The sequence below is a fragment of the Diceros bicornis genome, chromosome 4 (assembly GCF_020826845.1).
Source record: "Diceros bicornis minor isolate mBicDic1 chromosome 4, mDicBic1.mat.cur, whole genome shotgun sequence".
Classification (NCBI taxonomy): Eukaryota; Metazoa; Chordata; class Mammalia; order Perissodactyla; family Rhinocerotidae; genus Diceros; species Diceros bicornis.
In genome coordinates this window covers 75,202,567-75,346,745 of record NC_080743.1, presented here as the reverse complement: position 1 = coordinate 75,346,745, position 144,179 = coordinate 75,202,567, and positions in this window count along the sequence as shown.

Sequence of the window (144,179 nt, the reverse complement as noted above, 5' to 3'; positions counted from 1 at the left end):
TCCCGTTTGGCCCTATTGGTCTGCTGGCGGGGGGTTCTATTTTTAATCTAATAGAGAAGGTCAGGCCATCATCGTACCGTTCTTTGTACAATCTTATTTCCCATGAATGACCATTCTCGATCCAGGTTTTAATTGTTTTTCCCTTTCCTGTGAACTGAATGGTTAAGGGGTGGCACCAGGTATTGCATTCTGAGCCCCGACTCATCTGGTGGCTATAATTTGCTCTAACCCTGATTAAATCCCAAGAAGAGGAGGGTTCCCAATAAGTAGTCCCACTGGTTTTACATCCCCAGTTTTTACAGTAGAAGTCTTTTTTGCCCCCGCACCAGGAGTCAATTGAGCGAGGTCTGTGGTGACCGGGGCACACGTAAAAGGGGTATGCCTTTAGTTTACCCTTGCGAAGGGGGGAGTGGCATCCTCCGGCTTGTTTTGCCCCCCCTCGTCGACCCATGAAATCCCAGTCGGGGGTTCCTATAGCCAGTTTACAAAGGTCAGGGTGTAAGTCTGGCCACCATGTCCAAGGGGAAGCAGTTTTTTGGATTGACCAGGTTATATCTCTTACCTGGGAGACGACTTGCCACGTGAGCAGTTGAGGAGCGTGGGGGTTAGGATTGGACGGTCTGTCTGCCGTCCCCACGACGCAAACGCAGTTTAAGAGGGTTATCAGTCTTTTCCACCTTCCAAAGATCTGCTGCATTCTGGGGTGCCTTCTTCACGTGTGTGGCGTGAACCCAAGAAGTTATACTGTCCACTTTAACTGCTGTAGGCGTAGTGAGGAGCACCACGTAGGGCCCTTTCCAGCGTGGTTTTAGCGACCCCGTCCGATGTCGTCTCACAAGGACAGAGTCCCCAACCTGGAACTGGTGCGGTATGAGCAGGTCACCAGGCTGGTAGGCTTCTTTTAGTTGGCTCCAGATGTCGCGCCTGACAGCTTCGAGTGTTTTTAAGCGGGCTAACAAAGGTATAGAGGGTATAATGTCAGGGTCATGTATCCCTATTTGTGCCAAAGGGGGAGGGGTCCCATAGAGGATTTCAAAGGGTGTAAGTTTTAAGGGTCCCTGTGGGGTGTTCCGGACGCGGAACAGGGCAAAGGGCAGGAGGGCTGTCCAGTCACTACCGCCGGTCTCCATAGACAATTTAGTTAGGGTCTCTTTAATTGTTCTATTCATCCTCTCTACCTGGCCTGAACTCTGGGGTCTATAAGCACAATGTAATTTCCAATTGACCCCCAGTTGACTGGCCAGTCCCTGACTTACCTGGGCAACGAATGCAGGACCGTTGTCAGATCTAATTACCTTTGGGATCCCGAATCTCGGGAGGATTTTTTTCAATATCTTCTTGGCTATTACAGAGGCAGTCTCTTTTCGGGTGGGGAAAGCCTCTACCCATCCCGAGAAGGTATCTACAAATACTAGAAGATATTTATTTCTATACCGGGCCGGTTTGATTTCAGTAAAGTCTATCTCCCAAAAGGTTCCGGGCCTATCTCCCCGGAGTCTATGTCCAGTGCGGTATTTGGTAACTGGAGCATTTGTGAGAGCGCAAGCTCTACAATCTTTATAAATTTCCTCAGCCGCCTTTCTCAAATCTGGTACCTGGTACGGGGAGGCCTCAATAATTTTAATTAGTTTCTGAGGGCTCAAGTGGGTTAGCCGGTGTAGATGTGATAGATATTCTCGCCCTTCTGCAACGGAAAGGACTTTCTCTTCTTTAGTTAGTTTCCCACCGGAGACAGCTTTGTTGACCTTAGCTCCCTGGAGAGTCAGGACCATAGGTCCTAGTGCCGCCCGCTTGGCTTCCAAATCTGCTAAGCGGTTCCCTTGAGCTATGGGGTCGGTGCCTTTCTGATGACCTGGGCAATGGATGATTGCCACCTTTTTAGGCAAATGTATAGCCTCTAGGAGGCCCAGAATCTCTTTTTTATTTTTGATATCTTTTCCGGCCGAGGTAAGCAGCCCTCTTTGTTTATAAATAGCCCCATGAACATGGGCAGTAGCAAAGGCATACCTGCTGTCCGTGTATATATTCACAGTCTTATTTTCAGCTAACCTTAACGCCTGTGTCAGGGCGATAAGCTCAGCCTTTTGTGCAGAAGTCCCTTCCGGCAAGCTGCTTGCCCACAGAGTCTTTTTCCCGTCTACCACAGCAGCCCCAGCCATCTTCTTACCTTCTGCCATAAAGCTGCTGCCGTCGGTATACCAATTAGGGGCCCCAGCCCATGGCTCATCCGGCAGATCGGGTCGGGTCCCCGTTTCTGATGCCAAGATGTCGCCGCATTGGTGAACAGGTATTTTATCATCTGCTTCGGGCAGTAGTGTGGCCGGGTTTAAGATGGCCGGTGGGGCGAAGGTAATTTTCTCAGTTAGGAGCAGACTTTGGTAGTGAGTCATCCGGGCGTTAGTCATCCATCGATCTGGAGGCTGTCTGATAATGCTTTTTAAGGCATGGGGGGCTACTACGGTTATCTGTTGGCCCAGAGTTAACTTATCTGCATCTTTTACCAGCTGGGCAGTGGCGGCGATTGCCCTTAAGCAGGAGGGCCATCCACTGGCTACCGGATCCAGTTTTTTTGATAGATATGCGACTGGGCGCTTCCAGGGCCCAAGGGCTTGAGTTAGGACTCCCCGGGCGATTTCTTTTCTTTTATCTACATATAAGGTGAAGGGCTTGGTCAAATCTGGTAGGGCCAACGCGGGTGCCTCTAATAATGCCCGTTTTAGAGTCTCAAAAGCCTTCTGGTGCTCTAGAGTCCAGACAAAGTTCCCACTTTCCTTAGTCAATGGGTACAGTGGAGCAGCCAGGGTAGCAAACCCAGGGATCCACAATCGGCAGAAGCCGGCTGTCCCCAGGAATTCCCTTACCTGGCGAGCGGAGGTTGGGGCCGGAATCTGGGTCACAGTCTTTTTCCGTGCGTCGGTTAACCACCTTTGGCCGTCCTTTAGTGTGTAGCCTAAGTAGACTACTTTTTTCTGGCACAACTGTGCCTTTTTTTTCGACGCCCGGTATCCCAACTCACCCAACTCGGCCAGGAGGCGCTTGGTCCCTTTTTCACAGTCTTCCGGGGTTTCCGCCGCCAAGAGTAGATCATCTACATACTGTAAAAGAGTCACTTGAGGGTTTTTAACCCTATAGTCAGTCAAATCCCTGTGGAGGGCCTCATCGAACAGGGTGGGGGAGTTTTTAAACCCTTGAGGCAGTCTTGTCCAAGTCAGTTGTCTAGCGATCCCCATATCAGGGTCGCGCCACTCGAAAGCAAAAAGTAATTGGCTTTTTGGGTGAAGCCGTAGACAGAAGAATGCATCTTTCAGGTCCAAGACAGTGTACCATTTCCGTGATGGGGGGAGGGAGCTGAGTAGGTTATATGGGTTTGGCACGGTAGGGTGTAAATCCTGCACTCTCTTATTTACTTCTCTCAAATCCTGGACCGGCCTATAATCATTAGTTCCAGGCTTTTTTACAGGCAGGAGAGGGGTGTTCCAAGGAGACCGGCAAGGAACTAGGATTCCTTGTTGAAGCAGCCTCTGGATATGGGGACGAATTTCTTTTCTGGCCTCTTTGCTTATTGGGTACTGGCGCACCCTTATTGGGAGGGCTCCGGCCTTAAGATCTATCACGACTGGGGGAATTTTCGTAGCCGTCCCTAGTCCCCCGGTTTCAGCCCATGCCGTTGGAAATTCGATCAGCCACTTATCGGTATTGAGCCGAGCTCTAGGCTTAGGCTGCTGATGGAGCCGATATTCTTTCTCTAGCTCCAGGGCCAATATCATGGTGGTAGGTGCGGACCAGGATACTGTAGGCCGAGGTTGAGCAAAATCTATTTGGGCTTTTAGTTTGGTTAAAAGGTCTCGACCTAGCAACGGGGTTGGGCATTCAGGAATTACTAGGAAAGAATGGGACACCCTTCCTTTCCCCAAGTCCACTGTCCGGGAAGTGGTCTATGAGTATTGTTTCTGCCCAGTGGCTCCGACAACCAAGGACTTCTTTGTTTTTAATTTCCCCAAAGGCTGCTTCAGTACTGAGTATTCAGCCCCAGTATCAATCAGGAAACTCATAGGGGTCCCCTCAACAGTTAGGGTTACCCTAGGCTCGGGGAGGGGGCCCGAGCCCCGTCCCCGCTATTTTTCGTCCTCTCCCAAGGACAACACCTTGGGTGTGGCCCTTTTCTTGGGACATTCTCTTGCCCAGTGTCCTCTCTCCTTACAATAGGCACATTGGTCCTTGTCCAAGGGCTGTCGTCTGCGCGAGCCTGGTCGTGGGGCGTTGCCCAGGTTCCCTGACTGCCTATGATCTGGCCCTGTCGCCTTTATCACTGCGGCCAGTATTTTGGTCAGTTTCTTCTCTTGTCTCCTATCTCTCATCTTCCCTCTCTTCAGCCTCCCTTCTCTCTCTCTCTCGCTTTTCCTCCTCACTCTCTCTTTTATGATACACCTTTTCAGCCTCTTTTACCACGTCCCGCAAGTCGTAGTCCTGCAGCCCCTCTAGCCTTTGTAATCTCCTTTTTATATCTGGGGCAGACTGTCCAATAAAGGCCATAATGACAGAGGCCTTTTGCCCTTCCGAGGATGGGTCGAAGGGCGTATACCTGCGGTAAGCCTCCATCAATCGTTCTAGGAAAACGGAGGGAGGTTCAGTGGGCCCCTGCTGGATCTCTCTTACCTTAGCCAAATTGGTGGGCCGCCTTGCGGCCCCTCGGAGACCCGCCACTAGAGCCTGGCGATAAACGGACAGCGCCTCCCTACCTTCAGCCGTGTTATAGTCCCAATTGGGCCGGTTGTGCGGAAACCCTTCTTCCGCTTCCGCTATCGTTGCCGGCTGCCCGTTGGTGCCTCGGATATTCTTTCTTGCTTCTTGTGTGATTCTTTCTCTCTCCTCCGTGGTGAAGAGTGCCTGTAAGAGCTGTTGACAGTCATCCCAAGTGGGCTGATGGGAAAACATTAGGGACTCTATCAGGGCGGTTAATCCGGCGGGGTTTTCTGAAAAGGGGGGATGGTTATTTTTCCAGTTATACAGGTCTGAGGAAGAGAAAGGCCAGTACTGGAGGGGTGACAGCTGGTTGGGCCCCGCAGGGGCTCCATACTCTCTTAGCGGGAGCGCCACCGTGGTATCAGGCCCGTCCGGAGTGGCTCCGCGGCGGCTTCGGGTTCCAGCGGAGGGACCCGAGCCAGTCGCCCTCCGTCCTGATTGCGATCCTGGAGCGGGGGAGGGGTAAGGGGGAGGCGAGAAAGGGGGCCATTCGGGAGGAGGCTCAATCTCAGGGTAGACCCCGGGGGGGGGGGGGGGGGGGGGGCCGAAGGGGTCTCCGACTCCGCTGTTCGAGTTGATTTCGATTTTTGCCGTGTCTCCGCATCCTGCAGCGCCAGGACTCGGGGGCTTAGTTTTTCTGCTTTTACCCATGGCTTAACCCACGGGAGTGGGTTCTGCACCAGATCCTGCCACACTGTAATATATGGTCGTTGGTCAGGATGGGACCCCGGTCTCTCCTGGAAAACAATAGCCCTCACCGCGAGGATAACAGTTAGATTAAACGTCCCCTCAGGGGGCCAACCCACATTGAGGGAGGGCCACTCAGAGGTGCAAAAAGTCTGCCAACGCCCTTTTTTTATTTCTACCGCCAATTCGTGCGCTCTCGCTCGCACTTCAGTCCAGTGGTCTAAGGTCAAAGAGAGGGGGGTCGTCATAGTCTGTCCCATCCCGTCAAATGAGGTCCACGTAACGAACAAAAACAGAACAATGAACATCAAAAACACAGCAAGACAAAAACAACTTTGCCCGGTTGGTGTCTGTACAAGCCAACCGAAGGCGGTTTCAGACGGGAGGGGTTTTCGTGTCCTCCCTGGGAAAAAGAGTGCCGTTTCTTTTTCTACCTGAAAGGGGGTAGTCAGGCTTTCCTGACTCCCCTTGTCCCTTGGGGCGTCCCCCAGGGTTGCAGCCTGCAGTTCCCAGCACGTCTGCCACTGCAGCCGCTCGGTCCTCACGGGCCGAAGCGGCGGCTGCCCGATACTGAAACCAAAACAATAAAACAATACTTTGCGGCGCCGCACACACTCACACACTCAGTCACTCAGGCCTACCTCCAAGGGGTCTTCGGAGTCTGGGGTTACCGCGTGGATCCCGGACGAGCCCCCAAATGTTGGATTCCCAAGGGGAAGGGGAGGGAAATCCCAACTCACCAGGTCTCGGGATGACGCGGGCCCACAGACACAGAAGACCGAACTTGATGCAAACGCAAGAGGTTTATTGAGCGGAGCTCCGGGTCGACTCGTGTCCCTCGCAGGAGACAGAGGGGTCGACCCCGAGCCTTAGGGGGCAAGTTCTTTTATAGGATTTGGGAGCATAAAGCGGGAAAAGGTTGGCGCGGTTTTACATGATTGGTTAATTCAAAACATTCAGACAGTTACATTTTATGGCGCGAATTGCTACGGCGCGAAACAGCTATCAAGGTGCACACACATGTCCCCACCTGGCCCCCCTCCACCCCGACCCTCCCAAACTTATCCCTCTGTAGCACTCCCTTGTTCTCAATTTTCTCTGAACAGTTTAGGGTGAGTCTTCCGCGAACAGAGTCAGTTAGGATCGATAGACTCTATTCATAGAAGACTCGCCCCAACTGCCCCTTAAGGTGTTAACATATTAAATTTTTAACATAATTTACATCCTTCACTGCATAACGATGTGAACGTACTTAATGCCACAGAACTGTACACTTAAAAAGGGCTAAGATGGTAAATTTTATGTTATCTTTATTTTACCACAATAAAAAAAATTTTAAAGGCAAGAAAGATTTGTGGTCACCCCCATTGATTGCTACACCCACATTTCCCATTTCCATCATATCTGGGAGGCAACTTCCATAGTCTGTCATTCTTTCTTCTCTTCCCAAGACCTCAGCAAACCCCCTAGTTCAGCATGGTCACTCTGAGAGTGATGCATAGATGGATTCAGTAAAAGAGAATGTTTTACTTCTCTCCAGCCAGGCAAGTAAAGACAAGTATCTGCAAGTATTTACTGAGGACCTACTCAGGCCCTCACAGTATACTAGGAAAAGTGAGGGCATGGAAATGTAAAAGATGCATTTTCTCACTTCAGTTCATTCAGTTAATAATAATAATAAAACTAGAGTCCTACTGTGTTTCAGGCACTGGGCTAGGTCCTGGAGATACAGAGATGAAAAAGGCATCGTCCTAGATGTCAAGGACTTGACAGTCAGTGGAGGCAGACAGTCTTGTACACTGATAATGAGATATTTTTCTACAGGGTACTGTGGGAGCACAGAGAGGGGGCAGGAGTGCCTCAGGCCTGACCTTATTGAATTTATAAGGATCAAGGTTTTGCAACAATTCTAACCAACAAATATTTTTTGAACACCTACTGTATGTCAGGTCCTATCCTAGGTTCTGTGAGTGATTCAGATAATGAATATGTGAGACTGTTCCATTCCTCAGGGAGCTTGCATCTAGAATAGTTAGAAAAGACAATATGGCAGCATATAGTTATGTGGGACACATGTTTAGTTTTGCCAGAGATCAAAGAGAAGAGAGACCAGTAAGGGCTGGGATTGTCAGAAAAAGCTTCACTGAGGAGGTGAGACCAGAACTGAGCCCTAAGAGGTAAGTAGAATTTCCACTGATAGAAAATGAGTGCTAGGAGAAAGTGAGCATAACAATATATCTGTAATTATCAGTTAGAGTAGACAAAGCAGGTACTGGGTTTCCCTTTCCTGGGCTGAGAGGTAGAATACAATCCTGTGTGAACAGGGATCCTTGTTCACGTAACAAACATGAATCAAGCACCTACAATGTGCCAGCCATTATTCTAGGCACTGGAGCCATAACAATGAACACAGAAAGCTCATGTCCTCAGAGAGTTTACATTCTATTGGGAGAGACCGACAAATAAATAGATCGAATACATCTCATGCCAAGTGGTGACAAGAGTTCTGGCTAAAAGTCAAGGAGGCCTGGGGTGATTGCTGGATGGGTGTGTAGGGGAGAGTATTACGCATACTGAAAAGAAACAATTGCAAAGAAACCATGTTTCTGAGATGTTTGGAGAGCCATCCGGCTGTAGATGGTAGTGTGGACTTCATCTCCTGGTGTTTCCAGTCCCAGAATTCTATGAAATTTGCCTCTGAGCCCAAGTGAATGTTCCACCAATTTTCCTACGACTGTGAAAATGTAATGTATAGAGCTCAGAGGCCACGTGTCTTTATCCTGCATGGCCCCTTTTGTGGCTCCTTTACTTGAGAATGCTCGACAGGAAGTGTGTTCTGACATCAATTTTCTGACACCAACTGAGTGTTCCAAAATTCAACACAATTATGGCACTGAAATACCTGGCGTTAGGATCAGACCCCACAAGCTAAAGAGCAAGGTCCCCAACATGGCTGCTCTTAACTGCAGATGCCAGCCTTAAGTGGGGTTCGCCGGCTGCCCACACTTCTGCCCAGTCGACTACAAATTTAGGGTTTTTCACACCCTCTTGAGTTTCAGTAATTCTCTAGAATGACCTACAGAACTCAGAAAAGCGCTATGCTTATGACTACCATCTTATTTTGAAGGATGTAAATGAACAGCCAGATACAGAGATACATATGGCAAGGTCTAGGAGGGTCCTGAGTGCAGGACCTTCTGTTCTCACGGAGTCCTGGTGTTCCACCCTCCTGGTACATCGATATGTTCACCAACCAAAAAGCTCTTTGAGCTTTAGTATCCAGAGTTTTTATATGGGGTTTCATTTAGTAGGCATGATTGATCAACTCATTGATCACATGCTTGAATTCAATCTCCAGTCCCTCCTCTCTCCCTCGATTCATACAGAAAGCCAGTAAGTTCGAACTCTTGAATCATGTGGTTGGTCTTTCTGGAGTGGCCAGCTCCTCCCTTGAAACTATCTAAGGGTCCACCATGAAGTCACCTCCTTAGCATAAACTCAGATAGGTCAAAGGGGCTCCTGATGAATAACAAAAGACATTCCTGTCATTCAGGAAATTCCAAGGGTTTGTGAGGTTCTGTGCCAGGAACTGGGGACAAAGATCAGATATAGTCTTTATTATATGACAGGTAGCAATAACTCTAGCCAGCCCTGGTGGTCTAGTGGTTAAGACTTGGCGCTCTCACCACTGAGGCCCAGCTTCGTTTCCTTGTTAGAGAACCACTCCACCCATCTGTTGATTGTCATACTGTGGTGGCTGCATGTTGCTGTGATGCTGAAAGCTGGGCTACTGGTATTTCAAATTCCAGCAGGATCACCCATGGTGGACAGGTCTCAGCAGAGCTTCCAGACTAAGACAGATTACGAAGAATGATCTGGCCACCCATTTCCAAAAAATTGGCCATGAAAACCCTATGAATAGCAGCAGAGCATTGTCTGATACAGCGCCAGGACGTGAGAGGATGGTGCAAAAAGACAGGGCAGGGTTCGGCTCTGCTGTACACAAGGTCTCTAGGAGTCAGAATTGACTCAGCAGTACTACAAAGCAATAATTCTATCTTGATTTCTCCAGCTAATGCTTACATAATGGTCATACAGTTGGCTATATCCTAGCCAAGAGAGAAGAGAAATCAGTTTTTCCAGCTCTCAGCAAAGATGATGAGAAAGCACGGCTTCAGCAAAGCCGGGCTTTGCTGTTGGTTTAAAATCTATAAGCTAAGATGTAATGTAACTATATCCTTTGTCTCTCTGGCTAATGACCAGCCATGGGAAATGGATAAGAAGTTCCAAATTCATCCCTTTGAGCCTGTACCCCTGCGGATCACCTTCCCTCTGATACCTCTTTAAGCATCAAGCGGCTGTTTAATGCAAGGTTCTCGTCTGTTCTTTTCCCTTTTTCTTGGTCAGTGGATTAGCCAAGATTGATTTTTCTGCATGGCTGGGGAAGGCCTAAGGTTAAAAGATAAAAGGGTAGATTCCTTTTAAATGTGATTTAGATTTTTTTCCCTAGCATTGGTTATGATATCAACCACAGAATCACTTCAATGTTCTAGAAACACCTGGGCCCTGACTACAGCTTCCAGGGCAGAGCAAACCTGGATTTCCAACACAGCACAGCTGGGGTGGTCCAGGCAGAGTTGCCATCAGGTGGCATCCTGTCTCTCGTCTTTGCCTTTCCCCACCCCTATCTCTCTCTCTCTGACTCCTTTGTTTCCTCTGATTCTGCTTGCAAAATGAGACTATAGGCCTCATGTGTTTATTCTACACTATTGTTCTTTCAGGTCAGTGTGTATTTATCTTTTGCAAACTAAAGAGCTCAAGGGAGAACTGTTTCTGAGTCAACCAGATGACAAAAGAACCAATCGATTCATCCAGAAAGCCTGTCAATTCAGCGGAACATCATTGGCACCAGTGGTGTTGTGGACAAAGCGAGCACCCGATGGATTCAGTTTTCCACTTTTTGCCAGGCTTCTCTTTGGCAGCCAATAGACCCTGTCCAAATGCCATGCCAGGTGTGATGAATAAGCCTCTCCACCCCTAGGTGGCTATCTTTCACCCCTGTAGGGTATACAAGTGATCCTCTCTACGTTAAATATCAATGGTGATTGTATAAATGCTGTCTTGTAAGGGCTGGGGACTCCGTGGAGCCTGAGGCAGAGTGTCAGGCACAATGGTAGAGAAGGAGGCCATGTGATACTGACATAGTAAGAGGATTAGAGACATGTAGGGGAACGGAAACTGATATTCAAGCAGAGAAAGAATACTTGAGAAGAGAATTTGCAAACACAGCTGATTCAAGCTGACCAGTGCTTAAGATGGCAGCTGAGGCCTGACTCGCACACTGTTTTCAATAGATCAGCTCGAAGGGTCTTAAGCACTTGTGACCCAAGGAAGAGGCAGCGTGACATCATGACATCATGTTTACATGGGATGTGGAGGCAAGAGACAAGGGTCCATGCCCTGCTCCAACATCTCTCTTCCTTATTCCTTCCTCCCCCCACTTCATTTAATTATTGCTGAGATTGGAAAGAGACACTTGAGTAATACTTACATGTGTCTTAGCCATACTCAGAGATAAATTCAAAGACTTGGCTTCAATTCAGCCAGCCAATGAGAAAGCTTCTAAATGCCAGGATGGGATTTCAAACAGCCAGCTGAACGTCAGTTCCCTTTCCTGAAGCCTCCTCCACCATCGGGTCAACAGGTGGAGATGGTGAGAAAGTTTGTACAGTTTACCAAACCAAAGTGAAGCTGCAACAAAGGAATAAAATGGAAACCCTTATCTCAGTAATCGGGAGATAGAAACAGAAGATCACAGACAAACTGGATGCAAACATGAAAGGGAAGAATTGGAGAACTGAAGAGAGAAACATCTGGATTAGTCAGGATTCTCCTGGTTGCAAGTAATAGAAAACCATCTTGACCAAGCTTGGGTGGAAAGGAAGTTTATTGGTTGATCCAATTAAAAAATCCAAGGGTACACCAGCTTCTGACACACTGGACCAAATGCTTCAATAACACTTGGTGCTCTCTCTCTGCCCTTCTCTATCCTGGCTTCATTCCCAGTCACACTTTTCACTTACGGTGGCAGGAGAGCCCCAAGCATTTCCGGTCTCAAACTCCATCTCATTAGTACCAGGAAAAGTTTGGGGTGGGCTCTCATTGGATCAATATGGCTCATCTTTTCTATCTGGATTAATTACCGTGGCCAAGGAGACACGATGCTCTCATTGATCCTGCCTTGGCCAGGTGCTCACCCCTAGGGCCAGGGGTGGGGTCAGCCCTACCTAAAGTACACAGTTTGGGAGTGGGAAAGGAATGTTCTGCTGAGAAAAATGGGGATCTTCTTTACCCAAGAGGAAAATGCTGACAGGCAAAAACAACAGATATCCACCCCAGGTGCCAAAAAGAAGCCAAAGTGATAAAACTTTGAACCAAGAGCCGCCATGTGTCAGGTCCTGGAATCTACCAGGAATGGGTCAGATCTGTATGAGGGCTCAAGGCTTAAGTGACAATTGCCCAGACCGCATTTGGTATAAGCGTTTCTTTTTGGATAACTGGTTTAGGGCTCCCTGGTCTGCTTCCTGTTACTCTTGAAAGAAACTTGCCCTTTCCAGGCTGGACCCCAGACACCCCATTCCAGAAGGGACTTTATAGAGCTCAGGAGTGTCCTTCTGTTTTTCTCTTTATCATCCTCACAAGCTCTGCTCTTATATCCTCACCCACCCCAGCCCCCTCCCCTCACGCCTACTCGTGGTTGTCTATTGATGTCACACACTAATCAGAAAGGATCATTTGCATGGCCATTCTGCTGAATGTAGGCATTGAGACAGACCCTACCCTCCCAGATGCATAGCAGATACCTGGCGCCATGAGTGGGGATTTAACGAAGTGGCCCAGCATCCTGTGAAGATGAAAGGGGAAGAGAGGAAAGGAGGGTCTAGCGGCATAGCAGGCTGCATCTACCGAAATTTAAAAAGAAAGGGAAAGAAAGCCCTACCTATTGGAAGAGCGATCTTTATTTAAACAGCTCACCCATATGCCAAGCCCTGACAAAGGAACATACCAGTGTGAGCACAAAAAGGGAGAGCAGAGCTGCGGGCTCCTGAGCTGAGAGGGCTAATTATCAAAGCTCCTATCCTATTGGTATGAGTCCTGGCAGGGCACGGTGGCTGCTGCCGGTGGAGAGGAAAAAATTACCCAGGCTGATGCCTCCAAATAATTGATAATTTGCCGAAACGAACAAATCAAGTAAGATTTAATTGTTGGCAGGGACTGCCACCCAGGAACAGCAAAGTGCATAATTGCTTAAACATTACACATGGCTTTCCACGCGTCCCCTGCCCTCCCTTTCTTTTTCTAAACCAAGTGTAATTGTTTAATGACATTGATGGGAAATAGACTTGTGACATTATAAATGACACTTGTGACAGAACTGTCAGTTGGTGACAGCTTGCTGACAGCCCAGTGAGAAATTAATCATTTTAGACGCTTCATGATTTGCTCATTTAATGTCACAAATAAGATCTTGCTATAAAACCACACATAATGTCGTCCCCTCAGGGACAGTTTGGTTGTTTTCCTACCTCCAGGAGTGGGGCTGGTGGGGTCTGGGGTAAGTCGTTGGGGATATTTGATGGCTCACCTGCACCACCAAGTCCAGAGAAAGATTAAGTTTCCCTGGGGAAACTTGCACCTGAGCAGAGTCCGAATTTAGTTTTCTCACTTGCCACTTGTTTTAAGGAAGCTTTCAAGGGGAAAGAGCTAACCTGTTGGGACTGATGCTAATGAAGACAGAAAGCTGAGGAGGCCGAGAGGTTATTTTTAGCTGGGTAATGGGGCCACCCTGTGATATGCTAAGATATGCCTGCACTCATTTCTGCCTGGAACTCCCACACTCTCTGCTGGGCAGACATCTGTTAATTGCTTTCCGTTGGACTTCACTTTGACATTTAGAGAAATGGAAGGAGACTGCCTAACCATCTTTTTTCCTAAACAATGTCTCCGTGGAGTTTTGGAGCCAGGGAAGAGAGGAGGTGAGATGAGTCGGCAGCTTGCTCTCTGCTTGGGTTTGCTAAAACCTTCAACGTACCGTGCCCAAGTCACTTTGGCCTGGGTTGTCCTGAAAATCCTGTGTGGGGCTGCAGACAATCTGAACCACTCAAGATCTTCCTTCCACCCTGCACTGGTCTGTGCTCCATTTCATCAGAACACATGCTTATCTCTTTACCCCCCTTTCCATACATTTTACTAATCTTGTAAATAGATTCTTAAAAAATAGTAAAATGGACTTTCCAATTTATAACAAAAAACATCCATCTTGGTTTGTGGGCATCAATGCTTTGATGAGGCGTTGTCAACAAGCAGTAGGAGGCTAAAAAACAAACTCCAGGAGGTGAAGGTGATAGTTTCACTGGTACATAGTCTTTCGTCTGCCTTTCCTTTCCATTAGGCACCTAGGTTTGCTATCACTTGTATTCAATTGCTTTTGGGTAGGCTGACCTCTGTGGTATAGTGTGATGAGTGACCACTAGGTGGCGAAAAACGACCTCCTGGCCTGATTATTGGATGTAGGCAGCTACTGATTTGGGTGAAATGGGCCTGTTTTCTGTAATAAGGGTATCAATAACAACTTATTGGATGCTGACCACGTGGTAGGCACCTTCAAAAGTGCTGTTTATACGTTAGGGTATTTATCTTTGCAACAATCCTGTGAGTCTTACAGAGAATTAGGAACTAACTTGCCCAAGGTCAGATACCTGGTGGTTGGCAGAGCTGAAATTTGACTCCAGCTCTGACTGATGACACAGGCTGTTCTCAGACACTGCACTCTACTGTACTCTTAAGGAAATACCCTACTAATTTGGAGAAGTCAAATGGCCAAAACTAATGTCTTATCCTCACTGAACTCTCAAGCTTCCTTCATCACCATAAGATGAGGAAAGAGGGCCTGGAAAGAGCAAACTTACCAGGCACAGAGAATCTGAGAGTTGGAACATTCTTGACCATCTAGTCCAGCCTCCCATCCAATACAAGACTGTCACCGGTACAGCCCTGAAGGAGGATTACATGGTGTCTGATGGACCACTTCTGGGACCAGGTTGCTAAAAGAAGGTGGCATGGTTCCTTCTCTATCTTCCCATGGTCACCTTCCTCTCCAAGAAGAGAAATTCAGAGGGAAGGGACCAGAAAAAAAATTCACAGCCCCTGTTCATCAAAGTAATTCTAGGGAACAATATGGATGTAATGGTTAATTATATGTGTCAACTTGACTGGGCCACAGGGTGCCCAGACATTTGGCCAAACATCATTCTGTGTGTGTCTGTGAGGGTGTTTCTGGAGGGAGATTAACATTTGAATCCACAGACTGAGTAAAGCAGTTTTCCCTCCCCAGTGACGGTAGGCCTCATCCAATCTGTTGAAGGCCTGAATGGAACAGAAATGCTGACCCTCCTGCGAGTAAGAGGAAACTCCTCCTGCCTGACTGCCTTTGAGCTGGGACATAGGTTATTTACTGCTTAGTCTCAGTTTGAAACTCTATGTTTCAAACTGAAACATAGGCTCTTCCTGGGTCTCAGGCCTGCTGGCTTTGAACTGGATCTACACTATCAGCTCTCCTGGATCTTGAGCTCGCCAACTTACCTGCAGATCTCGGGACTTCTCAGCCTCCATAATTGCATATCATGTGAGCCAGTTGTTTGTAATAAATAAATAAGTAAGTAAATATATATATAGACACCACATGTAGACATATTCACACATACATACTTATATGGACATTTCCACTGAGATGTCCAACCATCATCTAGAATTCTACATTTTAAAATTGAACCCTTTAATTTTAATATCTACCTATATCTTTATCTGTATCTATACATCTCCTATCAGTTCTATTTCTCTGGAGAACCCTAATACAATGGGTCAACTAAAAAGAAGAATCTAAATCGAAAGCACTAAGATCTGAGTCCTGCCAACATAGTGCAGTGGTTAAGCATGGGGGGCCCTGGTGTCAGATGACATGGGCTCTAGTGCTGGCTCTGCTCCCTCTTGGCTCTTTGTCCTAGGAAGCCTCAGTGTCCTCATCTTTATAATGGGGATAACTATAAATGAGATGACGCAGATGCAATTCTTAGCAAAGTACCTGGTGATTAGTGTTTATTACTTTCATTAGGGGGGGTGTTTATTACTTTCAATAAGTAAATGTCATTACTTATTGATGTTTCATCCCATGAATAAGTTACCAAGGCATCTTGGCCAAATAACTTATTCTATCTTTTTCACAGATGAAAAAAACCTAGAGGAGGAAAAAATGAATAACTCTCCTCGTTTTCCTTCTTGGAAGGGGTGTTGTGAGGTCAAGTGCCCTACGTGCATGGGGAGGTCGTTTTTACTGAACTCAGTGACAAGGTCGAGTTGGTGAAAGCGTTGGACAGCAGACTAATGCGAAGATTCAGTCATTCAGTCAGCAGACGTTTCAGAGGGAGACCACAGGGGCCTTCCCAGGAGAGGCTTAGCCAGTGGAAACAACAGCTCCCAGTTTATTCCCACAGGAAAGCAGAGGGGAATGCAGATTTCCAGGGAAAGACATTCTTAGGACAGAGTGTATACAGCTTTGCTTTCTTGGCTGACAAGCCAGACTTTGGGGCCTCCCTCAGTTTAAAAAACTATTTCTGAAGAAAGAAAGAGGTGTTTTGGTGTGGATATGATATTCTTTCAGAGGCACTTGCACCTGGTAAATATTATCTGATGGAGGAGACTCACATGTGAACCTTGAACTTGAGTGAGTGAGTTCCCCTGGTTACCGCCCTCCTTCCAGTTCTTGACTCTCTGCTTTTCCCTCTCCACACTCATTTCATTCACATCGCTGGGAAATTGCACAGTCTCATAGCTTTCGCTCACACCTCTCAGAAGGAAACTAGACCATCGTACTCATGCACGCAGCAGAGGGATAGGGCATTTCCACCTAGACGTTCAACCATCATCTTGAATTCTATATTTTAAAATTGAGCCCCTTTACTTTAATCATTCAAGTTGCTGTCTGCCCCCAAACCACGTTTCAGTCTGAGATACCGCTCCCTGTACCTCCAGGCTGCCAGGCTAGACAGTTTGAATCATCTGTAACTCATCCCTCCCTTCATCAATTCCTACCGGGGTTTGCTTCAACATGTCTCTCAGATTTACCTTTTCTCTCCATTCCACTGTTCAGGTGTTTAATCCTGCATACCTGGATGCCTTCAACAGCCTTCTGAGGGGCTCCTTGTTTCTCATTATCTTCATTGTATCTCATTATCCATTGTTAAATAAATCTGTTAAGTTGCCCCTTGGATCTTATCCTTCTCGTGCTCCAGATACTCTCACTGTCTCCTTCCCAGGCACAAACTCTTCTGCCTGGTTTCCGTATCATGCCCCCTTGTAGTCTATTTAATCATTTCCCTTTATTGTCCAGCGTCATGAGTCAGGCCTCTCTCTGTCCTCCACAGCCTCCCGATAGTGTGTGTAATGAGGGTCATGTCAGGAAGCCCAGGCATAGGACTCAATGAATGTTCTCTGCCTTTCCCTCTCCCTGCTGCCGTCTCCCATCCTTTATAGCCCACCAAACCCCTCTAAAGCCTCATCTGCATTCTGATTCCATTTCTTTATAATTTAAATTTTAATTACATAAGTGACATAATCTACGTAGGCTTTAAAAATGAAATTTGGTTGACAAGGCTAAGGTGCTCTTTGATCACTTATTCCAATCCTGGTCCTTCCCCCCTTGCCCAGAGGTAGCATGGTTGTGTTTGAGGTGTACACTTCCAGATGTTTGTTGAGGTTTTTTATGTACATATATATGTGCCCATAGAGAATGTGTAGTATTTATACTGCATGTGGCCATTTATAATATAAATGGCATCGTGCATTTATATTTTGTAAAATTCCTGGACACCTATCCATGTTAGCCCACCTGGATGAGCCTCACTCTGCTTAACTGGTGGGGAGTACTCTATGGTAAGAATCCATCACCGTTTATTTGACCATTGCCTCTTTGATGGGTATTAGATTGTTCTAGTGTTTAGGTTTACCAACACTGCTTCACTGCACAACTGGAGAACACATCCTTTTGCATGTGTGTGAATTGCTTTCTCTGATTGCAATTTCTTCTCAGAATCTAATCAGTAAGATTAGAATGAAGCTGATATTTATTGAAAGATTCCTAAGTACCAGACGCTGAGATAGGTATTCACACAACAAACTCTGAGCTAGGTATTATCATTCTCATTTTACAGGTGAGAAAACTGAGGTTTAAAGAAGTAAAGTAAGCCAGGATTTGAAATCTCATTAACATTCTTACTCCTATGAGTCCCTTGTGCTGAGTTCTTTCTCTCCAACTCTGCTGTGAATCTCATGATGGCAGGAACTACATGCCATACTTCCTTTCATTCTCTAATATGTCCTGATTACACAATAAATCTCAATAAAACTTGATTGATTATTTGGGAGACAAATTAGCACTATCATCTTAACTAGCAGGATATTTTATTTGGGTATTTTAGCAACAATAAGATGCTAGCATCATAGAGTAGCTGGTTAAAATATTATTAGAAGTTAATTCATATTTTAGCAGATAATTCCTAATTAATTTGCTGTAGTTATCTTGTTAAATGTCAATTAAATCTCTCCACATCCCTTACAGGTTTCTGCTATTCATAAAATGTAATTATGCAGCTATTGCTCATGTATTCTTTATTGCTTATATAATCTACCATTTAAATACAAGTCAAAAAGATTTATCTTGCACGTTCTTAATAACGTCACTAAATGTTCTAGTTAATAATCAATAACCCATTTGCATAATTAATTGGGAGAAGAATCCTAATGGGATGGTGCCTTGCAGCTAACCAAGCTGAGGCTGAAATTTTTATCTCTTACAGCAATCTCAGCTCAGACTGGAAGTTTATTTGAGCACCCCAAATTCCTTTAGGGCGCCAGGAAGTGCTGGCGCACTAATGATGGGAAGCTCATATGATTCTACTGGCACATCCTTATTTACATTGTTTCTTAACAACATGTCACATAAGTGTCTCCATGAAATATAACCTACTTGTTGGATATAGATTTTCATGGACACAGCCTCATGTGAACAAAATTAAATTTCTTCATTTTCCTAAAAGCTCATTTAATTTTCTGAGTCTGAGGCCTCATTCCACCTGATGCAGAAACTTAATCTAGTCACTTTCAGGTAAACTATCTAGAATCTTCTCAGGCAAATAGAGTTAAAATTCAGTTACACTCTAAATTTGAAAAAAGTCCCCCCTTTCAGCTTTTTCCCTCCCCCTCCTCCTTGGCACTGATTTTTAACTGGGGAGGAGGGTTATTTTATGCAGTCTCCCACCGTGGTGTCATCTGGGCAGGGGCTGTCCCTTTCCCAGGCCCCACCTGTTTTGGTCCTGGCTGTCATCCTTTGGATATAACGTGAATCTCTGGTCCTCAAGGGAGCCCCTGTCATGCTGACCTCCCTACAAGGTTTTCAGCCCACATCAGCCTCATTCCCTGAAGTACTTTTGGTTTTTACTATTGTCTGCACCATCATTTTCCTTGTTCAGACCTCCAGATGCCTGTGCATCCATCCACCCTTCCTCAGTCCTTCCTATCCCTTCTCATGAGCTTGAGAATCACTTAGTTCTGAGTCATTGTGTGACCGCGGAAAGACTAAGGGGCCGTCAGGCATCCTTGCTTCCTGACATACCCACTTACAGCCTCTCTGCTTTATTGTTTACATGTCCAAAGTCACAAGGGTCACTGAAAGGGATGCTAAAGCCTGTAACTCCAAGTGGGACCAGTAAGACACAGATCTTATCCCTCTGACCCCAGAGAGAGATTGGGGTTCTTGTGGTTCTTGTTCTACTCCCCTGTTCCAAATTATCTGGGGGTGGTGGGGACATGACACAAAGATAAACCCACATCTCGGCTTCCTAGATCCTATCTAACTCTTTCTCCCTCTCCCTTACACGTAGGAGGTGGGGGGGTTGGGGCACAGATGGTTGTACTTAGGGGCATTCCTTTTCTTACATTTTCTGTCTTATGTCAGAAATCTCAGCACTTTATCTTGGAAACTGACAATGTGGCATCTTTGTTCTCTGGGTCTGGAGTTAAAGGTGGCCCCTTGTCAACAGTGGGAACAGGGTTGGTCACAAAGGAGTCGAGAAAATAATATGCCAGGTAACATCTCAGAGTGTTACTCTGCCACACCTTTATCACGTCAGAACCAAGGCTGGGAACAGTGGAATATATGGAGTTGCCAGTGTTCATGCCAAAGAGGACCAGCCCAAACTCACGACACGGAGGCAGGGAAGAAATGTGAAATTCCTGAGGATTCTAGGAGGTGGAATTCAGCCAGCCGTGCAGTTAGTTTGTCTTGCCTAAAGTCAAGAGGATGGATGAGTGGGCCCCTCAAAGGGACTTTTAGTTGCAGGCACGTTTCCTGTAGAGCAGAGAATAAGTGCTTCTCTGATTTTTTATCCCAAATCTCAGGCTTCACTTATACGCTTGAGGGCTTGGGGCTGAGAGCTGCACATTCTAAGAGTTTTCAAAGAACCAAAAAAACCCTAAAGGATTTAAAATAAAATCCCATCATTGTTCATTGAACTACAAATTGCAATTGGTGAAAGAAAATAATATTTTGATTTGGAAGAGGAAAACTCCTTCACCCGAGCACGTCTTGAGCCTCTTAATGTAGTTGCCTTTCTTTAGAAAACACTGTCAAAACAGCCACACATCAGATCAACCAGAAGTATTATCACTCCATTGAAAAGACTGTTACTTGTCATTTTTTATGAAGCATCTATCCCTTTCGGTTATCAACAACAAAGAGTTTTACTCTTTCTTTCTTACTTATTCTTCCTCCTGGCTTTTATCACAAGGGAATTGCTTTTCCACAGCGAACCTTCTCATAGAGAAAAGATGCTTGTTCTGTTCACAGTAACAGAAGTAAGATGAAGGAGGATGAGTTTATCTCACAAAGCTCCGAATAGATTGCCAATCAATTCAGCACCAGCACGTTGGATGCCAGCACGGGAAGCCCTCTCTGAAGATCATCTTGTCCATCTTCTGTCTTCTGGCAAGATGTTCTTCAACTCAACCAAGAGAGGTCCCTCACCTTGAAAGTCTCTGAAAAAGGATGGTCTTTAGCTTTTTGCTATTGACCATGCCAATGTCTTATATTTAGGAATGCTTTATGCCTAATCAAAATCTTTCCTACCACTTTTTATTTTCCCTCCTCCTTACAAGGCTTGCCCATGGAAAAATGACGGAGTAGGTAAAGGTGGTTTTTGGTGTCTTCTCTTCCTTCTTCCCCCATTTTTATGCGTCTTTTGCTCTCTCCATCTCCCAGGGTTTTCTGGGCCTTTCCTAGTTGTCATAGAGGAAAGTAGATGGACACACTTTTTCTCTAAGACGTTGGTCCCTTGCAAAATGAGCCTTGCAAGAAGAGAGCATTGCTTCATACAAAATGTTGAATTATTAATAATGATACTTCAGGCACCTCTGAAAGGGAGACTGGGCTTAGGGTGAACTTTACGCACGTCCCTCAAATAACGTCATGCTTGTAAGATCAATCATGATTATTGGCAGCCAGCTATGAACTTTTGGAGACCTGCATCTGGCTCTCCTTAATAGCTATGTCACTTTGGCCAACTTATGTCTCTTTGCCTCATTTTCCCTATCTGTAAAATGGGGGTAATCAGCCTACTTCATAGGTTATCATGAAAATCAAATGAGATGATGTAGATAATGCACTTTCCACAATGCCTACCAGGCATATTATGCTTTGTACAAACTGGCTATTATTATTATAATCCATGGTGACTTTTTGTAGATACAATCAAAAGATTTTCAGACAGGCTGGTGGAACACTAAGAAGTGCCAATGGGGAGTAGTTGCTCTTTCTGTTGATATATTTGATAAATATTACTATATAACCAGCAAATATCTTTCTCTTTCCCCAGGATAATGTAGTCTGGCAAGGAACAGAGGCAGAGGGACGTGAAAGGCTCCCCAGAGCACGAAGGGAGTGGACGGTCAGGTGAGCGTGAGTAAGGACAGCTCCCCTGCCCTCTGCCTGCCCTAAATATTTTGTGATTCTCATTAACTAGAGTGAATGTCAGCAAGGGCTGGGAGTTAGATTGAACCTGTGCACATTTCACATCTCCATCCTGCATATTTCCCAGGACTGACCCACATACAGCCTCTTTCATAAGGTAGAGGTCTGCTTGGCATACAGTCAAGTAGATAGACAAGCTATGATTTGGTGAAACCTGGAAGAATTATGAACTACAGCAAAAACAGCTAACTAAGGAACAGCTAAGGCATATTTTCCTTTCCCCTTGATCTCTGTGGAAATGTACATTTTTCAAGTATCACAGAAATAATCACCTACTCTAGATATTTTTCCCCTTTTTTATGGTTTTTATTGGTATACAACATTACTCAGGCTAGGCGCTTCCATCTCCCAAGCCAATTTCTTTTGCATCTGTGTTTATATTGATGCTATTCAAACAACGATCCTCCACTTCCCCTGTCAATTTCCATCGTGCATTTCACATATTATGAACTTATTTAAACAAAAATCCTCCTCTCTGGGTACATTTTTTTCCCATCTGTTTCCCCCCGCCCCATACTACCAATTCTCATTTCAAAGCAACATTGTAATATCCTTTATTGTTATTCTCTCTTGTTTTCCTAAGCTTCTTCTGTAACATTCAGAGTGGGAGAAGTAGTGGTGGAAAAATATACAGTACTATTGATTTATAGTCAAGAAGGTGTTTCTTACTAAAAACGTTTCTAAAAAGATTCATACCAATTTTTTAGAGCAATGAGATCTCAATAATGTCTACAATTTATATTTGTAGGGTGTTTTATAGTTAGTTTTTAATGTACTTTCACTAAGTGTCATTTTAGGGAGTTTGGAGAAAGAAAAAAGGAAAAATCCAGCTAGTGATCCAGATCATTCTAAATGTCCAGATTTTTGGCAACATTGTAGACTGACAGGCAGATGTTTTACTGAATTGTTCACCCTTCTTCTAGGTGCTAGGTGTAGTGGAAACACAGCTCATTGTCTATGAGAATTAATATGAGGTGGTGATGTGAAGAATGGGAGTGGTTTTTATTTTATGAAATAATTTAAGCATAGTGAGGAAATCTGTCTCTGAATACATTTTTAAGCTTAATGATGTTTTTTAGTTTCCATTTGTTCTGAGGTAGTGCCCTGTTTCCCAGGCTCAGGAAGACCTGCTATAAATACCTTAATCCTTTCTAAATCAGGCATTTGTGTACCTATTCCCATATAGATATGTTAAGGCCATGAGAGAGAATTTATTCTCATAATCTGCCTACAAAGGATAAATGTTCCTCCTGCCTCTGCCAGCCTTGCCCAGATCAAAGGCCCAGAGCCTTGTGCATGCTCCCGAGGCCAGCTGTGGGAGATCGGCTCAGATTTTCTAAGAGAAATAAGCCTTTTCCATCTTTGAAGAAATATCTGCAGAACCCACACTCTGGTAGACAACTTCCAGAGGTCACCGAATGCTGCACGGAGTTTCTAACTCATTTATAAATGGATCACATTTCTTTCTCTGAAACAACAGATCAGGCAAGTTAATATTATCTCACAGAACACTTATCCTTGAAATGAGAGGTGCCTTAATGATTTGGAGGCCTTTTTCAAGAATTCCTCAGCTACGCTAGCATCTCTTGCATGCAGGAACAACAATGGTGAGGCATTCATCCTCTGTCTGGCTCCATCCATCCCGCTGCCTTGAAGCCCAGTACTCCTGGGTTGGACTTCAAAGCCCGCCCCATATTGGAGAGCCTCTGCTCCACTTTCTCTAGGTAAAGAAAGCAAGATGCTTCAATTGCTCTTCATCTGTGATGGTTTTATAAGTGGGGAAGAGCCTATTTATCTCTTTTACAGTTCATTACACCTGAGGAAACTTACTTAGTCAAAGAATATTGCCCTCTGGGGAATGGTTAGAATTAGCAAGGAGTAAAATCTTTTGGGGTGGAAAATCCTCTGCATGTTACAGAAAACAAAACTGAACCTCCCAAACCTGCTCCGTAATATGATATCCCATTAGTAAATGAAAGGTCTTTTCCTTTTCTTAACTCTCCCTCTCTGACTTTTATATCAATTTGGTGTCTGCTTTTCTGTCCTTGTTTTCTATTTTCTTCAGGTGGATCAGGTCTGGCTGCAGTTCCGTAAAAGGATAAGGTTTCTAAAAGTTGGAAGAGCCAAGGATAAAATGTATCACCTTGAGAGGTAGCCACTGGAAGTTCCTAGGAGGTCTCTTGGAAGAGTTGAGTCAGAAGAGTCAAGCCTCAGAAGGGGGATGGGACCACATGTTTTTAAGAGGTCTCTTCTTCTTATGAGAGATTAACCTCCTGGTATTTATAAATACTTCATTCCCATCACAAGTCATCATGACTATGACCTTGGTAACCGTTACTGCCATGGTCTTTGTTTCCAAAATCTTCCTCTACTTCTCTAGTTCATAGTGGCCTCTTCTGGTTTGAAAGGACCTCTTTCAGAGCCTTCAAGGTCTGTGATCTTTACTTCTTTACCTAGGCAGCTCATGGCGCTTCTTTATTCAGTATTGACTACATTCTGGCAGCTACCTTCTACTGTCCTGTCCAAATATACTTATATAGTTGAAGGTCAAGGAATTTCTGAAATCAAGAGGCTCAGAGATTTTAGTCCAATGTGATGTGCTCAACCATAGGAATAGGACCAGGGGATTGAGGGTTTCTGTAGAGTCTCTCAACACTGAGTGGAAAATTAGAATTTCTGCCTGAAGTCTGCATGTTGGGTCTAAGAAATCTTTTACTGAGCACTTGGACATGTAGTGAACTATAATTTGAAGAATGTCTAAAAGATATTGTTCTGCTTTTAGGCATTTTTCAAAAGTCATTTTATATGAGTAGTCTTTTGGTTTATATCATTCTTCTCTAAACTCATTCTGAAGTGCAGGGGGTGTGTACTGGTTTTGGAGTCAGGAAGCTTGTCTTAGAATGTTGTCTCTTCTGTTAACCAGCAGTGTGATATCTTCGGTAAGTCCTGCAGTGGCTCTGGGCTGATTCCACATCTGGAAAATGGGCCCGGGCAATGACTATAGAAGCTACATTGCTGGGCAAGCTTAGTGTTTTACATTGATTGTCCTAGCATCAGAAGTTCATGAACTTTATTGAGCTTCAGAACGATCAGAGTGCTTTATGAAAGGACAGATTTCTGGGCTTACCTCAACAAGTTTTATTTAGTAGCTCTTAGGGGAAGAAGCAGTCCAACAGACTGCATGCTTAATCAGGGAGCGTGGTGATTCAGACCCTGAATCCTCAGACCACACTTTGAGAAACACTTTTCTGGGAGGCATAATTTCAGAGTCACAGAAAGCCTCTCCTCCCCATCATCTCCTTAACACTTGAAAGGTCCTTATTGTGGTACCGAGGGAAGACTTGTCATTGGGCTTAGAGCCCAAGTGTCTTAGATAAAATATCATCATTCCAAAGTTTAAGTAACAAGTGTGAGTCCTTTCTAGAAGCAGGTTTTGATGGCAGAGAGGGGGAAGTTTTAGGGCACTGAATGACTTAAAGGGACACCAAGAATGGGGAAACGGTGGGAGTGACAGGTAGAACAACTTCAAGATGAACTTCACTGACTTTAAAATTTTGCTACAAGCCATCCTTGGAGATATAGACAAGGAGTTGGTGAGAGGTGAGGACATGTAGAAAGGAAGCGGGGAGAGTGACTGGAATAATGTATCCAGAAAAATATGCTTGGTATTTTCTGAAAGACACACAGGTGAGAAGTATGTGACTAAGAGATGACTTGTTCTGGCAGGTAACCTATGGTGCCTGGCTGTGCCTTGAAGACACAGGCAGAGTCATTTGATAATATGACATCTGTGGGGTGATGATAACCATTAGCTTGAAGTAGACGGAGCATGTGTGCTGGGGCAGGTGTGCTTGTGTGTGGAGGCAAGGTGAGGAGAGAGAGAGGAGTCTTGAGTAACAAGCCCTGCAGGACAGAGAGTGGAGCTAAGCAATTCAGTAACTCTGTCCTAGTTTCAGTTCCATTGGTGCAAGGGCAAGGCACCAAAATTAACCTTCAATCCAGTTTATTTGTTGCTATCTAAATTCCAAGTTATTTTTTTGTCAAGTTGGTCCATTTGCATTCAAGACGCCCAACTCTAATCTACTCTGATAATGACTTGGGTAGCAGGTTGAAATTTCCTACTCCTCCCCGAAGGCTCACAATGTGGCAAGGAATGATAGTAAAGCAACCTTTTCATGATTAAACAAGGAAGAAAATTACATCTTGTTTTTAATCTTCTCCTTTTTTTTTTCCACCTCTCCAGACTTTGGATGCTAAACTAGGCTTGGCAAGGACATGGACAAGAGGAAATGGATGATTTGTTTCGTGAATTTCAAACTTCTCTTTATCCTGAAGCCTTAGTAATACTGCCCAGCCAATTTCTGCATTAAACAAACACAAATTGAATTGAATGAGATTATTTAATCCCTACATGGCCAACATTCATTAATAACCTAGATTTTCCTGAACCTAAATCTTATAGACAGCTTATTCATCTTTTTTACTTAAATGTTTGATTCTTCCCTAAGATTTATTCTCAGAGATATTTAATTCTTTCATGGCTGAAATTATACATTCTCCATGTAAAAATTCAACGACACCCCTTTCAATTCCAATCCATTTCATTTGGTTCTGTTCCATTCTGTCCCATTCTCCCTCTTGTTTCATTCTAGAAATCACAGGAGTCAGACATGGAACTTAATTTCCTTTTTAAATGCCTCGATCAGTTACCAAGACTCCATTTCAATTAAATCTCTGCAAGAATTTAATTCCTTTAACCATCCCATTATCAGCCCCCTCCCCCAGCCCTGCCAGACACTGGACACAGAGTAAATGAGGATATGTTCCTTCAAGAGCCAGGATGTGGGTGAATGGCCAGATAGCACCGGGGCATCACTGAAAAATAATAAAAAAGAGATTCAGTCTAAGGGAAGATTTGAAATATGTGAAATTTATTTAATCTCCTTTTCCCTCAACATTTTTCTTCCCTCTTGTGGCTCCTTATTAACGTCCTCTTTCTCTTTCCTGGCTCCAGAGCACTCATGCTATTCTCCTGCTATCCTGGACACTTCTCTATAGCACATAACAGATGCCTGACTCCTCCTTCCCAGCGAAACATAGTCATAAACTCCAGCTCCCCACTTTCCTAGGTGAACACTAACTGATTACCAAAACTGTACTGAAGAATAGAGGGTTAATACAATATCCTCTCCTGTGGAGTTTTGAATTTTAAAAGGGGACTTCAGGGCCGGCTTGTGGCTTAGCGGTTGAGCGCGCGCGCTCAGCTACTGGCAGCCCCAGTTCGGATCCCGGGTGCGCACCAACACACCACTTCTCCGGCCATGCTGAGGCCGTGTCCCACATACAGCAACTAGAAGGATGTGCAACTATAACATACAACTATCTACAGGGGCTTTGGGGGAACAAAAAAAAGGAGGAGGATTGGCAATGGATGTTAGCTCAGAGCCGGTCTTCCTCAGCAAAAAGAGGAGGATTAGCATGGATGTTAGGTCAGGGCTGATCTTCCTCAAAATAAATAAATAAATAAATAAATAAATAAATAAATAAATAAATAAATAAATAAATAAATAGATAAATAAAAGGAGACTTCAAGGGGCCGGCAGGGTGGCGTAGCGGTTAAGTTCACAAGCTCCACTTTGGCGGCCTGGGGTTCGTAGGTTTGGATCCTGGGCACGGATTGGCGCACCACTTGTCAAGCCATGCTGTGGCAGCGTCCCATATCAAGTAGAGGAGGATGGGCCCGTATGTTAGCCCAGAGCAGATCTTTCTCAGCAAAAAGAGGAAGATTGGCTTCGGATGTTAGCTCAGGGCTAATCTTTCTCACACACAAAAAAAGGAGACTTCAAAAATGATTTAACCCAAATATTTCACAAGAATGTGGAGAAAAGGGAACCCTTGCGTACCGTTGGTGGGAACATATGTGTAGCCACTGTGGAAAACAGAATGGAGTTTCCTCAAAAAATTAAAAATAGAACTACCATATGATCCAGCAATCCCACTTCTGGGTATATAGCCAAGGGAAATAAAACAGGATCTTGAAGAGATATCTGCCCTCCCATGTTCATTGCAGCATCATTCACAATAGCCAAGATATGGAAACCGCCTAGGTGTCCATCAACAAATGAATGGATAAAGATGTGGTATATATACACAATGAAATACTATTCAGCCATAAAAAAGAAGGAAATCCTGCCTTTTGTGACAACATGAATGAAACTTGAGGGCATTATGCTAAGTGAAATAAGTCAGACAAACAAAAATACTGTATGAGCTCGTGTATATGTGGAATCTAAAAAAGCTGAACTCATAGAAACAGAAAGTAGAACGGTGGTTGCCAAGGGCAAGAGGGAGGATCAGAGAAATGGGGAGATGTGGTCAGAGGGTACAAACTCCCAGTCATAAGAGTCAAATAAGTTCTGAGGCTCTAATGTACAGCATGGTGACTATAGTTAACAATACTGTATCACATAGTGGAAAGTTGCTAAGAGAGTAGATCTTAAATGTTCTCACCACAAAAAAGAAATGGTAATTATATGATGTGATGGAGGTGTTAGCTAATGGTATGGTGGTAATCATTTTGTAATATAAAATGTTTCAAATCAACACATTATACACCTTAAAGTTATACAATGTCATATGTCAATTATGTAAAATAAAGCTGGGGGAGAAAAAGTGCTACTTGTTTGATTAAAAAAAAAAAAAGAAGGTATAAACGATTTAACCCAAAGTAATGAATCTCTTTGGTGGAATTCTTGGCACCTTGGTAGAAAATTTTTGAGCTAAGTGTTTGACTCTATTGTTGAAACACTACCATGTGTATCATTTTCTATTTTGTCCCAAATTAAATCAGTTCTGCCAGCTGACCTTGAGGGAGAACTTTTAAGTAGAAATGCTACCTGAATAAATTACTCACTTCATTTATGCATCTGCACAACAATTTATTCATTCATTTAACAGATATTTTCTGAGCACCTACTATATTTCAGGCTGTGGGAGGTACCTTGGATACAAATGATGAATAAGGCAGTATTCCAGGTAGTGAAATTTGAACAACCAGAGATCACTTCTTGACTTCCTCTTGGATAGGAATATTTGCCAAACTCATCCCATCCATCAAAAAAGAAAAAGAAAAAAATAGAAGGATGGAGACGATATAACGCACACTTGAACTTAATCCTTGCCGTCTCTTACTGTGGCTCCAGAAGAAAGGGTTTGGAAAAGCAAGATAAATACTTCAGTCAGAGCAGGCTGGCTACTGAAGCATATTTAAAAATCAAATTACCATTTTAATAGTATGCATCGTTTCCATATCAAATGATGACATTATTGGCAAAGATTAGAAGGTGACACAATTTTGAGTGCTTAAACTGTACCTACAATAGATGAAGCTATCTTAAATGACTACAAAGCCATTCTGCCATCTGGCACCCTCTCTCCCCATCCTGGTGGGAATAGGAAAAAGAGTGCTTCCAAGTGGTGAAATGAAATTGGCTGCCACCTTGAGAATGCACATTGAGGAGAGCCTGTTCACCCATCTGACGTTCTTCTCACTGTGGCTGCATAAAGAGATGACTTCCTAAGCATCAGTCTTATGAACGTACCATTTTTTTTGTGTGTGTGTGAGGAAGATTAACCCTGAGCTAATATCCGTTGCCAGTCCTCCTCTTTTTGCTGAGGAAGATTGGCCCTGGGCTAACCTCCGGGCCCATCTTCTCTGCTTCATATGGGACGCCGCCACAGCATGGCTTGACAAGCAGTGCATCGGTCCATGCCCCGGGTCCGAACCTGTGAAACCCGGGCCACCAAAGTGGAGCACGCGGACTTAAACGCTATGTCACCAGGCCGGCACCTGAACATACTATTTTTTATTATTACAAATATATGACACATTTACTGTAGAAAACACAGAAGAACACAAAGCAAAAATTAGAAATCATTCATAAAACATGAAGATAGCTGATATTGATATTTCAGTGTACGTATTTCTAATCTTTTAAAAATTTTTGTTTGTATTCATATGTGTGCATGTGAGCGTGTGCGTGTGCATGTGTGTGGGTTTTCAAAGCAAAACTGAGATCAAACTGTAATTATTTCCACTTAATGCAGGGCTGGCTTCATGAGCATGTGGCCTGTGCTCGGTTTAATGCTGTGCTGTTGCCATCGTGAAATTCTCAATGATTTTATCTTTGAACTTGTGTTTTCTAAGTGAAGTCCCATGGGACATGCAAGGGAGCAGAGGAGATCCATGCAATATGGGTGACTCCTGTTCTTGCTGCCCTGTTTGCATACAGTATTCGTGATGCTCCATGAGCACAGAACTGCAGTGCATCCACGATGCATGGGACTTTCATGAAACTGAAAGCAAGTACCAGGTAAGCATGTTACGTCTTTGACTGAACAAGTGAGAATGCTGACAGTCGTGAGAGGGCATGCTTTCCATTTGAACCAAAACTTGCTTCTAACGCAGAAAGAAGACAGTGGAGTCCTAAGAAACATGAATGACCAAGAAACCCTATCATATCCTTTCTTACGCATGCTACTTCCCTCTATTAGCCAATCACTTATGCCAACAATGATGACATTGAACAAAGGGAAAAACAGGTCAACCCATAATTCTTTTTCCTTTCAGTCCCTCCTTACTCATCAGTAAGCTAAAAGTAGAGAGTGTTGGTAGATTGTGCGTGTAGCAAGAAGTGAAATAAAAATAGCTGAGGTCATTTCATGCAGTATTTCCACAGTTTGTGTAAGAAAGAAATACACATGTATGAACTTGAAAATATGAATTTTATAATTTTGATAATTCTGCAAGTAGGTTAAATGGTTTTATCGTTTGCATTGTAAAATTGAATTGTGCAGTAGAAAGGCAAATGGTAAAATTCATGCTGATAATTTAAATTTTTAATTTTTATTTACTTAGAACAACATTAAGTAGCAAAAAATGCCATGTCAAGTCAAGCGAGAGACCATGAAAAAAATGAAAGTTACTTTTATCTTGCTTATGGACCCCACATTGCAGCTTAAGGACCCAATTTGATGGCTGCAAATTATGTAGCCAGCCTTGACTGAACCATATATTGTGATCATTTTTTCAAGTCATTAAATATGATTTTAAAAGATTATTACTAGCAGCTGCATAGTAAATGGTTTCAACTGATGAATTTATTAAACTTATCTCCTATTATTTTTTTGGACACTTAGATGGTTTACAATGTGTTTAAAATTTGTTGGTTATTATGGTATGATGAAAATCTCTGTACATAAATCTTTATATACATTCATGGTTATTTCCTTAAGTAAATTCCAAGAAGCAGAATTGTTGAGTCAAATGATATGTACATTTTTAAGGGTTTTGAGATATAGTGACACATTGCTCTTCAGAACGTTGGTAGCAATTTAAAATTTTTACATTAATATGGCAACTTCAGTCCTTCAATTATTGTTCATATTCATGCGCTCTGTCTTTGGCATTTGTTCATCAATTTATCCATTCATCAAAAATGCCTACTGCATGCCAGGCACTGTATTAGGAAGGTTCTGGGGCCAATGGTGAGCGAAAAATGAGACCTGCCTTCATGGAACTTCCAGTCAAGGGGCAGGGGTCAGGTGTTAAACAATCACACAAATACTCATGTATTTACAAACTGTGATGAGTTCTATGAAGGAAAAGAATGAAACATTTTTAGAGCATTTAGCTGGGGACTTGACTTAGCTGGAGAGTCAAGAAAGGTTCCCCTGAAGAAGTGCTATCTAGGTGAGATTTGAAGGAAAAGTAGGAAAAAAGTTGATAAAGAAGGAAAGAGATAAGAAGCATTACAGACAGAGGAGCGCCAGCCTGAGCAAAGGCCTGTGGCAGGAAGGGGCCTAGTGATGTCACGGAACCAGAAAGTCAATGCAGAGAGTGGAGGGGAAAGTGGAGGGAGATTAAGCTGGAGCAATCATTGTGGACTAGGCCAGAGCTCAGCAAACTATGGCCTGCCAGCCAAATCCAGCCTGTTCTTTGTTTTTGTTAATAAAGTTTTATTGGAACAGGGGTGCGCTCATTTTTTCATATTGTCTATGGGTGCTTTCTTGTTACAATGGCAGAATTGAGTACTTCCAACAGAGATCACACGGTCTTCAAAGTCTAAAATATTTACTGTGAATGCTCTGTAAACAGAAAGAGTTTGCTGACTGCAGGATGAGAACACGCAAGGCCTTGAAGCCTGTGGCAAGGTTTCAGTCTTTACCTCAGAGCAGTGGGAAGCAATTGAAAGGCAGCAAGAGGGGACGTGAACTCTAGAATGGGTTGGAAGGGGACAGAGGGAGATGCAGGGAGACCAGTGCAGGCTATGACGGTAATACAGGTGAGAGCCAATGGCCCCTGGGAACATGGTAATGACTTTAGAGATGGAGATTGAGAGACATTTGGGAAGTAAAACCAAGGGATGTAACATGATGGGTGAGGGAGAGAGGTATCAAAAATTACCCTTATGTTTCTGTCTGGTAGAATTTCTTCATAGAAATAGGGAAGATTGGAAAAGAACCGGTTTGGAGTACTGTGGGAGGTATTAATGAGTTCAGTGAAGTAGCTTTGAGATATCCAAGAGGATTTTGAACAGGTAGTTGGATAAAGATTTCTATGGCTCAGGGAAGTGGTAAATACTTCTCATTATAATTTGACCTAAAACATGCTTAGTATCTCATTATATATTTTCAACTGGGTTTATATTTTCCACTGACTTTTCATGCAAAGAACATCTATTTAGCGTCTATAATGTGCTAAGCACTTGTGAGTTTCTGCAAGGCTACAAATATGAGTACGATAGGATTTCTGCTCTCAAGACAAACACGTGTGACAATATAAGGCAGTCGCAGATGAATGCCACTAGAGTCGGGCCAAAAAATGCTATGGGAACAAATACAAAAACAAAATGAGGTGGGAAAAGCAATTAATTCTGTTGGAGGTGATGAATCCACAAAGGAGGTGGGATTGGAGCTTTGAGGGATTAATGGGGTTTCAGATGGTAAAGAGGGGTGAGGTACATAGACATGGAGGCAATGGGAACCCCATGAGCTGAGGAGTGGAGCTGAGAAAGGGTATCAGGTATTTGTAGGCAGTGGTTTCTCTTTTCTATTTTTACTATACCCATCCCCATGCCCCACCCCCGCCCTCGTGCTTAGAACAATGCTTGGCACCCTAATTCTGCTTTGGTTGACTCTAATCTCTCTTTCCTGTGAGCATATAGTGTTTCATCACCCATATTGTGGATAAGAGATCTTATCTGACTGATCCCTTACTCACACTGCAGAAATAATTAATTGCTTTCTCCTCTGCACTCTTACATTGCTTTATCTTTTATGCTAAAATTGCCCTTGTCATGCACTATTGGGGTTAAATGCACATCAGTCCCTCTATCTACCGGGACATACCCCTCTTAAGGGTTTCTAATATGTCTTCTACATCTTTGGACCCCCAGTGCCCAGAGCAGTGCATTGTAACAACAACAATAACAACAAACGGCAGCTGAATGGAATTGAATAGAAGCCAACAACTTCTGGCTCCAGTGCTGGCAGTTTGAATGATCTGATGACAAGTCTCAGGCCACGTGCTGGTGAGGACTGGGAGCAAGAGAAGAAATTGAATTTGAATAATTGAATTTTAAGAAGGAGGCATATGCTTCTGCTGTGACCTTCCCACACCAGACAGCAGAGCCCAGATGCAAGTCACAATGCATTATGTATTTAATGTGTCTCATGGGGTTGGCATCTGAGATAATAGGAAGAGAAGGCAGGGATTATAATCAAAGTGGCAACATCTGAAGACATTTAGCCGGTGGTGAAAGGTCAGGGCATATCTTTAGATATTTAGTCAACCTTGTGCCAGAGAAGAGTGGATACGATTGAGGGCTGGGGTGTGTGTGTGTGTGTGTGTGGACAGTTTAGAGAGAGAAGAGACTCAGTAGAAGGATCAGGATCTCTAGGGGCGATGTTTCTTGGGGTGGCAGGAGCTGGATGTCAATTCTGATTGTTGATGTTAGTGCATGGGGCTTGAACCTGGGAAGAATACAAGTATTTTGCCTGGGAGACTGTGCGCTGTTTCTTGGTATCGCCTGAAGTTGGGGCAAGAGGGAATGGGGTTTTGTGAAATCAAGAGGGAATTAAGTTATCAGGAAGAGGGAAGCGATCTTACAACTGCCATGTGCAAAAACACTTTATCTTCTTTAATCACTCCCAACAAAGTTATATGTGAGGTGTCAGTACAGTCATGTGTCGCTTAACGACGAGGATAGATTCTGAGAAACACAGCGTTAGGCGATTTTGTCATTGTGCAAACATCATAAAGTGTACTGAAGGGGAACAAAATGTGCCAGCCCAAAATGTGTCTCTTTAACATGAGGATTATTTTAGGCTGGTTATTTTTTAGAAGCAAAAGATTCAGAAGGTTTTTGTTACCTCCTCAACTGCCTAAAAAGAATTCAGATTAAAAAAAACCTGTCTCAGGAAGCGAGTTATCACCTTAGCATCCCATGAACTAGGTGGTAGACAGAGGAACCTAGAAAAGCCTGTGTGTTGTGCTCCCCTATGTGTTCTTCTGTTTCTGTGTGGCCAAACTTGTTTTCCAAACATTTGCTCCTTTTCACCTACCTGTGAATTGCCTTCCTTCCCTTTGAAGTCTCTGACTCTCCCCACCTATAACATCTTCTTTTGTCTTTAGTTGAGGATGATATTTAAAGTGAGGGCTTTGGCCATTTTGATGAGTTATTTGGTTTTCCTGGGTTTCTCTCATGTATGCATGTTATTAAACTTTTGTTTGTTTTTCTCCCATTAATCTGTCACTTGAATTTTTAGACTAGCCAGAAAAACCTGGAAGGGTAGAGGAGAATTTCTTCCTCCTCTACAGTACTTAGAAAAACCTAGATGGTATAGCCTACTACACACCTAGGCTGTATGGTACTAATCTTACAGGACTACCGTTGTATATGCCATCCGTCATTGACCAAAACATCATTACGTGGTACATGACAGTATGTACATTTTCAGTAAGAGAAAATGGAGGATCAGAGAGGTTGAATAACATTGTTAATATCACACAGCTCAGAAGAGGCATGGTTCGGATTCGAACCCAAGTTAGACCAATGCCAAAGCCTATAATTTCATCACTACACTCTCAGCTCCCTAGATTCTGTGATCTGAAAGAAGTTGTGATGCTTTTCTGAGATATCTTCCTGCATAGATATTTAATGGTGGAGGGGAAGGAAATGTGGGTGCTGCAGTGATATGAACTGGTTATCAGAGAGGGGCAAGCAAATAACCTAGATGAGTTCTGGACGGTTCATCTAGATCCATGGTATCGTTGTGAGTAGGCTCTAAGTTGCCTTGTGATGCCCATGGTTACAGAAGAGCTGTGATTTGGATCTAGAGGACTTAGCCCTGCCCTCCAGGCTCCAAACAGAGGGGACACAAGAAGAGAGGGGACAGAGGGCAGGTGGAAACTTCCAAGACACGAAAGGCTGATGAGTTGTAGTTACGGCACGTCACGAACTAGAAAGTATCTTTGCAATCATTTAATGCAATGTTTTCACTTTACAGATAAAGAAACTTAAGCCCACGGACTGGCTCCAGATTATTTATTTTCAGAAGACAGATTTATGGGTCCAGCCCCGTGGTGCAAGCGGTAAAGTGTGTGTGCTCCGCTGCGGCAGCCCAGGGTTTGCCGGTTCGGATCCCAGGTGTGCACTGACGCACCGCTTGTCAGGCCATGCTGTGGTGGCGTCCCATATAAAGTGGAGGAAAATGGGCACGGATGTTAGCCCAGGCCCTGTCTTCCTCAGCAAAAAAAGAGGAGGATTGGCAGATGTTAGCACAGATCACAAAAAAGACAGATTTATTTTTGTGGTCCTTCCAGAACCCTTTTCACCATCTTCTCAGCTTCCTGGACATTTTCACTCTCCCAAGAGCACATGAACCTTATCATTTTTTATAGGGCCTTTCACTCACTAGTTCTTAAATCCAAGACACTTGATAAGGTCTTCACATCTCACCCGATTAGATATTCTGTATTTTTTTAAAAAATCTAAGTATTCCCCCATTGAAAAAGAACTTATTCTCATTAAAAAATTCTATAACAAACAAAATTAATAGAAGGAAAAAAATCATTTTATGTTCTTCCATCCAGAGACAACCATTCCCAATGTTTTAGTGAGAGTTTCTTTCCAGTGTTTTTTTATGTATCCTTGCTTTCATGTTGTTTCATGTTCTCCTTTTATGAAGATATTTGAACAGGAGAGTTTGGAACTGAATTTCAGGCATGTTGGATGTGTGTTTGGCCCTGTGCATGCATATATGCATGTATTTTGTGTGCGTGTGTGCGTGTGTGTGTGTGTGTGTGTGTATAGGGGTGGGAGAGGCAGAGGGAAGGTGAGATTTGGGGGAAGGTGGTATGCCCGACTCAGCACCCTTGAAATCCCATGGCATGGGGGGCTGGCATGGCTCCGAGAGACCTGGGACTGAGCACTCTCCCCGGCGAGAGAGTGCCCACAGACGGCATCACTCATTTAGCATCACTCGTGTCTTTGGCCGTCACTCAGATGTGAACAGCAGGATCGAATGGTGTCTGGATAACCACAATGTCTACTTCTGTTGTCTCCACTCATGAACAACTACTCCGAAAAGAGGAAGCATAAAACAAGGGGAAAAAAATCACCCTAGAGAAGCCAGCCTCCTTTGGGAACTCATCAATGCCATCTTGTCGCTGGTCAAAGACAGAGCGATTGAGAGATCAGAAGCTGAGCAGCTGCGTCGTCTGCCTCCTCGGTCCAGGAAGAAGAAAACCTGCTCAGGTGTCAAGCTGGAATCCCTCAGGTGTCAGGGCTGGCAAAAGGAGTGTGCTCCCCTGATCACACAGAGCGCCTCGGCACTCCTCGCTGCCCCCACTGTTTTTCCGTTGACAATTCTGAAGCCTTGCCACAGCAGCCAGCTGTCTCTGTCAACCCCAGCGTTTTTCTGTCTCTCACGCGCTCGCTTGCTTTCCATCACACAAAAGAGTCGTGTTAACTGGAAGCCTTTGCAGTAAGGCAGTGAGGTCGTTGGGGTTAGAGCTCCCGTTGGCCAAAGCTGCCGGTGGCTGTCTGGGGCTCCAGACGTTTTTAAGATCAAAATCAGGGGGAAAAATATCAAACCACTTTTTGAAGCTGCTTCTCAGCTTTCTTTGGCGTGCCAGGTCTCCTCCCCACGCACGGCCCCAGGCACTGTCTGACCCAGCCTTTTAGATACGTACACTCCAGAACATTTCCAAAAATATATATGCACTTTAACAAAAAGTCATTTTGGCCAGTGCTCCCATGGTGGGAATAGTCTGCATATGGGCGCCAAGCCCTCCTGTTTCGAGGAGAGGCAGGTGGGAGGGGAATGGAGAAGCTGTAGCTTACAAGAGCTGGCAGCAGCTTTGTGCCCTTTCGTCCCCTCACGCTGCTCCCTCTGGAAGGGCTTCTCCTGCCTGAGGACCCGGCTGGACAGAGAGTGCAAGGAGGAGCCAAGATTTGCAGGCAACAGATGGCTAACAATCCTGGTGCCCCCTTCACTGCTGATACGACCTTGGAAAAGTTACTTAACCTTTCTGAGCCTCAGTTTCCTCATCTATAAATTGAGACTAATGATACCTCTCTACTGGATGTATGGGAATTAATTTAGCGACATATGCTTCAAGTCTAACACAGTGAGCACGTGGTCGATCTGCAAATGCAATATCTGCTATTACTGTTGTCCTATGTGTGTGTTATAACTACGTCTTTCCATATCGAGATCTCCCCGCTAGTTGGGGATTCTATATGACTCACAGCTTAGCGTGTGGTAATCTATGAATTTACACACATGGGGAATAAAAACATCCACTGAGGTGCAGATCTGATCTCTAGGAGTTGTCGTGCTTCACAAGCCATGGACAGTCCTGCTACTGGGCAGGGAAAAAGGTTACTTGAGGTTTAGGGCCCGTAGAAGGGCTCGTGCCTCCAGAGATTGCTCCTCAGTCTGCCTGGCTGATGCCTGAACTCCTACCTTTACAGCTTCCTTTTTTTGATGTATGTATGAAACATGATCTCTGTTAAAGAAAATATTCCCTAGAGGGGCGACACGTTACTAGGCATTTGCCCCTGCGTGTGCCTGGGAAGGATGCTGAGAGAATAAAAAGGGTTCGAAGGTCAAGGAGTCATAGATTCATAATCAAACCTGGGAAGAACTTTCTTTGAACTCATCCTATGTTTTCTTTTAACAAGGAGGAATCCGAAGCCCAGAGGCTGGTAAAGTTGCTGTGAGGGTGTTTCCAAGTGGGGAGAGGGACATACGAAGCGGAAAGCAGGGGTCCCGGAGACCAACCTCACCGAATTTTAGACATGTGCCTCCGGGCCATTCAGGCCCGCATTCTCTTCCCCAGTTTCAGAAGGCAATTTTTATACTAACTTTAATTCTTTGGAATTGTGAAAAAAAAATCCAAATACCAACAGTATAAATGGAGTTTCAGCTTTATATTAGGAATGTGCTTTGGTCATTTTCACATAAGGAAGTTCTGTCCCCCCAGCTAATGAATGGGGTCCCAGGGCAGAGTCAGTTTCTTTCATATCCAGCCCCCTCCTCCACACCACACGCTGTCTTGGTGTGCCTGGCGTGGGGCAGGGCCCGAGCTGGCCCTGACTGCAAGTTGTTTATCAGAGTGACAGCCTTTTCTGTTAAACACTCACTTCCCTCCATGCATGTTGGCATTACAGTGCCAGAAAATGAGCATTGCAAAGGACATGGCCTATCCGCTTCAGTAGGAAGATCAGATGTCCCCAGAATGCTCTCCTTTCTTTCCTCATCCTTCCCTATGTCTTCCCTGCTGGAATTACACCAATTACGTCAGAGTAGATGGAGAAGAGTCTTTCTGAAATGGTCTATTAAACTTAGCCCTCTGCCTGTCCACATTCCCTCAATGCCCTGAGTCTGCACTCAGGAGTGAGGCCCTGGGAGGACTCACTAGGAACCAGCCACAGGAATTAGCAAGGGAGAAAGGTCACCAGAGTGCCAGTATTCATGGAGCGCTTGCTGTGTGCCTGGGGCTGTGCTGGGTATTAGGTGTGGGTGCAAGTGTGGCTGTCATGTAATGTGTGATGAGAGTGCAATAGAGGTTGGGGATTTAAACAGAGGATTAAAAAAGAGACTAAGATAGTCCCTGGCTTCAGGGAACCTTCACAGTAGTAGGGGTAACATAATTTGAGTGGCATGTGAAATGATGAGAGAACACAATCAAACGTATGGAATGGAGAGTGTTGCAGGCAACTAGAACCAGCCCCAAGACTGACATATTCAGAGGGCTTCTTATGAGAAGTGGGGCTGGACTGCACAGCGTGGACATTCATTAAGTGCCCCTTCACGTCAACGCAATGGTGGATAGAATTCAGATGGATGAAGAAAGGGAATATGGGGGCAAATGTGGAGGATGCCAGGATGCGGAGTCCCCCTGTCTAAGTTCAGAATCATCCTGGCCTCTGACAGACAACAAGGTATCTGGGGCTCTGGGTAGAGGGGTGGCTCCAAAGCAATGAGAGAGGAGGCTGGAGGAGGCTGAGGTCGGAGGTGCTTGAATTCCAAGTGGGGTAATTTGGACACAACATATTAGATATAGGGTAAAATGTGCCTAATTATTCAGTAACTATTTATTACGTGCTTAGTCAGCGCAGGGCACTGTTCTGTCCATTGGGATAAAAGAGATTAGCAGTGCCAGTGAACCGGAAGAGAGAGTGTACATGATGGTGGGGAGCACATCGGCGTGTTATCTAAACAGGAGGCTGGGGAACTATGAGGGCTGCTTCTGAGGGTGATGACCTGGACCTATTTGGTGACTACAAGATAAAGACGAAGAAGAAAAACTAAGGGGTCCCCCCCCCCCCCCCCCCGCAAAGGATGAATCAACAGGTCTTACTGGTGGACTGGTGGGCTTATTTAAAAAGACCAAGGAGGAATCATGTGAAATGTGTCTTTCTCTTTATCATTCCCCTGAGCTGAGAAGCAACCAAAAGAAAAAAAAATCCCCAGCTGAAAAGTAGAGGTTCCAAGCCATTGAGCCTGTTCTTTTACGCGGCGGTCGCTCCCTGCACAACAGCGTCACCACACGGCGTGACCCTGGGAGGCTGAGAGAAGCTCACAGGCGTTCACTTCGTAGAGCCCGCTGGAACCTGAGAAGCCGTTTTGAGGCTTGGCCTCCCATCCTGGTGGAAGCGCGCTGCTGAAGCCCTGCGCATGCGTGCCCAGGAGACCAAACAGGGAAAGAGAAGGGACAAGAATCCGAGATCAGCCGTCCTTCATTCATTCAACCAGCCTTTAAAGATCAACCTTGTGCAAAGCATCAGCAGCTGTATACACCTAAGCTCTAAGTATCTAAGTCTCTAGATGCTGTAAGACTGTAGGGACATTTCTCCCCATCTGCAAACACCTTGTGCCTTAGCCATATTTGTATCCCTAAGTGCCTGATGCATAGGAGCATTTGGTCTGGGCTCCACAAATGGACATGTGGGTGAAGGAAGAACTAATTGAAGGGGCCACCTATAAGGGCTGGAGGGCTTGGAGACACCTCCCGGAGATGAGCTATGATTAGGCCGCTGAAGATGGGCAAGATTTAGAAGGACAGGATGAGGGCTCTCCAGGTGCAGCAGAACCACAGAAGCAGAGCCAGAGCGGTGAGGATACGCGCAGTCTCTCTAGGGGAAAGGTAGGGTTGTCTAATGAATAGAGATTCCTTATCTATGACTCAGATACTCAGCAAATGTGGTCTGTCTTCTCCGCTCTTCCTTACAAACCCCCATCCTCCGAGTGGTGACAAAGAGATTACTGTTGAATCTACCATGGTTTCAACTTGCTTCATTTTGTTAATTCAAACATTTCCTGAAGGCAATGCTCAGAATTTGCGGACAATGACTCAGTCTCCCCTATTGTCTCCTGCTCTTTTCTGAGATGGTGCCTGGGTGTGTGGAGTGTGGGAGTGAGGTACTCATTTGCCTTTTTGAAGGCACAGTGTAGATGCATTTAAATTGTCCTCGAGTCCTCTGGTTGCTGGGTGCTCTGCTGGCCTCCGATGATGAAGCCAGTGGTTGGTGTCACTATCCAGGTTTGATCAAGGCTGGTAGCCCTTCCTAGCTGACTCATGCCCCCTCCGCTCAGGCCAGCATGGTAGAACTTTGTCTCTGCTACACCCTGCATCTTCCCATTAGCTAATTTCTGCTCTGGGCTCCCCATTCCTCTTGTCACAGTGAACCTCATGGGGAGCCTATTGGCTCATGTCAACTCAGCTGCCTTCCCTGCCTCACTGGTGAGACTGAGGATGGGGTGCTGTGGGAACTTCTGGGTCCCCTCTGTGTCACTGAAGCTCAAGGAGGCCCAGAAAAGCTAAGCTGCAAGGGCGTTTGTGCCTCACCACGCTGCGTTACTAAGTCTGCGTTGATGTGGCTGTGACCCCCAGGGCAGCCCATGAAGCATCTCCCAGGGCCAGAGCCCAAGTGAGCAACACAGTGACGGCAAGTGCCCAGACCCCTCTGAGCCAAAGCCAGCTTTCCTCTCCTATCTCTGTCCCTCTCTCTGCCTTCTTTTTCTCATCATTTCCTGGATCCTCTGCATAATAACCTCCTTCTCCCATACAGCAGCGAGTCTCGTGGCTTAGCTGTCTTGGGCCAACAGGTTGCTCTCTCCAGACTACTGGAGAATTCCATGACCTGGGATTTCTGGGTTGAATCCTTGCTAGACTAAAAAGGGACATTAAGAAATTTTTGAAAATCACGTCTCAAGACAATAACTGCACTTGTTTGGGTTCAAATTCTTGCTTGTGATGACAATAGCTGATGATTCACTCTTTCTTTCTTTGCATTCTTTCTATTAAAAAATCCCTGTTTGGGGCCAGCCCCATGGCGTAGCAGTTAAGTTCACACACTCCGCCTTGGTGGCCTGGGATTCGCGGGTTCGGATCCTGGGCGCTGACCAACGCCGCTCGTCAAGCTGTGCTGTGGCGGCGTCTCATATAAAGTAGAGGAAGATGGGCATGGATGTTAGCCCAGGGCCAATCTTCCTCAGCAAAAAGAGGAGGATTGGCAAAGGATGTTAGCTCAGGGCTAATCTTCCTCACACACACACACGCAAAAAAATCCTCATTTTCCCCTAGGCAGATAGATTCCATGGACTCCTGGAAAATTTAAAAACGAACAGGACGTTGGGACACATTACAGGTATTTCACAAATTTCCATCTTCAAAAGAGCCCCGCACCATCCTGCACAAGATGAAACCAGGCGTGGGAAATTTAAGAGACTCTCATGCTTCTGAATTCCCAGGAACGGAGCTGGAATCGAGGGCCAGGTCTTCCCTGCTAGGTCTCCCAGACTCGCCCCACATCCCAGCACGCCTGAAGAGGAGACTGCGAGTGGGAGCCCAGGGAAATACCAAGCAGAGAAATTGAGAATAGATGAGGTAAGAGGAGTCCATGGAGGGTTTTTGGGAAAAGGAGAGGCGAGATAGAAGCGACGTTGAAGGTGATCCACCAGAGGGCTGCAGGAGATCTTTCCATCACCACTCAGGGGAGAACTCCTTCCTCCCAGTAGGCGAGTTTTGAGAGCTGTCTCCTGGGCTCCATCTGCGAGTCTCCTGCTAACAGCAGCCACGTGAACCAGCAGGGCTGGTCTGAGGCCCCGGGGTCTCTTCCTCACTCAGGGGTGGGGTAGGGCGGGACCCTCATGGGTCTTCAGGATCCCTCCTGCTCTGGCACCCTCGCTGCTCCTCTGCTCCCCCGGCGGTGACCCATTCCACCATGTTCCTCACCGGCACCTAGACGCTGCTGAGGAGACAGGCACTATATAAATGCTAAACAGACGAGGCTGCGCCTGTCCCCGGGATAAATAGACCGTCAGCTCCCGCTGTCAGTCCGTACCTTTCACCAGCACAGAGGCATCTCCCAAGAAGGGGAAAAATGTTGGTGTCGCTTCTCCATTCATTTCTGCGATTTATTCAATCTCGGTAGCAGAATGCTGTGCTCTGTTTTTTTGTTTTATTTATTTATTTTTTGTATTATTGATTTCTCTCTCTTTTTTTTTTTTTTTCCAGAGGGACTTTATGGTTTGTTGTTTTAATTTCCTGAATTCATATTCAGAAAATGGGACACTTTTCTTTTGATTGCTCTTCCAAAATAACAACAACAATAACAATCATTTGTATAGTGCTCTCGTGCATTATCTCATAAAAATTCATCAGACCTGGAGTCGGAGGAAACGGACTTCTGTCTTGATTCCACCTGGTACTCACTGCGTGACCTTGGCACACGACTTGACCTCTCTGAATCTTGGTTGTTTCATTTGTGCAATGGGCATAGTGACAGACCTGTTCTTCCCAGCACAAATGCCTGTGCGAGGAGTAAATAGGATAATTTATATGAAAACTTGAGGTGGGTATTGATTTTTAGATGAGAAATTTGAGGCACAGAGAACCTGAGTGTTTTTTTCCAAGTGCTGTAGCTTATAAGCGGAAAGGCCGTATATAAACACAGGTCTTCTGACAACAGGTGATCTATCCACGAACCAGCTCTGAGTGATGGCTGAGACTGGGACAGATGGATGTGGAAGCCAAGATTACAACATATCATAACAGTTAGCATTTATGAACACTTACTGTATGCCAGCCACTCTTCTAAGAACTTGACTGTATTAACTCATTCAATCCTTATTATAACCATATAAGACTATTATCAGTATGTTCATTTCATAAAGATTAAGTAATTTGCCTAAGGTCACAGAGCTGAATCTGACCACAGACGGACTGCAGGACCTGTGTCACTAACCACTACCCTGTCCTGCCTCTCTGAGATCACATGTGTTGTAGGGCTACTGCAGGTCAGAGCAGACCTTTTTCCAAATCAGCTCTGGGGGAGGATGGGACGCAGTTGGACTCTAGGAGCCTTTAAAAGAAGGGGCAGGAGGGGGAACTGGGGTGCAGAGCAGTGGGCCATTTACCTCTGTAAACACACTACAAGGTTTCCCCTGGTGTTTAAATGTGCAGAGCAGTGGTTCTCAGCCTTGAGTATGCATCAGAACCACCTGGGGGGGCTAGTTATAACACAGAGGCCCCCCGCTCCATTTCCATTCTATAGGTCAGGGGTAGGGCCTGAGAATTTGCATTTCTAACGAGTTCCCAGGCAAAGTGGATGCTGCTGATTTGGGGACTGCATTTTGGGAAACACGGCCCTAGAAAGCAGGCAGTGATAAACCACAGGACATCAGAGTCCCAGATCCAGCCTCTAAGAACTCACCCTCGACTGAATAAGGAAAACATTGGTCTGGACCCTAGAAAATCTGTATGTCCATTCTAAGGGTCTCTATGAAAATGTTTCCTGCAGAAGAGGGCTGGGGCCGCCCTCCCCGGGCCAGAGCTCCTTCGCCATGCGCTCCCTGGGGCTGGCTGTGGGCTAGGGCTGAGGGCAGTGTGTTCTGCGTTATGGATGAGTGAGCTCAAAAGCCCCCACTGCAGATTAAGTAAACAAACAGCCACTGCAGCCACAGGAAAGTCTGTGACCAAGCCCCCCAGCCCTCCCAGACAGAACCTTTCTTTCAGCTGTTGTTGTTTTGTTCTGCTGCTGCCTTCTCATCGCCTTGTACTGACAATAGTCGTAAATAACCGCAGTGCTGTAGAGAAATCATTTTAACAGCAGAGAGTCAAATAAATACATTAGACCTGACAGCTTAACTACGCAGAGTCCATTTGTATGGGGTGGCCAGCGGCTTTCTGTGACGTGCAGTGGGCACAGCAGCCACGAGAGGGCGCGCTGAGCTCACTTTGAGCAAGACTAAGGCAGCTTCCCCCAGAACCAGCCCAGCCTCCCGGTGCTGAGGCTTCAGCCTCCCCTAAAACAAAGCCTTCAGACTCCAATTAGCGGGGAAAAATAACGCCAGCCTCTGCCTCCACTCCCCACCTCTCCATAGGGTGAAAATTTGTTTTTAACTCAGCTGAGAGTTTAGGGTTAGAGTTAAGTTTTGGGTGCCGAGACCTGTGTCTCCCGGACCTGTGTCACCCCAAGGGTGGCAGAGTCACCAGGTCACAGTAGGGGCATCCAATCCTCATGTGTGTGCCACCCACATGCACCGCATTCCCACCCAGACACTCAGAGCTTTTCTTTCTTGGCCCTGGTTTTTGGCAGTGGTGGCTTCTGCCTAGCTCAGCTGATTTGGCCTATCATGGTAGTTTTAAGCTTGGTCTCCTAATTCCCAGGAGTATTTATCCGCCTCTTTCCCTTCCGGTGGCTGAGGCCCGCGGTGTCCTGGTTGTCAGGCTGCCCACCCTTTCAGGAAATGCTGAGGGTCCATCGAGGGCAATGCAGACTCAGGGTATCATCCTCCTCTGGGCAAAGGGACATCCATGGAGTCTGGTGGTCCCTGCTCCATCTGCAGCCCTCTGCTTCCCTCTCTTCAGGGCCCAGCAGGCTTTGAACTAAAGAGAGCTTCCCTGATGACAGAACTGAAGAAGAGTGAGCAGAGAGGGGCTCTCAATTCCAGGGCTAACCACGTTTGGTTCAAGCCTTCAACTAGCACTTACGCTGCTGGTGGTTGAGGGGGAGACGGGAGTGGGAGGGTGTCTGAGTTCTTCCCGCAGAGCCTGGTCTGCAGAATGAGACAGATAGACATACCCAAATGCTCTGAGGCTAATTGGTGGGGGGTTGATTTTTCTTTGCTGTCTTGCTTGATACCAGACTCCAAACTTCTTGTCAGCATAGACTCAATCTTATTCTCTGTTAAAACCCTAGAACCTAGCAAAATGCTTGCTGTCAGCAGTCACTTGATTATAGGGGACAAATTATAGAAACACTTAGTAGCTATCTTTGAGTCTGTGGTCATGAGGTGAATATTTCATGTTCTCTAAAGGGAGTTCAGACTGTAGCAGGTTTGATCTAAAGAAGCACTTCCTGACAATAAAGTTCTTAGATGCTATAATGAATTCCAAACAGAGTTGTCTATCTCTTTGGAGCCGACGGAGCCCCACCATGTCATGCTTCCTTGAAGCTGACAATATTTCCGCATTGCTTTGAGAACAGAGTCCACGGTGGAGTGGGCACCTACAGAACTGCCTGCTCGGCACCACTTTTTTTCCCAAGAATTTATCCCTCTCTCCATCCACAGGCTGCAGTAGAGGCTCCTTCCCTCATGCCCCAGTTACATCATATTGGTTGAGAGATTGCTATCTGGCCTGAGCTGGTTCAAACATTATAATGCCCAGTGGCCTGAGCAGATTGTCCCACAGTGGACACCTGACACAACCCAGGTCAATCCGAATTCTTCCCTGGGAATTTTGACACTGAAATTGGGAAAAAGAAGTCAATCTCTCTTTGAGTTCCCGGATAGAAAGATGGAAAACCAGGGTGTTCTAGGCACAATGTTTCTCATTTTATGGACAAGAAGAGAAGAGAAGGCCTTTAAATAACATACATACACACCATGTAGAGAATGAGAGAGAGACAGAGAAAACTTGCAGAGAGAGGAGCAAAAATTTGAGATGGGAGATAAATGGATTACTGACAATTTGCAAGTCCCTGCTTCCCATTGTTTCTGAGGCCTGGCTACATCCTTGTTCTCAAGTTCCCTGAGATACCTCAGTACTTCTATAATAATTTTCCTTAAAAACAAACCCCCCCAAACCCCAGTTCCAGTCAGGTTATTGTCACTTTCAATCAAAAAGACTTGGCTAATTGTGGCATATAAAGCAATTGACAGTAAGACCCTAACCAACTTCACAACTTCAACTTCCAATGTTCTTCATCAGAATTGGTCACCAGCAACAGGCTGTGCCAGCTTCTGTTTTTGTCCTCTGCGCACGTCCTTTTCTCTGCCCAGAATCCTGCAGAATTCTCTCATCTCCTTCAGCCTCTTATAAGATGCCCCCTCTCCTGTGAAGCTGTGCCAGACAGTCAGAGCAGATTTATTTGTTTCCACAGCACTTTGCTCAACCATCTTAGAACGTGTTCCTCTGCATTGGGATTACAGAATTGTCTTCTGTACCAGGCTATCAACTCGTCAAATGCGGGAACATGCCTTGGTCAGCCCCATTTCCATAACGTCTGACACATTCTAGATACAGAACAATGTTCATACAGTGACTACGAGGCTTGCAGGCCTACCCACAAGCAGGGAAACAGGTCCTGAAAAGGTCTTTGTGGCCAATAACTCTCACAGATTGGGATGGTGACGCGGAGGTAGAGAGGAAGGAGCAGAACACCAAGGAGTGAACACAGAAGCATAGTGAATATCTCTGCCCCTTTTCCTTCTCTCTCATCCCCATTTAACTCTCACCTCTTTCTTCAACACATGCACACATTCACACACACACACACACACCTTGCAACTTTCCCTTCCTGCCGTACCCCCACCCAGGGTTTAGAACTGGCTCACACCTCAGTATCTTTCAACTGTTATATTCAGAGCCTCCTTCAAGCTCTCATCACCAGAGGGAACCCTCCAACTCAAAGGCAAAAGAGAAAAGGAAAAGAAAAAAGGAGAGAAGAAGGAGAGAGAAGAGGTGAGAGAGAGAGTAATATCCAATTTCCACATTTTGTTCTTTGCCGTTTAAACTTCCGGAGGCAGCAACCATACAATTCGTATGTTTTGTATCATATCTGCTTCCTTGTGGGAGTTTCATAAATTGATGATGATAACACAGCACATTTCTTTTAAGTCCTTAGACATTCAGTCTTTATTGCTTTATGAAGTCTGCTCAGGGCACAGACGAAATGAAACTGGTGAGATTGTGCTCTGTCCATTCTGCAAATTCCATCACAGAATTTGCACCTGCTATGCAACTTGCATTCAGAAGTAGCAAGTCACATTGCAAAGGTACCGGAGGCCAGTGCTGGGAGGCCCAGGACGGTGAGTGACCTGGGTAGATTGAACAGGATCATCTCAGTAGCTGGTTGGGAGAAGAAGGGACTTGATTAAGGATCAGTCTAGGGAAGCAGCCACGGCTTTCTATAACCTCTACCTGAAACTAGGATTTTTTGAAAATTATGCAAAATTCATTTCCCTCCAGTCCTATAGTAAAATATATGCAGTACGTAAATAGCAGAGTTTCTAATGTGAAAGCCATAACAGTTACCTGCTCTATTTAATTATTGGAATACAATTTTTTTTTTCCACAGCTGAATAGCTGCGCTAATAGGAATATTACACCGATGGACAAACTCATTCCCCAAGCCGATACATTTTTGGCTTTTATGCTGAGTTCATGAAACAAATGCATGTCATTTGTAGTTCACACCAGAAAACAACTACTTCTGCAGTATATCATTACCTGCCTATGCAGAGTCAGTGTGACTCTGAACTTCAGACTGGGAGAAAAACCTTCAATTGTTAATAAAAGGAATCAGACCTTTTCAGACTGAGTTATAAAACAGAGACAGATGAAAATAATCTCAGACAAATGGATTTCAGTTTCTTACCCATCCTTAATCCTGCAATATAACATCCCCTCAACACACACGCACCCACACATACCCACAAAGACACACACTCAGGATTCATTCTCTTCTTGAATGAACTAATTTATTCCTGAAGTGCAAGGATGACTTAACTCATGCTGGCTGTATGCAAATCACAAGCTGTAGCTAGTTCCTATTTGTGAGGCGCATACAGACCAAACCCCCATGGTGTGACATTATCAGGCCAAACGGGAAAATGGTGCACCCAAGACACCCAGCCTGGCATCTTGGCCTTTCAGCTGTGGGCCTCCTCATGGTGCAGCAGCTTCAGGTCCCAGAGAGACCGAGCTAAGTGATGCCTATCACTTGTTGAGTACCTTAATATACTGCCATTCGTTCCAAGAACTTGTGTAGCAACTGTTTTCATATAAAGTAGATGTAAATGGATCAGCGGGACACTGCGAGCGCATTGTTGATCAATATAATGAAGCTGCATTATGGCCGGGCTCGGTGTATATGTACATTCGCTTGTCAAATAAGATCCTGCACGCAAAAGAGCCTTGCCAACCCTACAGCGCTTTGTAAACTATAAAACGCTGTAGACACGCAGGTTTGCTATTATCAGGGTTGTGATTATGAACCCCTGAAGGGCAAGCATTACAGCAGGCAGACCCGGGGTGCTCTCAGACACGGAGCAAGTTAGGCTTGAAATCAGAAATGAGCTTGAGATTTACTGATTTTATTATAGCGAATAAATGCTTGGAGACGGAGGGGGTCGTTTATGACTGCTGTTAATATCTTACTTGGAAAATGCATACCGTGTGGCCTGCCATCTAGTGGCAGGAGAATAAATTTGCAATTCCCTCAAGTCCCTGGGTAATGACTTACAGATTGTCTCCGAGAAGGGCTGGTAGATGAACGAGGAGCAGTCGCCGGAAGCCGCCGGTGCAATGAGTGAAAGACAGCAACTGTCATTCCTGCCTCCACCGCCCAGGAGCCTGACCTCAGGTGCTGCCACCGCTTTCCCTGGCATCTCCGCTGTGTAAACCTTGAGAGCCCTGTGGGCTGTTTAGACATTAAGTAAGAATAACAACAGAAATAATCTGGATGATGGTGATAATATTAAGAAGCACAAACAATTATAATCATAATACCAGATTGCTTCCCCTGTTCCTTTCTGGTCTCTGATTAGTAAACATACAAATGACTGACGCGGGGATGGAGGATGCCCAGGAGGCTACACACAGAATATAGAATCCTCCCCTCCCTTAACTCTTCGCTGCAGGCGAGTTTGCTGAATTCCAGTTCTGCCTTTGGAGCACCTGGAGCCTTTGAACACAGGCGAACCAGCTTCAGTAATCTCTCAGCTTGTCCAGGCAAGTGTCGGACCTCAGGATGCCCTGGACTGCTGGCCACCGCTGGCCAGCCGCTGCCTCCCCTCGCTCTGCAGTGACTCAGCGAGCACAGCTTATATGAGTTCCCAGGAGAGAGGCTGGGGAACCATCGGAAGAAAACAACAACAATAAATACATGTAGCACTTGCTTAGATTTTTAAAAAACCCTTTTGAACGAAGAATTTAAGTGATTTATTAATTAATTTGAAGTCACTGATAAGAACCCACACGCACTGAGTACTGACTGTGTCCTGGGCCCTCTACATGCACAATTCAGGCAAATCTCACAACGACGGTATGAGGTTAGCACAGTTACTATGCCCAATTTACAGATGGAGAAGTAGAGCATTCGAGAGGCTAAGTAGTTTGGTGACGGTCACATAAGTAATACCGTGGCTTAGCGGTTAAGTGCGCGTGCTCCACTGCCAGCGGCACAGGTTCGGATCCCGGGTGCGCACCGACGCACCGCTTGTTCAGCCACGTTGAGGCCGCGTCCCACGTACAGCAACTAGAAGGATGTTCAGCTATGACATACAACTATCTACTGGGGCTTTGGGGGAAAAAAATAAAACAAATAAAATTAAAAAAAAAAAAAAGAACTGAGATCCAAACCCTGTTTGTACACTCCTCACTCTGCACCTTAGGGACTTTGGTTATTTTGTCCCAACCACCGAGTATCAGAAACTTAGTGTGGAAAAGAACTTTGAAGGTCACCTAATTCAATTGCTCCCTCCAAGACAAGACAGCAGTGGTTCCCAGACTCTGACTGTTTTTGATTGGTTGTATTAAAATTATTAAAAAACAAAACTAAATCAAAGCAAACAAAACAGAAGAACAAGTTCCTGAGACCACTTTCTCTTCCCCCTTCCCTTGCCCTCACACTCTGATTCCCTGGCTTTGCATGGAGTCTGGAGATTCATATTAAAAGGCTTCCCAAGTATTTCTCCAGCCCAGCCGTGTTGGACACCTGTACCCTACAGCATCTTGCTAGTACTATGGAGGAAGGAGGATTAAGAAAGAGCTGGGGGGCCCGGCCCAGTGGCTTAGTGGTTAAGTGTGCGCGCTCCGCTACTGGCGGTCCGGGTTCGGATCCCAGGTGCGCACCGACGCACCGCTTCTCTGGCCATGCTGAGGCCGCATCCCACATACAGCAACTAGAAGGATGTGCAGCTATGACATACAACTATCTACTGGGGCTTTGGGGAAAAAAAGGAGGAGGATTGGCAATAGATGTTAGCTCAGAGCTGGTCTTCCTCAGCAAAAAGAGGAGGATTGGCATGGATGTTAGCTCAGGGCTGATCTTTCTCACAAAAAAAAAAAAAGAAAGCTGGGGGTGGGGAGAAGAGGGAGTTGGCTTGAATTATCTAGAGGCATGGAGAAGGAGAAGTAAGGGAGCAAAATGTTATAAAAGACACTGGCTTTCAGAAACTGGCAGGTCATTTTTTTTAAAGGGAGTGCAGAACATTAGCATCCTTTTTATTTTTAAATGAAAAATCTAGCAGAGATGCTCTAGGAGCCAGCGTCTTGCTTCTCTCCCGCATGCTGCCTAAGCAAACAGGCTTGTTATTCAGGCCAAAGTTAAGTAAAACCTTAACTGATTTGATTTTCGTGCTTCCATTTTTAATTGATGGTGGGGAGCAGCTGCGGCTGCAGTGGATCTCCATGGCGTTCTCTGCTCACTCGCCCATCTCCAGGCACCGGGAATTGCCACTGCCTCTCCGAGGCTCGGTGGAGTGTTAGAAAAATCTAGGCAGCTGCAGGGAATGCCCCTGTTGGGGATGGCTCTCTGAGGTGTGGATGGGAGCCCCCATGCTTGCTATCTCAGAAATGGGCTACCGGGGATGGGACGCCTTGTGGGCTGAGGGTCACTGACTCCCACGGAATGTGAGTGGCGGCTGAAGCCCAGTGACTCCGGAAACACACCTTCTTGTGGTTGGGAAATGGCTCTGGCTCCCCACTTGGCCTTTGGCTTTCTAGAGGTGGCCTGGCGATCATTTGAGGACTTGGGTATCTGTATGTAGCTAGAGTCTCTGCTTCCCATTAAAGTGAAAACATTTATCTGGCCAAATGAAGCCATCCTAGACTATTCTAAAAGCAAATGTCCTTTAGCTATTTTGTGTCTGATGTTTGTCTTCCTGTGTAGTCTCTCTTATCTGGGGACTTTGTGGATTTCCTAAAAATCAATATAAGACGCTGAAAGGAAGTTAACGCGAGCTATCCATAAGAGCTGCATTAAGAGGGGAGGCAGAGAGAGCGAGAGCAAGAGAGAGGGAGAGAGAGAGAGAGGCATAAAGGAAAATAGTCCCTCAGTCAGTGAACGTCTACGTGCCTAGCCCTGTGTTAGGTTCTGTGAGAATACAGAAAATAAAGGCAAGCTCGACTCCCACGGATCTATCTCACAGATGTTTGAGGAGGCAAGTCAGTAAGGAAGCTAAAAGAATGGATTCTAATCAAAGGAACTGGGTTTAAATCTTCGCTCTGCCATTTACTGTCTGAGTAGTTTCTTAACCACCCTGAACCTCATTTTGCTCACCTGTAAACTGGGGATAAGAAAGATATCTTCTTCATGAGAGTAAGATGAAGTTACATGGGATCTATTAGTACATCCCACATGGCAAGCTCAGATAAGCAGTATAGTAAAATAGTTACCCATGTGGACTGTTAATTTCACTTCATGAAAATGAAAATTTGAGCATGTAATAAACTATTAGAAAAAAGTAAAAGGAGAGACCCAACAAACTGGTAAACTATTTTCAATTCATACCACAAAAGGTTTGTTTCCCAAGTATAACAAAAATTCCTACAATTTAATAATAAAGTTACGATTTATTTTTGAATAGTTTAACTCAATACAAAACCATGCAGAGGATATGCAGGGAATTCACATACACACAAGAAAGAAAGAAAGACAGAGAGAGGGAGGGAGAGAGAGAGGAGAGAGAGAGAAAGGAGAGAGAGAGAGAGAAAGAAAGAAAAAGAAGAAAAACAGAAAGAAAGGAAAAAAACAAAGAAAGAAAGGAAGAAAGAAAAAGAAAGAAAGAAGAGAAGAAAGAAAAAGAAAGAAAGGAAGAAAGATTGCTCCCTTGAATATAGGAAAATATGCCCAATTTTATTTATAATAAGATAAATCCAAGTTAAAATTAAATTGATATTTGTTTGAAATACCAATGAGTTAAGGTTCTAGAGTTTGAGGATACACTGTGTTGGTAAGGGTGTGGAAATGGATCCATCATACAGTCTTGGTAAGGAATTTGGCAAAAATATATCAAAATTACAACCTCTATATCCTTGACGCTGCAGTTCTCCTTGTAGGAATTTATTCTCTAGTTGTATTCACACAATGATAAATTTAGATGGCAACGCTGTCCATATCAAAATATTGGAAACAATCTGAATATCCTTTAGTGGGTGACTCCTTAAGTCAATTGTGGTACATCTGTATAATGTGATACAAGGTATCCATAAGTAGATTGTCAAGGATCTTAGAACCGTCTCCAAGATATACTAAGTAAAATGATCAAAGTATACACACTTATACACATATATATGCTATATATGTATAGCAAATATATATATAGCAAAACATATGTTTTATATGTCAGTGTGTTTTATATACATATATGTTTTATATGTGTGTATATATATGTTATATATTATCATTTGTGTAAAAATAGAAAAAAACTATAGTTTATTTCTGCGTGGACTGTCTGAAATATACCTAAGAAACTGGTAGCATTGGTTGTCTCCAAGGATGAATGTGGGATGGCTAGCAGAAAGAGTTGGGAAAAGAAACCTTCATTGTATACTTTTTAAATTTTGTAAAAGTACCTTTTCTGAAGTCAAATCACACACAATGGGTTCAAGTATATGTTGTATTTTCTTTTGGGAAGGATTTACATGAACATTGTGGCATATGTCCTCATTAATTTAATAAATATTTATGTCATGTTACTCTGTGCCAGACCTTATTCTGGTGTTGGGCAATGGGCTGTGATATCTCAGGCACATAAGATACTTTCAGTGTACCAGACCCAATTCAAAGTGTCCTACTTATACCAACTCATTTAAACTTTGCAACAACCCTATGAGCGCGTCCTATCATTACCATCCCCACTTAATAGATGAGGAAACTGAGGGTCACAGAGGTCAAACTAACTAGCCCCAAAGCAAATAAGTAGTAAGTGGAATAACTGGGCTTTAAAGCCTGGTTATCTGCCTCTAGAGCCTGTGCTTTTATTTATTTATTTTTATATATTTAATTAGATTTTATTTATTTTTTTATTTTTTTAATTATTTTTTGTGTGTGTGTGAGGAAGATCGGCCCTGAGCTAACATCTGCCAATCCTCCTCTTTTTGCTGAGGAAGACTGGCCGTGGGATAACATCCATGCCCATCTTCCTCCACTTTATATGGGACGCCGCTACAGCATGGCCTGACAAGTGGTGCGTCAGTGCACGCCTGGGATCCGAACCGGCGAACCCCGGGCCACTGCGCGGAGCGCGCACACCTAACCGCTTGCACCACTGGGCTGGCCCCTAGAGTCTGTGCTTTTAGTTAATACCAGGATGAGCTACGTAATTTGTGGGGCTCAGTGACAAATGAAAATATGGGGTCCTTTGTTCAAAAATTACTAAGAATTTTGTTCACTGTGGCATTAGTCACAATAGTGAAGACTTGGAAGCAACCTAAGTGCCCATCAATGGATGAATGAACAAAGAAGATGTGGTATTTGTATACAATGGAATACTACTCAGCCGTATAAAAGGATGAAATCTTGCCATTTGCAACAATGCAGATGGACTTTGAGGGTATTACGCTAAGTGAAATAAGTCAGATGGAGAAAGACAAACACTGTATGACTTCACTCATATGTGGAAGATAAACAAACAAACACATAGATACAGAGAATAATTGGTGGTTACCAGAGGGGAACGGGGTTGGGGGGAGAGTGAAAGGGGTAAATGGGAACTTGTGTATGGTGACGGATGGCAACTAGACTTTTGGGAGTGAACACACCAAAATATAGTGATGTACACCTGAAATTTATATAACGTTATAAACCAATGAGACCAATAAAAAAAATTATTAAGAGGGGGCGGGCCCAGTGGCATAGTAGTTAAGTTCGCACCCTCTGCTTCGGCGGCCCGGGGTTCGCATGTTCGGATCCTGGCTGCAGACCTATGCACCGCTTATCAAGCCACGCTGTGGCAGGCGTTCCACATATAAAGTAGAGGAAGATGGGCACAGATGTTAGCCCAGGGCCAATCCTCTTCAGCACAAAGAGGAGGATTGGCAACAGATGTTAGCTCAGGGCTAATCTTCGTCATCTAAAAAAAAAATTATTAAGAATTTCAATACAACGACAGCAGCACATTAAACCAAGCGTGGGGCCCATCTGAGCACAGGGCCCTGCGGGACTGCACAGGTCACACACCCACGACGCTGGCCCTAGTCAACACTCCACTGTCTTTCAAGCAAAAAATGCCCCTGTCCTCAGGGAGCTGACATTCTAATTGGAGGGGTGAGTGGGTGATACATAATAAATAAACAGGGCAGCAGCATCTGCCAGGAAGAAAATTACAGTGCGGTATGATAAAGAGTGCCAGAGGACTGAAAGGCTCTGCAGTAAAGTCACATGCTTGACTGTGTTTAACCCGATGTTTCCCTAATTTCTTTGACTATAGCATCATTTAATTTAATTTAATTCAATATTTCTATTATTTCACCTTGTACCATTGCCTGTGGAACTAGGGTTCTGACAAACTCATTTTGGGCAACTCTGATCTGGATGAATCCTGTTATTCTATAGATGAGGAAACAGAGACCCAGAGAGGGTGAGGGGCTTGGCCAATGTCACCTGTGACTGGGTGATGCTGAGAACAGATCCATGTCCCTTAGTCCTCTTCCACTGCTCTCTCTCATATGCCAGGAGTAACTGAGGCACTGCTAATGTAGTCCACATCCATTCACATGTCTCAGCAATCAGAGAGACCTCACAACGAACCAGGTAGTGTTTGCCTGTGCTTTATAGGTGGTGTGGGTTTTATTTCTTATTGTCCAGTCATTACAGAACATTCCTTTCTCTCTTTTTTTTTTGTGAGGAAGATCAGCTCTGAGCTAACATCCATGCCAATCCTCTTTTTGCTGAGGAAGACCAGCTCTGAGCTAACATCCATGCCAATCCTCTTTTTGCTGAGGAAGACCAGCTCTGAGCTAACATCTATTGCCAATCCTCCTCCTTTTTTTCCCCAAAGCCCCAATAGATAGTTGTATGTCATAGTTGCACATCCTTCTAGTTGCTGTATGTGGGATGCGGCCTCAGCGTGGCCGGAGAAGCGGTGAAGTGGTGCGCGCCAGGATCCTAACCGGGGCCGCGAGTAGAAGAGCGCACGCACTTAACCGCTAAGCCACGGGGCCGGCCCCGAACATTCCTTTCATCATCTGGTAAGACCTTTTCTTTTTAAAGCCTTCTCCTTCTCTTCCTCCTTTTTTCTTGTTTTCAATTCCAGGCCACATGTGTACTGTGTTTTCTGAAATGCAAGTCAATGTTATACTTGATATCATCTTAAGAACTAAAGGACTTATTTGCTTTCAAAATAATGGATTCCATTAAACGACGAATGTATCTGCTTGGGGAAAAAGCGCAATCTTTGCATCTAAAACTAGTGGCTTTGTCTTGTTTTGTGTGTGTGTGAATTGGGGTGGAGAGCAGAAATACAGGGAAGTGTTTACAGAACACTAAATTCATTCACTGTTAAAAGGACACACGTGGAAATTGTGCCACAGGCTTTTTAGGTTGTTGAGATAGTGACATTTTGAAAACATTTGTCTTATCTTAAATTTTGCCTTAGATAAGATGCCTTCAGAGTAAATTCTCTTCATAGCTGTTTGCTTCTCATTAAAGGAGTGGACTTTAAGCTCTTCGTATTGCATTTAGATCAGCTTTTTGACTGAAATAGTTATTTTCTTGACTTTATTTCATGAATTTGCTTGTTTGCCTTCACCAACTCAACCAGCTGTTTGGGATTCAGGTGAACTCAGGGTCAAAGTGCTGATGCAGCTGAAGAATTGTAGAAATTAATTCTGAAAATGGTGGCAAAAGGAATAAGAAGCTAAGCCTGAATCCATGCTTGGTAGGCTAAAACTGATCAATTTCCCGGTCCCTAATTAAAACAAGCCACCAAACACAACAGCAGCATAAAATCCAGGGCTTTTTCTGGTGATGAATGCGACTAGCCTGCAAATTTCTCCTTGCTGGGAACCACAATTTCGTGTGCAACAGCAGTTAAACAGAAAGCTTACTGGCAATTTATGTTTGGTAATATGTGTGTATCTGCTCACTGCCCAGACCCTGCCCTTACCCTACCTCCATCCCCAACATAGGCGCCCACTGAAATTAAACCAATAAAATGAAAGAGGAAGTCTCCTTTCACATGTCTGTCTTTGAGGGGGTCCGTTCCTGGATATTGAAGGGGTAAACAAATATGGCAGGGTATCTAATCTTTTCTATTACTTGAGTTGTGAAAATTTGCATGTGAATCGTCTGCTTAAACTGAATCCTAGCTTTCCACCAATTAGCACTATGATTTCAGATGTAATGTAGGTTAACTTCTGATTGATCTTCAATTAACACTAGTTCTTAACCATTTACTTTATTTCAAATTTATTTCCCCTCCCAGGTATACAGGGAAGTTGTAGAATGACCTTCTGGCTTTTGAAATGCTGATGGCTCTTCAGGATGAAAGAATCCACATTCTTCTTATCCTCCCTTTATCCTGAAGTTAGTAAGAGCGCAGGTAATGCAAAGTCAGTATAATTTTATTTTCCAAGAGAGCATCAGGGAAACAGCTAGGAAGACTTCATTACATGCAAATATGGGTTTTTTAATTTGTTTGTTTGCTTTTTGCTTTACTTATTCAGAATTGAGAATTTTCACATAATAAGTCTTCACATTCCAGGAAGTCCAAAAGTAGCATTTGTGAAACTTAAGGAATTTGAAGATTGTGCAAAATCATTTGGCTCCTTTCCTAGGACACAAACTCTCAGGGTTTAAAGAGACCTCGGATGTCTTCCCACCCGTATCTGCCCAGGGCAGGCATACCCACCAGAACATCCCTGCCAGATGGTCAGCCAGCTTTCCTCATTGCCACCATTGGACAAAAGGGCAGAATCTCCCCAATGAGGTTGTTACAGTGAAATTCTGGCAGCTGAATAATGTTTTCCAATTGATAAAATTCAGATACCTTTTTTGCAGTCTAGAATGAAGCACAATGTTATTGATCATTTCTATATAGCTTTTGATAGTGTATCATTGTGATATGTTATTCTGCTGTCCTTTTATAAATTTGATTCATAAAGGATTTGTTATATCCGTTAGCATGTAATTTTATCACACAGGGGACTGTTTTTTCTTTAGAAAAACATATAACTGGTTTTACAATAGTTATCATTGTGGAACTATGATTTGCTTAACAATCATTTCTGGTATGCCCAGCTTACTGGAAGCTTTTTGTATCATTACGTAAGGATTATTTTTTTTATGGAAAAGATATATGGCTTTTTCCTCCTTATTATCTTTTTTATTATGTGCATCACTGTCTCTCTTATTAGCATGCTATGTTGAAAACAGAACAAGGGTCACTGTACTAGTCAGGCCAAGCAATACTTGTTTGCTGTAATAAAGAAATCCCAAACTCAGTGGCTTAATACAATCAAAGTTTACTTCTCACTCGTGTCACAGTCCGATGTCCATGATCTTCCCTGGATGGTGTTCCATGTTATAGTTCCACAGTCCTCCATTCAGCTAGGGTGAGAAAAAAAAAAAAAAGAGAAAAAGAATGAAGGATTAAGTGTGGGAGTTTTTATGGGCCTAAAAGTGGCATTCATCATTTCTTCATGCATTCCAGGAGTTAGAACTCAGTCGCTGGCCAAACCCAGCTGTAAGGCTGACAGGGAGACGGTCCAGCCATAGGCTTGGGAAGAAGAAACAGGGTTGGCAAGCCACAGCCAGTTTCTGCCAGAGTTGCTGTTAGCATTTAGTTTACCTCTCTACCCTGGAGACCTGTATGTCCAGAATAGTTTCTAGAATTTCTATTCTATGTGTGCTCTTGGACTTTACTAGAAAATAAATGAAGAAGATTATAAGGATCTTGTGAAGTGCCCTGAATTCCTGGGTGTATACACTGAAATATAAGGCATCAAGGACTCCACTCTGCAGGGACCCTGAGGGTGCCCTCTCTGAATCAAGGAGGAGTCCTGTAAAGAATCTGGCTGGAGCTAAGACCTTCAGTAGCGGTAGGCTCTATGTCCCTCTCCCTCAAAGAACTGCACAAGACCTCGGCTGCCACTAGAGGGCGCAGCAGGCGCCTTTGAGAGAATCACTGCCTCATCCCTTGGACATAGTAGCAATTAGTGGTATTATGAATGGCAAAGACATGAGGCCCCTGGCAGTCTTGCCATTCCTGGCGAGACTAGTCTCTCTGAAAAGAGGAATCAACAGCCGTCTTAAAAGAAGCCTTGAAGGCCCATAAAGCCTTGGGCCTCGGGTTGGAAGCCCTACTCAACTTCAACCATACAGCGGAGAATGTGGCCCAAGAAATTGGGCCTCTAGGTAAAGGGTTGTCTTAATTGGGTAAATAACATTTTACAGGCAGAATCTATTTTATCTCCTTGGCTGCCTTCCTCAACTATGGAGACATCTTCTTTCCTGGTCGTTAGTTTTCCATTCCCGACATATGTAAGGGGCTATACCTAAATCTGAATGGCAGTCGATGCGCTTTGAAATTAGAAATGACTGATAGCTCAGCTTGCTTTTCTTCAGGTCAGCTTTTTCACCAGTGGATTTACTCCCTGTTTTATCCTACCATCTGGTGGGTAGGCGTGTGGCTATGATGTCGTATCTTCTGGGCCGAAGGTGGGTGATTCTTTATTTTATTTTTTAAAAATATTTTATTGTTGTAAAATATACAAAACCTAATAGATATCATTTTAATCATTCATAAGTGCACACCTCACTGATGAAATACATTCACAATGTTGTGTAATTATCACCACTATCTATACAGATGGGTGATTCTTGCATTATAATTCTTAAAACATGGAGCTAGAGAGTTAGTTACAGTTATGTCATTTCCATGTCCACTATAGAACTTGTGTATCAGTTGGGTTGCCAGTAATGGTAAATGTCACCAGTACCCAACCCAGGGTCCCTCTATCTGCCGTCATCTATGGAAAGCATGCTCTCCCAGGACCAGAAACTCTCAGCATGTGGTCTCTGCCACTCCATTACCCTGCTGAATAATTTTAACCACTGTTAATCTGAGGGAGAATAACATACTAACTTTCGATTATCAATATATAACTTGTGGATAATCTTGTATTTTAATTTCTTGGATAACTTCTACTTATTGTCAAGAATATTCTGGGCTATGGGACCTTTACTCGACTTTCCATGCTACTCAGCATGCTCAGCACTCAGCATGAGTGCTGTAAGTTAGCATACATTTTAGATCAAAGTGAAACAAACTCAGAAAGAGAATGTTCTGCTAAAGGAAGATCTGATATTGCATTGCCTCACTTATCTGGATGTGTATTGATAAGGATGCCCCAGAAAAGTCTCGTTCTGTAGGGCTTGAGCCTTGAAATGACTCTTTCTCCAACTGGACACCAACTTCTACCTTAAATAACATAAAGCTTATAGATTTTAACTTGTAACAACAGCAACAACAATAATATCAGACAACATTTAGTGAGTCCTTACTGCATGCTAAGCATTGTTCTAAATGCTCAGCTGGATAATCTCATTTAATCATCATCCTAACTTTAAGAAGTAGGTACTATTGTTGTCAATATTTTAAATGAAGAAACCAAGGTACAAAGAGATTCAACTTTATTATAGTGTTGTTATTTGAACTTAGGAGCAAATACTATATTTGATTTGGAAAGTGGCTGAAATTTAGGGATATTTTTTGAAAGAATTAGTGCAATTCTTGGCATGGATTCCCAGCACGTGAATACCTAACCTAAGGACCATGCCCACTTCCAGGTAGCTATTTCCCTCTGGGGCATCCTAACATACATGTCCTTGCTGGAACCTGCCAACAGAACCAATGTTCCTCCCTGACCAAAGAGGACTCAGCACTTTTTCAGAATTGTCCCAGGACAATGTCCATCCATCAGCATGGTCCTCACCCTGTTTGGAGCTGTGAGAGCTATAACCCTGGACCAGGGATGCTCCCCATTTCTTCCACTGGGGATAGGAGATTAGGGGGTGGCATCAAGGCTTGTTCCTAATTTACTTATCTAGTGAATCTCCATGAACTGCTGTGTGAATCTTTGTGAACCTCCTGTGCAATGGTCTGTGGTTAAAGGAAAATCCCTGCTTTTAGTTTTTCCCTTAGAATTTGGATATTAATCTTTAACAGGACTAATGCAAAATGTCACTTACTCAATGATCCCAGCTCGCTGAAATGTAGCCAAGAGTAAGGAAGCAAGCAAAGGAGACCCTCAGTATGAGGAGAGATGCCACAAACTGAATTCAACAGTTAGAAAGGAGAGATTTTGCAGACAAAGCACCAGTTCCTACAGAGGAGGCCTTGAAGTCTCAAGAAGGTGTAGGGCTCACTTCCCTTGATGTGGATCATGGAGAGTGGGCTCTGCTTACTTCTCGGGGGAGATGAAAGGAGACAGGGAAAGGGGTGTGACTCCACTATCAACACTGTGTTGGCGTTCCATATTCATTTACCAAAATCAATGCTTTAACTCTGTTTAAAATTTTCTAATTGTCCTTCAGATTCTCTGCTTTGGAGGTCAATATTAGTGAAACCTGCAGTATTTGCTCTTCTTCCAATAAATGAGTCAGGTATAACACTAAATCTCTCGCTCTCTTTTTTTTTTCTTGCCTAAGAATGGAGACCTCTACTGTTCCTCTTTTCTGGCCATTATGTTTTTTCCCCTTATTAGTGAATATCTGTATGTTCACTTTTCAGTTTAACTTGAAATAGTTTATTTCCCCTTTTCCAAGAGGCAGCCAAAGATTAAGAAACTAATTCATTGGATTTAGTCTTGAAATTTGGGGGGAGTTGGGTTGGGAAATCTAGATTTAATATTCCCAAAATGAGTAGCTGTAGTTAAATAATTACTCTGATGAGTGTCTCTTACTTGGAGGATGTCACAAGTAAGTGAGGTGGGTGAAAGACTCATAGGCCTTGTGCAGAATTGGCCTTTTATAATGAAAGTGCCTGTCCCTGGTCTCTGCCTTACATGAATGTGAGAAAGAGAAGGCTGAGAGGTAATTTATCCCCCGCCGTGCCTATCCCAGTGCCTTAACCTCAATGGACGTTTAATTCATGATTTTTTGAGTGAGCTGATGGGAGCTGCCTGCAGGTGTGAGAACAAAAGAAAAGAGAAATTACAGAGGAGGGGCGGAGGGCAGAAAGGATGGTTTTTCCATTTTAAGACACTGTGAAATGCTTGAGGGGGCAGAGGTCAGCGCATTTTGATCTCTGGGGAGATGAAACACCCTGAGTTGGACAAGGGAGGAGGAACCCCAGCAAAGCGCAGTTAACCTTGGAGTCTATAAAGGACTTGGCGAGAACGTGTGAGGGTAAGAAGTGCAGAAGCTGTGTCTCCTTCAAATCCCATTAGTGAGGAAAGAGAGTACTTTTGCAGCCACATTTTTAGAAAGTGAATGGCAAGAGACAGGGTTTTTCTTTCCCTCTGCCCTCCCTCCCCTGTTGGGACTGAGTGAGGGGGCCTGAGCCGGCACATTCAGAATAATGGCACAAGAACAATAATGAGACCTTTCTCCAAGGGCTGATTTGTCTACAGAAAGGAGAAGTCATCAGGTATCCATTGTGAGAAGAGGCGCCTTCTCTTAACAATGGCTCTGATGAAGCTGCTGGAAGGTTCTTATCAGGAAGAAAAGACTCCCAGCAGCAGGAGAAGAGGAGAAGGGAAAGAAATAAAAGGCTACAAACCCCCAAATCATTCTCCAGGCTCAGTGCGGTGGAGAGGATGAGGGAGGCACGCTTCCTGAATGCCAAGTGAAGGTGGCTGGTCAGTCAAAATGAACCTCTAAAGAGAGATATTAAAAAAGATGAGAGAGGGCCAGCTTTCCTGCAGGCTGGCTTTTAGCAGGGAGCGTGAGGCTGGCTGGTTTAAGCTGTGGAATTCTAAGTTCCTCAGGCTTCAGTAAACAGCTAGAGGTCATAAAGCTTAGCCTCTGGCCTCCACCTAGGGATTTTCTAGGCCCAGGTCACAGGGTGACCCCTTCTTTAGCTAGATTCTGGGAAGGAAGAAGAAATTCACAGCCAGCAGTCTTCACAAGACTCTTAGGCCCAGTTTTGCAGATGTCAGACATTCTGATTAAGAACCGGTAGATTTTTCTGGGCGCTATAGAACGGAGAAGAGAATTAGAATTAATTTTGCACTTAGTAACTTTCGTTAGATGCTTTACTGATTTGGGTTCATTTCACCCTCATCATGTCTTGAGAGATGAGTACTATTATTTACAGCATGATTACTAGACTGATCAAAACTTCAGTCTTATCACCCCCCTGTTCAAAATGCTTCGTTGGCTCTTTATATTTACATTGAGTTAACCTCTGCCCTTCCTCCACCCCCACAATTTACAGCTGCCACATGTGGCCACCACTCACCTCTCCTGTTTTTTCTCCCACCACTTATACATGTGCATCCCGTGCTTCAGGGCTAGGTGAAGTTGACTCCTTGATGTTCTCCAATGAGACCTCCCTGCGTTGTTTGGTGCTATCCCCTCTACCTGGGAGGTTCTCTTGACATCTGCTCCTGCTCTGCTCCTCGCTTGTTAAAATCCTCCCTATCTGTCAAAGCAATGTGAATTCTTTTCCTTTAGGAAGTCTCTATCAAGATGGAGGTAACTTTTCCCTCCCTGGAATTCTCCGAGCACTTTTCTTTCCTCTCTCTCTCTTTTTTTAGTTTTTAAACTTTTTTTCTTTTTTTTTTTGCAGTAACATTGGTTTATAACATTATATAAATTTCAGGTATACATATTTATATTTTGACTTCTGTGTAGATTACATCCCGTTCACCACCCAAAGACTAATTACAGTGCATCACCACACACATGTGCCTAATCATCCCTTTCGCCCTCCTCCCTCCCCCCTTCCCCTCTGGTAGACACCAACCCAATTTCTGCCTCTATGTGATTGTTTGTTGTTATTTTTATCTTCTACTTATGAGTGAGATCATACAGTATTTGACTTTTTCCCTTTGACTTGTTTTGCTTAGCATAATACCCTCAAGGTCCATCCATGTTGTCACAAATGGCAGGATTTCATCATTTTTTATGGTTGAGTAGTATTCCATTGTGTGTATATACCACATCTTTATCCATTCGTCTCTTGATGGGCACCTAGGTTACTTCCAAGTAATGCAATGAACATAGGGGTGCATGTATCTTTACACATTCATGTTTTCATGTTCTTTGGATAAATATCCAGCAGTGGAATAGCTGGATTGTGTGGTAGTTCTATTCTTAATTTTTTAAGGAATCTCCATACTGTTTTCCACAGTGGCTACACCAGTTTGCACTCCCACCAGCAGTGTATGAGTGTTCCCTTCTCTCCACATCCTCTCCAACACCTGTTGTTTCCTGTCTTGTTAATTATAGCCATTCTGACAGGCTTGAGGTGACATCTCATTGTAGTTTTGATTTACAATTCCCTGATAGTTAATGATGTTGAACATCTTTTCATGTGCCTTTTGGCCATCTGTATATCTTCTTTGGAGAAATGTCTGTTCAGATCTCTTGCCCCTTTTTTTTTTTATTTTGAGGAAGATTGGCCCTGAGCTAACATCTGTTGCCAATCCTCTGCTTTTTTGCTGAGGAAGATGGGCCCTGGGTTAAGATCCCTGCCCATTTTCCTCTACTTTATATGGGACACTGCCGCAGCAAGGCTTAATGAGCAGTGCAGAGGTCTGCTCCTGGGATCCGAACCTGCAAACACCAGGCCAACTGAAGCGGAGCACACGTACTTAACCGCTATGCCACTGGGCTGGCCCTGCCCTTTTTTTAATTGGGTTGTTAGTTTTTTTGTTGTTGAGATATATGAGTTCTTTATATATTTTGGATATTAACCCCTTATCAGATGTATGGTTTGCAAATATCTTCTCCCAATTGTTAGGTTGACTTTTCACTTTGTTGGTGGTTTCCTTTGCTGTGCAGGAGATTTTTACTTTAATGTAGTCCCATTTGTTTATTTTTTCTATTGTTTCTCTTGCCTGGTCAGACATGGTACTTGAAAATATGCTGCTAAGACCAATGTTGAAGAACATACTGCCTATGTTTTCCTCTAGAAGTTTCATGGTTTCAGGTCTTACATTCAAGTCTTTAATCAATTTTGAGTTAATTTTTGTGTATGGTGTAAGATAGTGGTCTACATTCATTCTTTTGCAAGTGGCTGTCCAGTTTTCCCAACACCACTTATTGAAGAGACTTTCTTTTCTCCATTACATGTTCTTGTCTCCCTTGTTGAAAATCAGCTGTCCATTGATGTGTGGGTTTATTTCTGGGCTCTCCATCCTGTTCCGTTGATCTGTGTGTCTGTTTTTGTGTCAGTATCATGCTGTTTTGGTTACTATAGCTTTGTAGTATATTTTGAAATCAGGGAGTGTGATACCTCCAGCTTTGTTCTTTTTTCTCAGGATTCCTTTGGCTATTTGGGGTCTTTTGTTGTTCTATATAAATTATAGGATTCTTTGTTCTATTTCTGTAAAAAAATGTTGTTGGAACTTTGATAGGGATTGCATTGAATCTATAGATTGCTTTAGAAAGTAAGGATATTTTAACTATGTTAATTCTTCCAATCCAAGAGCATGGAATATCTTTCCATTTCTTTGTGTATTCTTTGATTTCTTCCAACAATGTTTCATAGTGTTCAGTGTACAGATCTGTCACCTCTTTGGTTAAGTTTACTCCTAGGTATTTTATTCTTTTTGTTGCAATTGTAAATGGAATTGTATTCTTAATTTCTCTTTCTGGTACTTCATTTTTAGTGAATAGAAACACAACTGATTTTTTGTGTGTGTGAGGAAGATTAGCCCTGGGCTAACATCCGTTGCCAATCTTCCTCTTGGCTGAGAAAGATTGGCCCTAGGCTAACATCTGTGCCCATATTCCTCTACTTTATATGGGATGCTGCCACAGCATGTCTTGATAAGTGGTGCATCGGTCTGCGCCCGGGATCTGAACCTGCGAACCCCAGGCCGCCAAATCAGAGTGCACAAATTTAATCACTGTGCCACCGGGCTGGCCCCAAAACGCAGCTGATTTTTGTATATCGATTTGTATTCTGCAACTTCGCTGTATTCATTTATTATTTCTAAAAGATTTTTGGTGGATTCTTTAGGGTTTTCTATATATAAAATCATGTCATCTGCAAATAGTGACAGTTTCACTTCTTCCTTTCCAATTTGGATCCCTTTTATTTCTTTTTCTTGCCTGATTGCTCTGGCTAGGGCTTCCAATGCTATGTTAAATAGGAGTGGTGAAAGTGGGCATCCTTGTCTGGTTCCTGTTCTTAGAGGGATGGCTTTCAGTTTTTCACCATTGAGCATGATATTAGCTATGGGTTTATCATATATAGCCTTTATTATGTTGAGGTACTTTCCTTCTATACCAATTTTATTTAGAATTTTTGTCATAAATGGATGCTGTATCTTGTCAAATGCTTTCTCTGTCTCTTTGAGATGATCATGTGATTTTTATTCTTCATTTTGTTAATGTGGTGTATCATGATTGATTTGCGGATGTTGAACCATCCCTACATCCCTGGAATAAATCCCAGTTGATCATGGCGTATGATATTTTTAAAGTATTGTTGTATTCAATTTGCTAGTATTTTGTTGAGGATTTTTGCATTGATGTTCGTTAGTGATATTGGCCTGTAATTTTCTTTTTTTTTGTTGTCCTTGCCTGGTTTTGGTATCAGGGTAATGTTGGCTTCCTAGAATGAGTTAGGAAGCTTCCCCTCCTCTTCAATTTTTTGGAAGAGTTTGAGAAGGATAGGTGTTAAGTCTTCTTTGAATGTTTGGTAGGATTCATCAGGGAAGCCATCTGGTCCTTGACTTTTATATTTTGGGACGTTTTTGATAGCTGTTTTGATCTCCTTATGGGTCATTGGTCTATTCAAATTCTCTGTTTCTTCTTGATTCAATTTCAGAAGGTTGTATGATTCTAAGAATGTATCCATTTCTTCTAGATTATCCAATTTGTTGGCATATAGCGTTTCATAGTATTCTCTTATAATCTTTTGTATTTCTGAGTTGTCCATTGTAATTTCTCCTCTTTAATTTCTGATTTTATTTATTTGAGCCTTCTCTCTTTTTTTCTTGGTGAGTCTAGCTAAAGGTTTGTCAATTTTGTTTATCTTTTCCAAGAACCAGCTCTTAGTTTCGTTGATTTTTTCTATTGTTTTTTCAGTCTCTACTTCATTTATTTCTGCTTTGATTTTTATTAGTTCCTTCCTTCTACTGATTTTGGGCTTTGTTCTTCTTTTTCCAGTTCCTTTAGGTGCACTGTTAGATTGTTTATTTGAGATTTTTCTTGTTTGTTGAGGTAGGTCTGTATTGCTATAAACTTCCATCTTAGAACTGCTTTTGCTGTATCCCATAAATTCTGGCATGTTGTATTTTCATTTTCATTTGTTTCCAGGTATTTTTTTATTTCTTCTTTGATTTCTTCATTGACCCAATCATTGTTCAGTAGCATTTTGTTTAGTCCCCACATATTTGTTGCTTTTCTGATTTTCTTCCTGTGGTTAACTTCTAGTTTCATACCGTTGTGGTCAGAAAAGATACTTGGTATTATTTCAATCTTCTTAAATTTATTGAGACTTGGTTTGTGGCCTAGTATGTGATCTATCCTGGAGAATGTTCCATGTGCATTCAAAAAAATGTGTATTCTGCAGTCTTTGGATGGAATGTTCTGTATGTATCTACTAAGTCCATCTGGTCTAACGTGTCATTTAAGGCCAATCTTTCCTTATTGATCTTCTGTTTGGATGATCTATTTATTAGTGTAATTGGAGTGTTAAATTCTCCCACGATTATTGTGTTACCATCTGTTTCTCCTTTTATATCTGTTAGTAATTTCTTTATATATTTAGGTGCTCCTATGTTGGGTGCATAGCTATTTACAAGTGTTATATCCTCTTGTTGGATTGTTCCCTTGATCATTATGTAGTGCTCTTTTTTGACTCTTGTTATAGTTTTTGTTTTAAAGTCTATATTGTCTGTTATAAGTATTGCTACCCCAGCTTTCTTTTCATTGCCATTTGCATGGAGTATCTTTTTCCCTCCTTTCACTTTCAGTTTGTGAGTGTCTTTAGGTCTGAAGTGTGTCTCTTGTATGCAGCATATATATGGGTCTTGTTTTTTTATCCATTCAGCCACCCTATGCCTTTTGACTGGAGCATTTAGTCCATTGACATTTAAAGTAAGTATTGATAAGTGTGTATTTATTGCCATTTTGTTACTTTTCTTCTGGATGTTTTAGTAGTTCTTCTCTGTTCCTTTCTTCTTCTCTGGCTCTCTTCCCTTGTGGTTTGATGGCTTTCTTTAGTATTATGTTTGTGTTCCTTTCTCTTAATTTTTTACGTATTTATTATAGGTTTCTGGCTTGTGATTACCATGAGGTTCATATATAATAACCTACATAGATAGCAATCTATAGTACATTGACAGTTTCTTTAGTTTGACCCCTTCTAAATACTCTACTCTTTTACTCCTCTCCTCCCACATTTTGTTCTTGATATTATATCTAACCTCTTTTTTTGTATGTTTGTATCTGTTACCCTCTTATCATGGAAATAGTTAATTTTAGTACTTTTGTCTTTTGACCTTCATGTTATCTTCATAGGTTGTTGATCTGCTACCTTTACTGTATTTTTGCCTTTACCAATGATTTTATTGCTTTTTTTTTGATAATTATCTTATTCCTATTTGTGATCTTCTCTTTTCCGCTTAAATAATGCCCCCTTAGCATTTCTTATAAGACTGTTTTGTTGGTGTTAAAGTCCTTTAATTTTTGCTTGCATGGGAAACTCGTTGTTTCTCCTTTCATTCTGAATGATAACCTTGCCAGGTAGAGTATTCTTGACTGTAGGTTTTTTCTTTTCAGTACTTTAAATATATCATGCCACTCCCTTCTAGCCTGTAAGGTTTCTGCTGAGAAGTCAGCTGACAGCTGTATGGGGTTTCCTTTGTATGTAACTTGTTGCCTTTCTGTTGCAGATTTTAGGATTCTCTCTTTTTGTCTTTAATTCTTGATATTTTGATTATGATGTTTCTTGGTGTCGGCCTCTTTGCGTTTATCTTGTTTGGTGCTCTCTATGCTTTCTGTACCTGGATGTCTGTTTCCTTCCTTAGATTAGGAAAGTTTTCAACTATTATTTCTTCAAATAGACTCTCTGCCCCTTTGTCTCTCTCTTATCCTTCTGGGACACCTATAATATGAATGTTAGTGTGTTTGATGTTGTCCCAGAGGTCCCTTAGACCATTCTCATTCTTTTTAATTCTTTTTTCTTTTATCTGTCTAGCTTGGGTGATTTCCTCTAGTCTTTCATCCAGCTCACTGACCCGTTCTTCTGTATCCTCTACTCTGCTATTGAGTCCCTCTAGTGAATTTTTCATTTCCAGTATTGTAGTCTTCATTTCTGATTGGTTCTTTTTTATATTTTCCAATTCTTTGTTGATTTTCTCATTGAGTTCATCCATTTTTCTCCCAAGATCAGTGAGCATCCTTATGACTCTTTTTTTGAACTCTCTGTCAGGTAGATTGATTGTTTCTGTTTCATTTAGTTCCTATTCTGGGGTTTTGTCATGTTCTCTTACTTGGAACATATTCTTTTGCCTCCTCATTTTGCCTCTTTCTCTGTGCTTGTATCTATGTATTAGGTAGGTCAGCTATGCCTCCTCATCTTGGAGAGGTGGCCTTATGTAAGAGATGCCTTATGAGGCCCAGCAGTATGCTTCCCTCTCATCACAAGTTCCAAATGTTCCAGGCATGGCCCCTGTGTGGGCTGTGTGTCTCCTTCTGTTGTGGCAGGTTGCCCTTGCTGCAGGTGCCCAGGGAGGCTAGGCTGTCCCCCTGGTCAGCTGGTTGTAATGCTCAGCTGCATGCGGCTGCTGTGGACCCTTCAGTCACTTTATTGGGCATGGGGAGCCCCAGCACAGTTGGCTGCAAGGTCTAATAGCACATTCCTGTTACAGTTTTTTTGCTGAGTAGACCCCCAGTGTGGCTGGTTGCTAGGCTCAGGGACTTACAATTGCTGTAGGCCTCCTGCCTGCAAGGATCTTGTCAGCTCTCTCAGGATTGCAGCTGAGTGGGACTGGCCTCAGGCATGGGAGCACCCTATTGTTTCAGGCTTTGGAAGGTGGGGCCGACTCCCTATGTGGCTGTTTGAGAAGCACAAGTCTTCTGCAGCGGGCAAGCCCCACCACTTACAGGGCCACACACACCATCAACACAGTCCTGCCCTATGCACATGCCCTGACCCCCTGAGGCAGACCCAGTTGCCCCACTGCAGAGGCCCCACACACTCCACTAATGCCCCCCACACTCCACCTGCTCTTTGTGCATGCCCTTGCCCACAGAGGTGGACCCACTTGCCTGGCTGCAGAGGATTCAGGCACCCCACCTATGCAGGCCCACAAGTTACCCTAGGACTGGCTGTTTGGTAGGGCCAGTCCCTAGGGCAGGCTACCTTCCCTGGATGAGCTGGCTTAAATCTGTGCTCTAGTGGGTGGGGCAGATTCTGGGCTAACAGGCCAGGGGAAGAACTCCAATGGCATCTGCCAGCGTCTGTGTCAGCACACCTGCATCAGATGACAATAATGGCTGCTGCCAATGTCTCAGTCCCTGGAGAGGTTTCAGCTCTCACCGAGATGAACCCAGAGCCTATCAGGTGAGTCTCTTCATGAAAGGATTGTGCACTTTTCTTTCTGGTGACTTTAGGTTGCTTTTCAAAATGGGTGAATTTGTGCATGGGCCCTTTAAAAGCAGGCTTTTTTTCCCTTACGTCTGATAGCTTTTCTGGGGGTATTCTCTGTTATTAGTAGACTGCAAAGCCAGATATTATGACACTTGTATCAGTTGTGCTAAATCCAAAAGCTGCTTATAGCAGTAATGTCCCGATTCTCAGATCCCACACTCCTCCAGGGAAGGCTGGATACCTTAGGATTGCTCCCGGCTAGCCATGAAGCACCACAGCTTGTGAAGGTTGCTTTTTTCTCTCCAGAAAGGAATTTCTACCTCTTTCACCTCAGCCAGCACTGTCCCTTGTTGCGGGAGTTCTTTTTACCCAGTTTTCAGTTCTCTCTCAGGGGTAATTGTTTCATGAATAGTTTTAAATTTGTTGTGTCCATGGGAGGAGGTGAGTTCAGAGTCTGCCTATGCTGCCACCTTGACACTAACCTTTTCTTTTATGTGGCTTTTCCTATTGCACCTTATGGTATGCTCATTTATGGTCTTATCTAACCCTCTCTAATGAACCATGAGTTCTTCAAGGGCAGAGTCTGTGTCCTGTTTATTTCTCTTTATCTCCCAGTGACTAGTACATAGTAGGTGATTGTTAAATAATGATTGAATTGGATTTTAATTAGCATCTGGATTTCTAATTTTGAAGTAGCTTGAATTTTCTTTTGCCATTTGTAAGTTAATTTGGATAACAAATTCACAGGAAACCTCTGGATCCATAGAGACAACATTTGAGTACTATATGGAAGGTCATGTGGGAAGAGCTGTCACTGACTGGCATCCTTATCAGGGACAGGCTGTTTAAATGGATTTGGATTTTGGCTCCTTTCAATTCTTTTCCTTCTCCTCTAAGGAGGGTGAGATAAAGCAACACAAGGTGGAATTTATCACATATGTACCCTATGCTTTTGTTAACCATTTTACATCATTAACTGATTTAATCTTTGTAACAATCTTTTGAAGGAGGCATTATTTCCATTGCATAGTTAAATAAACAAAGGCATAACAAAGTTAAAAAAGTTTCTTTAGGTCCTATAGCTAGCAGATGTTCCAGCTTAGATGCTGGCTCCAAACTCGTGTACTTGCCCACTACACTATGCTGCCTCCTGGACTTGATCCAGCAGATTCTCTAGGAAAGGAATAGCCAGGGAAAACATGCAAGATGTAACACTGTGTTAAAATAAAATTTTAAAAAGTCCCTTACAGATGGAATAGATAGATAGCAGGATGTAGCAGTGGGTCCTATGTCTGTTGATCCTCATAACACCGGAGGCAATTTTAATTATCATCAGATCTGAGAGCTGCTGGTCTGGTAGACAGAACACGGATGTTAGCATCAGAAAACTATGGTTCGAAGCCCATCTCTGCCACTGACCAGTCAAGTGAAATTTAAGCAAGTTATGTAAGCTTTGTGAGTTCAATATTCTCATCTATAGAATGGAGAGCATAATAACCTCTGGAATGTTTGCTGTAAGGATTAAATGTGATTAAATGACCATGGAAGAGGTGGTTGAGCCATTATCAATTAGAACACCCTTTAAAAATGTTTCTTAGCTGTTTTCTCTTATATTCCCTAAAAGTGACAAACTCCATGTGATAACCTGTTTTATTTTAATCCATTTCCATCTCTGTGCAGGAAGATTTCCCAGCCCAACCCTAAGCTCAATGAATGCCCTTTCAGGGTGTTCTTGGAGTGCCCTGTGCACACCTCTGTCCTTGCCCTGCCTCAATCTATAGAAATGATGTGTAAAAGAGTCTTGTCAAGATGACATTTGGGCAGAGGGTACAGCAGGAGAGGCAACAGTATCTCATTTTTAAGAATACCAAAAATGTTTACTATCTTGCCTGAAACCATGTGATTAGTTAGTGGCAGAAATATGGATCAGATCCCAGGGCTCCTCTCTACTACACCAGGAAATGTCAACTTAGAAGGAGAACTTGTCCTGGCCCAGGGAAGAGGTGACAATCCAGAGGGAGATGAGATTGGTGTTCTCCTCATCGCTAATTTCTTTTGATTTCTGTACTCTGGTTACATGCTAATGGCTTGGCAGAAACTTCACAATTAAACTTGTGAGAGCCATCACTGTTATCAGACCTCAAGGCAGTTACAGTACCCCTCAAAGGCTTTAGAACCAACATCCAACCTGACCCTTTCTAAATGACTCAAAGGTGGCATTTTAATGAGAAACGAAAGCAAAAAGGTGGTTTTTTTTTCCTTAAACAAGAGTTTTTTGTGGAAAACTGACACTGAATTTTACTGACTATCCAAAGGGCACTGGTGAGATGGGGGAGCATAGCCCAGGGCTAGTGACTTCTGTTTGTTACATGCTGCTCCCTTTGCCTCTCCCACTGGATCCTCTCATGAGAAAAGGGATACTGAAGAATTAGCCCCCAGTATGGCTTTATGTTCATGAGTGCTTTTGGGATAGATAGTTGAATTACCAGCTCTGGTCAATCCCCATTTCCTTCTTCATCTCTGGGCCTGGTCAAGTGTAATCTACTGGGTGCCAATACTGAGCTACTTCTTTTTTTAACACAAGATTCACACACCATAAAATTTACTCTTTTAAAGTCTACCATTCAGTAGGTTTTAGTATATTAACAGTTTTGTAGCCATCACCACTATCTAATTCCAAAACATTTTCATCACTCCAAAAAGAAACGTGCACCCATTAGCAGTCACTCCCCATTTCCCACTTTTTCAGTGTCTGGTGACCACTAATCTACATTCTGTTTCTATGGATTTGCCTATCCAGGATATTTCATAAAAATGGAATAATATAATACGTGGCCTTTGTGTCTGGCTTCATTCTCTTAGCATAATGTTTTCAAAGTTGAGAAGTTAGACCCTCTAACTGACAGTTTGCTGTTAGACCCTCTAACTGACCCTCTGACAGTTTGCAAGATCAGTCTCACTTCTGACACCAATTGTAAGTTTGCAGGTTCCCAAGACCACCTAGGTTCAATAATTAGCTAGAAGGACTCATAAAACTCACTGAAAGCTGTTGTACTCAGGTTATAGTTTATTACAGCTAAAAGATACACAGTAAAATCAGCCAAGGGAAGAGGTGCATAGGGCAGAGTCCAAGAAATCACCAAACACAGAACTTCCAGTTGTCTTCTCCCCATGTAGTCATCGATAGCATTACTTTCCTGGCATTGATGTGTGACAATATCCATGGGGTATTGCCAACCAGGGGAGCTCACCAGAGCCTTGGTGGCTAGTCTGTATTGGGGCTGGATCATGTAAACCTATGTGACTACCAACATGGCTGGCCTTAGTCTCCAGTCTTCAGAGGTCAACTGATACTGTGTGTCCCAAAGCTCCTACTCTAAATTCCATTGTTAGAATCTGGCTAGCCTAAGGCCCCAAAGCAAACAAAAACACTTTTATCAGTCAAGATGTTCCATGGGCCTAGAGATTACCTCCCAGGAGCTAAGGGCAAAGGCCCAGATCTTTCTTTGGGTTAAGTTATATTCTTTACTACATAAAAGCTCATCCACTTTGCAGCCATCAGTATTTCTTTCCCTTTTATGGATGAATAATGTTCTATTGTATGGGTATATCACGTTTTCTTTATGCATTAATCAGATGATGGATATTTGGGTTGTTTCCACTTTTTGGCTATTATGAATAATCCTACTGTGAACATTTGTGTACAAATTATTCTGTGGACATACGTTTTCAATTCTCTTGGATATATGCTGTTGTTGGGAAACACAGTCTCATGCCTGTAGTCTTTTGATCCCCACTTGGCCACATAAGAATGGGCCTTGGACATGGATCACTTCCTTACCAAGAGATGAAGAGCCCACACAGCCTGTGCTAAGCTTATCACCTTGTGTGGAAATATCTTCTCTTGTTTCATGCTCAATAAGTGTTCTTTTGTCTCTGCTTAAAGTGTGTGCATCATATGGCACCTGGCCAACCCCGCTGCTAGATCTGTCCTCTGTGGGGAGAGGACAGAGTCTTTCCACTGTGGCAAAAGAGGGGTGCATGTAAGTGAGTTGCCCTGTGCAGCTGCCGGGAGAGACCCACTGGCTATGGAGGACCAACACCCACCAATGAAGATGGTCTTGCTCTGTCTCTTCTCTATGTATGTAAAGTGTTGTTACATCCAGTGCTTGACTTCATTGTGATTTCCTTGGTGACCCTGATACCAAGATGCAATGGGCAGAAGTGTTTAGAATCCTCTCCTGGAGTTAGTAACTGGTGCATGGTACTCTGCTCAACACTGGTCATAGGGCAACTCTATGTTTAACTGTTTGAGGAACCACCAAACTGTTTTCTAAAGTGGTTGCACCATTTTACATTCTCTTCAGTAATGTATGAGGGTTCAAATTACTCCACATCCTTGCCAACACTTGTTACTTTCCTTTTTTTTTTTTTTCTAAATTATAGCCATTCCAGTGAAGTGAAGCGGTATCTCATAGTTTTTTCTCCCTGCTTTATATAAGACCAATGTCCAGGAGCTTTCCCCTAAGGTTTTCTTCTAGTAGTTTTACAGTTTTGGGTCTTACACTTAGTCTTTAATTTATTACAAGTTAATCTTTGTGAGTAGTGTAAGATAGGGGTCCAGTTTCATTCTTTTGCATGTGAATATCCAGTTTTCCCACCATCATTTACTGAAGAGACTCTCCTTTTCCCATTGAATATTCTTGACTCTCATGTCAAATATTAGTAGACTGTACAGGCATGGATTTATTTCTGGGCTCTGAATTGTGTTCTATTCGTCTATGTGTCTGTTTTTATGCCAATAGCATACTGTTTTGATTACTATAGCTTTGTAATAAAGTTTGTAATCAAGAAGTGTGATGCTTCCAGCTTTGTTCTTCTTTCTCAGGATTGCCTTGGATATTCAGGATCTTTTGTGTTCTATACAAATTTTAGGATTTTTTTTTCTATTTCTGTGAAAAATGTCATTGATAGGGATTGCACTGAATCAAAGATGGCTTTGGACAGTATGGCCATTTTGACAAGGTTAATTCTTCCAATCCGTGAACATGAGATGTCTTTCCATTTAATTGTGCCTTCTTCAATTTCTTTTATCAATGTCTTGTAATTTTCAGTGTATAGATCTTTCACCTCCTTGGGTAAATTTATTTCTATATATTTTTTGATGCTATTGTAAATAAGATGGTTTTCTTTATTTCTCTTTCAGATAGTTTATTGTTAGTGTATAGAAATGCAACTGATTTTTTGTATCCTGCAACTTTACTGAATTTGTTTATTAGTTCCAACAGTTTTTGGTGGCATCTTTAGGGTTTTCTCTATACAAGAGCATATCACCTACAGAGACAGTTTTTCCTCTTCCTTTCCAATTTGGGTGTCTTCTATTTATTTTTTTTGCTTAATTGCTCTGGCTAGCATTTCCAGTACTATGTTGAATAGGAGTGGTGAGATTGGGTATCCTTGTCTTGTTCTTGATCTTAGTGAGAAAGCTTTCACTATTGAGCATGATGTTTGCTGTGGGTTTGTCATATACGGTCTTTATTATGTTGAGGTACATTCCTTCTATACCCAATTTATTGAGTATTTTTATCATGAACAGATGTCGAATTTTGTCAAATGTTTTTTCTGTATCTATTGAGATGATCATATGGTTTTTATCTTTCATTCTATTGATGTGGGGTATCATATTTATTGATTTGTGTGTGTTGAACCATCCTTGCATCCCAGGGATAAATCCCATGGGGAAGGTGTCTCTCTCTCTGCACTGAGGTGCCAGGGCTTGGGGGAGAGGTGATGGGGGCAATATGAATCTGTCTTTCCTACCTGCCTCAATGTATCTTTTCTTTTTCTGTGCTTCACCCAGGTCCTGTAATTTCTCACTTGGAAACCTTGGCTCTTGTGAAGGTATTTTCCTGTGTGGGTAGTTCTTCAAATTGGTGTTTCTTGGGGAGGGACGAGTGCTAGAAACGTCTATGCTGCCATTTTGCTGACATCTCTCCCCCTCATTGTGGTTTTGATTCTATTTCCCTAATGGGTAATGAGGTTGAGCAAATTTTTAAGTGCTTATTGCCCATTTGTGCATCTTCAGAGAAATGTCTATTTAGATTCTTTGCTCATCCTAATATTGGATTCTTTACCTTTTATTGTTGACTCATAAGAATTCTTTTGGTATCCTATGTACAATTCTTAAGACATATGGTTTAAAATTATTTTTTCTCAATTTGTGGGATGTATTTTCACTTTCTTGATATAGTCTTTGAAACATAAAAGGTTTAATTTTAATGCAGTCCAACATATCTATTTTTTAATTTTGTTGCTTGTGTTTTTGGTATTTCATTTAAGAAACCATTGCCTAATACAAAGTCATGAGGGTTTATGCCTATGTTTTGCTCTAAGAGTTTTATAATTTTAGCTTTTATTTATTTTTTATTTTTTTATTTTATTTTATTTTTTTTATAATTTTTATTTATTTATTTTTTCCCCCAAAGCCCCAGTAGATAGTTGTATGTCATAGCTGCACATCCTTCTAGTTGCTGTATGTGGGACACAGCCTCAGCATGGCCGGAGAAGCAGTACGTCGGTGCGCGCCCGGGATCCGAACCCGGGCCGCCAGCAGTGGAGCGCGCGCACTTAACCGCTAAGCCATGGGGCCGGCCCTAATTTTAGCTTTTAAATTTAGGTCTTTAATCCATTTTGAATTAATTCTTGTCCATGGTGTGAGGTAAGAGTCATTCATGTGAAAGTAGGGGTCCAATGTTTGCATGTGAATATGCAATTGTCTCAGCACAATTTGTTGAAAAGCCTATTTTTTCCCCATTCAATTGTTTTGGCATCCTTGTCAAAATTAGTTTACCAAAAATTCAAGGTTTTATTTCTGAACTCTCAATTTTATTCCATTGATCTATATGTAAAACTTATGCCAGTATCACACTGTCTTGATTATTATAACTTTGTTTTGTTCTGTAGTTTTGTTTGTAGTTTTGAAATCAGGAAGTGTGAGCCCTCCAACTTAGTTTTTCTTTTCCAAGATTTTTTTGCCTATTCTGAATCTCTTGAAAATTTTCGGATCTGTTTATCCATTTCTGCAAAAATGCCAGGTGGGATTTTGGTATGGATTGCATTGAATTTGTAGATCAATAAGGGGAGTATTTTTGTGGTACCAATATTAAGTCTTCAATCCATGAACATTGGCTGTCTTTCATTTATTTAGGCCTTCTTTAATTTCTTTCAAAGATGTTTTGCAGTTTTCAATGTATGAAACTTGCATTTCTTTTGTTAAATTTATCCCTAAGTATTTTATTCTTTTTGATGCTATTGTAAATATAATTGTTTTTTTTTAACTTCATTTTTGGATTGTTCATTGTGAGTGTATAGATTGTGAGTGTATACAAAAATCAAATAATTGATTTTTGTATATTGATCTTGTACCCGGTAACATTGCTGAAGTTGTTAGTACTAATCGTTTGTGTGTGTGTGTGTATTCCTTAATATTTTCCATATATAAGAGAGAGTTTTACTTCTTCCTTTCCAATCTAAGTAACTTTTATTCCTTTTTATTGCCTGATTTCTGGTTCCTAATCTTAGAGGGGAAATATTCAGTCTTTCGCCATTAAGTATTACTTATGAGTTTTTCTTAGATGTCTGTTATCAGGCTGAGAAGATTCTCTTTTAAGTTTGCTGAGTGTTTTTATCATGAAAGGGTGTTGGATTTTGTCAAATGCTTTTTCTGCATCTATTGTGATGATCATGGTTTTTTTTCCCTTTATTCTATTAATATAATGTATTATATTGATTGACTTTCATATGTTGAAATAACTATATTTCTGGGATAAATCCCATTTGATCATGGTGTATAATCCCTGAATTACTCTTGCAGTCTCCCCAAACCATGTGCTCCAAGCTCTCTTGGACAAGAAATGCTCCTTAGGGTCACTGAAGCTGTCACTTTTACCCTGTTGTTAAATATGAAAATGGTCTGAATTTACTGCCATATTGTGTTCAAATTAAAATACCTCCATTTGAGGTCTTTGAGCACAGTGACTATGTACTGTCATCTCTGGGGCCCAGTACTGAGCACAGTTTTGCACATAGTAGGCATACAACCAGTGATTTTGAGTGAATTAATTCACACAAACGTGAATGAGTTTTAAAATAAACTCTACCTCTTTGGAGGGCATCTTCTATAGCTCTGAGTTATGGGAGGTTGTGAGGTAAAGCTCGGAAGAAGCAAATGTATCACACTGTAGGGGAGGAAGACAATTCCTCTACCCCCTAGGTCCTTCTGACTGGTCTAAGAATTAAATTGACATGAGACAGAATAACTGGAGAAAATAAAACAAAGTTTAATAACATGTGTACACGGAAGAAACCCAGGAAAGCTGAGTAACTCAGCCAGAATGGCCAAAACTGCCACCTTAAATACCATTTTCAGCTAAAGACAAAGGAGGATGTTGGGGATAGTGGTTTGGGACTTCAAAGGGGAGGAAGGCAATTCACATGGAGATGGAAAACCAAGTATTTGGTGGATAGAACTTTGATAAGAATGGGTTTAACAAGGACCCTTATAGTCTACGGATACCCAGAGTTATCTATGATGATGGCCTGTCCTGGGGACACACCTTCTATCTTAAATTCTTTTAGGCAGTTAGGGGAAGGTCAAAGTTTCTTTCAGAGTCTCTTGTCCTTAACCAAAGAGATGCATTTTGGAGTGGCCAATTCTGATCCCCCACAGCAAGTACTAGTTCTTCACTAAGCACCTTGAGATCGTGCAGATTGATTTGAGAGGTGAAAAAAGCCCCTGAATTTAGAAATCAGGGGTTTTTCTTTGAGGACACTTAATCTGATGGCTGTTTTATGTATATCTGGTTGTTAGATGGAAAGTAACCATTATTCTTTCCCCATCTAGTTTTTGTGTGTATTCTCTCAGCTCTGTGTTTGTGAGAATGATGCCCACCTTGACCACTGTTTCTTCCTCACTGACTTGTACTGTCCATGGAGCTCAGGAGAAGTGGGATGAACATTTGTTGAATGAATAGATGAACTAGAAATAGAGGTTGAGTGAAGGAAAAATGAATGAAAGAAGGAAGCACTGGAACAGGCTCTTCCTCAGGGAATGTGATTAATTTGCCACATTTTATGTTTAAGTCAATGCCATCTCCTATCTCCATCTTTGCCCAGGAAATTATCCAGAAATGATCCCATCTTCACTTTCTTCCGTTCCAAGTTCCATTCTCACCCTATAGAACCTTGTTATTCAAGATATAGACTAGGTATAGCGGTATAGGTATCACCTCAGAGCAGAATCTCAGGCCCTTCCCCAGACCTAATAAATAAAAATCTGCATTTTAGTGAGATTCCCAGGTGATTCCTATGCACAGTAAAGTTTGAGAAGCAGTAATTAAAATGTTGTCAGGTGCTTGCTCCAGAGTTGTTTCATTTTCAAATGAATCTTGGTATCTACAGCTATAGTTCAACTTGAGATAACGGGAATTGGAATGGAAGGGTTCATCTCCTATTAATAAAATGAAACCAGCAAATAGCTATTGAATCCCTATTGGACAAGGGGTAGGTGATTCTTTATGTGCTGTGAAGAGATGAGTCAATGTGGTTGCTCCTTTTAAGAAATACCTCAGTAGTGGCCCACAGGGACCTCAAAATTCTGTCACAGTCATTGTTTTGGATTCAGATTCCTTTGTCATATCAGTCAGGACAATGAGATAAAGTGTTACATGAATTACTTTAGCATAATTAAGAAAAATGGCCATTAAACAGATGAAAGTCTAATTTTGATGAGGGAAGAAGCAAGAAAAAAATGTCCTAGAAGGCAGACACAGTGAAAAAGGTAGTGCTTGCTTGTGGGGGTCTGTGGGGACAGTACCAGGAACTGGGGTTGCTAGAGCAAGAAGGGATGCTTTGCAGGGGGAAGTGAGAAAGAACTGAAGATACACTTCACACACTTCACAGTCTTCTATCTGTCTAGGCCTGGCTACCAAAGCAATGTAATTTGACTTTTCCAACTCAGGCTTGATTTTTCCTTAGTGAGAACCGCTCCAAGGATTCTTGTTATGGGACAGTGGCAACAATGGAATGAGACATGCTTTTTTATCCAGTTTGTTTGGAGAGAGAAAGATTAATTGAAAACAATGCAAATATCTTCCTGGCACAGACGGGCAAAGCATTTTGCTTGGGGCAGATCAATCCTAGCACACTGGAGACGGTTCCAAGACCCACATCAGAAGTGCTTCAGGGAATGAAGGAGTTGGCTGGGAAAGGAATAACAACAGGTGCTAAATATGGGCTGGCCAGCTAATCTCTTCTGAAGGGGGAACCAAGCTGTATGGTGATGATCTTGCAGGCAAAATGCTATAGGGAATTTGCCTGGGCTGTAAGGCATAAGATGAAGCAAATGTAAGGTTAGGGGGACCTACATGGATGGATTTACAGGAGACTCTCTCTTTCTTCTTTTTCTTCCCCTGATGTCACACATTCCTCATCTTTGTTGTATGTGCATTTCCAGTGTAAGAAATCTGAAAAGACAACTTGAAAATTGCCTGAAGAAAGACCATATGGTGTGTGCTAACCTAAACAGATGATGTGACTAGCCACACCTAGGCCTTTGTTCAAGTTTATGCACCTTGATAGGCAGACATCATTTGGAGAAAGTCTTTTTCATAAAATGCTGGAGTCTGTATGGAAGGGGCATGGCTTTTTCCTCATTTCTTTCTTGCTTGCTGTAGAGGAGGAAAAAAATATTTTATTTTTACCCTTCTAGGTTCTCAGCTGGAGCTCTGTAACAAAAGATACTAACAAGACAAAAAACATCCAAATGTATTTAATATTATAACTGCAGGCCCTCCAGGACCAGTTCAGCTGACCCCATCTCTTATCAACAGAGTGACTGAGAATTGCCTTTCAGAAAATCTGCAAAGTCACATAGCCAGGGAATGCAAAAAAGAAGAAATTATGATGGGAAATGACCTTGGGACCAAAGATTCTCCTTCCTATGGAACCCAAGGACCAGGACACGAAAGGAACTTGAAAGTTGGACTCTTATCAGAAGCGAGGGGTCCCTCATTCAGGAAGATATGGTGTTAAAATTCCTTCCCCACTCTGTCATAAATGTTTAAAACCTAACCATAAAGGGGCCGGCCTGGTGACATAGTGATTAAGTTCGTGGGCTCTGCTTCCACGGCCTGGGGTTCACAGGTTTGGATCCTGGGCATGGACATACACACTGCTTATCAAGCCATGCTGTGGCAGGAGTCCCACACACAAAGTACAGGAAGATGGGCATGGGTGTTAGCCCAGGGCCAATCTTCCTCAGCAAAAAGAGGAGGATTGGCAACAGATGTTAGCCTAGGGCTAATCTTCCTCACACACACACACACAAAACCCCGAAAAACCTTACCATAAATGCTTGAAGCCCACCCCTCAAAACCTGTCCCACCAGCGTTTCCACATGCCAGCCTGTTCTCCCTAACCTCTTAAATTTTGCCCCAAATCCTGAATCAGAGAGACAGATCTGAGGGCACATGCCCCCTGTCTCTCTGTAGATTGATCTCGCAGAATAAAAGCTGATTTCTCCCCCAAAGGCTGATGCCATAATTAATTGGCTTGGTTTATGCATATGGGGCACAGAACCCCAATTTTGTTCAATAATGATATGAGTTTTACATGATACAGGAAACTTCATAAGGAAATGAAGACCCAAAGAAATGGTGAAACTTGAGTGTTTTTATACTAGGTTTGATGAAGAGTAGACGGTAGTGGAAAAATGTGACAGGACAAAGGCATATGAGCTAAGAATGGCAAACTGGGGGAAATTTAGCTAGGCCCATTCATTTGGATTCCTCTCAGAGTCACTCCATCTTGGAGATAGGAAGCTCCTTTCCTCCGGGTGTAGGAAGGCCGCCTGTCACGTGAGGGTCTTATGACCTGCTTCAGGGGAAGGTCAGAAAGTCCTTCCTGCACCTACTGTTTCTTAAGTTCCTTCAGCTTAAAATATTCAATAAACTAAGCTGCCATATTTTGGGGTCACCTGTAATGAACCCTGTCATTGCTGAGAGAACAGTAAAATAGTGAAGGTTTTTGACTTTATTTTTTTAAGGAAGATTAGCCCTGAGCTAACATCCATTGCCAATCCTCCTCTTTTTGCTAAGGAAGATTGGCCCTGGGCTAACATCCATGCCCATCTTCCTCTGCTCTATATGGGACACCACCACAGCATGGCTTGACAAGCGGTGCATAGATCTGCATCCTGTATCCAAACTTGTGAACCTGGACCGCTGAAGCAGAGTGCGTGAACTTAACCACTACTCCACCAGTCTGGCCCCTTAACTTTATTTTTAATTCCATGGAACAGTTTGGTGGATGAAAAGAGACTTCCGTGGCTCTTTTACCTGGATAAGGAACCATTTTCATGATGATACTGTTAAGTTAATTGTTTTCTTATTTTTTTAAATAGATTCAAGTTGACACTGGATAATGTCCTTTTTTAAAACAAAAACAAAAACAAAAAAACCTAGTTGTGATCCTGCGCACAGATTCTCTGAGAGATTTGGGGGAACACTCTCAGAATATTGCCATGGCTAGTGGGCAAGGTGGTTACTGGATCTGTTGCACAGATCCAGGAACTATGCTTTTCCTTCAAACATCTTTTTTTTTAAGTTTCATGTCACTGGTTCTGAAGAATGTGGCTTCCCTGTTCATTGGACTTTTACAATGTGGTTTCCTGTGACCTAGGCCTTACTGGTTGGGGGACAACGGGCTTAGATCTTTAGCTTTTGGGTGAAGGGGAGAATGGAAATTGAGATGCAGGATGAAGGGGAGAAAACTAGAGAGCTAGGTGCTGAACTGAGCCATAAACCTTTCTGGCAGTGGCCCTGATGCTTGAGGACTGCTCGGCTTTCAAAAGAGAAGTGGAAGCTTGAGCACTGTTATTTATGGGGAGCACCCCTGGAGACTGGTCCTGAAGAAACAGCCCATCCTGTTACTCCATAGAAATGCCTGTAAACATTTATGAATCCTGAGCACTTCCAGCAGCCAGCAGGGTTTTCAATAGCAGATTGTTCACTTACCCAGCACACCGCAGGCCACTCGTAAACACCATCTCCTTGGAAAATGTGCTGACTTCTGTTTCATTTCCCTCCCACCTTCTTTTGACTTTAGGAACTAGAGTCTCAACTAAGCCAACTCCTCCTTCCAGGGGTGGTAGGATCCCATAAGGTGAGAGGGCTGCCCAGGTGTGATAGGTTTTTCTACAAGCAGCCCCATTTTATGAAAAGGGCCTCCATCTTGTGTGCAGGAAAGTATTCGTGGCCCTGTGAAAGTAAGCCGGTTTAATCATGAGGTAACCAAACTCCTCTGGAGTAGAAAATATGAAGCTGAATGACACGCATCCAGCCACAGATGTACTAATTTAATTTCATGCCCCAACATCAGCTGCTCCTCTCCACTTAAAAGGAGCATTTGCATCCATCTGTCATCATCTCTCCCTTTCATTTTAAAATCTCTTTGCTCTCTTTTCTTTCCCTGTACTCCTCCCCCCACCATAACTTGATGAAATAATGGGGCCCATTTAAAATCCAAACTCAGGCAATTCAAATTCTGAACTGATGTGATTTTGTTCCATTCTGAGTCAACCTGGAAGAGTGTCTGGGGAGCAGAAATCAAGGGGCCAAACAAAAAGGCGAATGAGAGAGAGAGAAGATTTCGAATGCAAATCAACCTCCTCAACCCATTTGAAACAACCTGCTGTGAACTGGGCTAGAACGGATGGCCCATTAGCACCTTGTTAGGCTGTCAGAGCCCCAGCAGCTTAACAGGGTGATAACGGGGAGGAAATGCTGAGACCTTTGCAAGCCCAGCCCCAGCCTCTTGCTATTCTATCCTACCCACTTCTGGGACCCCAGGGAGAGGGCTGGGAAGAGTAGCTCAAGAAAAAAGGAAAATGGGAGAGAACAACTTCATTAAACTCATCGTTAAATTTTTAAAATGCACCTTTCTAGCAAAAAGGTATAGAGAGATTAGTTTTAGTTTTCTGGAGTGGGGAACAGTTAATTTTTTGTGTGTGGAGATCTTTTTGTGCTTGCTCTCTCCTGCTTCATTAAATATTGAGATTTAGTGAAAAAAAAACATTATAGGATGTTAAGGACTGCATGGCAAAGTCTTAATCTTCATAAGGCAAATCCTCAAATATAAAATATATGGTTGACACATATGTTGGTAAACATTCATTTGCGAATGTTTTTAAGAATGCAATACTTGCTTTAGGATTCGGAGAAGAAAAAGCATACTGGAACATCCTCAATCCTCTTTTCTCAGTAATGCTTTGGGGGAGCGGGGGTTAGTGGCAGCATCTCTAACACAATGATGTGTAGATTATAGAGCGGCCACAGCTCTTGCTGATGACAATATTTACTTCTAGAAATTAAAGTTATTAGATATTCCATTACTAGGGAATAGGAGTATTTTCTTTCTTTCCATCCTAAAAATGCACAATTTATCTGGTTTAGTACGAAATAAACTAGAAGAGCCTTACTTACTTTAATGAACCATTAGAGATGGCAGTGGGAAATAAAATCTGTTACAGGGTTTTTGCCAAAATGTATAAGTGGGATGGTGGTGCCTTTAAGGTCAGGCTTAATGAGCTTGGACTAACTTAGGGTCGGTGACCTTACAAACTTAGGACTTGCGCACAGAGAAAAAAATAACCACATGAATTAATGTGGAGAAGGTTGGAAAAAGACAGTTACTAAAGAATCCATGGTTTCCCAAATGAACTCTGCCATTTTCAAGCCAAACTTCTTCGAAAGTATTTTTAAGTTATTCTGTTGTCATTACTAGGATGGTTTTTATGTGGTTTTGCTTGGAATAAAGGCATAGATTTCATAAGCTCTTAAGGTCACCAGGATATTTCTGTGTTCTCAGGCTATGCTTAAATACCAGTAGGAGATAAATAACCCAAGGGTATTTGTTTTAGTTTTTATTTCAGAATGGAGGTGGCGATTAGGATTTACAATAGGAGGACAATTCTTTTGTTCTTCTGTCAGGATGAAAAATGAGTAATAAATAACCATATTATACTTAATTTTATAAAAGTGCAATGTAAGTGCAAAATTTTGCAAATTTTTAAATAGTGCAACGTAAGTGCTAAACGCTGATAGTCCTTTCCTTTCATTACTAAGGGAGCTTTCCCCACTTTTTTCTATAGGCAGGATCCCTGAGGCTAACTCGACATACTGCTTTTCTTAAGGGATATGGAAATGTCCCTGGGACAGCTGTACTCTGCTGGCTGAGGAGCCCACAAGGTTAATGAACACCCACAAAGACTGAGGAGGAGAGTGAGCGTTCTTCACTGGATGATTAGCATGCGGGCATTCTTTCCTTTGTGGTAATGATGGTCAAAAAGCTGCCTGGCGATAGATGGGAGAGTGGAGGGTTTCTGCTTCCTCTGCCTCCAACGCTTATTAAAATTCATTTCCATTCAAATAGCCATCGTCTGATTTTCATCATCAAATAGGCATGCACTGTACATATTTAACAGGCAGGAGACCTGTGCCGAGTTCATCTCTTTTTGAAGTGAAGGCCTGTTCTCTTAATGACTGTCCATGCTCATGTCTGTATGTAAATTTCTCCCCTTCCTCTTTCTTACCCCCTCCACGTTACTCCTACCCCAGTTCTGGGATCTTTGATGGGCAGCCTACATGCCTATTATAATGATAATTCATTTGGAGCAGAATGGAATCTCCTCGTCTAGTCTAGCTCATTATAAAGGTGAAGGCCTCGGGAGGGCAGGCTGGGAACAAACAGGTTTACAGTTATTTTTCCTTCTACAAGAGGCAGACGCAGGGTGGGGGGTGGTTTCCTTACTTTTCTCCACTTTGGGTTTATTTCTCTTTGGACCTGCCTCCATTCCCGGACATGGTGATTATACTCCAGCGCTCCTGGGGACCACCATCAACTGGAAGGCATTTCAACTCAGGCAGTTCTATACCGAACAGCTGCTGGGAACAGCTGGGCCTGCCCTACTGTTGTCAGTGAGAAACCAAGTGGCAAATGTGAGTGCATTGGGCTTCCTTAAAGGGTTCATATGGCAGATAATTCAGTACAGCACAAAGATGTTGGCCTCTCTTGCAGTGTGCCAGGTAGACCTTGGTAAGGCTTATTTTGATTTTTTTTTTTGTTTTTTAACATAAAGGACGTAAGGAATCTCTTTGAGAGCTATGGAAATCTCAGAGAACATGATCAAGAAGGGTATCAGTAAAGCCATCATCTTAGTGGTGAGAGTTCTGTGAAACACCTGACAAGATAGCGTTTTCTAGCATGATTCAATTTGTAAATTATCTCATTGTAATTGTAGTCTAATCAGGGCAGGATAACAAATAACTTCTTTTTATTTTCTTTTTGTTTTTCTCTCACTTGCCTTAAAAAAAACTGCTTTAGGTCTAAAATAGTGTAACTCAGTCTCACGGGTTGAAAAATCATCTCTACATCTGCAAAGAGTCTTCGTGGGGAGAGTGGGGGAAGAAATTAGTTTTATAAAGCAGACGCTGAAACAAAATATAAGATAAGTGAGATTTGGGGTAAAGCAAAAAAAAATATTTCTTGCTCAGAGTTTGGTTCTTGTGATTTCTTTCTTCTGCTGAAGCATGTTGTGTCTCCTAATTTTAGAAACTTGACTATTCATAGGAAGTTCATTCTGATGAAGCAGTTTTCCTGTTTTTCAACAAAGAAATTGGACAAGTTCGGAAAGTTTGTCTAATCTCCTTATCTGTCTGGAGAGAATTGATGCTACCAATATTTGGCAGTAATGGCTAGGAGCTCATTTTTAACCTTTAGGAGCCCCCAGGGGTAGCCCAGTCCAGCCTAACTTAGGCACCAAATGACCTGACAGTATCTGATTCTTTATTACTTTGGCCACGTTGTTTTTTGTTTGGGAGTGCCACTCATTGCTGGTTGAAAATAAGAATAAAGTTGTAGAGATGTAGAATTATTAGAGTAGCTGTTTCAGTCTCATCAATATTGAGGTTGGCAAACATTCCCCTTTCTTATCTGTAAGAAAAACCAACCAAAGCAATGTGAAGGATTCCAAGAGGCAATATGGATGAAGCCGTTTATGAGATTTATAAGAGCTGAAGGAAAGTGCTAAAGCTATCCATCTTCTACACTTTATTGAGAACAGGACCAATGACTCAGACTATCAGAACAGTATCTCCAAGGCAGAATTGAAATCCTAAAGTAAGCTGAGAATAAGTGCTTGCATTTTAAGAGAAGAGGGATCAAAGGCCATAGTAAAAGTGCATATAAACCTCCAAGTACATTGAATACAAATCTGTCTGCAACAGTTATGCAGCAACATAACTTTGTAAATGAAGATCTCATTTCAGAAGGCTCTAAAGATTTTTTTCCACTTAGTCCTTTCCTCCATTGGAAATCATAGCTCTAAACATTACGTGACAGTAGGGAAAATTATTATGTGAGTCATGTGAAATGCATACGTGGAGTGTGTAAAGAAATAAAACTAAAAATGATGTAAAGAACAAATAATACCATTTAATTGAGAAGTGCACAAGTTAGCTCTTCTCTTTTGGCATGATGAAATTATCAGAATAAGTCAAATTGGCTAAAAATAAATGTTTTCTGTGTTTAAAAGTGTCCTGAGTACACATGAGTTTGGAAATTGAGTAAATATAAAGATATTTGCTTTAGAACCTAGACAATTTAAAATTCTAAGATGTTCATCTCAGGACATGGATTTCATTTTTTAAATTAGACATTGATTTCAAAATTCTTTTTTTTTTTTTGGCCTAAATTCCATCAGATAGAGCTGGTTTCAGCTCCTGTAAATGGCTGCTTTTCTATTGGCAAGTTTTATCTCTCTCTCCTTAGGCTCAATTTTGTCAGTTATAAAATGGGGATAATAACAGTCCTTAGTGCAAAGATGAAACTTGATAATGAAATTAAAGCAGTTAGCTCAGTGCTCAATAATAAATGTTGGCTACTATTATCATTATTATTACTATTATTATGATGATGCAGAAAAGTGGGTGGCAGAGCCTTGGATGCTTCTAGAACAGAGCTATGATGCAAGGAGAGGGGTGTGGACCAGGAATTCTCTGGGGTGTCGGTCATTGCAAAGCATTAAGGCTACAATATTAATTCCATTGAGAAAATATTCAGTGAGCATCTACCAGGTTTAAGTTACACACTCCCTGCTCTTATAGACTGTATTTGACAGTCTTTTGACTGTCAATTTTTGACTTATTAACAGAAATAATAGACCTACACAACTTACTTTGTTCCAAGCCGTAACAATATGAGTGCTATAAGAGAGGCACACACGTGGATCTATGGGAGTTTAGAGGAGAGACATCTACCTTGAGCGGGGATGGAGGTGGTCAGAGAAATCTTAGTAAAAGAGCGAGTGAAGATGAATCCTTTAAGAATTAATATAAATTTGAAAAGCAGAAATGTTCATTTATTTAACAAATATGTATTGAGTATCTGCCACTTATTCCTTCACATGCTAGAGATTCAGCAGTGAGCAAAGCAGCTGAATTACTGTACTTGGCTGAACGAGGAAGGAACATTTGAATGAATGTTCTTTGGATTTGAAAGAAAAAAATCTAAGCTTTCTGACAAGTAACAGTGATGTCTGAATAAATATCTTAAGGTCACAATACCTCACTTACCTCAATCCAACAAGCATAAAACTGTGATGCATTTCTCAAAATTAGAAGATTAGAGGCAAAATTTTATAGATAGGCATAAAAAGATAAAGTCTTATAGTGAAAAGTATACTCTTCACTCTGTTTCCTTGACTCATCCTCCTATCCATTAACTTTTTCTATTTGTCATAAAGATAATAATTTTCTCTATATATCCATATCTATATTTATCTCTTTCTCTTCATCTTTCAATATAAATTTCCTCAAGAACAGCATATCTAAAGCTAAGAGTCTATATTTTTATTTTCTAACTTGCCCACTTGGCAAATTTCAGCTCCTCCCTTTTATTTCTACTTCTAGTTTACAACATGGCACTCCTAAATGTCTCTCCATAGTACTCAAAACAGTTTACTGAAGGAAACAAAACAAATTCAATTATAAAATAGCACCCGATGATGCTGGCCCGACCTTTATCAATCTCCCCAAGGGAATAAAGTAAAAACCTAATGTTGATGGATCCTGGCGCTCTGCTCCTAAAATAAAAAATTATTAAATTAAATGCAATATAATTATTAGCAAATCTGGTGACATTATGATTTTTAAAAAATATTTTGTCTGTTGGACAGGCACATTTGTCCTTGGTCTGCCTGAAGGCTTCAGCCTCCTGGGCAATATCGATCTTCATTGAGTTTTGAAATCCCAGCAGCTTGTGCAAACCGGATGGCCCCCCAAAATGAAGATGAATGCATGTAATTGTCATTTAAAACTCTCCACGTTTGATGTTGCCATATGCAGTGAGTTTGCCGCCTATGTGTGTCCCTGTCCATGGTTCTAAAAAGCCCACCATGACTTCAGATGTGAGCGAGTCATTAATGAAGACAATAGTAAATATTAGAAAAGCGTATTTGAAAGCAAAGTTCTGACAGTGCTGTTTCTCAGAAATACATTTATAACTATTTTTCAGTGCTGATTTACTAACAGTCTCTTTTTAATTATCATCCTCACTCTTTCTCTGATTGATTGACCTTGGGTCATGGGAAGAAAACGTCAGGGTTTGCAGGGGGAAAGGAACATGTATTTATTAAAGGCAGATGGTTGAACTGAGCTAGGATTTGTCACTTCCTATTATAAAATTCTATTTTCAAAGGTTTTACAACTCAGCCATAAAAAATTATACTGTCAGATAAAACTTAGGAAAGAAATGACTCTTTTCAGGCTAACTAATTGGGGAAAGTCCTATAACCTGCAAGTTATGCTCATAGAAAATAAAGCAATGCTGGACTGTAAGTGCCTAACTATCTACCGCCTATTGTGTGGAATCATATAATTTGAAAATCAATAACTAGGCAGTGTATTTAAGACTTCAAGTCCCACAGTTGTACAATGCTAACCAATTAGAATTGGTATTCAGGGAAAAACATTGATAGTGGTGCCAAGAAATGGCTGAGATGTTGAAGTTCATGAGCCAGCTGTTATGCATCTGTTGTACTTTTTTACCAGTATCATTATGAAGAAGAGGGTTAGTGAGTTGGCAAGAACACCTAATGCCTGATGCTTTTGAAATCATTAAATAAGATGGCATTACTTCAGCTTCCCTCTGGGCCGCCTGAGCCCTTTCAGAATAGGTACACGGATTTCTCCAAATAACGGAATTTCAAAGTAGACAACAGGGCAGGTTCAAATTCAAGATTTCTAGTCTGGTACTATAAATTGGTTCATATACGTCTTGCTCAACAGAAAAATAAAGAGCAAAATAAACTCTTTTTCCTAGAGTGACTGAAACAGTTAAACTTGTAATTCTAAGGTAAAAAAATGTTTGAAACTTGCATTTCAGATCTCTGCAACCATTAATATGTTTGTTTCAAGAAAAATACATTACTAGTATTTGATCATATGGTAAATTCTTCATAGCTATGGCTATCTAGATAAAAGCAAAGAACACAGAAATGGTAATTGTATGAGAACGCTTTATGAATTCTTATGAATGAGTTAATTTATTTAATGATTTCCATGAGCACTTTGAACAATGAATGGCACATAGCAAGCCCTCCTACTACAAATACGTTTTGTTGTTGCTGATGTTGTTTTCTTTATTGTTGTTATTACAACAGATAGGGTCAAAGAGCTTATCCTCTTGACAATAAACTTACGTTATTAGTTAAATATAATCACCAGATGTGCTTGGACAACCTTCTTCCCTCCTCTTCTCTCTCTTCATCTCCAACCCTTTACCTATATCTCAATTTGTGGTCTCTTGTCCTGATAATCTTGGGTTAAATTACTATAGCTTAAATAAAAATTATTGTGAAAAGGCAAAAAGGTCTCTCTGGATGATCTAATAGTGACAGAATGGTCCTTGGTTCAAATAATAAAAATATATCAAAAGGATAGTCTGAGTTTTAGTCTGGAATCCAAAGAATAAAATAATGTCCTCAGTTTCCTCATATGGGAATGAGAATAATAAGATCTACCTCATAAAGTCTAATGAGGATTAAATTAAATGTCTTCAAAATAATTAACACAGTGCTTGGCAGTCCGTCTAAGTGTTTTTGTGTGCGTGTGTGTGAGGAAGATAAGCCCTGAGCTAACATCTGTTGCCAACCCTCCTCTTTTTGCTGAGCAAGATCGGCCCTGGGCTAACATCCATGCCCATCTTCCTCTACTTTATATGGGACGCCACCACAGCATGGCTTGACAAGTGGTGCGTCGATCTGCACCCAGGATCCAAACCTGCGAACCCCAGGCCACCGAAGTGGAGCGTGCAAACTTAACCACTATGCCACCGGGCTGGCCCCTGCTGTCTAAGTGTTTTTAAACAGCTTTTTAAAATAAAATTTTAAATTTTTGTTATTATTCTTGTTCTTATTTTTCTCATGAGGACTAGAGTGGACATGGAGATCTTAGAGAGTCTGAGATTGTCCTGGAAGTAGAAGCCAGAGAGTAAGGCACTGCTTCAGCAAACTATCCTGGCTGAGATAATAAAATTAACTTAGTCTTCAAGGCCCAGGGAATTCTCATGCCAGGCCCCACTTTGTCTCTGTGTAAACTTTCCCTTGTATATCTCTCTGATGACTTCCACCTAAATAGAGAATGCATTTGAGGCCTGTTCAGTCAACCATGGGACATGTGAAGCTACTTGACTCATCTTAGGGCAGAAGGTCGTACCTGTAGTGATTTATAGGCTTCAGGAGTCATTGAATCCAAAAAGACTCTGCTAAAGGTAATGCTCAGGATCTCAGCATAGCCTCTATGTTTATCTCCTAATTCTTCCTTGGCTTTTACCTCTACTCCAAACTAGAGGCCACCTCTTTCTATGTCCATGAGAATGGAGGCAGCTGGCATGTCTAATTTCTGGCTGGATTCTAGAAAACTTACAGGTAATCCAGGCAGCCTTCAACAATCTGAGTGTCCCCGTTCCCTTGGTTTTCCATTGCTAACTATCTTCTTAAATTTGCTTTGTTTTTTCCAAGTCGTAAATTCTATGACCATCTCTTTGTTTCAAGTCTTTTCTGGGTGGGTATCTCTTTATAACTCTCAAATCTGTGTAGTGGCCTGATTAATTTTCCCTTATGTCCAACCCTCTACCACCAAATGTTTTTCTTGGTTTGCTTAATTTTACTTCTAGTTTTTGTTTTACTTATGTATACAAAAGTGACGAAGTCCATACATAGCATGTTTAATTCCATATTTATATTATAATTACTTCTGCCAAAGTCAAGCAGATATCCAAAATTTGGGGATATTTGCACCACAACTCAAGGAAACTGAAGAAAGTATTCATAACTCAAGTGACTTGAACTAATATTTTCATCTAGACAAAGATTATATATTTGTTTTCTGTTTTCTGTATTTAGCCATTTTTTTTCCAGTAAACACTTTTTTTAGCTGGTTTGGGTATACTGCCTCCATATTCTACAGTTGCATATCAGAAGATGATTTACAAATTTGTATCTCTTTACCACTTGAAGTGTGAAGTGCAAACTTTGTTTTGGTAATTGATTTGTTTTAGCTAGGGTGACTGATCTGTCCATAGATTCAGGATGATATAGTGGAGAAGTCAAAGTGGGAAAGAGAGTCATTTTCCTAGGCAATAGTCACAAGAAAGAGGCTTAAGTCTTCCAGGAGTGGCAGAATGGTAAGCAATCTTCTGAGCCCTCGTATCTTTTGGATCCAATTCCCTGAGATAACTCAGCAGGGTGGGCATGCATACACAGCTAAGAAGTCATCTTTTATTCTTCAGAACATTCTCCAAGACTTGCTTGTGGAGAGAGGAGGATGCAAACCCTGTTTCTTTTAATATCTCAGAAATTCACTCATATTGCTAAGTTGCTTTGAATAGTCAACTGTTGAATCTTTGGCTGCCCCTGTGTGTAGAGTAAGGAGATAATTGCTCTGATCTCAGGGTGAACCATCTGCTAGTACAAATTGCTCTGCTATCTGCTTCATTGAAAAGCTTGTGTTCGTTATATTACGTTGAAATGTTCATGAAACGTGGTTTATACTAAGCTGTGTTCCTGGAAAATTTGATTCTATAAATGGGCAGAACACTCTTAATTGCAAAGGCTCTTCTCTCTCTTTAGATTTCTAAACTGCTTTGATGATTTGATCTGGGGCCCTGGAGAGCCAACCTACTGTGATAGCGAATGATTATCGATGCCTAGGAGGACACAGCAGTGACACTCCAAATTTAGAAGACTCATAAAGTTTTTGACACCTCCTTCAAAAACTAACATTCCTGAGTTCTGGAATCTCGAAAAAATATACCTTGTTATTATGGTATAATTCTAACAGTTCTTGTTGATGCTACTATTAGAGAGTTCAGTTAGCCTTATCTATCAGCCTTATGTTTGTATTGTAATACCAGTCAAAGGAAAGTATAATTTGATAAATGCCCACTCCCAAATCTTTTATTTTGCTTTATTAATGTAAGATTAATGACTATGATGGCTTGAGGTGAGATTCTTTTGATTTGTTCCTTTCTTTATGTTTTCCAGTATCACACAGATCTGCAAAATGTATCTATGGCGCAAAGCGAGAAAATAATGATTTCAGTAGAGGATACAGGTAAGGCCTTCAATTAACAAGACATTGTTAACATTTCTGCTGGGCATGTCTGGTAGAAATTTTAGAAGTAAAAGCGGGGAAAGGCAGCAAGACAGTGTTAGGACTTGAGCAATTTCTGCCTGCCACAATATTTCTTACTCCACTGTGAATATATCTAATGTTAATTTATTTATCCATATATCCTTTGAACTACAATTTAAAAAGCCATAAAACAAAGATTCAGGCAGGATGGCAGATTTGCTCAGGATAAATACTCCAGGGATTTTTACCATCTGAGGTCTATTAACATATAATGGATATTAGTGAACCTGGTATCACCAGGTTGGGCCTCTCCCACTGTTATCTTCATGATCCATGATGATTTGTACACACCAAATATTTCTTTGGGTGAAATGATTTTACAAATGATGTATGGAGATGCTAGATATAAGCCTAAAAGTGAGCAGATCCAGCTTCAAACAAAAAGTTATGTATGTGACCTGTGAGAGCCTTCTATCACTCTCTAGAAGGCTGGACTAGACAGATAGGAATTTAGGCCCTTATGTGGTGAAGTTAATTTTAAAATTCCTCCTTTGTCTTTCTCACCTGTTTTGGACAGCAAAGACCAAGAGAAGAGCTATTTATTTGAAACATCTCTTCTCTCTCTCTCCCTCATCTTTCATCAAATTTGATTCCCTTTTTATTATCATTATTTATGTTTTGTATAACTAGAAATATAATTTGTCATGGATTACATCTTATTTGCAAGAGGTTTTAGTAAGATGGCAACAAAGCATGCACAATATATCATAATTTAGCAGCTTCCCTTGTAACTATACTGAAGTAATGGTGGAAAAAATACATATAAACAACTCTGAGGACAGATTTTGAATGATCCAGTAATTTTGATTTATACTTGGTATTTGATGGAACTGTATTAACAGTTAAAGTCAATGGCTGAATGATTCCCAGCACAAAATGAGGCAGAAGTACAAAAGAAGCTTTACAATGCACGATTGAGAGCTCCGAGCCTCCCAGCTTAAATTTCCAAAGGGCAGTATAAATTACAGGCCTGGCTGTCACTTTTAACTAACAATTCTACCCAATATGGTTTAGCTAGGTAATTTGTCCACTATTCCTTTATGAAGCAGTAAAAACCAGCTTAATTCCATTGGCTTTTTTTAAAGCAAACAGCCTCATTTCTTGTATGTACTGCAGAGGCAGAAGAATCTCCTGCCTCTGATGACAATAAGCCCCACTCAACAAACAACATGTGGAACCTGGGATTGCATAGAAATGCTTTCCACGTCTATTAATAGCATTGGCTGCTGATCATCTTGAAGAGATCTCAACCTCCTGTGTCCTCTCAGGGGTAGGACTCATATTCCCGTATTTCCCTTCCTTACCCAATATTCCCTCTCACCCCCAAACAGCCACTTTATCTTCACTTTTATCCTCTACAGCTTTCCTTGTCACAAAGAAGAAATAAATGAAAGTGTTGAAAATTAAAATCCAGCACTCTACCTACCAATATTAACAGAAGGAGAAAAATATTCCAAATATCAATGAGAGCCTCAAATCCAATCAAGCAAAATATGCAATTAGGCAGGCAGATGCTGGTTTCGGCAGCCACTGCTATAGACTCCTACTACTTCATTAATTTAACTTGCCTCTTCTGGGCAATTAGATCATACCCTCACGGCAGATTTCTTAGCCAGAAGCACATCCCCAAAGATTACAGATGTTATGTGTGAAAGACCGTCCAAACATGAGATCTTTGATCTTTCCAAGCTAGGTGGAGAAGCTAATAGATTTGCATAAATGCTTCCCAGGGCATCTGTATTGTAGCAGTGATGCAGAAAGTTTTATTCAAGAGAGTGGATGTGGACTGGTAAATCTTTTTTCTCTCACCTAGCTATGGCATTCATGTGCAGAGCACAGTCAATCCTTACATCTATCTATTGGTCTTTATTGCTCTATTTTGAGTCAAAGGATATGATCCCTGATCCTATCATTCATTTGAAGAGAATCATTGGAATCATTCAATCGTTTGAATCATTTGTTCACTAAATATTTACTAAGTTCTTACTTTGGCTAAGCATTGTAATGGGCATTACGGATGTAAAATTGAACACTGTTTTGTCATTGTCTTTGCAGAACTCAAGGTCTAGTGGGAAAGACAGACATGTAAATAGTCTATAATAACCACAATGACCACAATAATATGTGCAAGTAATTGACATAAGAATCCTGAAGAGCACTGAAGAGGGAGCAGTTAACTGGAAGAGTTATGAAAGGGTTATAAGAACAAGTGGTATTTGAATGTGTTTCTAAAAGATGCCTAGGAATTTGCAACTTTTGGTAGGGAGTTGCTGTGGTGGTGCGGGTCTGGAGGTGTGTGGTCACTACTCAATCAGAAAGGTTTTATCGAACCATTAGCGTATTTTCAGCATTGTGCCAGATGAACTCATTATGCCAACACAATTCCATTCTTCACCACCTAATCTTACTGCAAGACATCTCCTCCAGGAAGGAAAAGAAGGGGGTGGAGTTGTGGGTGAGGAGGAGGAAACTTTGAGGTTCATTACCTAAAGGTCACCTGGAGAACAAGATAAATGTGATGCGGCTCTTCTTTGGAAGCACATCTTCTCCTGAGCTGCCAAAATGCCATCATTTAAGAAGACACTAGCAGAGTTTTACTCTTTAATTTCTCTGCTCGTTAAGCCTTCACGTCTAAGGTGTGAAAATGACTCCAGGCTGGTAATAAACTGCTAGAGAAGTAATTAATTTAAAAATGATCTTGCTCCCAAAGGGGATGGAGTGGTACAAAGCACAATTGCTCCAAGATCAGCTCCTCTGTAGGACAGTGATTGTTCCAATGTTTCAGTTATCATAAGAATAAAAAAGAGCTGTCTAGTCACAGGAAGAAAAGATGAAGCACAAAGTACCCAGATCTGCTCAGTAATCACACTAGTCTATTTTGGGGGGGTGGGGAGAGGATACATGTCAATGGCGGAAAATTATTGTATTGTTAGCCTGTGTATTATAATGCAAAAGAAGCAAAGGGTACAGAAAGGACCAAAGAACACAGAAGTCACTTTCAGGGAGTTTTGTGATGTTAAAGAAGGGACTTGGAATAACAAGAATGCTGTTAATAATAAAAAAACCCTCTTGAAGAAATAAATGTCACTCACCTTCATTCTTGAGAGAATTTAGGCCCATGTAGACAGGACATCTTCAGTGTTGCTTTTTCATGTGGTTCTCATTTTGCATTCAAATTAGTGAGGGCCAGAAAGTTTCTCTTGACTGATGCTGTCCTAAGGCAGTAAGTCCCAGACCTTTGTGACGTTAACTTTCCGTGTCCTTTCTCTTTTCTTCCTCCCTCCCTCCCTCCTTCCTTCCTTCCTTCTTTCCTTCCTTCCTTCCTTCCTTCCTTCCTTCCTTCCTTCCTTCCTTCCTTCCTTCCTTCCCTCCTTCCTTCTTTCCTTTCTCTCTTTCTTTCTTCCAGTTGTTCAAGGCTTATGGCAGTATTTTTTTCTTTTAGCACTGTCATGTAGAATGCAATCTCTACATTTCTCTCTAAATAAGAGTGAATTAAGATGATTTGATTTTGAGAAATTTTAGAGCATACAGCAGAACCCAGCGAGACAATCAGAGAGCCCCTGTGTTGTTGCCTAAGTGGGGATTGTGGGAAGTATAGAGTGAAAAATGATTGAATGTGGATAAAATGTTATTCTAAGGATTCTGCTTTTCATCCACCATTTTAAAAGTCTTTGAGCAGTCAGCCCCCTCTGCTTGGACAAACTAAGGGGCATGATTAGAGGGAAACTGAAGCTGCTGGCTGGGATGCAGGGATAACGTTTCTCTTCAGGAGGCAATCTTGTCTCTAGGGATGGGAATTCACTCAGTCGCCTCACCTCTGACCTAGAGCCAGGGGACCTCGAGGGGGAGAAGGAGTAGTAACCCCCCGTGGCCTATACAAGGTTCTTGCCTTTTCTCCTGAGGTTACTAGTTATTCCCTCCATGGCAATTTGGTCATCATGTCCTCACTGCAGAATCACCCAAGGACTTGCCCTTCACCTCTCAAGACCCATTCTCAGGTTTCCTTCTGCAACCAGGTACATGGCCTTGTTAAACACAAGGCAGATCTTTCTCAAGGCATAAAATAACTAACTGCCCTTTTGGTAACTGTTCTCAGATCCTATGGTCCCAACAGCAGTCATATTGTATTTCATAGTGCACATCTTCTCAAATTCCTTATATTATATGACGGACTCCTGTATGATCAGTTATTTCTCAGCCCTTTGACAGTTATATCAATTGCAGCTGGGAACTAATGAAGAGACTGAATTTTGTAGATATAAATAGAGCACAAAGGAAAGAAGGGAGAAAACACGGTGACCCTAACAGGAGTAATGTGATAGAATGTTCTCATATTTATTTGGCTCATATTGATGAATAAGGCTTGTCTCTTGCCTAGAAAGTTTGGCAAATAGAACATCTATGGCTTGTTGGAGCAGCTCCAAGAGCTCTACCATCAGAATCCCTGCCAAACCACCACCACCATCTCCAGCACCAACTTCACAACCATCTCTACTGCCATCTCCACGTCCAGCACCTCCTGCATTTGCACCTTCACCACTTCCAATGCCACTATGATCACCTCTACCACCACCTTCAGCACCACACTGCTACCACTAGCACTGCCATCTCCACCTCACCACCTTCACCACCTCCATCACCAGCGCTTCCACCCCCATCATCACCAGCACTACCGCCTCTTTCACTTAAGATCAGTAAATGCCTAGGCAATGGCGTCTTCCTTCTACTTGAATGGGGTGTTTATGAGTATGCCTTCCCTCTAGTTCCTTTTTTTGACAGAGCTTCAGCTGATCATTTTTTTATTTAAAATTTTTATTTACTTAATTTAAAAAAATGTAACTTTCATTTTGTTTAAAACTCAGAAGTTATGAAGGGTATAAACACTGAAAATTCTCAAAATATAACTATATCTTTTTTACACAAATGGTAGCAGACTGCATACAACATGTATTTTTAATTCTTTCTTAACAATATGTCTGGGACATCATTCCAAAAGGGTACATAAAGAGCTTCATTCTTCTCTTATATTTTTTTTAAATTAAATTTCAGCTCTGACCTATATTAATTCTTTTCCTCTATGTTATTTGGGTTTATTTTGGTGTTTTAATTATAATTTCTTCTGAAGGACGCTTAGCTCATTGATTTTCAATCTTTCTGTTTTTCTAATACGAATAATTATGGCTATAAATTTCTGTGTATTCCATTAGCTTCATCCTGGGTCATAGTATATATATTATTTTGTTATTTTTCAGTTCAAAATATTCTAAAACTTCTATTATGCTTTACTCTTTGACCTGAAAGTACTTAGAAGTATATTTCTTAACTCTGCCAAATAGGACTTTTTCAAGTTATCTTTTTGTTATTGATTTTTAGCTTAATTACATTATTGTCAGAGAACACATTCTATAAAGTTTATTTTTTAAAAACTTTGTTCATTTCACTTTATGTCCCAGTATATAATTATTTTTAGTGTTTTTTTCCCCCAAAGCCCCAGTGCATAGTTGTGTATCCTAATTGTACGTCTCTTTTGCTTTTCTATGGGAGAGGCTACTTCAGCATGGCTTGAAGAGCCGTGTGTAGGTCTGCGCCCAGGATCTGAACCAGTGAACCCCGGGCCGCCAAAGCAGAATACGCATACTTAACCGCTATGCCACTGGGCCAGCCCAATAATTATTTTTAAAAATGTTATATGTATGCTTGAAAAGAATATATATTCTATAGCTGTAGGATAGAGTCTTCTATATATGTCTATCAGGTTCGTTTTATTAATTTTGTTGTTCAAATATTCTATTTCTTTACTGATTTTTTTCCTTGTTATATCAATTCCTTATAGTTGTGAATTTTTGCTTTATATATTTTGAGGCTATGTTACTAGATGCATGCAAATGTAAAATTGTTATACTTTACTGTTTAACTTTAGCTTTTATCATAAAGTTATTTTTATCCTTTTCTCTAGCTATGCTTTTCATCTTAAAGTCTATTTTGACTGATATTTATATAGCTACGTGAACTTTCTTTAGTTTAAAGTTTTCAATCATCTTTTAAAACCTTTCTGTATCTGTAAGTTTTAGATGTTCCTTTTAAATAACGTATAGTTCTATGCTTTTGAAAGTCAGTATTTATCCAGAATATTTTATCTATTTATATGTAATATAATTCCTGGAGCATTTGATTTAAATCTGGCATTTTATTTTGTGCTTTGTGTTTGCTATGCCTGCTGTATGTTCATTTTTTACAGTTTTCTTGCCAAATTTTGGATTAAAATTTTTTTCATTGTATTTTTTCCCTTTGAAAAGTCTAGCTGTTAAAAATATAGTTTCTATTTTTTTTGCTAGGGACTTTAGGATTTACAATATGCATATTGTTTAAGTCTAAAGTTAATTAATATCTTTACTTACTTCCCAGATAATTCAAGAACCTTAGAGCATTTTAATGCCATTTAAACTTCTAATGGATTATATGGATTTTTTGTTGTTATTCGTGCTGCCATCTATTTTAATACTATCATTTTTAAATAACCCCACTAGGCATTGTTATTACTGTTTTATACAGATCATGTTCAAATACATTTATCCATATATTTACCATGTTCTTTTGATTCCTTTTTATATCTCAGATCTTCCATATAGTATCCCTTTTTATACCTTCCCTATTTACTACCTAGGATCACTTTCCTTTAGAGATGTTTTGCTATTTCTTAATTTGCCCTCATTCTTGGAAGATATTTTTGCTAGGTGTATAATTCTAAGTTGGTAGTTATTTAATTTGGCACATTAAAGAATTCATTCCACTGATTTCTATCTTGCATTGTTGCTGTGGAGAATTTCACCTTTTAGTCATACTTCTTTAAAGGCATGTTGTTAAAGATTGCCTTTTTTGTTTCTAAAGATTGCCATTTCCTTTTTTTTTTTTGGTTAAAGTTTTATCATGAAAAATTTCAAATATATACAAAAGTAGAAGAGTGGTATAATAAATCCCCATGTACTAATCATCCAGCTTCAATAATTACTAACTCATGTCAATCACATTTCATCACATTTCATCTATAACCCTACCCACAGGTTCCTCTGGTTTTTTCTTGCAACTTATTTGTTGAAGCAATGTGCTGTTTGGCCTATAAAGAGTCCAACATTCTGGATGTTGCTGGTTCTGCTGTTCTGCTCTGTTATGTGCATTTAGTATGTTTCTCTGCACCTTATATTTGTTGAAAATTGGTCTAAACGCTTTTCAGATTACCTCTTCCCTATGGTTTTCTGCAGTTTTTATGATGATATGTGTAGTGTAGATTTTTTTTATCTTTCATAGAATTTATAGGGCTTCTTAATTTTATGGATTGGTGTCTTCTCTCAATTCTGGATGATTCTCAACTATTATGTTTTTTCTTTACCTTTTTAGTGGTTGCTCTTGAGCGTGCAGTATACATTTACAACTAATCTAAGTTCTCTTTCCAATAACAGTATACTACTTCATGGATAGTGCAAGTAGCTTATAACAAGTATTCCCAATTCCTCTCTCCTATCCTTTACAATGTTGTTGTCATTCATTTCACTTCTCCATAAGCTATAATCACTGAATACATTGTTGCTATTATTATTTTGGCAAACTGAAATGTTATATGGTAGTCAATTAAGAATAAAAATAAAAGATTTTATTTTACTTTCATTTATTCCTTCTCTAATACTCTTCTTTATGTAGAGCCAAGATTTTGACTAATATCATTTTTTTCCCTTTTTTATTGAAGTATAGTTGACATACAATTTTATATTAGTTTCAGGTATACAACATAGTGATTTGACATTTAAATTTCCCTTCTTTTTTGAAGAATTTCTTTTAACATTTCTTGCAAGGTGGTCTACTGGTGATAAATTCTCTCAATTTTGTTTGTCTTAGAAAATCTTTATTTCTCCTTCACCTTTGGCGGATAATTATTTTGGATACAGAATTCTAGGTTGGTGGGGTTTTTTCCCAACACTTTAAACATTTTACTCACTCTTTTCTTGCTTTCTTGATTTCTGAGAAGTCTGATATATTTTTATCCTGCTCCTCTATAGGTAAGGTTTTGCTTCTCCAACCCCCTGCAACTTCTTTCAAGATTTTCTCTGTCCTTGATTTTTTGCAATTTGAATATGATATACTTCACTGTAGATTTTTTGTATTTATCGTGATTGGTGTTCTCTGAGCTTCCTAGATCTGTGGTCTGGTGCCTATCATTAATTTTGGGAAATTCTCAGTCATTATTGCTTCAAATATTTCTTTGATTCCTTTCTCTCTTTCTTCTGATATTCCCATTATGTGTATGTTATAACTTTTGTAATTATCCCACAGTTCTTGCATATTCTGTTGTGTTTCTGTTGTGTCTTTTTCATTCTTTTTCCTCTTTGCATTTCAGTCTGGACATTTCTATTGGCTTTTCTTCAAACTAATTGATTCTTTCCTCATCTGTCTAGTCTATTGATGAAACTATCAATGGGATACTTTATTTCTGTTACAGTGTTTTTGATTTCTAACATTTGCTTTTGATTCTTTCTCAGCATTTCCCTCTCTCTGCTTACATTACTCTTCTGTTCTTGCAGGTTTTTCACTTTTTCTATTAAAGCCTTTAGCATAATAATCATATTTATTTTAAATTCCTGGTCTGATAATTCCAGCATCTCTGACATCACTGAGTCTGGTTCTGATGCTTACTTTTTTTCTTCAGACTGTGTTTTTGTCTTTTAGCATGTCTTGAAATTTTTTCTTGAAAGCCAGACATGATGTACTGGGTATAAAGGAACTGAGGTAAGTGGGCCTTTAGTGTGCGGTTTTATGTTTATCTGGCTAGGGGTTAGGCTGTGTTTTGCTGTTTGCTTAAAGGCAGTCCTTGTTAAGAAGAACAGATTGCTCTAGTGTGTTTTAAAATGGTTTATTATCCCCTTTCCTTGCTGGTAGCATGAGGGGATTTTTTTCTCCAGCCTTCACTGTGAGAATTTGGTACAGCTCCTGGGGGTAAAACTCACAAAGTGTAGTGCACCTCCCAACACTGAGCATCCCTGGAGTTTCTAACTCTCAGCCTTGTCCACACTGAGTCTCCAGCAATTCATCAGTTACAGTTTAGGCTTTCTTATCCCAGTTATGATTCCCCTGGAGTCTTTTGCTCCTATAAGTTGTGATTCTTTGTATCTGCCTGTCTGTCTCTCCAATCCTGGGGGCATCAGTTTGCCCTGTGACCTCAATGCTCTGCTGGGTCTAAGAAGAGATGTTGATTTTCAGTTCAGTTTTTTTCTTGTTGTAAGAATGGGAATGACAACTTCCAGCTTCTTATATGCCAGGTTTGAAACCATTTTCCTCAAATATTGTCATTTTAAAAAGCAGATATTTTAATTTTAATTTTTTAAAATAGTAAGTATAATGATTTTAAAATATATTTCTAACGGTGTCAGTATCTGAAGTCTTTAGGGATCTGTTTCTACTCCTTGTTTGCTGGTTCTCATTTCTGTTACCTTGTTTCTTTATGTAATTGAAACTTTTCTGTTGTACTCATGGCCCTTGAAAATTATTTGTTTAGATTCTCAGAGGCCTTGGATAGAGATACCTTCCTCCAGAGTTGATCTTAGTTTGCTTTTTCAGGTACCTGGGAATAATACTGTTGATACTGGCTCAACACAAGGTTGACATGAAAGAAGCCATATTGTAGAAAACAAACCGTATTGTAACTTTGAATGACCTCTGACTAACTAACCCAGACATGGTCTGTTGATTTTATGGCCCCTCCCAGCTGCTATAAGTTGATAACTTTGTTCTCTTTAGTTCCCTAGGAAGGTGATGATCCCCGGGCAGAAAGTCCATGCTGATAGCCATCATCAAGGACAACTAAAAGATCAGTGTATAGGGCTTTGCTCCCGTCTCTGATGCATATCTAATAAAACCAAAGACCATCAGGAACTAAGACAAGATATCTGCCTACACCTGGAGATCAGATGGATGCCCCCACCACCTGGAGACCAGCCCCCTATGTAGCTGGCCTGTAATCTTTGTTCTGTAAGATGGTTCTTTTGGACATGAGTCGGCCATCTTCCCTCTTGCTATCACCAGCTTGCCTCTTTTATTTTTTATCTTTGTTTATTGCGGTAACATTGGTTTATAACATTGTATAAATTTCAGGTGTACATCATTATACCTCTATTTCTGCATAGATTACATCATGTTCTCATGTTCACCGCCCAAATACTAATTATAATCCATCACCGCACACATGTGCCGAATTATCCCTTTCGCCCTCCTCCCTCCCCCCTTCCCCTCTGGTAACCACCATTCCAATCTCTGTCTCTATGTGTTTGTTGTTGTTATTATCTACTACTTAATGAGTGAGATCATACGGTATTTGACCTTCTCCCTCTGACTTATTTTACCTTGCATAATACCCTCAATGTCCATCCATGTTGTCACAAATGGCTGGATTTCATCGTTTCTTATGGCTGAGTAGTATTCCATTGTGTGTGTATACCGCATCTTCTTTATCCATTCATCACTTGATGGGCACTTAGGTTGTTTCCAAGTCTCGGCTATTGTGGATAATGCTGCAATGAACACAGGGTTGCATGTATCTTTACGCATTGGTGTTTTCATGTTCTTTGGATAAATACCCAGCAGTACCACCTTGCCTCTTGACTATTGGCGTGTCTTGCGACAGGCAGACGAACCCCCCTTTTTGGGTAGTAACACTGTCAGACGACACATTTTGGACCATGCTGATCATGGAAATTTGAGGAATTTCCCCTACATTGTCAGAATTTGGTTTATGGCTACTTAAAGATGGGTCTTTTTATTTCTGGCACATTTCACCGTTCTATCCTCCCTGCTATTTTTCTTGTCAGGATGTGAGAGATTTTTTGCTAAGGAGCCTCTTCTCTGAGGGGGTAGCCCTTTGATGTTGTGGCTTAGTGTGTGTGTATGTGTGAAAGGGGGGTTGTTCTATAGGACTCCCTTGGGTTTTCAGTTTTCCCTTTTCACCTAGAGAATCCATCTAAACTTTAGCTCAGTTTTGTAGCCATTTCCTCTTGACTGTCAAATGCCCTCAGGGAAAAAGCAGCATGGAATCCCAATTTACTCTTCTGAGTTCTTGACTTTTTCTCTATTTTAAGTCTGATAATAACTCCTTTCAGGTCTTTGATACTTTCTTAGAACAATTATTTTGAATTCTTTGTCATGCAATTCATGTATCTCCATTCCTTTGAGGTCATTTACTGGAAGCTGACTGTGTTCCTTTGGTAGAGTCATGTTTCCCTGATTCTTCATGACCCCAGCAGCTTTGCACAGGTGTCTGTGCATTTGAAGAAGAGTCACCTCTTCCAGACTTTATGGTCTGACTATGGTAAGGAAAGATCTTCATCGGCAGGTGGGGCAACACTGGAGTGTGCTGTGACCCTGTGACCCCAGGTCTAGGGGTGCAGGATGCCAAGTGCAGGGCTGTGAGGTGGCTCCAGCTGGGGAGTGGAGTGGGTGTGATGTCTCATTGGCTCAGGCTGCGGGGGTCCGCAACATCCACAACTGTGTGATCTTTGGAGAGAGCTGCAAGGGGTCCACAGTGGCTGCAAGGACTGTTGGGGTCTTCAGCAGTGTCTCTGGTTCTAGCAGCTAGGGACCAGGATAGGCGGCAGTGGTGGCTGGAGCTGGTAGTGTGCACACACTTGATTGTGGGGGCCAACTACAGGTGCCTGTGCAGTGGCAAAGGCCGGCTGCAGACACACATAGGGGCAAGGGCTGGGGTCAGCAGCAGGAGTCAGAACCAACTGTTGGTGCACCATCAGCTGTGGGGGTCCTGGCTATCAACATGCACTCATGTCACTGCAGGTTCTAATGTCACTGAGGGCATGGCCATGGAAACCAGTGATGGGAGTCAGGCTGACAGCGTGCAGGTGCCCCTTCGGTGAGCCTGCAGTGGTACCAGTCAGTGAGAGGAGTCAGGGCTGAATCTGGGCACACACGTAGCTGTGAGGGCCCTGGCTGATGGCGTGCACCCCTGCGGCTGCTGGGGCTAGCCCTGAGTGCACACATGATGGTGAGGGTCAGCTGTGGGGGTCTAGGCTGGCATCTTGCATGCATGCAGCTGCAGAGGCTGGGGCTGGCTGTCCTTGCAGATCCCAGGCTGAGGGGTAGATGGGAGGGAGTGGGGAGGAACTCCAGCAGCTGGCATCTGTAAGCTTGAAAACCTGTGGGGAGAAAACCTCAGGGTCCAGGGTTACTGTACTGGCTGTTGGTTTTCAGCAGTGAAAGTTGTTGGGGTCCTCTGTGGAGCAGATGGCTGGGACCCTTGACAAGCTCCTCAGTGATGAAAGCTGGGGGAGTCTACAGCATCCATAAGGGCTATTGAAATCCTCAGCTGTGAAGGCTGCTGGGATCCTCTGCAGAGCAGGCCACTGAGAACCCCGGTCACTCCTGCTGTGTTGCGGATGTTGGTAGCCTCTGCTCTTCCTTATTGCTAGCTGCCTCTAGATGTCTCAGCTTTCTGGTGTCTTTTTGAGGTGAACCCAAAGCGAGTCCTTCGGGTCCTTCACGCGGTGACCTGAAAGGCTGGGGAAGCTGGTTGCTCACCTCGCCCTTCCTTTCCTGGTGCAGGAACTCTTCGGAGCTGAAGTGTTCCCTCTTGGTGCTGAGCAGTGCAGGCCTGGGGAATGGGATAATGCAGGCAAAATGAAACTGTTCTTTCTACCCTTTTTGTGTGGAATTCTCAGGTTTTTTGTTCCACTATGTTGCTGATGCTTCTTAAATGGACTCCTGAGCTCTCCCGGAGCTATTTTCAATCATGGATATCTATCTAGTTGTTGATATTTGTTGGGGGACGGTGGCTGGGGTCTCCTACTCTGCCATCTTAGTGATGTCACCACCTCGGCTCTTTGATACTTTAAAGAAAATATTTAAAAAATATTTTATCCAGCATTCTATTTGTTTTCAGCTAGAGAATTAGTCCAAATAACCTAGACTGCCATTACCAGAAGCAGATATCCTCTAATGTTTTCAAATTGTCTGTTGGTCACTCTTTTGGACTTTTTTTTTTTGTGAGGAAGATTAGCCCTGAGCTAACATCTCATGCCAATCCTCCTCTTTATTCTGAGGAAGATTGGCCCTGGGCTAACATCCGTGTCCATCTCCCTCTACTTTATATGGGATGCCGCCACCGTGTGGCTTGACAAGCGGTGTGTCGGTCTGCGCCCTGGATCTGAACCTGCAAACCCCGGGTACTGAAGTGGAGCTCATGCACTTAACCACTATGCCACTGCGCCGGCCCCCTCTTTGGGACTTTTGTTCAAAGATCTGTCAGTATATCTTTTCTACCAATCTGGAACCATTTAACCACTTAAACATTTAAACCATTCAAAACCATTTAAACATTTAAACTCAGAATTCTCTAGAGCCAAGTCTAAGCCCACTTAGTCTCTCCTGCTGTTTATTCAGATGTGCACAGAGAAGGGGCATGAATACAGCCCCAGGGGCCTGATCCATTTGACTGGTTCTGATCCTGGGCAAAGGGTTGGTGGAGTGGTCCTGTGATCCTGATCCCACTTACCTAGTCCAGCTAGATGTATGGTCCTACAGCAGTTGGATTTCAAATAGTTCATTCACACACCTAGATCATCCTCTTTACCCTGAGATTTCACTCCACTAAGGATTTTTCATTCTTGGGTCACTGTTGACTTTCCAGTTCTCTTCCTCTTTCTCGGATCTAAATTGTCTCCTGTAGGATGTTAATTCTTTTTATGTTTCAGACTATCTCCTAATGTACTACTCCTTCTCTCTGAACTACATTAGCAGTCTAGAAGGCCTGGATCCAAAATAAAGCCTTTTTACTTTCTAGGCTAAAGCACCTTGTCGGGTGACAAACAATGACATTTATCAAGCACTTACTGTGTGCGCTGAGTGTTTTACTCATTATCTTGCTGAACCTTTACTGGCCTGTTGTGTATGATTATTTTGGTTATTTTGAAGATTAATATTATATGTGAAAGATTTGTCTTACAGATTTTGTACATTTCAGTTATTTTCTTATCTTTGTTGTTTATATTTCGTCTCTCTTTATTTCAGTTTGGATCTTTGGGGATCATTTGATCTAAAAGCTCTCTTTTCAAAGATGAATAAACTGAGACTCAAAGAGTTTAATTTTTCAGCATCACACAGATAACGTGCAGCAGAGTTAAGTTTAGACCACAAAGAATGCAGAATAGTATAGAGAGTTCCCTTATACCTGTGGTTCAGATTCCCTAATGTTAATATATAATCACATTACAGTGATCAAAGCTAAGGAGTTAATGTTTTGGTACAATACTATTAGTTAAGCTGTAAATTTTATTCTGATTTCACCAGTTTTTCCACTGATTTCCTCCTTATGTTCCAGGATCTAATCCAGGATGACGTGTTGCATTTAATTTCATGTTTGTTTCCTTCGTCTCCACCAATCTTTGACAGTTTCTGTTTTTTCTTGTTTTTTTGTGACCAGTCCATTTTTGAAGAGTTCTTATCAGGTATTTTGTACAATTTCCCTCAGTTTGGGCTTGTCTGATGTTTTCTCATGACTGATCAAGATTATACTTTTTTGGTAAAAATACTGCAGATGTGATACACCCTTCTCAGGACATCATATCAGGGGGTACATGATGTTGACATCTTATAACTGGTGATGTTGACCTTGATCACTTGGTTAAGGTGTGTCTACCAGGTTTCTCCCCTGAAAAGGTGCTATTTTCCCTTTATAATTAATATATATTTGTGGGGAGATACTGAAACCCCAGGCCCCTCCAGGACTGGTTCAACTGACCCAGTCCCTTATCAACAGAGTGATGAGAATTGTCTTTCAGAAAAACTGCAAAGTCATGTAGCCAGAAAAGTGCATAAAAGAGTAAATCACGGGGGCCAGCTGGTGGTGTCGTGGTTAAGTTGACGTGTTCCGCTTTGGCGGCCTGGGCTTTACGGGTTCGGATCCTGGGTGTGGACCTACGTACTGCTCATCAAACCAATGCTATGGCGGCGTCCCATATACAAAATAGAGGAATACTGGCACAGATGTTAGTTCAGGGCCAATTTTCCTCAAGCCAAAAAAAAAAAAGAAGAAGAAATCATGATCTGAAATGATATAACTACAAATAATTCCTCAATTAGGCCTTGAAACTAAAGATCCTCCTCCGCATGGAACCCAAGGACGGGGACATGACCCAAACTTGAAAGTCGGACTCTTATCAGAGCAGGGGGCGGTCCCTCATTCAGGAAGATCTGGTGTTAAAATTCCTTCCCCATCTCATCAAAAATGTTTAGAACCCCGTAATAAATGCTTAGAACTGTGTCATAAATGTTTAAAACCTTACCACAAATGCTTGAAGCCCACCAATGAAACTTGTCCTACCAGCATTTCTGTAGACCAGACTGTTCTTCCTAACGTCTTAAATTTTGCCCCAAATCCTGAACTGGGGAGACAGATCTGAAGGCACCTACCCCCATCTCCCTGAAGATTCATCTCACAGAATAAAAGCTGATTTCTTCCCCCAGAGGCTGATGCCGTGATTAATTGGCTTGTTTATGTGCATGGGGCAGAGAACCCCAATTTTGTGGGGTAACGATACTTTTCCTGTTTCTCTGTAAACTTTTACCCACTAATTTTAGCATCTATTAGTTGCTTCGTGTATATTTTATGTTTTATAAAGCACTCCTTTCTGGAGAGAGAGAATAGTATCAGATTTTTACATTTTGCCTGTGGAACCAAGGTGACAATATGGGGCAGTTCAGGTTGAAATCAGAAGACAAATTTGATATCTGAGTTTGAACTGAGGTAGAAAGGTGATGTGTCGTAGAAAGGTATAACTGGAAATATGGATCAAAAGTATAGATGAAACCCAGATGCAACTGGCATCCAGAGTTAAGACCAGGCTGTCACATTAACAGAGAAATAAAGGAAACTTGGACAAGACACATGACCTAAAGGATCAAAATAATAAAAACTACTCAATTGTACTCATTGTTCTGGTTTTACTTTGCTTGCATTGGCCACATCTATTGTTTCTTCTCCTCTCTTCTCTTTCCTTTCTAATCTCGGAAAGGGACTTTAATGGGGTCATGAACAAACCTGACTCAAAGGAGACAGCACAGAGAAATTCCTCCCTTCGTCTCCCTTATCTGGATAGAGAATCCTTTGATGGGAGAAGTAGAGACTGTTATAGCATTTCTCATTGCTTCCTGGCTTCCCTTTTCCACTTCTCTGACAGAATGGAGGTTGGAGGTGGCCCTGCCATGTGTTAGGAAAGTGTTCTGCAAGGTCTAAGAGAGTTATGGAAGGACCAGAAGAGAGAAGGCCAAAGCAAGGGGGAATCAGGAAGTCAGGAAGGGGGGAGTACAAATCTGCAGAGTCCAGACCTTCAGGACAGGAGAATGGTGAGGGATCCTAGGCAGCAGGGTGTGCAGTTGCCTGGAGCATATGTTCCTAAGGCATATTTCTCAGGATTCCAAGCAATCAAGCAATGGGGTAGAGGGTAGATGGCCAGTTGAGGCAATGTTAACCTTACAGACTGGGGATCTCTCAATGATTTTTGCTCTTTACCTTCATGTTGATAATGTTAATCCTAATGGGTTAAATTTGATGGTGGAGAGCAGGCTTCCTTTGGGATGGGTACCCATGTCTCCGAATCTTCCATTTTTTCCAAGTGGAAATCTTCCATTTCCCAAGTTTGAAAATGCAACTTTTCCTGAGAGCAGTAAGATAGCCAATCCAAAGCACTGTAAAATCAACCAGCTCATCAGAGACAAATAAAACAGTTATTTTTGAAGCACTTAAGTCTCGATACTGGTTTTCTATTGCTGCTTTAAGAAATTACCATAAATTAGCTGCTTAAAATAACACAAATTTATTATCTTACAGTGTCTTTAGTTCAGAAGTCTGAAGTGGCTCTCACAGGACTAAAATCAGGATGTCTGCAGGGCTGCGTTCTTTACTGGAGGCTCTGGGGAAGAATCTGCTTCCAGGCTCACTCGGGTTGTTGGCAGAATCCACTTCCATATGGTCATAGGAATGAGGTCCTGTTTTCTTGCTGGTTGTTGGGAGGAGATTGTTTTCAGCTTTTAAAGACTGCTTGCATTCCTTGGCTCATGGCCCCCTCTATCATCAAAGCCAGCAGTGGTGGGTCAAGTCCTTTTCACACTTCAGTCTCCCTGACCTCCACTTCTGCCTCATCTTTCCTGCTTCTCTTTTGTCACATCTCTGGCTAACTCCAGCTGGAGAAATTTATTAGCTTTTAAAGGCTCAGTGATTAGACTGGGCCTGCATGAATAATCCAGGATAATTTCCCTACATTAAGATCTATAACAATGATATCTGCAAAGTCCCTTTGCCATGTAATGTAATATATTCACAGGTTCTAGGATTTAAGGCATGGACGTCATTGGGGGACATTATTTGACTTACCATAGGCTCAAACAACACAAGATGAAGGTTTTGATATGGGTTGGGGAAGAGATGTAGGGGCAGGACAAGTCCTGGAGTGTTGCTTATAATAAGCCAAGGGACCATTAAGAGGATACCACAGTGATGGGCAGGAATGATAGAGAGGAACAGGAGGCACTGGTCCCTTAAGTGGGTGGGAGATGAGGATTTAAACTGGAGAGTCTCAGTTGGAGGCAGAGGTGATGGAGTACAACATTGCCTTCTTAAATTTACCGGGCTGACTTTGCTGAGGAAAGCAGTGGTGGATGGAGTGAGGCTGATCTCTGGAACTCAAGTTCCTTGAGGATGTAGATGTCTGTCTAGCCCTGGTAGTCCAGGCTGCACACAGGCCAGCAGCAGCAGACAAAGCAGAACTTGGAGAATCCTGGAGTAAGTGACTTGCTGAATCCAAGACATAGCTTTCTGGCCATCTGTCTGCTTTGCTGGCAGTTCTGTGAGAGCCCTTTGAATCCTCTGACTCTTCCTGTCAATGTCACTGGCCCTGACGGTACTGGCTTCTGAGAAGCTCTTGCACATTCCTACATGTGTCCTGACTCCCCTCCCTGCTTTCCACTTCCTCTGAAAGGAAACTCTGGCATAGCCCTGTCATTGGAGACCAGCTGTCTAGTTTAGACTCACATGCTAAGCTGGACTCTTCACGTGACTTGTGTCCCATTCACTCAGCCCACTCTTTACCCCAGTCATTTCTAGGGCAGCCAGATTTGCACAGGTGCAACCTGACGTCCCCTTGCTTCCTTTCTGCCTTAGAATCATGCGACACCATGGTGGGGGGATGGTGCAGAAAGTAAGTGGCATCCACATCCACAACTTAGAAGTGAGTGGGAGTTAATATTCCATGGCACAATCTGTGACCAACGGGGAATGGGCGCTTGTGGTAAATCCTCCCCACTTCCTTCCTTGAGGTGGATATGTCTGAAGTGTATTCTATACCAGCTCCTCAGTAGGTCCCAGTGAAACTGATGTCCAATTGTCCACAGGAGTGACCAGCTCAATAACACACCTTTATATTGGCTTTTCGCCCTCCTCGATTTTATCCTCCCTGCTCCCTGAATGCTCTTCCCTGAAATCATTTCCCAGAATAAATTACTTGCATGCAAGCTGCATCTCTCAGGTTCTGCTAAGACGTGTGCCAACTATGTTAACCAGCAAAGCTGAGGAAAATCTTTGTCAGAATCAAGAGTTTAATAAGACAAAGCTCAGTCTCTTTTTACAATACCCACCTATGAGTCATAGGCCAGGGCTGGAGAAAACAGCCTGAAGCATCTCTCACCACACTGCCTGACTCCTAGGGAGATACATGGCTCCCTTTTACGTGCCCTTTTAACTGCAGGCCAAGTTGTAGATGACTTGCTTATGTAAACAGAAGAGGCAGAGACGCATAGACGTGGCATTGGACCAGTATTATAAACTGCTTATACAGATATCACGATGAGACAAAGTAGAAAGCCTATGAAATATCAATTAGCCCAATGAATGGATTGCTGTATTTTAGGCCTGTTGTTTGGAAGGAATTAGGAAGAGGCAAAAGCATAGAGCCAGAGTCCTCATAAATCTTTTATCTAAAAATGGGTAGTAGGAGCTTAGAGATTGAAAGATCTTTAGAGATGCTAAAAAGGCCAGACACTACAAGGTTGGAATGAAAACAAACACCCCAGAAAAGAGGAGTACTCAGCTATGAGTAAAATACATGGTTTTAAAGTGCTGACTGCCTTCTTTCCTCCAGCGAGACCTTGTTTCTAGCGACAACGTATTTGAACTGTAATTTTCTTGTGTGGAATTTGGAGATAGTAATAATTTTGTTCTGATGATATGTTGTAAACATCAATCGATATAATGTCTATTAAGCAAAATTAACATAAAACAAACATTTGGTGAGACCCAACCATGTACCAGGACTGCCCTGGGCAGCAGGGAACACAGAGATGAATGTGACATGGTCCTTGCCTTGGAGGAACTCCCAAGGTACAAAGACAGAGACTGGCACATGTGTGAATATATAGAAGCCAATGTCATTAGTGCAGGAAAGAAAAACCTGAGGGATCCAGAAGAGAAGCAATCAAATTTTCTGGGTGTTGGAAACAAGAAGTTGATGTCTAAGCTAGAAGGTTAGTAGGTTTCTTAATGCATAGAAAGAAATGAAATGTGTGGGGGAAGGGAAGGACATTCTAAGTAGATAGAAGAGCAGAACTAAAGGCATATATGTGCAAGTTAGAAACGGAATGAAGAAAATAGTAAGTTTGTTTTGGGATTTATTGAATTTAAAGTTCCCTTGAAGCCTCCAAGCTGTTATTATTCAGTCAGTAGTTGGAATTAGGAGTCAGAGACTCAGATGACGGAATGGAACTGGACATAAGGATTTGGAAGTAATTTGCGTGTACATAATTGTTGCTGTGAGAGTGGAGAGACTGCTTGGAGAAGGCAAGTGTATTGAGTGAAGCAATGATTGGCTCAAGGACACACACCTGTGGAATATCACTATTTAACGGGTCGAGAAAGGAAGATGAAACAGGATGTTAAAGTGGAAGTTTTCACTGAGACAATAAGAAAAAAATAGATATAAAAATTTCAAAGTAGGGTGTCAGATCACCAGGCAGAAATTTAAAAGTAGGTGTCTGAGAACGTTTTGCTACCTCTCATGTCAACAAGAAAAATATGAAAGGATCTGCAGAGATTGATAGAAGTATTTATGATGAGGATTTTTTTGGGAAAAATCTACTCTGGGATTCCTGCTATTTCTCACTCATGTCTGTTGGGAAGAGCCTCAAAGGAGATCATTTAGAGATCTTGGTATGTAAACTGAGGATTTAGAGTTGAGGGGACAATCACCTGGCATCTAGCACATGCCTTAGGAAACATAACATGAGGGAAAAGCCAGCTGAGCTGGCCTTTTGGAAGCAGCATAGTGAGAGATATTTGCATTTCCTTCTGATGGTGTGTCCAAGGTGCATGATCCTGGAGAAAGGATGTGGACCTCATGGTAAGATGTTCATATAATGTCATTTAAAATCTTATCTTGACAAAGAGACCTTATGTCAGACAGAGTTCTGGTTGGAGGTTTTAGTAGGGGAGCCTCCAACATACCCACTAATTTGCTCATGAGAGAAAGAGCCGGCTTTACATTCCTGCCAAGTCTGGAGACAATAGAACCTCCTTAACACAGTACTAGTCAAGGCAGAACCTTCTCATTCTTCTCCCCTCCTTCTTCCATCCTATCCCCAATTCAACCATGGCAAGTTTAAAAACAGCAACTAGGAGGAGGTAATATAGAAAGAGAGAAAAAGCGAACCTCACCTCTTTCTCGAAGGTAGTCAATCTGCTTTCAATTGTGCTCTATTTGGTGCCTGAGGAGGGGAAAGGGCTGTTATATCTTTGAATGAAGATTGAAATGCTAATTAACATATTTAAGTAAGAATTTCTAATTTCTAAATTTAGACTCTATGACTTAAATCATCTTTGGTTTTATGTATTTATCAAGAGTAACTGCCCCAATTTTATATGCAGGGACTCGGGAAAGACATCTCCTAATGAGAAAGTATAAATGGACAGTGAAATACCAAAATAAGTTTGCGTTTTGAATAGATCCCACAAGTTGTGCTTTTTCAAGGCTTGATGTGAAGAGGATTTAGACAAAGAAAGAGAGAAGAAAAAGCCAGAGAAGAAGTCAATAAGATTAGAGTTGTACAAACCAAGGGAAAGAGAAGTATCAAAAATAGGGCTAGTGCAGAAGATGACTGATTTCATCCTAACAATGAGGACAATCTGGATAAATCATAAAACTATAGTGTTTTTTGAAAAACCCATCAGATATCTGAGGGTTCAAAGAATCCTAAATGAACTAAATCCAGAAAGAAATGAGCCCTTTCTAAGAGAAAACAGTCTCACAGCTGCTTTAATTGCTGGAGACATAGTGGAAAAGGAAGTGAACCCACCATAAAAGGGATAATGAGAAGCCTGCCTGATTCTTAGTGAACATTTCATGGCTGCATATTGACTGGCATGACAGGTCAGAATTTTGAAGAGTCCCAGTCATGGAGTAATTCTGCATACACTCACCAAATCTCTTCCTTGGAATTTTTCCACACCATCCCACCACACCAGGGCAGTGTGCTGAAAGCTGGGGGCGGGGCAGAAGAACTGAGAAAGATTTATGCCTGGGTAGAAAGGGTCTTTTATAAGAGAGGGCAGGGGTCCAGCAGGGCATAGGTGGAAGAGATGACAGAAACGTCTTTACGTTCCACTGGACCTTTACCAAATACAGTTTAGTGGCCCAGTAAAGGCTAGGGACAACCCTGCAGAATAGATAGTTCTTCCAATATGCAGAGAGTCAGGATCAGAACTAGAAAGCAAAGAAAACTCTCCAGTGACCCAAACATCTGACCTCTAGGCAATAAAGAAGAGAGAGATCCCACAATTTAGGAAGATAATACCTAGAGAGATATCCAGATCATCACAAGTACACAGATTCCAAGCCCTGTTGAAGGAGAAGAACTGATCCCACCTTCTAAATATTTGGAATAACTGGCAAGGTGAATATAACTAAAGTTGCAAAAAGCCCAGATCCAGATCAAGCGCAGATCAGATTTACTCTGTCCACAAACTCTAGCAGTCTGGCATAGGAAGAGGTATGGCTTTTTCTGGGGAAATATATTATTTACTTCAGTCTTTATTGCTTTTTTACATGATGACCTGTATACAATAAAAATTATACAGTATGAGAAGAGGCAAGAAAATGTGACCTATAATAAAAGAGTCAATAGGAGACCTGCAGATGGTCCAGATACTGGAATTAGCAGACAGCAGAAAAATGAAAAGTATTAAAAAAAAACTACTGGAAATATTAGAAATGAGAAATATATATCAGAAATAAAGAATTCATTCAATGGCTTGAATAGCAATCTGGGTACAGCAGAAGAAAGTATCCATGGATTGGAATATAGGTCCATCCAATTATCCAAACTAAAAATCAAAGAGGAAAATAGTAGAAAAAACTACTCAGAGTGTTTGAGGCCTGTGGGATAATACCAAAAGGTCAAGAACATATATAATTTGAGTCTCAGAAGGAGAGGAGGGAGAGACAATAGGGGAAAAGAAATATTTGAATAGATAATGGCCTAGAAGTTTTCAAAATTGATGAAAGACATCAACTCACAGTTCCTGAAAGCTCAGCAAACACCAAATAGGATAAATACAAAGAAAATAACACCTAAATCCATTGTAATCAAACTCATAAACACTAAATATAAAATTAAGTCTTAAAATCAGCCAGGCAAAAGGCACATGGACGGTAGAACAACAATAAGAATGACAACTGATTTCTTATCAGAAATAATGGATGGAGAAGGCAATGGTACAACATCTTTAAAGTGCTGAAAGAAAAAAAAAAAACCAAAACAACTGTCAACCTCAAATTCTATATTCTATATCCAGTAAGATTATTCTTGCTTTTTTTATTCAGACAGATAAGAGTAGAGGTAATTCATCTTCAGCAGATCTGAACTAAAAATTAATAAAGGATATTTTCTGATAAGAGATGGAAGCCTGGTTTTTCAGGAAGAAATGAAGAGCACCACAAAAGGTAAAACTGTGGGTAAATATAAAAGATCTTTATATTTTCTTTAAACTTCTCTAATGAACTATTGACTGTCAACACAAAAATTTTAGCAATGTAGGCTCAGTGTGAAGAATTGACTAGTTGTCTGGTATGTCCACGGGACCAGGGCCAGGAATTCAGTTAGAGTGGTATGGTCTAGCAGGGCCAAAGCTAATGAAGCAACTTGTGTGGTCAGGATAGGTGTGGCTGTGGCCAAGGAGAGGACCTGATATTGGTTAAATGCAGGGAGATTGAGCAAATAAGCAAATATTTTGAGAATAGTGAGAGTTAGTTTCCTACTGTTAAAGAAAGGAGCTACAAATATGAAAAGAGGGGAGGCCATAACAAACCCTGTGGTATTGGGTTAGAATTGGAGGTATTGGTGTAAACTCATGGTTTTATATCGGTCTATCTATCCATCTATCTATCTATCAATCATTTATCTATGTACCTACCTGCCTATTGACATACATATAGATATAGAAATAAAGATGTTTGTGTGTATACACATAAATATATTTCCTGGCTTTGCCTATTGAGAGGACCTAGAATCAATGACATGGCAGGAGCAATGAATACACCTAGATTTTGCTTTCTACTTACCATTATCTGCTAAAAGAAACCAGAACTTCTTGAAGAAATAATTGATTCTTGGACTGGGTCAGAGAAAGTACGAGATGAGTCTGCAACATCTTCATGCATCAGAAAGTAAGAAAGTGCTCAAAGAATGTTGGAAAATATGACAGAAGGGTAAGAGCCCACTTGTGTGAACTCCTACTAGTCAAATCTGGCAATTTGAGCATCAAAAGAAACAGTGATAGTAACATGTTATGATCCATTAATAAAATGAGAATCCATGTTTCCATATTAATATAAATGAATGAATGGAAGAGAAAGGAAAGCTCTATCTGATGGTAGGATGCCAACTAATAAATGTGGAAGTAGTATAGTCATTAAAAAAATCACCATTCGGCCCTGTGGCTTAGTGGTTAAGTGCGTGTGCTCCACTACTGGTGGCCCGGGTTCAGATCCCGGGTGTGCATGGACACACCGCTTCTCCGGCCAAGTTGAAGCCGTGTCCCACATGCAACTAGAAGGATGTGTAACTATGATATACAACTATCTACTGGGGCTTTGGGGAAAAAAAAGGAGGAGGATTGGCAATAGATGTTAGCTCAGAGCCGGTCTTCCTCAGCAAAAAGAGGAGGATTAGCACTGATGTTAGCTCAGGGCTGATCTTCCTCACAAACACACACACACAAATCACCATTTCAGTACCATCATAATATTAAATGATTCAGGCAAGAATCATCAATAGATATTAAAACTAGTGAGTAAAAGTTTGAATAGAAACAAGATATTTATATAGTGTCAAATCATCTTCCCACAAATTACTTATTAATTAATAAGTACCAATTACTTAGTAATTAGTTCTACAGTGAAGTCACCTGGCAGATTCCATTTTAATCAAGAGATACAAGTTAATGTTACCAGTATTAGGACAAATAGACATTATATGCTTCCTGATAGGTTTTATTGAGAAGAACACAGCATCACTTTTGTGGCATGCCTGCAAAAAGTATACAACCTGAATATAATTATGAGGAAATGTCAAACAGATCCAAATTGAAGGTTATTCTACGAAGTAACTGACTGTACATAACAATGATTTTTACTTTTAAAGAAGCAGCCAAATAAACTTCCGGCTTCCATCCCAGTTTAATATATAAATGGGAAGCTTTCAGTGGGGAAGACAAAAACAAGAGCAGTTAGTCACAGTAGGCAAGGCTTGGGGAAGGACCCTCTTCTCTCCAAACATTTTAACATCCTTTAGAGACTTGCTTTGTGGTTAATGAGCTCCACCTTTAAGACAAAAATCCTTGTGAAAGTTAAACCTCATATTCTCACCTGAGCATAAATTTCTTTAATCAGATAATTAAATTGCTCTCTTTTGAACACATCTCAGAAGCACAAACTGAGAGAATGTTTTTTTTCCTTTTTTTTTTTTGTGAGGAAGACTGGCCCTGGGCTAACATGCATGCCCATCTTCCTCCACTTTATATGGGAGGCCACCACAGCATGGCCTGATAACCGGTGCATCGGTGCGCGCCCAGGATCCAAACCCGGGCCACCAGCAGTGGAGTGCATGCACTTAACTGCTATGCCACGGGGCCAGCCTGCCTTTTTAATTAATTTTTTTTGGGTGGTGGTGGTTACTTGGAGCATGTGGCATTTAGGAGAAAGAAAGGACCAAGTCAGAGAAGGGGGACGCTTTGTGTAGCTGAAGGGCAGCTGAAGGATGTCGGTCCCTGCAATAGTGAGAAGGATGGGTGGGGGGAGAGGAGTTGAAGATTGGGAGGAGAGAAAGCCCAACCAAAAATTTTGTCTTCTTGCAATTTATTTTCTTTTTTTTGTGGACACAGCTATCTGTCTTTATACCCTGGAAAATCACCCAAGTGGCCACTGTCCTATGGGAAGAAGGTATAATTACCAGTGCCTTGAACAGAACTAACGGTGGGTCAAGACGATTTCCGAGGGAATTAGTGGTGAGGTTGTAGCAGCCACCCATCCAAGCACAGTACTAAAGAAAATCATTCTCATCTGGGAGGGGTTGTTGCCCTATTAGATACATGTGGCTGGAAAAGTCATCTGGGTCCCAGAAAGATTTTAAAAATAGCCACAGATTCTGGTTGTTCTATTGCCTCAGAAATTTGTCTCCTTGTGCTATCTGATCATCCTAAGGCCAGCCCCTAAAAAGAATACTGCCTCAGAATGCAATCGGGGACATTGGAATCTCAGATAAGCAAAAAGCAAAACAAAGCAAGAACCTTGTTCTACAGTCACTTAATAATGCTCTCTATAAGTAGCCAGGAAGAAAGAAGAGGTTGTTTTCATCAAACAAAACCTGGCAGAGGGAAAAAACATGTTTAGAATACTTTGCTGTGTCCATCTAGCTTTTAATTCTATTGTCTTCTCAGATTCTGAGAGACAGGACCTGTAGTAGAGTGGCTGTAGGCAGTTGTCAACAGATCCATCTTCTTGTTCAGTGGGACCCCGAAGGGCAGAATGTAGCTCGACAGTTACAGTTTGAAGTTCCAGCAAGGCAATTTACTAAATGAGAATGTCATAAATGCCCCAGTGCTGAAGAGATTCATGTTAGGATGCTGAGTATTGGAGAATAAACTTAAGTGTCATTTGGAGGTGAGTTAGGGTGACCAGCCCATCCCAGTTTGCCTGGGACGCTCCTGGTTTTAAGTTGCATGTCTCTAACACCACCTCAGTCCCAGACAAACCTAGATGTCTGGTCACCTACCCAGCAGGTCAGCCTCAGTGATTTGTAAGTCTTTTTTCGAACTCTAAAATCCTTTTATTCTGATGCTTGTATGTGTAAGTCCAATGTTGTCTTTGTGAACTCTGTGCTTGGTATGAGAGAAAAAAATAATTGCAGCATGAGTTTAGTCTAGAGGGCAGAGTGGTCTGCCTGGGACTGGGAATTGGTGGTTCTACCGATAAACATGTGTGACCTTGGGAAAAATCTCTCCTCTCTGAGTCTTTTTCTTCCCCAGAGAGAAGGAACTCACATGGATGTTTTACAACATTCCTTCCAACTCTACCATACTAAGGCTTTTTCCTATGAATTTAAGTGATCTCATGTGAGTCTTAAAAAGATGCTCTTGCATACCAATTCTCTGCTTATCTGTGGGTACACGGAGGGGGAGTGGGTGTAGGGAGGGAGGTGGGGAAAGCAAGTAGTGGAACAAAAAATAGGATGTAGCAACAATAGCAAAAAAATTAGGAGAAATCTGATCTTTTATTCTGAGGAGGTCAGAGGACATAGAATGTCCATTTTCTTACCGCTACAGAATTCCTTTTAGGTGTGTAACAATCAAGATCCCTCTTTTCCCCATCTTGGGCCCAGAGAGGAAAAGAAGGTTGCCCAAGGTCACACAGTAAATAAGTGGCAAAAGTAAGACGTAGAGTTTATGTCTCCTAGACCATGCTGTTTTCTTGCCAGGCTGTGCTGCTTCTGAGGTGTTCCTAATTAGAGTAACTGCTCCTTTCTCCTTTCGTTTTGAACCAGAGGAGAGCATTATGTCTGATAAAAGAAAACACGGTAGACAGGGAATAATTTTCAGGCTACTGCTCTTCTTCGAACTCATTGTCCAACCCTTGGCATTGTTGACAATTTCAGACACAGGTTAAATACAGCAAGGGGAAGTCAATGCTACACCTTAAAAATTAATTGTTCAAGTACTAGGTCATTTCAGAGTAATGCACCGTGAAATTATGTTATTCTCCAGAAGAATTTCCATAAAGTTTAACATGCCATGACACATTCTTTTTCCATTGGAGTTAGTTTTTTAAAAAGTATGTAAAAAGAGTCTTTGGAGTCCAGGGGTGTGTGTGTAAACATTGTTGCAGACAAAGCAGGCGGTGTTAGGCAGGACTTTCAGGGCAGCAGATGCTGCCGGATCAGATTGCTGCTAAAGAAGACCCCGTTACCAGGTCGTGTCCCATAGAAGCACAGCCAGGCTGGTATCTGTGGAGGCAAGTGCGGAACAAGTCATTAGTCTTGGTGCTTTTTACTGTTATTCACACTGGGATAATGAGATTATTGGAATATTTTTTTTTCCTAATGAGAATGAGACAGAATACCTTGGTCTCTAAATGATTTAGTCACAGAGGGAACACATTACTCTTCCCTCGATTGCTGTCAAATGCTGGAAAATTGGAATATTATACTGATATTTATTGTGATGGGCAATATTTTTCCTGCCTTCTCAGTGTCAAATGAGATGGGAAAATTATTTGTCTGAAAAGCAGAGTCCTTTACAAGGTTTGTAGAAGGAAGACAGATGAAGATGCAGGATAAGGAACCGGGGGCAGAGGTTTGAAGAAGGATAATTGGAGGATGGCTTTTTGCTGTTTCTTCTCTTTTTTCATCAGTAAAACTATCCCCTTGTTTTAATTTCCCACGGACTTCTCTTCCAGTTAGCTCACCAGTGCTTGGAGCTAATTAGACATTGTTTAGATTCTGAATAGAAGGTTAATTTCAAGGGGAAATGGGTTTGTGTTGGTCTGGAGGTCATTAGTGGCAGTTAGTTAATTTGTGTTCTTTGGGAAGAAATAACAACCTGGGGCGGGAGAATTCCTTGTAGAGGGAAAGAAGGTTTTCGCTCTCTTTCTCTCAAGAACCTTTCACCTGAGACTTGTGGACTCAAAGTTTATGGGGCCAGTACAGGCTAATTGGGTGACCTGGTGCTCTGAGATTCAACCCAGGTTGTAGGTGGCTTTGCAGCCAAGCTGGACAAAGAAATCTTGAGGTCTAACTCCTGGTCCTGCCCCAACCCCAAACTCATCCTCTAAGAAGGTCTGAAACTTCTGGAAAATATAAAAATATTAACAATTGAAACCCTCCCTGTCATCGTTACGTGCGGCTTTTGGAAGAGAGATGTTACCATATTTCTATGTTATAATCAGGAAATTTTAGTGTTCTCAATGTAATGGGTGGACGAAACTTACAGCCTGAGCACTGGTCCTGTGATTGACAGGTATGACTGTTGGTTAGATTCATTGAGGTATCCTGTTATAAATACAGAAATTCAGATTGACCTACTGTGGTTCCAATTCAGTTAGTTGGGGTGAGGGCCTATTCATCTGTACTTGAGCAGGCTCCCAGGAGATTTTCTTGCAGCCATGGACATCACCTATGGCTCTTACAGGGACAAGAGATGCTCTAAATGCTTAGGAGCATTGAGAAGGGGCCAGAAATAGATGTAGAAGACAATGTGGTAATGAAGGAGGTACATGATTGTGAATATGTCACGTGGGCAAAGTTTACACCTAGAAATGTCTGGAAGCACTTTTACATTCATCATCCACTCCTCTGTCATTTTGTACCCAATTTCCTCTGAGATTAAGGATTGTATCTTCTTACCATGAATCCCTGGAAAGGGAAAATTCGTTAGTGCTGGGAAAGAAGGTTTTCATTTAGCTTATATGATGCTCAAATTCCAAGTCCTCCGTGAAATTTCCCACCCCGGGCCAAGAATCTCTTCTTCTTTGAAACTAATGTGTACCTCTATGGTAAACTTAGTAATGTCCAATTTGTGGTTTTGATATTTGTGTCTATAATTTAACCCCAATTGAACAGTAAGAAATTTGAGAGCAGAAACCATATATCTTGTTTATCTCTGTATCTCATCCCTGAGGATTTCCAGAGAGCTCTGCCTATAACTGGTACCCAATCTATTTCTACTGAATTAATTAAGAAGACAAAAAGTGCCACAGAGACCATCTAACACAGTGAATGGCCCTCTACTGTACCCTATCGCATGCCCTCTTTCTGTCTCTTGTCATTTTGTTTTCCTACTCTGATGACCCCTGCCATCATCCCAGGTTCCCAGACAATGGCTTGCCTTTTCCTTCCTTTAGCTCCTTCTCCTTTTTCTTATTCCTTTTCCTTGCTCAGCATCACCAAAGGAACATTGCTTAGCCCTTTACTGGGTCACTGTTTCCTATTGCTGCTGAGAACCATGGTGAGGTTTGAGATTCTAGCATCATTTTGCATCAAAATGCAAATCATTTCCTGGGAGGTGAGGGATGTTGTATTCTAGTCACGTGCAGTTAGCTTCAAGATAGCTTGTATCTCACCCCCAGTAAAACCACTTATTTAGAGCATATCAGTTTATTGACAAGGTCGGAGAGCAAGGCTGTCCTGAGGTGAGAAGCAAATTCCAGAGGGGTGAGCACTAATTGTTCCAGTGATTGTTTCTTTATTGGCTATGACATAATTATTCTCTTTGGGGTCATGCATTTGTCTCCAGGTTGCTATGTGGTTGTGCCCTTGGGATCAGGCCAGGGCAGAGTTTGGTCACTGAGACTCAAACTCCCAAAGCAATCAGCAAGAACCTCCTAGAGAAGGTGGCGGGCCCTGCTCCCTGAGCGTAGCTGAATGGTGCTTGGGGATGGTTGGATTCTCAGCCTGCTCCGGAGGCTTTCCTGGTCTTCTTGTAACCGTGGGCCCTCCAGGACCAGTTCAACTGACCCTATCTCTTATCAACAAAGTGATTAAGAATTGCCTTTCAGAAAATCTGCCAAGTCATGTAGCCAGAACATGTGTAAAAGAAGAAATTAGGACCTGAAATGACCTTGGAACTAAAGATTCTCCTCCTGACAGAACCCAAGGATAGGGACACGACCAGAACTTGAAAGTTGGACTCTTATCAGAAGCGAGGGGTCTCTCATTCAGGAAGATCCAGTGTTCAAATTCCTTCCCCACCTCATCAAAAATGTTTAGAACCACATCATGAATGTTTAGAACCTTGTCATAAATGTTTAAAATCTTACCATAAATGCTTGAAGTCCACCAACCAAAACTTGTCCCACCAGCATTTCCATGTGCCAGCCAGGTTCTCTCTAACCTCTTAAATTTCTCCCCAAATCCTGAATCAGGGAGACAGACCTGAGGACACATGCCCCCTGTCTCCCTGCAGATCATCTCACAGAATAAAAGCTGATTTCTCCCCCAAAGGCAGATGCTGTAATTAATTGGCTTGTTAATGTGCATCAGGCAGAGAACCCCAGTTTTGTGTGGTAACATTCTTGGAGTGGTGCAAATACCGTGTGGGCCCAATGTGTTGCCAAAATCACAAAGGCAAATGAGTCCAGCAGATGAGTAGGAGCCCAGTCCTGGGAAATTAGTGCCAGGGTTATGCATTCAGAGATGTGTGGCAAGCATCACCCATTGCATGTCTCCTTTATTTTGTAAGGACCTGAGGCTCCACAATCGCACAGCTGGTGACGGACACCTGAAGGGTAAGGCAGGGATATTTTTAAAGCAGATTCATTTGACCTCTGTACAGCCAGCCACAGAGAAGAGATACCAGGCTCTGTTCCTATTTGGTAAGCAGTCATTTCCCGGCAGCCTGGCTGAGATCACTCTGGACTCCTTCAGGGACCCAATGCCCCCAGGGAAGATGAGACACTTGCAGCTTGTCTGCCACAGCCTGCCATGGGGGCTTCAACACAGAGATGGATAGGTCTGCGATTTTTCCACTTGAAGCACACTTGTAAGGGTCAGCACAAAATCAGAAACCCAGTGGGCTCCTCTGGCCACAGCAGCTGGCCAGCTGGACCCCCGGCCTGCAGCAGCAGTCTGTGCCTGCAGTAGACCTGGGTGCGGGCTTGGGGTGAGTTTAGTCTGCACTGTTGCCTAATATGGCTGGCTCTCTATCTGGGACAGTGAAGAGCTGATGTAGGGAAATGGCTGAGAGTGGGAGAAATGGGTTTCCACAAAAGCGATTTGCCCATTTTTTTTTTCTTTATTTCCTTATACATTTTTAAAGCAGATTTATTGCTAGCAAAAGTGCTGGCTGGACAAAGCTCTCTCATGCTGTGCGTTTGCTTTTTCTTTTCTTGAATGTTTTTAAACCTATCTAGGTGTTTTGTCTCTCTGACATAGACTGGCAGAGAAACCTAGGCAGCCTGGATTCCCAGTTCACTGCTGTAAAGGCTTTGCTGCTTGCTCGCTGCCCTGCCTGGCCAGCTCCAGCCCTGCAGGCTCCATGCAGCGGGCACGCAGCAGCAGATGGAGAGAGGGAAGGCAGACCCAGTGAGAATCCTCTCGAAGAGAAGCAAATGGCCCAGGGAGGAGAAAGATGGTGCTGGACCAGTTGGACAAGAGCCCAGCTCTGAATAACTCCCCCATTCAGGGAAAATAAAATCACAAATGAGAACAGTAGGGGGCCAAGAAGCAGCTGGAGACAAAGGGGTGTTAGCTTCGGGGTGGGGGCTGTGAGACAAGGAAGGCTCTGACGAGATGTTCAAAAGTCTGGTCTGCCGTGGACAGCTGCCATTCGAGCTCCAGGCCCCAACAATGTCACAAGCCCAGCGAGCTGAGCCTTCTGCTTCAGCCCAAGACCGGGAAGAGTGATGAGATGGGAAAGGCCTCAGGCCTCCTCCAGCCTCCCCCATCTTTTAGCCTTCCCTGTCCATCCCTGGTGACTTAGCGGGTAGGGCTATGATCCCTCCCCTTAGGCAACCGACAGTAGGAGGAGGAGGAGGTAGGGGAGGACGGAGAGGAGAAGGGGGAGAGGAACGGAGAGGAGGAGGGGGGGAGAGAAGAGGAGGGGGAGATTATGAGATTCAGTGAGTTTCAGAGCAGAGGCTGCTCCTCAATATCCCCACCCCTGCAACACTGTCTCTGCTGGCAGCTGAGATGGTCTTTCTGGAGGGTTTTGGGCTCTCTAAATTTCAGAACATTGAATAGAAACAGAAATCAGTAGCAGGAGTTGGCCTCCGCCTGGCTGTCCCTGTCTTGTGGTGCACGCTACTTGCTCCATCCCGTTCTTGATTAGCAAATCATCCCTGCTTGCCTTCTTACTGAACGGTTCATCCTGAAAGATCACACGGCAGCTCCAAGTCAGAGAGCTTCTCCCTGCTGCCTATTATGGCACAACTCAGAAGATTAAAGACTTCTTCTTCCTCCACCCCCACTCCGAAACAAGAGTAATGCGAAGGGCCATTTAGTCATTTCTTTGCGTTAACTAGTGATCATCTCTTGATCTGACTTGAGGCTTCCAAGGTATTTTCCTACCTGGATAAAGATAGAGCTCAAAACTACAATGAGATATCACCTTATACCAGTCAGAATGGCTATGATTAACAAGACAAGAAATAACAGATGTTGGAGAGGATGTGGAGAAAAGGGAACTCTCATACACTGCTGGTGGGAATGCAAACTGGTGCAGCCACTATGGAAAACAGTATGGAGATTTCTCAAAGAATTAAAAATAGATATACCATATGATCCAGCTATCCCACTACTGGGTATTTATCCAAAGAACATGAAACCAACAATTCGAAGAGATTTCTGCATCCCTGTGTTCATCGCTGCATTATTCACAATAGCCAAGACGTGAAAGCAACCCAAGCGCCCATCAACGGATGAATGGATAAAGAAGATGTGGTGTGTGTATATATATTCCATTACATATACATATATACACAATGGAATACTTAGCCATAAAAAAAGACAAAATCATGCCATTTGCGACAACGTGGATGGACCTTGAGGGTATTATGCTAAGTGAAATAAGCCAAAGACAAACACTGTATGATTTCACTCATATGTGGAAGATAAACAAACACACGAATAAGGAGAACAGCATAGTGGTTACTAGAGGGGAAGGGGGTGGGGGGGAGGCCAAAAGTGGTAAGGGGGCACTTATGTATGGTGACAAATAAAAACTAGACTATTGGTGGTGAACACGATGCAGTCTACACAGAAACTGATATATAGTAATGGACACCTGAAATTTACACAATGTTATAAGCCAATATGACCTCAATAAAAAATTTAAAAAAAAAGATAGAGCTTATAAACAGAGTCCCAGTGTGTGGAGGAGGAGGAATGTTAGAGTCTCTTACATATTATGCAACACACACAATTTTATATAGTCATGTGTTGCTTAATGATGGGGTACTTTCTGAGAAATGCATTGTTAGGCAATTTCGTTGTTGTGCGAACATCACAGAGTGTACCTACATAAACCTAGATATATAGCCTACTACACACCTAGGCTATACGGTACTAATCTTATGGGACCATCATCATATATGTGGTCTGTTGTTGACTGAAATGTCATGTGGTGCATGACTGTGTGTATGTATATATATAATGTATATATAAATATATATGTAACATTTATATATAATAATATACATAGATATTTATATATACATACACACATACAAGCTTATATCTATGTTTAAATGAGATCTTTTATAATTTTTAAAATATTTGTATAATACTTATATTTTAAAAGTATTTGCATTTCTATTATCACGTTTGATATGATGCACATGACAACCTTGTAAGATATATAGCATTAGAATCCCCATTTTACAGACAAAATTAAAGTTCAGAGAGGTTGTGACTTGTGTAAGGTCACACAGCTCCTGAGTGGTATAACTAGAATTCAAACCTAATTTTCTTTCTTTCTTTTTTTTTTTTTTTTGAGGAAGATTAGCCCTGAGCTAACATCTGTTGCCAATCCTCCTCTTTTAGCTGAGGAAAATTGACCCTGGGCTAACATCCACGCCCATCTTCCTCTACTTTATACGGGACACTGCCACAGCATGGCTTGATAAGCAGTGTGTAGGTCTGCACTGGGGCTCCAATGATGTGAACCTCAGGCTGCCAAAGCAGAGTGCGCAAACCCATCCACTATGCCACCAGGCCAGCCCCCCTTATTTTCCTTTTTAATGTAAAATTTTTTGTTCTTTCCATTATGTGACTCTGCCTTTCACATATGAGATGGAAGAACCAGCCTGGTTCTTCCTACCTCAAGGTCCATCCATGTTGTCACAAATGGCACGATTTTGTCTTTTTTATGGCTGAGTAGTATTCCATTGTATATATATATACCACATCTTCTTTATCCATTCATCCATTGATGGGCACTTGGGTTGCTTTCATGTCTCGGCTATGGTTCTTATATGCTCATAGTTCTTATATGCTCATAAAAGAAGTTTCTTCATCTTTACCCGGTAATGATCTAGAGATGGTTTCATCTAATTTAGTTCTTAAAAGAGATATTTAAGATAGAAATTATTATTCTTCAGTATGTAAGTGGTAGAGCCAGGATTTGAACCAAGATCTGAATGACTCTATAGCCATCTTCTCTCTATTACTCTGGACAATGGACAAGGTAACAATTTGCAGGTCAGTGGGGCAGAGTATTCCAATGGAAAGACATAAGCTTTGCCCTCACACAGACCTGGGTTGTGGGTTGAAACTTGATCTATTTGCTCTGGGAACATGGGCAAGATCCTTAGTCACTTTGAACCTCAGTTTCCTCAGCCATGATAATGAGATTAACAGAATCTATTCTACTGTGTGCTGTAGGATTCAATGAGATAAGGTAGGTCTCTAGTATAGTGTCTGACACATAGTAGGTACTCAACACATGATACCTATAGACTTCTTTCTATGTTCTGTCTATATTGCTGATTTGTGTGTGATTCCCTAGTCCTCACTTAGACCAAGCAACCCACATAGATCAAGAAGTGTTGTCTAAGTAAGAACAGGACACGAAGATCCAGAAGAGGACTTTTGAGGCTAAAACTAAGACTCTAAGGGAAGAAGAGGAAATTCTGAGGGCAGAGAGGTTCTGAGGATTGTCATTCTTGGTTCACCCTTTTCTACTTTATCCAACTTGCTGCCCGAGTGAGTGGGGATAACGTAGAAGAGCAAGTGCACAGAAGCCTCCAGTACATACTGCTTTGCATTCTAACCAGCCCCATGGTGGCAGTGTCAATCATGCTTCCCCGTACACCACCCCCCTCCGAGCAAGCTCAGGGATTAGCTCTTCTTTGGCTTTAGCTTCCTGAATAAAACAAAAGAAAAGAGTAGCTTAAGCAGGATATATTAGGGTGGGGAGAAATTCCAGCATGAACCCTACTCCCTTCCCAATCCAGCATAATCCCACGCCCATCCTGCCTTTCTCTACTCCTTGACGGAGTCATCAGCAGTGACAGAGAAAACTGAAAGACAAAGATTAGTTTACAGGGTAAGGGCTGCACCCTGCTTTCTCTTCTTTGCAGACGCTATATCCTGTAGAAGCTTCAGATTAACAAGGATTTTTGTCTCTTTTTGTTACTTTGCATTTTAAATTAATTTTTGCCTTTTCTATCTTGAAAATAAAATACCTCATTTGCTCCCTAACTCCTTCTTTCCTCTGACACATACAGATTACACTTCTAGTCCTTTGGTACTGTTTTTTTCCCTCTGATGCATGTGACATCTTAATAATTCTAACACCAGAGGTGGAGAAATGAAAAAGGAAACAGCATGACAAAATACTTCTGGGCCATTTTGGAATTAGTGATATATTTCAGGAGTGATCAATTACATTACTTAACTGGAGAGCTCAGATTATAAAGAGAAATATAATTAGTGGCAAATGTGATGAGATATATAAAGACAGATAGGCAAGCCAAGGAATAGGAGCTCATCAATTTTTCCAGGTTCCAACAAGAGGGCAGTTGTTTTACTGCAAGACTCCATCCAGGTGATTGGAAAGCAGAAGCAAGCACACTCAGCATTGCCAGTGCTCAAAGGAAAGAGCATCAGCTGAAAATCAGTGGGTCTGCATCTGGTCTACCATTGATTACTAGGCAATTCCCTTATCCTGCCTGTGTCTCAGTTTCCTCCTCCGTAAAAGAGGATTAATGATGCCTATCCTTCCTGCCTCCCTTGGAGCTGTTGTGGGGCTTAAATAAACCATATGGATGTGGACTTCCTTTGAAAATTAAAAGCCCTATACACATGCAAAGGAGGATTAGGAATATCATTGCTATTTGAGCCAGATCTTGCAGAATAAGTAGGATTTGACTTTCTGGAAATAGATATGAGGAATATCAATTAAAGGATGCAGAAGAAGCAAGGCATTGAACTCATACGTTAGTTCGGCTGTAGCATAGAGTATTGAAACAGAAGAGGAAAGTATTACATCCAAAATGTGGGCTGGAGCGAGAGCATAGAGGCTTAGGAGTTTGAGTTTTTTTCCAAAGCGGGAGGAACCACTGACTAGTTCTGGTGGGGAATAACGTGATCCATGCAGTTTTGCAGAATGATGAAGTTGGGAGTGTAAGGTGAAAGGTATTTGTCGGGGGGGAATTGGTTAAATAGTTATAGTAAGAAATAAGGGATGCCTACAATGGGGCATTGTGGGAGAATTACTAAGGCAGAACTCACAGGGCTGATTGAAATGCCAAGGAAGGAGCTAGGGATAAGAGAAAAAGGGAGCAATCACAGATTACTTCAAGGATTGGAGTCTGAGCCCCTGGGAGAACACCTATGCCACTGACAGAAATCTAGAGTGGAGGTTGTGGAGCCCTTCAGGATGGGGATGGAGAGTATAATAAATGTGATAGATACTGCCAATGCTGATTTTAAGGTGCTGAGGAGACCTGCAGCTAAAACTGCCACTGAAATGGTAAAAGTTGTTAGGATGGAGCTCAGGAGAGGGGTCAAGGCATTCGGAAATCATTAAGAAAGAGGAAAAACCACTAGAACTGAGGAACTCTAGGGAGAGATTGAGAAGAAACAAAGGGGATGGAGGCAAGATTTTCAGGAATTTTTTGGGGGGCTGAGGGGGAGGCTTAGACTTAACTTGCTCACTGAATTTTCTGCTTCCCTTCAAAAGCTTCCTACCTTTCTCCCCAGGACAATAAGGGGAGGCAATATTAGCTCCTTCTGTGAGGGAGCAACCTACAGGCCACAGAGGTTGTGAGAATGTTTGCCAAGCTGAGTCCAATCACTATCACGGCACCTGAAGAGGGGAATGTGTGGTGGCTCTGTTAGGGTCCTCCAGAGTCACAGTCAGCCACTCTGGCCTTGGGGAGTTTGCGAGATTACTCTGCAGGCTAATTAGGGATCACTCTCGAGGATCGATACCATAGTTTTGATTCCCTGTGTCCTGAGCCAGAAAATCAGTTCTTCCTTGAGAATATGGATGGTCTGTGCGGCTGCTTTGTTAATAGAAAGCTACGTTCTTCTTGACTGGAGCGTTTTTCAAACCAGCAGCTTCTAGATATGGAGGAGGCATCAGCTTGCGGCTCTCTTCCCTGGAACACAATGACAGGCTGGGCACTGTCATAGGAGGAAGAAAACTAATTGGACCAACAGATTGGAAACTACAGCCGCATAACTTTCCACTTCATGGCTAAAAACTCCACCCCCGATTCGTAATGCCAAAAATGGTATCTTTGCTTTGGTATCTCCCAGTGCCTGAGCATTATTTTTATTGCTTTGTTTATGTATATGTGAGTGTTTATTTTTGAACTCTCAGACACACATTTTACAGGAAGAGTATTGGCATTTCAGAAGTCATTGATGTTTTGGGTTATTGTATACTGGAGACGTGGGTCATTGCTGAACAACCTGACATAGATATTACCAGGCTTGCAAACCTGTTTTCAAGTGAGATGTTCTAAAGCAATATTTATAGCAAAATTATGACCTCGAGGCATCTAAATGTAATCCATTTTTAAATCTCATTTTTTCCCTCTGAATCCTTCAATCTAATTAAGCTCACATCAGTATATTATTACAGAGAGTAATCATTCCTTTCTTCTAATAACATTCATGGATAATTTTATTTCTCATTTCCAGCCTCCTACTCCTGTGGTGTAATTAGTGTCTTTGGCACCTCGTGATGCTCAGAATGAGTTGCAGCTGCTAATTGCTAATTGAAAAATTAGAAACTCAGTTAGAAAAAGGATCTAATTAAAATGAAATTAGATAAAATCCCTTCAAACCAGCTCCTCTCTCTCTCTCTCTCTCACTTTTCTTTGTTTTTCTTTTTTCCCTTCTGCCTCCTTTTTCCATCACAGAACTATTAGCACTTGCAAAATATGTGTGATTGATGAAAGCCAAATACCTTTCCTAGAGGGCTATGCAACGGCTTGTAGGAGGGAGCTAGGGAGAGGTTTTTAACAATTAAATTCAACTTCATAACTTGGGCTTTCTCTCTATTCCTGACTTACCCGTGAGTATGGGTTTTACCTTAAAAATAAGACCTGCGGGCTCTCTTTGGAGGACAAGTGTGTGGTCAGCTCCATGTGCTTTTCCCGTGTGTTTGGAAGGATCATTGCCAGTCTCGTGTCTGTGAGCTATAGGGATCTACTCACTTGCTGCAAATCCATTTCCACCCTCTTCTCTATTGCATTGTCCCACCCGACAAATGACTATCTAGTAAATTCTCAGCCCTGTAGGAGACAGAGTAAACCAAGTCCCTTCTGCCTCCAAAGTACTTACAATCTGTTGAGAAGTCTAGAGCGATAGACATAACAACAGAATAAGAGAACATATAATCAAATGCAAAATAGTGTTTCAGACTATATGTGATATTTAGTCAACCATTCAAATATTTTTGAGTACCTTCTTACTACATGCCAGGCACTGTGCTAGAGCCTGGACATACAAAACACACACCACACAGTTCTTACCCTCAAGGAGTTCATGTCTGGACATATGTGAATAAATGATTTATAAGGTCTTATGATAAAAGCAATAATAACAAATGTACAAGTTGTCAAATTAATGCAGAAATATGGGTGATGAATTCCGGTGGGCCAGACAGAGGGAGCATGAGGGAATACTTTACATAGAAGGAGTGACGCCTCCATAGAATTTCAAAGGATGAGTAGGAGTCCACCAAGGGGACAAGCATTTTAGACAAAGAAACCTGTTTCAAAAAACAGATACATAAAACAATATGGTGACTTCTGGAACTATAAGTAATTTGGTATTTCTGAAGCCCAAATTAGGAGGTGCATAGCAGGAATTTAGGCTGGGGAAGTGGGTACGAGTTGGATTACAAAGAATCTTGCATGCTTTTAAAGTTTAAAGGAGATGTGGGCTTGAATATTTGGGGGAAAGTTTCTTAGACAATATAAGATGTAAATGATAGTAGTATCGATAGGTCTTCAGGAGGAGATTTCGTGGAGTGAGAGGAACATTTTAGATTAAGCAAAAAGATAGGAAAGACTTCGAATAATCCAATTCGACTACAACAAAGGGAGTAGTTTAGGAATACATATAGAAAAATGAAGTGAGTTCAGATTATGATTAAAAATCAGGCAAGGAAGTTCATTTAAAAAACAACAAAAATAGGCACTTTCATTGCATGCCTTCTTTTGTAGATATAAATTGACTCTCTTTTTCAGACATGGATACTAAGATTTGAAAAACTTAAATAATTTATCCAAGGTCACACAGTTAATTTGTGACTTAGGGGGACTCCAACCCAAGTCGATCTGACTCCTGAAGCTATTTCCTCCATGCTCCATGAGTCTACTGCTTCAGGCCCCTGATTCAGTCCAGCGTCCACTGTACCACCTCTGCTCTCTGTACATTCTGAAGAAGGCACTTACACTCTGCACAGTTAGCAGATGCACTTCTCCTCAGTCCATGGCAGACATGGAGAATGGGTTCTGGCATTCTTTGACTTGCCAGTCCTTCCTGGTTCAGCAAAATAGGCAGTCACTGCCAATTGATCTGTGAGCTGGCACTTAGGGGAAGCCATTCCATCTTTTAAGAATTCTCAGTCAACAAAAAACAAAGAGATAAATGAGAAAGATGGTGGACCCATGGGACAAGGGAGTACTTCCCTGCATGTCCTGTGAAAGGAGAGAGCTGGAAATGGCTAACACCAGGAATTCATTCACCAATAATTTAATGTGTCTGAAAAGCTTCTACAAGAGTAATCTATTTTCTGCTTTAGGAATGACTGCCCCAAAACCTCTGAAAACATAATTAAAAATTTTCTGTTCCTCATAACTTATTCTGATCAAAAAGATAATGGAATGACAATTTAAAATAAGCCTTGCCTTCAAGAAGTCCTTCTTTGTAGCTAACTTACATGTTTCATGCTGCAATTCAGCTTACTTCCCTCTAGTGGATCAAAACAAAACCTAATGGTTTTAACCAACCTACATCTTCTAGAATAATTAAAGTGCTCTGGTTTGTCCCTAACTCAACATATTGAACCAAGCTAAGGCAAGTGGTGGGAGAGATAGAGAGTGATGTCAGTGTGTGAGCTTCGGATCGGACTACCTGGATTCATATCCTAACTCTTCCAACCTAATTGGAAGTTGGAAACCCATTCATGATGATGATGATGACGACAGCGAAAATGATAAAGTATTTATAGGGTTTTGGGACAATGAAATGAGATAACATATTACGTGTTCAGCACATGTTTGACACACACGATGTTAGGTAAATATTAGCTATTATTGCTATTGGGATGAGAATAGGAAGAAAAAAAAGGTGAGGAGAGAAGAACGGAGGAAAGTGATGGCTGGCCCTATTTATAGCACTCAGTTCCATGCCTGGCAGAGACAAAGCCCTCCGTGCTTATGTCTTGATTAAAGAATAGATGCTTAGATAGCACCAATTCTTTGCTGCATTTGCTATATGTCACTTTTAGTCATCTAAGCTACCCTGGTCACATGCTATCTTGGTGGAGTGAAATGTTCTAAAGCATACTGAGATAGGAAATGACACACTGACAATCTCCTGTTTGTCACTTCTGGAAGGAGACTGAACAGGTAAGAAAAAAAGATTGTGAACTGGTCAAGAGAATCAGCCTAAATTCAATTTTAGGACCTGACACCAGTGGCAGCTACTTCTGCTGCTTCAGATCCAGATGCTGGAGCTCATCTGCTTCTCCATCCTTGTTGATCTCCTGGTTCTCCATTCAAAGGTGCCCTGGGGCTCTTCTGTAAAGTTCCTGGGAAGCTTTCTCCTCCTTCTACAACTTGCTGACTTTTGGGGAGGAGCCTACAACTGGATAGGATGTAAATAGAAACTACGGGAAAGTTAAGTGACATTACCACTTCCTGGAAAAAAAATTTAAGGGAGGATTTTTAAGATACATGGCAATTTACTCTGAGAGGTGTGTTTCAAAAACAAGCTTCTAAAGCTGTTCAAGGGAAGCATTCATGGATTACACATTATAACACCCTTGAAATTCAGTAGTTATCAGCTCAAGTCTCATGGGATAATAGATTGGGTAACTTGCCTCTTTGCTAAACTATTCTCTTGTATATCACCTCTTTCCATTTTCCTCTTACACAAAGCATCATTGCACATCAACACAAAAATAATTCAGCATAACATGCCAGGGGGAGAAGCATTTTTTCCACTTTGACCTAAACTCTCTCTCCCCTCCAATAAGCATCTGGGGAAATGCCCAACCTCTCAGACTCTGTGCTAAAATGAGAAATTGCACATAGGAAAGACAGTATGTGAGGCACATCCATATTCAAAGCGTGACTCTGTTGGACAGGTCAGTTCTTCTGGGGTTCAACTCACTTCCACCTCAACATACCCTGCGAACTGTAGCCAAGATGGCAAAGCTATTGCTATTCTGCATCACAGCGAAGGGATTTTCAAAGAAAGGTGACTTTGAAGGATTCAAGGTGAAAGTCACTGTCAGCTGGCAGAACTGGCTGTTTGCAGAGAAAGAATTCACTAGGGGATATAAGAAGGGTTGGGGGCTTTAAGTCCTTGATATGGGTAAGCTTCCCATCTCAGAGAAACAGGTCGTCCTGCTAATTATCTGTCATGTCACCCTGGCTCTCCATAGAAACAGATAATTTCCTTCTCTAGGTTTTTCAAATCCATTTATAGTTGTGAAAAACCCTTCCCACCCTGTCTTTCAGAGATTCTGGCAACAAAAGCAAAGGTGCTGACCACTGGAACAATTTTCTTCAAGGACTTTTGAGTATGTTAATATCTTTGCAGGAAGGCAAATATTCTAACTCAGTCACAATAATACCTTTAAGTGAATAGATGCTATTTTATGGTTTCTAGCTACCTGGAGGGGGAGGGATGAAAATAGAGCTAAAGGCAAACTTACTCAAGGGGAATAATATAGTGATTCACGAGACCTGGGTAAATGTTGCTCATAGGATTTGGACCGTTTTGCGCAAGAGGCAGCTAACACCAAATACTCTAATAATCTAGATTCTGTTATGTGCAAACACCTTGAGTCATATCACACAGTGTAGAAATAAGAGAGAAATCACAGTAAGAGGAAATGCAGGGAGATGTCACCAAGAAAGGCCTGGCTTCTGGGAGGCCTAATAAGACTTTGTGAATTCATCCAAGTCTAGAGACCACCTCTCAGCTTTACAGGTTCAGAGACTCAATTTTGTCAGTTTCCTAGAGTTCATCAGGGAGACAATATTTACCATCAATAATAATAGAAGAGTATTCAATACAACTGTGCCTGTTGTGTGTCCGTCACGATGTTAAGGGATGGCAGAGTCCAGTGCTGAGGAGAGAGTGAGTCCTTGAGGAGATAATCTGGGTACTATTTATGTCTGTAGCTTCAGTGTCCAGCCCATTACCTGGTCCCTGAATACATTTTGCTGGATGGCAAATGACCACTCAGTGACTGAAGGATTTGCTGCCTGGTTGGGTAGATGAGTGAGTAGATGGGGGTAGATGGGTAGAGAGATGAGAAGCAGGCAGAAGAGAGACAGAGTGAGGGAAAGGGACATAGCAATGGTCCTAGCTGACATTTATGGGACAGCACTATGTGTCCAGCACTGTGCTAAGTGCTCTTGCGTGCTTTAATCACTAAACCCTCGAAACAACCCCAGGAGGATGGAGAGGTTGTATTTTCCATTTTACACAAGAGGAAACAGGTTTAGGGGAAGGTAACCTGCGCAAGGACACCCAAAGTAAGTGGTAGAGTAAGAATAAACTCACAAGAGACTAAGGCATAAAAGAATTTTTCTTAGGGCACAATGAGAACTAGAACTTCTAAGTTGACACTACACTTGCATTCTCTGGCAAGTGTAGTCTCTCCCTCTGGACAAGCTACACAGGAAGCCAACTGCAATTAGAAATGTTCTTGAGGAGGTTAGCCTGAGAATGAGGAAGTGTCTATGTGGTTTAAATGTCTAATATTGTCTAGTGCCTCCCTACATGTCCGTCATAGGGGTACACTTGCCAGACGGATCAAACCCTCATTTAACCCTTCAGAGCACCTTCTGTCCTGGACAATGCTCGGTTGGATGGCTGTATGTTCTATGCTTCTATTGCTCGTCTTTTAAATTTACACTACCTTGAAAATCAGAGACCCTTGAAGACCATTTTAGATATTTCTACTCTGATACATTTTGTGGGGAAAGTGTAGTTATCAACAGCTACTCTTGTTCCCCTCAGTTTTCAGTTCCTGGGGCGCACTTCAGTGTCATCTAAAGTTAGCACTAGGTAGATGGTGGGGCAGCGGGAAGGAAAGTGACTTGCTTAGCTGGATAGGGCTGAATCTCCTGATCCCAGCCTGGTGCTTTCCCACTGTTACACCCACTGGTTGAGTGAATTAATATCATTTCACAGAATCTTATATCCATCAAATTAAAGTTGTTTTTAATGAGATGTGTCATGGTTTTTTAAATGCTCCATGAATTTAGTGGAACATGGGATTTCTCAGCTCTAAAGTCTTTATGCCTGCTCTCTCTGATCTGCCCCAGCCAGGAACCTGCCCCCAGCCTGGGGGCCCCCGGCACTGGTCTGCTGAGTCTGAGTGGGTCTCTGTCTCATGGCGTAAGTACTTTGCAAACCCAACTATAGATTATATACATGACTCCTCCTGTGAAATAAACAGACACCATGTGGACACGTCTCTTAAATCCACATACCTTTCCAGTATGTCTATTTTGACAGCAAAATGTCAAGATTACTAGGCCTTCTGGATACCTGTCAGTCCCAGAGTTAATCATAAACTCTCCCTGATGTAGCAAGACTCTTCCACATGCCCTTCCTAACCTTGCAGGACTTTAAAGGCAAATTGATGACACCAGAAGTTCTGGGGAGGCTGAGAGTGTCTTCTGAGATTTTTTCCCTGTGAGGAACTAGATGAAAACATGACTACCATGGGTAAAACTGATGGGTCACTTTTTGCAAAAAACAAGGAGCTATTTAAAAGAACTTTTCCTCCTTATGGAAGAACAGAGTCCATTTGTTTCATGATAGGTATTAACAAAAGAAGCCATCCCCCTCTCCACTCCCCCACACGCACATAAACACGCATACATACACACACACACACACACACACACACACATGCACCCACACACGCACACACATGCATACACACACACACACACCTGCAGTGAAAAGCCTGAAAACTAATCAAGGTGGGCCTCACATAGCTAAATAGGCCTGCCATGATTTTTTTCCATATTTTTTCTATTTCTGGGTAATGTATCCCATAAGCTCTCCCAGTACTTCATTATCTGCTTATTTTCTGTTTGATTCACCCTCCTTCCCTGGCTGGCAATTTCACTGGCACAGCTCAAAATTACTTGTAATAATTTCTTTTAACTCATTTGAAAATACTTCCCCTTCCCCAATCCCTTCATGCTAGACTTGGCTTTCTTCTAAACTAATCTCTGTGGTAGCAAATTAAGGTCAATATATATTAAATATACCACCAATCAGAGTTTATAATGAGAATTCTTCCCTTTATTAGTTTTGCTTTAAATTAAGTGGAATGATCAATGGGAAGAACTCAGAGCATTGAGATCATGGTTTAAATTCTCCCAGCCAAGAACAAGGAGGGAGTTATTGCATCAAGATGGTGGACCTTCAGACATTCCTATGTTAGCACAGTCTGAGCTAAGTTGCCTTATAGTGAATAAACACTCCTAACCTGTCTATGGGTCTGGGATAGACCTGCTCCTAATATTTATAGGACCCCAGGGCAAAAGTACCACATGGAGGCTCACATGCCATATGTCTCTGTATTTAAGTGTTCTAAATCAAGATAACAAACTGTTAAATAAAATGTCTGCATTGAGAATTATATCTAAGTAATAACCTGAAGCAGGTTTACATTTAGAATTCTCAGATTCCTTAGAGTTCTCTTCTGGCACATGGTGGCCTGGGGACATAGGAGGGCCTAGCCCCCAGCCTGTGGTCTTCCACCTTTTTCTTTCCCCTCCTGGTTCTGACTTGCACTGCAAGGGCCCTTGTGAACCTTCATGTGAACACCATAGTCTGCACATCCAAGCTCTGTCCAATCTTCACCACCAAACCTGTCTCTTCTCATCAACTTGAGGTGTGAGTAAACAGAAGATCTGGAGAAGAGGCCTACCTAGGTTCTGGCAGTGAACTGCAAGCTAATTGGGTAGGAAATTGGGGGGAGTGTCTAGGTACTCTGAGTATGGTCTAGATAGATGGGGGTGGGGCACACACACACTTTAGGTAGACATGTCCTCTCAGCCCTGTGGACTCCTTACTCCATGGAGTGAGGAGCTGTTGGAGGAGTGGGACAAAGAGGTATCCTCTAAAGTGTGGGGCCCAGAGTAGAGGCCCCTCTTGTGTTCAAAGGGTAGCATTGGTGTTAGAAACTTAGTGGAGTTTAGAGAAGTTAATGTAAGAAGAATCAGAGCTGATGCCAAATTGTTACTTTAAGGATATTTCCATCTTATTTTTATTAAGTAGTTTCCATTATTATAAACAATAACCATTTTTATTAAATTAATAAACCTTAAACACTCTCGAGAATTCTCATAAATCATTCAGACTGTTGCTGTCTTAGCTAGAAGAAACAATCGCCCAACTCTGTAGCATCTGCTCCTCTCCTATACCTGTTCAACCCAGCCCATGTCACTCACAATACGTTCACGTGCACACACAAACACACACCGAATGTCAGAGGCGAGTTTTAACCTGAACTGAGCCTTGGAAGTGTAACTCATATAGTAAATATTTCAGAGCTAGAAGCACATAGAGAAATCCTCATATCCAACCCTGTCCCTTTGTTTAGGGTAAGAACTGAGGTCAAGAGAAGGGAAGTGACTTGACAGCCAGTTTTGTTTACTGACCCTGATGTCTTCAGAGCTCACTGTGACTGTGAAACCAGGAATATTGGGGCCGAAAGAATCAATTCCGGGAGAAGAAAGTAGGCAGGTGTCCCTTGACCTGTGGCTAATTGGGGTGATCCACTAAGAAATCAACTCCTTTTTTCCCCCTGTTTTAGAGAACTTTTGTCTACTCTTGGGGGAGGTTAATTAATCAGAAAGAATGAAAATGCTTTCACTTGACTCTAGAGAGAGGAGATAGGCTAGCATGTCGTTAAGAACTGAACCATTCTTATCCCAAAATGAAGGTAAAGACTTTAAAAAAATCAGAATTAATAATAAAAATCGCCAATTTTAAGAGTACATTTTGATGAGATTTGACACATATTTACAGTCTTAACTACAATCACAATCATGACACAGACCATTTCATACCCCCAAAGTTCCCTCCTGTCCTTTTGCAGTCAATACCTGCATCTACCCCCAGCATCCGTCAAGCCATCAGCTCTTTGCCACTATTGTTTTGCCTTCTCTCGAATTTCATATAAATGGAGTCATATAGTATGTAGATTTCTGTGTCTGGTTTCTTTCGCTTCTGAGATTCGTCCATATCGTTGCGTGTAAGAGATGTTCATTTTTAAAATTGTTGTGTAGTATTTAATTATACGGATATAGCACATTTATTTATTCATTCACCAGTTGATGCACATTTGGATTCTTTCCAGTTTTTGACTGAGAAAGAAAGAAAGAAAAAGAAGAGCATCCCCTGATAATTGAAAGCTGGCCTGGCACTCATAGCTAGGTCATGTTATTCTCCTATAGGATGTAAACATTTCACTAAATACAAACCTCAGACAAGGTTACTTTGAGACCATGATAAGATGAGACAAAGCAAATCTACTTCATAATTTTGGTGAAGTGTAGACGAAAACAATGTCATTTGCTTCCCACAAAATACCAACCATCCCTTCTCTTGGCTAAAATCAATGGCTACTACTTCTTTACTAATTACAGCTGTGTGCCCATCTGCTCTCTCTGTAGTTTTATTATTCAGATACCCAATTGTAGAATTGCCTTCACTTTCTGACAGCTCCAATATCGAGTCAACCCTGCTTCCTCAGGCTACCCCCTCAGTCACCCAACCAGAATCCAAATCCTGTGAGAGTTTCTTTCTAAGTCCCTCTTACTGAGATTCCCCAAGGTTCTACATGGTTTGTGTTCTCCCTCACTGCAATGAGCAATAAACAGAGCTTGTTCAACTACAGATATGTTCCTGGGGATTTTTGGCAGGAGGGCTGTTACTTTAAATATTCATGCACAAGTCGTTGTGTGTATATGTGTTTTCCCTTCCTTTGGATGAATCTAGGGGTGGAATGGTTGATTGTGTTGATAAGAATATGCTTAACAGTATAAGAAATTGTCAAATTGTTCCTCAAAGTGATTGCAGCGTTTTGTGTTCCCATCAACAGTGTATGAGAGTTTCGGTTGCTTCACATCCTCCCCAGTACTTTATGTTTTCAGTCTTTTCAATTTAACCACTTCAGTGGGTGTGTCCTGGTATTTCACTGTAGTTATAACTTTCATCTCCCTGTTCACTAGTGATGTTGAGTATCTTTTAACATGCTGATATGCATTCATATACCTTCTTCAGTGAAGTGACTTCAAATTATTTGCCCCGCCCCCTTTTTTTTTGGTAGGAAAGATTGGCCCTGAGCTAACATCTGTTGCCAATCTTCCTCTTTTTGCTTGAGGAAGATTGTCCCTGAGCTAACATCTGTCCCAATCTCCCTCTAATTTGGATATTGGACCCCGCCACAGCATGACTTGATGAGCGGTGTGTAGGTCTGTACCCGGGATGTGAACCTGAGAACCCTGGGCTGCCGAAGTGAAGTGTGTGAACTTAACCATTACGCCACCGCACTGGCCTCATTTTTTAATTGTTTTGTTTGTCTTTAATTGTGTTCCAATAATTTTTAGAGTACTTTATATATTTTGGATTCAAATATTTATCAGTTATATTTTGCAAACATTTCTCCTAGTCTGTGATTTACATTTACATTTTCTTAGCAATTTATTTTGAAGAGCAGACTTTTAAAATTTTGATAATATCTGTTTTATCAATTTTTTTTTTTTTGGTTTGTCCTTTTTGTGTCCTAAGATAACTTTGTTTACCTAAAGTGATAAAGATTTTCTCCTATAATTTTTCTAGAAGTCTTTAATATCCTGTACATACTTTGCACCTACACCAACAACTGATTTTATTTCATATTAACCACATTTTAATTGATTAATAGCCCCATGTGGTTAGTGGTAACCATGTTGGACAGTTCAAGGCTTGAAGTGTGTCTATCTTACTGATCTTTTCAAAGAATCAGCTTATAATTCTTTGATTTTCTCCACTTCTGTCCTGTTTTCAGTGTCACTTATTTCTCCTCTCCTCTTTTCTATTTTTACTTTTCTGCTACTTTGGGTTTAATGCTTTCTTCTTTGCCTGGTTTCTTTTTCTTTCTTCTTTTGTTTTTTGCTTGAGGAAGATTGTCCCTGAGCTAACATCTGTGCCCATATTCCTCTATTTTTGTATATGGGATGCCACAACAGCATGACTTGATGAGTGGTATGTAGGTCCATGCCCAGGATCCTAACCCATGATCCCTGGGCCACCAAAGTGGAGCATGCAAACTTAACCACTATGCCACTGGGCAGGCCCTTGCCTGGTTTCTTAAAGTATTAAATTTATATAATTGATTTGAGATATTTTTTTCTTTTCTAAGCTCTATCCATAAATTCTGATATATTTCACTTTGATTTACACACATTTCAAAATATATTCTGATGTTTCTTTTAATTTCTTCTTTTATCCATGTGTTATTTAGAACTGCATTTTTTGCTTCCAAATATTTTGGAGTTTTCTAGATAGTTCTTTGTTATTCATTTCCATTTTCACTCTGTTGTCAGAGAACATATGATTTTACTTTTCTTAAAGGTGTCAATGCATGTTTTATGGTTCAAAATATGGTCTATCTGGTGAATGTTCCAGGTGCATGTGAAAAAAAAAGGAATATTCTACTGTTTTTTGGTGGAGTAATCTATAAATGCTAATTAGGTCATGTTTGTTGATGCTCAAGTGTTCTATGCCCTTATCTGCATGTGTGTGTGACTAGTTATTCTATCAGTTACTGAGAGAGGAGTGTTGAAATCTTCAACAATAATTATGAATTTGTCTTTTTTTTCAGTTCTATAAGTTTTTACTTTATGTATTTTGAAGTTCTGTTGTTACGTGCATACACATTTAGAAAAACTATGCCCGTATGATGAATTGACCTTATTATAACTATGACCTATCCTTCCTTATCCTGGTAAAATTTCTGGTTCTGAAGACTACTTTGTGTGTACTAATGTAGCAATTCAAATTTTCTTTTCCTTAGTGTTTGTAGAGTATATCTTTTTCATCCTTTTACGTTTAACCTGTGTCTCTCTATATAAGATAGGTTTCTTATAGACAGCATAGTTGAGTCTTGCTCTTTTATCCATGCTTACAATATCTGCCTTTAAATT